The sequence below is a fragment of the Argentina anserina genome, chromosome 7 (assembly GCF_933775445.1).
Source record: "Argentina anserina chromosome 7, drPotAnse1.1, whole genome shotgun sequence".
Lineage (NCBI taxonomy): Eukaryota > Viridiplantae > Streptophyta > Magnoliopsida > Rosales > Rosaceae > Argentina > Argentina anserina.
Genome location: NC_065878.1, coordinates 16,461,533 through 16,576,423, shown reverse-complemented (window position 1 = coordinate 16,576,423; position 114,891 = coordinate 16,461,533). Strand labels below are relative to the sequence as shown.

Genomic DNA, 114,891 nt, shown 5'->3' with positions numbered 1-114,891 from the left:
TGCAACTTACGCTTTCTTTGCCCGACCAAAAAATCCATGTTTATGTTAAATGGTTTCTAATGTTCATTAGTTCCGATTGTCTTGTTGAGAATTTTCATTATTGCCTTAGACTATGCACAATTGGTGGCTAATTGAAGATTGCATTCAAATGTTTTGGAGTCTAGTAGAAGTTTAAATGAAACTATAAGAGGGAATTTCATTAAAGAACCAAATGGGTATGACCGCATTGAGTTTTCATTAATCAACATAAACATTTCCATGTAGTCTTGAAATCATATGTAGGCCAATGATTAGAAGGATTACAAATTGTGATTCTTTGGAAGAATGGAGGCGGACTGAAAGTAGAATAAAGACGGGAGTTGGTTCTGTTAAAAGATGAGAGCAAGAGTTAGAAATAAAAGATTAGTTATTGTATAATGGGTATACTAAGAAATTTGATTGGTACATTTAGCAGCATCCTAAACGTACTAAAAATGAGGAGAGAGGTTGGGTATTCGTTGGAGGGGAGAGGATAAGTCGCAGAATGAAGAGGCTTCCAAGAGCACCAGTGTGATGAAGATTCATTGCTTCAATTTGGTTACATTCTTCCGAGCTATGCACAAGAGAAGTAGATAGTGAGAAAAAAAAAGGGGTTGGCAAAATGAACAAAATTACGAAGCTGTCATCTTGTTTTGGGCCTTAGAGGTATTAAGGAGAGATTTAAGACTCGGTGCAGGTAAAAAAAAGGGCATTGGACAATTTTTTTTATTAAAAAAAAACTTTTTTCATTGGCAAAATTAGAAAGAAACCTAAGCTCTAAACACCGAAGCCGTCGAATTCAGAATATCAGAATAATTGTGAAGAATCACTATTAAGTCTATCCATTTATAGAGGTAGAATAGAAATAAATTTTTATTTAGGAGAACATCAATCGGCAACCGAACTCTTTGATTCTTGCTATTAGTCTTTTTTATAATGAAATAAGAAGATTAACAATTTAAGAGAAAATAAGACAACGGAAGCATAAAAAATGAGATTTTGCTGAAAATAATGCAATTGTGAAAGCCAAAGAAAAACAAGAGGAGATTAATTGACAAAAGAGCAAACAAAAAAAAATTGGGCCCTGGCCCAGTGCAGGAGCACTGCTTGCGCTCCCTGAGGGCCGGCCATGATTAAGGTATATATGTAGAAGCAACAAGTTTAAACTCATCCTCCATTTTGAACTTGAAGGGAAATATTGAAGCTTTTTCAAGAATGCTAGCTTGGTTAGGATTTGATCAAACATGTTGCACAAATTTTAGACTGATTGAAAGACCAATTAAGCAATATCTTCATTAGAGCCACCGCCGTCCTTACTCCTTAGGATCTTCGGCTAGCCTAGATGCACCTGACATGACTTCACCAACCATCGATGTAGAGGCTGTCCCTATTGCCGGTGGCCAACTTTTTTAGCCAAAGCGACTAGTTTTGACTTGAATCGTCCATGACTCGAGCTATAAACCCAGGCCTTGCGGATATCGAGGAAGAAGGAGAGAACGTCGTGAGGGGAGAGGTCGGCGAAGGCCAAGGAGGAGATGGGGGGTCAGAGAGGCCATCGCGGGCACGCGGGATATTTGGGACGTGAAGGCGTCGACGATTTGCCACTGGTGGTGGAGGAGAGGAAGGGCTTGGGAGAGTGGTAGGGGTGATGTGCTTGTGATAGGTCATTCATGCCTGTAAATGTCACAGAGAGAAGAGGAGATGGGCATTGGGGTAGATGAAGTGACTCTGTACATGTCTTATATACCCTTATATTTTTAACCACGTGGTAGAAAAACGTTCGCCAGATGATGTAGTATGTTGTTTTGTGTATATAGAATGACTATTTTGCTCCTCGTTAACGGCCATGTGAGACGGAAAGTTATAACAGGCGCATTCCATCCGTTTCCATTATATTTTATTTTTATTGAAAATTAGTTTTATCGGATATAAAAAACATCAAAGTGGCCGGGTATTGCTCAAGAGAGTACCCCTTGCTTAGTTTCTACTACGTACTAGCATCAATAATCTCATAGAGCCGAGGAGACCTTAGCTCATGGCAAAACATAGCTTGCCCCATGACCCCATCTTCATCAAAGCCTTCCTAGCAAGTTTAAGCTTCCTGCACTTTTGCACATGTTACCAGAAACCCATTCAAATTAAACTCCCTCTTCAACACAGGGACTGTTAGCAATTGTTGGTGTTGGCTTTCTCTTCATGGTTTGGCCCAAGTTGGTATAATCTTATGTGGTCATGTGAACTGCATGTGCTAGGTTAATAGCACAAATTGGAGGCATATATATATATATATATATATATATATATTGCCTTGAGGAGCAGCTACACAGTGGCATTCGTATAGAGAGAAAAAAGCAGTATTACTCTTCTTCTCTATAGATTCAAGAGAGAACTAATAGGTTTGGGTGTATTGGGTTTTGGGTGGAGAGAGTTATTATTAACTCTAATTGTTTGTTTTGCAAATTAATCATAGTGAAATATTTGCCGGCTCCAGAAGCGGACGTAGCTCAATCACATTGATTGAGTGAACCACTATAAATCTTGTGCTATTATGTTTTTTTCTTTATCGTTCCATATCGATATTTCTGTTTGTTTACACTTCCGCACAACAACAACAACAACAACAACAACAAAACAACGTACTAACTCGAGTCAAGTCCACTTCTACATATAGCATTGATCACACTGGCTACATCTTTAGTAATTTCGAGCTTAATTTGTCACTCCAACTTGTTTGCTAAACTACGTGCCACAGAGCTAAATTAAAGATTCAGTAACAGGTGGTTAAAAATCAGCATTCATAAGGTTTCGCAATAGCCCTCATCACTCCAGCTTTGTTCACTACAACTGCTCCTAGGAAACCTTTACTTGCTGCACTTTCACAAGCTTTATCTCAAAAGTCAAAGCAACGGCAACCTCATATCTTCACTTTCATTCGACTGAAGTCAAGATGATTGTAAGTATCGGTTAATTGTCGGGAATATGATTCTTTGAAAAAAGAAGAGGATATCAGGTGGGAAAGGTAAGAAAGACTGCAAAATGTCACTTTGGAGGAGAATTATTCGCTTTACATTGTAGTTATATACATGAGAATATCTCCAACATACCAGAGCGCGCATCAATTGTTGTAGATACATTGCTAGCTACCAGATTGGTCTCCGAAACAGTGAAGCTGAGGTCATGACTCATGACACAATCATGAACTCAATTACTTCCAGCAACCTAAATAGATTTAAACAGCTTAATCTAAAAATGGTTGGTTGAAGGTATCTAAGTTTTCCTGATTCATCTAGGAAAAACAAAATAAGCTAAGTTGTTGACTTTTGTTTTGGTACTATTTCTTTCCATATGAAACTGCATAATATATGGATCTGTTTAACATCTTTTGGTAAGAACTAATTAGCTCTGCTGATTGTCATACTTTTTATATATTTTTTGGATTTGCTTTAGCTTGATATGTGCAGTGATTATGGGGGAGAGTTTTTATATAGGCACTGCATCTGCGCAAAGGAAAAACATATCTTGTGCCTTAGTGCTATATGAAAGAGTGGTTTGTTAGAAGCTTGTGTTAAACACTTTTGTGTGATCTTGAAGAGTGCTTCTGCTGATTATAGAAGAGAGCTAAGTCTAGTTATTTATACTCAATGTTGTGTTACTAGTTATAGCTGATTCTATTGTGATTGTAATTGATTATCAAACACTTGAACAAGTAGACCTTGGTTCTCTATACTCTATAAAGTGTTGGTTTAGAACTACACTACTTGAACGAAGTTTGTAATAGTTAACATTATACTGGATTGATTCAATGTGTGGACTACGTAAAAGTCTCGCAGTGTTTTACCATGAGGAAGGTTTCACTGTAGTGAACAAATATTGCGTTGTTTTCCTTATTGTTCTCTTATCTGCATAATCCTTCTCTCTGTCTTGTATTTTCATTTGGTACCAGAGCAGGTCGCTAATTTTTCTTAGTGAGATCCAGGAAAGATGGAGAAAACTTCGGTTAATGCACCTCCTCCTTTCAAAGGAGTTGGTTATGAAGACATGAAAATGATGATGAAGCCGTTCATAGCTGCTCAGGACTCAAGATCTTGGCAGTGTATTGTTCATGGATGGACTGCCCCAGTAATAGAAGATGACAAAGCAGAGGCTGGATCTTCAAAAATGAAACTCTAAAGCCATTCGACAAGTGGTCTCCAAGTGAGATCGCCTTCAGTGAAGCTGAACATAAAGCAATGAATGCCCTTTATCATGCATTAACTGAAGATGAAAGAACTCAGATTAAGCACTGTAATAATTCCAAAGAAACATGGGATACTCTTCAAGTTACGTATGAAGGTAACAAAAAAGTTAAAAAAACATGATTACAACTATTGCTTAATGATTTTGAGAATTTGCAAATGCAAGATGATGAGTCTGTTGATCATTTCTACAAGAGGGTGTTGACTGTCACAAATGGTGTAAAAAGTCTTAGTGTAAAGAGATATTTTTCTGAAAATTAAATTGTTCTAAAAATTCTTAGATCTCTTCCAGAAAAATATGAACACAAGGCTGTCACTATTTCTGATGCTTACGATCTTGATGAATATCCTCTTGTGGAACTGATTGGAAATCTAAAAACTTATGAGGCAATGAAGTTCAAAGGTGAAATCAAATCTGAACAAAAGAAGAAGAAAATTGCTTTTAAAGCAACAAACAAGACTGAATCAAGTGAGCACGAGTACAATGCTTCTGATTTCTGAATATGCTCTTATCACTAAAGAATTCAGGAAGTTGCTCAACCAGAGGAATGCAGCAAAAGGTAACAATCATTCCAAAAGGGGTTTTTCTAACAAAAAATTCAATAAAAAGGTTGATAATGCTGATAAATCTGGTGAGTCTTCTGGAGTTAAGAAAACTTTTTCTAAACTCGTTATGACTGTGGTGGCGTTGGCCATATTTCAACTGACTGTGGAAATAGAAAGTATAGGAAAAATAATGATAAAGCTCTTAAAGGTACTTGGAGTGATGATGAGGATGAAAGAAATGTTGCCTTGATTTATTATCATTATCTGACTCAAGTGATGAGGAAGAGTATTGTAATGATGACTTGGATGACAAGTACTCTCAATTGCTCTCAGTTTCTGATCAACTGTTCAAAAGAAATGAAGTTCTTGAAAAATTAGGTGAGACTAGAAAAAATGTGAAGAAGCATGTGGATTCTATGCTCAAAACGGCTCAACTACGATGGGAAGATGAAAGAAGCAAGTTTGTAAAATAAGTGTTTTCTTTACAATAAAATATTCGGAAAACTGAATGGTGTCAAGAAAAAGAGTTACTTGTTGATGAAATTTATGATCTTAAAAAGAAGGTACAAACTTATGTTTGTCAGATTGATAACCTTAAAAATGATGTTTCTCAATTGCAGGAAAAATTAGTGATTTCTGAGACAAAATTTCAGAAGTATGAGTCATGTTCTGATGCTGTGAATAAAATGATTTCTTTTGGAAGATCTCACAATGATAATTCAGGACTTTGTTATGCCAACTCAATTATGTTTGTCAAACAAACTAGTACTAATGTTCAGCAAAATTCTGATGTTGACAGAAGAATTTCACAGGGTTCTAAAAAAAAGGTAAGTTTACTGAAACTCTTGATGTTGTGGCCAAAAATCATATCAAACAACTTTTGTACCAACTTGTCATTACTGTGGTGATCGAGGTCACATTAAACCAAATTGTTCTTCTTTGAGAAAAGACAGATCTCTTGAAAAGGATCAATAGTTGAGCAACTACAAAGTCAAATCAACAAGCAAATGCGGATGATCGAAAATTTGTCTCAAAAATTGTCTTAAAATTTGAAAAATAGAAATTCTTCTGCTAGCTTGGAATTTGATGATGAACCTACTGTTGCAGTGTGTTTAGAGGGCTGTAGAACGATAATCTGAAAACAAACAAGAATGCAGACAAGTGTACAAATAAAATGTGATTTATTGAATATCAAGCGCGTGGTTACAATCTTTGTGAACTCCTTTGATTCTATCTCCGTATATGACTTGGCTCAAGGGTGACGTGCACTTGATCTTGAGAATTTGAGTTTGATTTGGATTTGGATTTGATGAAGAACGAGCGATTTGACAGCTTGATGATTCTTCGTGGACTTGAGTTTAGATTTGGATTTGATGAAGAACGAACGATTTGGCCGCTTGATGATTCTTCGTGGACTTGAGTTTTGATTTGGATTTGATGAAGAACGAGCGATTTGGTGGCTTGACGATTCTTCGTGGATTTGATAATCTTCATGGATTTGAGAGACTTTGGGATTTGTCGAGAGTGATATTGCTCAAGTGATTTTCTCTCTTCTTCTCAAGTCTAAAATCCTCCTCTCTTTATGTTGAGGGGGGGTATTTATAATATCAAAGTTTCTATTTTGTAGAATATTTTAATGACACTAAAATAATAAATTATTTAATTGTATAATTAAATCAATATTATTTTCTTATTAATTTAAAATTAATTATTCTCATAACTAAATTAATCAGAAAATAATTGACTTAATTACAACCGTTAAGTAATTTATTAATTTAATCAAATGTCCGATTACCATTTCGAATCGCCAATGACATTCAATTTTCCGATTTACATCGGAATCACGTAGCTTCGATTACGATCATCCGTTTATGTACTGACACGAGTTTTATTCGGATCCGCACAAATTTTGTTGACTTTTGGCCACGTGTGCAATTTTGTCGGGCTCTTGGTCGATTTAATCATTTAACGAAGATAATTTACTTCATTAAATTTCATGTGTCTACAAATGCCCCCACTTCAAGTTGTGTTGCAGACATGTCGTCGTCACGTGCCGAAAGCGCAGTTTGAAGTATGTACTTTGATTTAGAAAATTCGTGGAGCTAGCTTTCGAGGCTCCGCAAATTTTATGGTAATCTTTCCACCGTATATTTTGATCAGATGAATTTAATTTTGAAAATCTTTACATCCACCGCCACTGAAATCATAGTGTAGACGTATTTAGGACAATGGTTTCTAAAACACCATTCTTATTGTCACCACCACCAATAATGAACCAATTTTCTCCAAATGGCACACCTGCATGTCCAGCCCGTGGAGTTGGTATCTGGCCTTGTTGTGTATGTCTTCGAGTGGAGCTTGCAGATCAAGGACATGGAGATCATTTTAAAGCAGTTTGAGTGGAATACCTACTTGAGAAATGTCATTATACAATATCATACTTCGGGGACAATATCTGCACCAACCAATGTCATTCTTTGGCATGGGTTTGTTTTTTTTTTTTTGTGAAGATCTTTTTCAGAAGCCACCCACCCACCGAAAGCATCTTTGCTTGCTTTTATTATTTTTTGAATGGTCTTTTTCGGAAGCCACCCACCGAAAGCATTTTTCATGGGCTTATATTCCATCTCATGCATCCTCATCTTTCATCGGTAGAACAGCAGCATCGGAGAGGTTGGGATGGGAGATCAACATGGCTTCGAGCTCCGCTGGTGCGACTTGGAAACCTTTGTATTTGATGAGTTCCTTTAACCGTTCTACGATGAAGAGCTCATCGTCATCGTCAATGTATCCTATATCACCTGTGTTCAACCATCCTTCTTTGTCTATGGTCCTCGCAGCCGCACTACAACTAGCTGATGGTTTATACTGCTCAACCTTCTCAATAACTCCTTAAGGCAAAGCAAGACTGCATTATAATCTTACGACCTGAAAATCTTGGTGACAAATGTGCCCATGGGAGCCAAGATCTGAGTGGCAAGCTTCACCGAGTCAATGACCAAGGCGTTCTGAGACGTAGCCTCCGATGACCAGGCTCTGCCGACGTTGGGGGAGCCATCGTAAAGGACCAAATCGAAGGCGGAGCAGCCTTGCTCCTTCATGAGCCGCCTGAGCTTGGCGACGCACTCGGTCCTGGTTATGTCCTGCTGGAGGGAGAAGGCGCTGGGGACTAAGTCGACGCCGACGACGAGGCTGCTGACGGGGACGCGCTGGACGGCGACTTGCATTCAACCGCCGGGGGCGGCGCAGAGATCGAGGACGGAGTGGGAGGAGTGGAGGAAGGAGTTGTTGTGGAGTGTGATGGTGCTCAGTTGTGAACTGAATCTGAATGTGGGTGGTAACATTCCAGAAAGCTTGTTATCAGCTAAGGCCAATAGCTGAAGGCTTCTGCAGTAGCCTAAGCTTGGTGGTATATGACCTGACAACTCATTCTGCCTCAGTTGGAGCACAACAAGGTTCTTGAGTTTTCCGATTGTGGCAGGGATGGAGCATGTGGTTCTTATAGAGGTAGATGTCTTCTAGGTTTTGCAACTTTCCTATCTCCACTGGAATTCCACCTGTGATCATGTTATCAAATAGAAACAAATTTTCCAAGGAACACAAATTTCCGATTTCAGGAAGTAGAGTTCCTGTGAATTTGTTGCTATTGAGTACAAGATCTGTGAGATTCCCTAGTCTATCCAGGGAAGCATGTAGTTGCCCTCCAAAATGATTGTCTGAAAGGTCTAACTGTTGGAGTGAGGAACAGCTCAGCACTGCCAAAGGAAACTCTCCAGAGAGCTTGTTTCGGGTGAGATAGATGGGATAAAAGGAAGAAAGAAAGAATGAGTGAATGAATGCATGCGGGTGTAGTAATTGCATGATTCAATCATTCATTGATTGAATGTGGTTGTGTTCTTGTGCAACCGCTTTGGTTTTTTTTTAAGTCTGACTTTGACTTTCAGTTTACTGATCTGACTTTTTTTTACCGGTTTGACTTTCACTTTTTTTTGCTTGTATGACTTTGATCTTTTTTTTGTCTAATTTTCTCTTTTTTTATGGTGTGACTTTGACCCCTTTTTTTTGTAGGATTTTGACAACAATTCGAGCGCTGCGGTCAATCTAACTATTCGACTTCTTTCAAACGCGTTGATTTATGACAGATTTGAAGAACGTAAAAGAATTAATCGCTTGACTGCTCCCAATTCATACACTTGACAACACTCAATAAAAACGTTTTAGGCTTTACACATCACATTCAACATGGCGGCTTTCAAGAGTTTGAAGAACGTAAACGACCTAATCGTTTGATTGCTCTCAATTCATAGACTTGACAGCACTTAATAAAAGCGTTTTAGGCTTTACACATCACATTCAGCATGGCGGCTTTAAGAAGTTTCAAGGACGTAAACGACCTAATCGCTTAACTGCTCTCAATTCATAGACTTGACAGCACTCAATAAAAGCGTGTTAGACTTTACGCATCACATTCACCATGACGGCTTTCAAGAGTTTTCTTCACGATGCAAGACTTCTTGATCTAGAACATAAGATTTGTAGAACGTCGGAGCAGCTTCAAGTCAAATAAGAAGTGCCAAATCTGAGAGATTCTAGAACTGATTAAAACAGAGATTAAAGAGGCAAAGAAGTTACGAGCCGGTTTTGAAGAACGTCGGAGCAGCTTCAAGTCAAAGAAGTGCTAAATCCGAGAGATTCCAGAACTGAGAACCAGTTTTGAAGAACGTCGGAGCAGCTTCAAGGGTTTGACCTGGATGTGACAGCTGACTTGAATGATCAGGATTTTCTCATCTTTTTTTTTCAATCAAACCCTTATATTTTTTTTGATGTGACTGAACTTAAGATTGTTATTCTCAAGATGCTTACGTATCCTTCTAAAGAAAGAATCAAGTCATCATGTAGTTCAAGGGTTTTTTTTGTGTGTGCCTTGTGCAGTTTAAGCTCATGCAGGTGTGGAGCATTTTTTTTTCTTTTTTTTCTTGTCTTATGCAGTTTATGCTCATGCAGACTTGGAGCATTCTTTTTTGTCTTACGCAGTTTAGGCTCGTGCAGACTTGGAGCTTACTTTGAAGTTTTCAAGCATGGTACTTCTTCAAGAACTTGCCGTTGATGGGACCGATCCTCAAACCGTCTTCCGCCACAATTTTGTAAGCTCCATTGGTGTAAACTTCTCTGACGACGTAAGAACCATCCCACTTTGACTTCAATTTGGAGCCAGACTTGTGCGTCATAATGATGGGTCTTCGAACAGCAAGGACTAAATCATCAACTTGAAATGACCGTGGTCGAACACCTTTGTTGAAGGCGTGTGACATCTGAGCTTGGTAGCATTCCAAGTGTTGTTATGCATCAAGCCTCTTCTCGTCCAAAGCTTCTAACTCTTGCAGGCGCAACTTGACATTTTCTTCATTTGTGAGACCTTCTTGCAAAGGGATTCTCAATGACGGGATTTCTTTCTCTAATGGTAACACGGCTTCAACACCATAGACGAGAAAATAAGGTGTAGCATTTGTGGCTGTCTGATACGTCATTCTGTAAGCCCAGAGAGCTTCGCCCAATTTCTCATGTCAATCCATCTGCTTCTTGCTGACAGTTTTCTTCAAAATGTTACATAGCATTTTATTGAATGCTTATGCCAATCCATTTGCCGGAGCGTTATACATTGAAGAGAAGTGAAGCCTGAAGTGAAATTTCTTGCTCAAATTTTCTGTTGCGGTATTCGAGAAGTATTTGGCGTTGTCCGTGATGATGCATCGCGGTATACCATAGCGTTGTATAATGTTTCCCGTAATGAAGTCCACAACATTTTCTTTCTTTATTTCTTTGAGCGGTATCGCCTCTGCCCACTTTGAGAATGAATATGTGGCTGCCACAATGTACATATGACCAGCCGATGATTTCGGAGTGATGGGTCTGATTGCATCCATTCCCCAGACATCGAACGGGTTCGAAGCAATTGTCGGATGCAACGGCTCAGGTGGCTGATGAATGAAGTTGGCATGAAACTGACAAGCTTGACATTTCTGTGCTTATTCCATACAATCTTTAACCATGGTGAGCCAATAATACCTTAGTCGTCTTACTTGAAAATGTAACATTGGTCCCGACTGATTTGCTCCACATACTCCAGAATTAACCTCCCTCATAGCTTTGCCCGCTTCAACTTTTCCCAAGCATCGAAGGAGTACTCCGTCAAATGATCTCTGATATAAAGTTTCTTTGTAATAGAGGAAGCTCGGTGCTCGCCGCTTGATGCTCCACCTTTGCTTCGAATCTTCGGTAAGCTTGTTGTGCTCAAGGTAGTCGATAAAAGGATGCCTCCAATCTTCAACCCCAATGGTGTGAACTAACACTACATGAGAACTAGCACACTGAAGTGAATGCTTTGTTGTCACGACCCATCTTTGGCAAATTGGGATGTCTAAAATTTCGTCTCCAGACAATGCCAAGGTCGCCGCCAAGTTTGCCAATGCGTCTGCCATTTGATTTCCTTTTCGTGGCACATGTTTGAGTGTAACATTATCAAACCCCTTCAAGAGTTGTGTGGCGAGTTGGAAATAAGGTACCAAATCTTCCTTTTTGACCTTGTAATTAGTGAGCAGTTGATCAATCACCAACTTCGAGTATCCATACACTTCAAGACATTGGATTTCAATTTCTAACGTTGTTTTCAATCCCATGATCAACGGTTGGTACTCTGCGACATTGTTAGAGCACAGTTCCCCAAGAGTGAAAGAATAAGGCAATATTTGTTTTTGTGAAGAGACAAAGATAACACCGGCCCCTGCTCCGTCTGCCCTAGATGAGCCATTAAAAAACATCTTCCAAGTAGGGAGGACCTCTGCAAGGAAGACTTCCTCGTCCGGGAATTCATCTGAGATTTCCCAATCCGCTGGAATAGGGTGGTCTGCCAGGAAGACGGCCAACGCCTGTTCTTTCACTGTTTTAACGGGCACATATACGATGTCGTATTGGTTCAATAATAATGCCCACTTAGCCATGCGCCCGGTTAAAACTGGTTTAGATAATATGAACTTAACTAGATCGGCTCGCGCCACCAAGTGTATTGTGTAAGCTTGCATGCAATGCCTCAACTTTTAAATGGCGAAGATGAGTGCAAGACACATCTTCTCTATCGGCGGATAATTTAGCTCAGGTCGAGTGAGAGTCCGACTTAAGTAGTACAAGACTTTCTCTTTTTTTACTTCATTTTCTTGGGCAAGAAGGGGCCCAAGTGATCTCTCTTGAGCCGCGATGTAAAAGATAAGAGGTTTCTCGACGATAGGTGCACCCAAGACCGGAGGATTCGCTAGGTATTTCTTTATGCTCTCAAAGGCATTGTGACAAGCTTCATCCCATACAAATGGAACATCTTTCTTCACGAGTCGACTGAATGGTTAACAACGGCCCGCCAGGTTTGATATGAACCGTCTGATGAAGGCAAGTCGTCCTTGGAGGCTTTTCAACTCGCGCAAATTTCTTGGCTCTGGCATTTCCCGGATGGCTTTAATTTTGGATTGTCTACCTCGATACCTTGGTGTTTCACGATGAATCCAAGAAATTTTCCAGAACTAACGCCGAAGGCACACTTCAAGGGATTCATTTTTAACTGGTATTTGCGTAACCTGTCGAACACTCTTCGTAGATCTTGCAGGTGATCACTTCTTTTCTTTGTTTTGACAACCAAATCATCAACATAGCATTCTACATACTTGTCCAGCATGTCACCGAAAATTTTATGCATAGCGCGTTGGTACGTTGCACCGGCATTTTAAAACCCGAATGGCATGACCTTATAGCAATAAATTCCTTTGGGAGTTCGAAATGCAGTGAGTTCCTCATCCTCTAAGGCCATCCTTATCTGGTTGTAACCTGATGATCCATCTATGAATGACAAAAACTCATGCCCGGTTGTCGCATCCACCATGAGCTCTATGATTGGCAGAGGGAAATCATCTTTTGGACATGTCTCGTTTAAATCACGAAAATCTACACAAACGCGGATTTGTCCGTTCTTCTTCTTGACAGGAACAATGTTTGCTATCCACTTGGGATAGTGAAGATCTCTAATGAAGCCTGCGGCAATCAACTTATCAACTTCTGCTTCAATTTGAGGAATAAGTTCTGTTCGAAAGCGTCTTTGTGTTTGCTTGGTCGGCCGAGCCTCTGGTTTGACAACAAGTAGATGAACTGCTACCTTTGGATCCAGGCCGGGCATTTCTTTGTATGTCCAAGCAAATACATCTTTGTACTCGAGCAATAGATAAAGATGTTCTTTTTCTTCTTCAAAACTTAAAGATGCACTCACAAAAATAGGTCTTCGGTCTTCCTCTGTTCCCAAGTTAATCTCCTTAAGTTCGTCCATAGTGGCTTGCCCCCCGTCTTCATGTTCTGGAGGAGTTTCGTGTACTTCAATTTCAAAATCTAGATGATCGTCTTCCTCTACGGCATCTGTTTCTGCCACCGTGACATGATAAGAGGTTTCGACAATGTCATCCTCACAGTCATTATCGAGGTTGCTGGTGTTGCTATCTCCTTTTTGGCCAGTGAATATGATGATATGTTGCTTCACTTTGAGTTGATATGTGGAATCCTCTTCCAACACACAATGCCTCTTCATTCGTGACGGGATAAGACTTCGGATTTCTTTGCTCTCCGCTCGATTACAAGTTGTTTTCCTCTTGCATATATGTCGTTCCTCAGGTGCTTGGATCCTTTCCAACGCAGGCTTTCGCGGAATGAGGTTTGACTTTTTCTTATCTTTGTCTTAACTTGACATCCTTTGAATACGGAAGGCCGAGTGGTTGTACTACCGATGCGATTGAAGACTGAACCTCTACTTGTTGTCATGTTCACACTGTCAAAAACCGACACCCTTGTGATTGATCCTTCAATGCGAGGGGTTGACTGAACCTCTTGACTCTTCTCTTCAACTACCTCGACACTGATATGTTGCACACTGGATCGCTCTGCCATCCTCCTTACTGAAATTCTGATTGGCTTACTTGAAGTAAAACCGAGACCAGCTTTAGAAGAATCAATTGTTTCCCCTTGCTCTCTTAACTTCTTTTGCGGCTCATCAAGCTCATGCGCCATCTTTGTTGCAGCTTGGTCATCCTTTTTGCTTGATGAACCAAAGTCGTATCTAGCCTTTTCTAACAGCTTGTATGCATTAGGATCGAACCCTTCACTTGTTCTTTTCTTGGGCAGCGATCCATGTTCCGTCTTACCTTGAATTGGTTTGACAAACCCCTTGAATGGCCGCTTTGTGAGATTTCGGTTACTCACCTTTATTAATGGCAATGTTGACTCCTCCTTCAACAATTTCACACCATCCTCTTCTAATTTTCGTGGGCACTCTTGTGACTTTGTCCCCACAAATGGAGACTCCCCCTCCCTTCGTCTAGATTTCGGAACATAGCGAAGGATCGGAAAGGCATGGCTGGCTTTTCTTTCCGCAGACGATGTTGCCACTTCAGATGAGACTTTTTGCGACACTTCACCATGAAGCTCAATGTCTTTTGACTTGGCATCATTCTCCCTAACTTTAGCGGCTTTCCCCGTAGAGGGTACTCCGACCGTAAGGACTTTTTTCATTGACTCCTCATCTGTGTAGAATTTAGAATCCGCAAAGTATGATTCAGCTACAGTGAATGGTTTGGTATCTCCTATTACGGTTTTCACACCTCCGCGATAGAACTTGAAGCATGGGTGTAAAGTTGATGGCACGATGCCATTTTCATGCACCCATGGTCGTCCCAACAACAAGTTGTACGAGGTCTTCGCATTAATGACATGGAACAAGGTGTTTGATTTTAGCTCTTCGATATCCATGTCTAGTCTGATCATCCCTATCGCCCTCTGTCCTCCTTTGTTGAAACCTTGGATCATGAGACGACTTCTTGATAACTCATCAACGTTGATGCCGAGTTGAGACATGGTTGACTTGGGCATGATATTTACTGCTGACCCTCCGTCTATGAGCATGCGATTCAACTTCCGCTCTCGCATGTACCCTGTCACAAAAAGAGGCCGATTATGTGGCTTAGAGCCCAATTGGATGTCATCATCTGTGAAGTGAATAGTATCACAATATGCATCACACGCGCCACATTCCTTCATGTTTGTAGAGTGTTTTCCTACGTCGACAAGAAACTCCACAAGCGCGCATCTCGTTGATTTTGGCAATTGCATCAAGTAAGAGAAGCTAAGTTGTAAAGGTAGACTCTCTAATTGTTTCAACACCTCATTCTTATTTAACACTTGACTTGCACCTATTTCTCTTGCTTCAGGCTTCTCGTCTTCTTTGGAGCTGACTTCACAACTTGTGGCCATTGAAGTGACATTCGGTTGTTTTGTAGGCAAGTGTTCTTTTGACAAGTTCTGGCAAAGAGGCTTCCACAAATATGGAACGACTTTCGTCTCAAAACGTCCTCGTCTGTTCTCCTCCCGTCGTGGAGGTGATTTCTTATGACTTGGTCGGGCAACCGGTGAGTTTGGCATCATACTTTTGCGATTTCTTCTCCGAGTGACCAATATTCATCCTTCATCATCGACAATAGAGGCAACTTGGAGGATAGGTGTGGAAGTAGGACATTCTTTAATTTATTTGGTCTTCTTATGTTCGCGCGCCTTCTTTGTGAAATAAAACGGTGCTTTTATCGGGTGAAAAGGGAGTGGAACTGGCTCGAACGACCCGGATGTTACGGTAGTGCAATTGACTTCTGCAACGTCGTCAACGTCCAGCTCAATTTTGCTTTTCTTGGCGAGGTTCATTATCAAATCCTTGAGAACAAAGCACTTCTCTATAGGGTGACTAACGAGGCGATGATATTTGCAATACTTCAGATCGTTGACTCGATGCATTTCTTCTGGACGTTTTCACTCCGGAAGCTCTATTATCTTGTTTTCGAGCAGATCCTCTAACATGCCCGCCACATCAGAGTCTGGGAACAGGTACGTCTTTCACTCCATCTCCTTTAACGTGCGTTTACTCCTATCGTAGGTTCAAGGATGTTCCACCTTATTGAACTCTTTCTTATCCCGCGTAGAGATCATAACCGGTGAAGTATTGATGACAATTGATTCTTTGGAATGCTTCTTCACAACCTTGTCAAATCTGCTTCCGAAGGCTTTGTCTTTTCGTTGGTCGACCAAGATTTCATTCTTTCCCTTATGCCTTGCCAAACTCAACTCCATGTCGTAGGCTCGAGTAGCCAACTCTTCGAAAGAACGAGGCTTGATTCCTTGCAAGATGTATAGCAAATCAAAGTGTATGCCTTAGATGCACATTTCAATAGCTGACACCTCTGACAGTCGATTCTAGCATTCAAGGCTAAGTGAGCGCCATCTATTGATGTAGCCGATCGCAGGTTTATCATTCCGTTGCTTCGTGTTAGTTAGCTCCATCATGCTCACCGTCCGCCTTGTACTATAGAATCGATTGAGGAACTCGCGCTCTATTTGGTCTCGACTGTCAACATACTCCGGCTCTAAGTCTGTATACCACTCGAAGGCATTTCCCTTAAACGAGCGAACAAACTACTTAACAAGGTGATCGCATTCTGTCCCGGCGTTACTGCAAGTCTCCACAAAGTGGACAACATGTTGCTTTGGGTTCCTTTACCTTCAAATTGTTGGAAATTTGGTGGCTGATACCCCAGCGGCATCCTTAAGCTGTCGATCCTCTTCTTGTAGGGTTTGGAGTAAGTGAGGGAGTCACGAGAAGGACCTCCATATTGAGCCCGAATTGAGTTTGTGATGATGTCCTGCAATTGCTTGAGTGATAAGGAACCAAGCAAGTCGCCATCGTTCTTAGACGTTTCTCCCTTTTCATTTACTTTGCTCCTGCCAGGCGACCCTTTGGTGGAGTTCTCATCATTGTGATCTTCCAACTTGCTATAGAGCTTAGCGACTTACACATCCTTTTCTTCAACCGTTCGGGTCAACTTTTCAACCATCTCTAACAGATTGGAGAGTTGCTCCTCGACTGTGGATGCCCCCGTTACCAAGACTTGCGCATTGTCAGAAGAGAATTCATATGCCATAGAATGAAAGTTATCGCCATCTTCTTTGGGATTTCCATGGTATGATGTCGTGCTTGATTCGTCATCAGAGAAAACGTCTTCCAGGATATGGCCATCACCATGAACGGATAGAGGAGATTGCTCATTTGGCTCCTTCTCCTTTGAGACTTGCTTCTTCCCACTTTGAGAGACATGCTTTATTGCTCCTAAGCTCTCCAAGGTGATGACTGGTTAATGAGACTTATTAGCAAGTGCCATAAACGTCGTGGGTTGAGCTCTAGCCACGCTCCAGGTGACAAGGGCGATCGATTCAGTTTTTGATTTGGAGAATGCTTGTTTGGATTTTTTCACCGGTTCGGCCTCTCCGTTTGACCTCGCGGTTGTGGACTTGGATTTCTTCAATGGAACGGCTTGGTTGTTCTTGGAAGCCATCGCACAAACGAAAGATTTCTTCGGAGAATGAGATGAGAGGCCAAAAATATCCCACCGGGCGTGCCAATTTGTAGAACGATAATCTGAAAACAAACAATAATGCAGACACGTGTACAAATAAAATGTGATTTATTGAATATCAAGCACGGGGTTACAATCTTTGTGAACTCCTCTGATTCTATCTCCGTATATGACTTGGCTCAAGGGTGACGTGCACTTGATCTTGAGAATTTGAGTTTGATTTGGATTTGGATTTGATGAAGAACGAGCGATTTGGCAGCTTGATGATTCTTCGTGGACTTGAGTTTGGATTTGAATTTGATGAAGAACGAGCGATTTGGCCGCTTGATGATTCTTCGTGGACTTGAGTTTGAATTTGGATTTGATGAAGAACGAGCGATTTGGTGGCTTGACGATTCTTCGTGGATTTGATGATTTTCGTGGACTTGATGATCTTCGTGGATTTGAGAGACTTCGGGATTTGTCGAGAGTGATCTTGCTCAAGTGATTTTCTCTCTTCTTCTTAAGTCTAAAATCCTCCTCTCTTTATGTTGAAGGGGGGTATTTATAGTGTCAAGGTTTCTATTTTGTAGAATATTTTAATGACACTAAAACAATAAATTTGTTAATTATATAATTAAATTAATATTATTTTCTTATTAATTTAAAATTAGTTATTCTCATAACTAAATTAATCAGAAAATAATTGACTTAATTACAACCGTTAAGTAATTTATTAATTTAATCAAATGTCTGATTACCATTTCGAATCTTCAATGACATTCAATTTTCTGATTTACGTCGGAATCACGTAACTTCGATTACGATCATTCGTTTATGTGCTGACATGAGTTTTATTCGGATCCGGTCGGGCTCTTGGTCGATTTAATCATTTAACGAAGATAATTTACTTCATTAATTTGCATGTGTCTACAAGGACTAAGCTACAGAATTTCAAATGAAAAACGAGCACCAAATTTAAGTATTGTTAGAGTAAGAACTGACAATGGAACAGAATTTCGAAATGCATCTTTTGCTAACTTCTTTCATGAACAAGGAATCAAGAATGAGTTTTTAGCTCCTATCACACCACAATATAATGGTATTGTTGAGAGGAAAAATAGAATTCTTCTTGAAATGGCAAGAATTATGTTGAACTCAGCAGGTATCAAGCCTATGTTTTGGGCTGAGGCAATTAGCACAGCTTATTATACTGCAAATATAGTCTTCTTGCGACCGGGATTATATTATGACGATGAAGTATTTAAAGAAGCATGCATAATTGCTAATTAACAAATGACGATGAAGTATTTAAAGTTAAGAATTATATTATGACAACAATGGACTATTGCACATGCTTTGCATATGGGAAATAAATACTTGAAGCCCTTGAAGTCGAATTTCATCAGAACAAGATAGTATATATATCTTATTCGCTACGCATGCACGTCATGAAGAATAGAAAACCGTATCCTAAAAACCAAAACTCTAAAAGAGTGAAACTTTGGGTTTTGACCACCAACCCTAATTCTAGGCTAGCTAGGGGTTTTTGACAGTGAAGTCTTACATGATACTTAGACCTATTAGCAATATAATAGTTATAATTTGATGGTTGAGATTAATGACAACAAGAGAGAGTAGTGACGGTAACGATGAATAAGGAGAGATACGAGAGATCAATGTCTTTGTACAAGACTTGTAAGTTTTATAGAGAGTAAAATAATCATATTGAAATTTAGTTCACAACATTGATAGTAAGCAACAACCACATAATGTGTAAGACCTTCAACGGTGTGACTTTGAAATTCATGTGTGGTTTCTTCCCTTCATATCCAAACCGACAAATTACCAAACTGATCTCGAAGAATTCATATATATATACTTTTTACTTTCCCTTAATAAAATTTTCGACGAGGGTTCAATATGGTTCTAACTTCTAATTATGTATGATGACATCTAAAACAGTCCAGTGATCCAATTCTAGTGACTGGAGTACGTTCGGAGCTCGGATCCCAGAGTTGTAAGTCTAGCGACATAATTAATCAAGTGACCGGTGATATTGTGTGATTCCTGAGTTTTCCTTAATTTACCCTAAAATGAGGAGTGATTATTATGTGTACCTGTCACACCAGGTCGCACTGTCATGTGGAGTACCTAGCTAATTATATTATGTCATGGTATAATTAACATGCACACGGTGAAAATAGTAAAAGTTTTAATTACATATAAGAACCAATCAGAAATAATCATAATAAAAATAGACTAATAATATTAAAAAAACAAGACACATGATATATGTGACGGGGTATATATAATAATTTTTTTAAAATAAGTAGTAACTACTAATTAACTAGTGGTCATTTTCTTCCTATAATTGAATAGTTCTATAATATATTTGCGTACATGTACGAACTAACAAATTAGGTGAGAAACCATAACTCGTAACTTTTAAAATTTATTGTGAACTCTCCCCGAGAGTCGTATTTTGCATCCTTGTAATATTAAATGAAAATTTAGTTGTATGGTTTGTTTTCCGGTGATCTGGCCGGTGACCCATTAGCTTCTTCATAATTTACCATCTTTTATCTTTGTTGAGATACGTTATATATGTCCATATTCCACGGACAGAAAAAGTTGCTAAGTTACTGTTACTCTAATCATAATAGGCTAGGGTTGAAAGCTCTTTGCAACATGCAATGCACGACAAGTTCGGGCGAGTATTAATTTGTTATTTCTTTTCAGTTTAAATATAGGTTAAGGAGGGCTAAGAAGACCAATTTGAACCCTCCCACTGGAGATGCCTTATAATCTAGCATCGTTATCTTCCTTAACTAGATTTGCTTCTCAGTTCTACAACAACACAGCCCAGCAATCCTCAGATCATATATATTGATTATATTTCAGTAACTCCGATGATGTCACAGTACGGGGGACAGATCGAATACCAGTCAAACGATAATATTGACCTTAATGATTGGAACATACCTAGAGTACCTACCAGTGAAATTTATAGGAAAAAATGGAATCTTACAGCCTTTAAGGGAGAACACCACATTAAATCAGTAGAACAAGTATACGCCTTAAGTAAACAACATGAAACATGTCAACTTCTCAGTCCAGATTCAATTAAAAAACATCAGGAAGATGGTCACCATTTCCTTCATATTGGCTTAGTTCAAATTGGTATTAAGCCTTTAACAAGGCTTGGTCTTAATGCCTCTATTCTCTTATGTCTAAGAGATGCAAGATTTACCAATTTCACTGATAGTACCCTTGGTCTAATCGAATCAAGTCTTTTTAATGGTCCAGTTCACTTTAATTGCTTCCCAGACTTTTCAATCAGCCTAAGTGATCCTCATATCTTAAAAACATTAACTTTAAATATTAAAACCTCAGGATACAATATCTTTGAAGGAACCCAACCACTTGCTTTAATCTACCGAATCCATTACAAAGTTATTGGCACAAATATGAATTTTCAAGCCATTAATAGAAGTCCTAAGAGTCAAACCTTATTGATTCAAAGTAGTCAAAATAATGCAAACATCACTATTCCGCAAACTATTAGATGGTCAGATGTCCATCTTCCGGCTGAATGGTCACTCACCAATGAATATCAACCAACAAATACTCAACGAAATCTCTCTGATTTAGATTCTATTCGTCAATACAATGATGGAACTATAAGAATTAACTTCCAAAATTCAAGAATTAGTAAAACACCAAGAATTCAAGAAATAGGAAGTTCTTCTAGGCATTCTTTTGCAACTGCCAGGCAATCATTTGCCGGCTCAACCACTGCAGATTCAATGTCTCGCCGTGATCGAGACATAGAACTTGATAATGTCATCAGAGAAATTCGAATAAAAGAATTAGAATAACAAGTTCAGAATTTAAGAATTAACAGTATAAGGACAAATGAACAAGTCAGCTACCCAAATTATACTGAAACTGAGAATAATAATAATACAACTGTTGAAGAAAGACAAAACTCTCCAACATCCCCAACAGCTTCAGATTTCATTGTAGTTCCTCCAGAAAATCCTCAGATAAATACGCTTAATCAACCGTTCAAAATCGATTATTCTAAATTAGACACTCATTTAAAAGCTAAAGAAAACATCCTTAGGAGAAACCTTTTTAGGATGAAATTTCCTTTTGAAAACCAAAGAAAACAATTATTTAAAGATTGGTAAAACTTGATGCAAGAAACAAAAACTGAAATATTCTTCCTTGATTTCCTAGAACAATTAAACGAACATAAAAACATTCAGATTTTAACAAAAACAAAATGGCAAACTGTCGTTCCTAATTCAACCCAAACTAACGCCATTTTTTCCAGTCATCCTCCTTCAGAAACTATAGTTTTTAATCATAAATCAAGCCCAGTTTTAGCTTCGCCTTTTAAAAATCCTTCTGAAGATCCGAAAGTTAAGGAACTTAACCCAGATGCTAGGAAAATTATTGAACAAAATAATTACACAAATAATTATTTAATTACTATTGGAGAACAATTAGACAAAATAGAAACAACACTTGATCATGTTACATCTAAAGTTCACATTCTACCTAACCCTAAAACAGAATCTCCCATAATTCACTTCAATAGTAAACCAACTGTCACGCCTACAAATTCAATTCAAAAAATAGAAAAATTATTTAAGAATCTAAAAAATGAACCAAGGTCATCTAATACAATCTCTGTGATCAATACGAAACAAACTCTTGATTCCACTTCTGATAGCGATTCAACCATAATTTCCCAATTAGACAAGGCATTCCAAACTTTGAATATTGATCGAATAATGCGACCAAAAAGACAACATTCAAGAAATTGGACTGAAAGACTACTTCCAATAGATATTCAACCAAGCACTCATTCAAATATACAATTTGCAGTGTCTTCTGACAAAACTTATGAATGAAACATTGATAATTTATCAGAACAAGAGATACTAAATAAACTACATCACATGTCAATGGCAGCAAATAGTTACATCACAAATCACAACTTCACACAACCAGAAATTATTGATATTCTATCCTCTGGGTTCACCGGAATGCTACATTCTTGGTGGGAAAAACATCTCACCGCTGATGCAAGATCCGATATTAAACATGCAATACAGTGTGAACCGGATGGAACCCCAATCTTTGACAAACGTTGTAATATGGGGGTTTCAGATGCAATAAATACCTTATTTTATACAATCATTCAACATTTTATAGGTACTCCGAGTCATATCACTTCTCGAATTCATGATCAACTCAGTAATTTAAAATGCCCAACCTTAAGTGATTTTAAATGGTACAAAGATGTTTTCATATCCAGAGTAATGCTTCGAGATGATAGTAACCAACCATTTTGGAAAGAAAAATTCATAAACGGAAATTCATAAACGGTCTTCTCAAACTCTTTGCACACAAAATTAGACAAGTCCTCAGTAATGAAACAGGATTTATTAATTATGACTCTTTAACCTATGGAAATATAATTACAGTTATACAAAAAGAAGGCATGAAAATGTGTATTGATATGAAACTAAATTCCCAACTAAAATCAGAAAAGAACATAGCCAAGTATGAATTAGGAAACTTTTGTGAACAATATGGTTTACCATCCTTACCTCCCTCCAGACGAAGAAAGTCATCCAATAAATTTATTCATCATTCTAGGTCAAGTTGTCACAAACCTTATTTCAAAAAAAGAGAAAATTTTGAACCAGACAAATTTTATTCAAAAAATAAGCCAAAGAAAAATTGGAACAAAAACCGAAAACCTTATTCAAAGAAAAGATCTTTTGATAAAAGTAAAACAAAATGTTTTAAATGTCATAAAACTGGTCACTTTGCAAATGAATGTCAGGTTAAAACTACAATAAACCAATTAACACTTACACCAGTTGAAAAAGAAAATCTAATTAAAGTCTTAGAATTAAGAAATACAGATTCAGAGAATGACATGAGTGAAGATATTAGATCTTTATCAGAATCCTCTTTTCCCGAATCAAAAGAAGGATCTTCCCCCTCTCAAAAAATCACTTTTGGTTGCAATGATGCTTGTTGTAAAACAATTAATGTTCTCTCTAAACAAGAAGAACAACAAGAATTATTAATTGATTTAATTGCTAGAATTGATAATCCTGACTTAAAAACTGATTACCTCAAAAAACTAAAAAAATTAATTACCCAAGAAGATGTTAGTAAAATTCCCTCACCAAAAGTCAGTCTTACCTCAACCTTTGATAGATTCAACAGAAGTAAAAAAGATATCACTATCCAAGATTTACAACAAGAAATTAAGAACATCAAAATAGAAATTCATACTTTACAACAATCTCATTCTAAGCTTATAGACGACAATATAAATATCAAACAAGAATTAAACATTATTAAAATAAATGTTGCATTTTCTTGCCTAGAAAATCCTCCAGTTAATGAAATATTAGATGAAGAAAATAAAATACCAAAGGATGAAGAAGTATCTGAACACAATATTCTTAGTGTTATTAATCATATTCAACTCAAAAAATGGTATACTACTATCCAACTTAGGATAAAAGACTTTGAACTCACGACAATAGCCCTTGTAGATTCTGGAGCCGACCTCAATTGTATCCAAGAAGGTTTAATACCTTCAAAATATTTTGAAAAATCTAAAGAATCCCTCAGTTCAGCAAATGGTTCAAAAATGAATATTAAATATGAAATCCCTAGAGCACATATTTGCCAGAGTAAAGTTTGTTACAAAACATCATTTGTCCTAGTAAAAAACCTAACTGATAGACTCATCTTAGGTCTATCTTTTATTACCTTAATTTACCCTTTCCTTGTTAATTATGATGGAATCATTACTTACCCTTTTGACGAACCGGTCAAATTTAATTTTCTTTCAAATCCTGAAGTTCATACTTTAAAGGCATTACAAGAAAATTCAGTTACAAAAACTATCAATCGTATCCAGACAAAAACTAAACAAATTAGTTTTCTCAAAGAAGAAATTAATTTTAAAAGAATTGATAACCAACTTCAAGACACTACTCTTCAAAGTAAAATTAAAAATTTCGAAGAAAAAATAATTAAAGAACTATGTTCTGATCTTCCTACGGCTTTTTGGCATAGGAAAAAACATATCGTTTCATTACCTTATATAAAAGAATTCAACGAAAATAATATCCCTACCAAAGCTAGACCAATACAGATGAACCATGAAATCATGGAATTTTGTAAAAATGAAATTAATGAATTACTCAGAAAAAGAATAATTCGACCTAGTAAATCTCCTTGGTCTTGTGCCGCCTTTTATGTTCAAAAAAGTGCTGAGCTTGAAAGGGGTACTCCTCGTTTAGTCATCAACTATAAACCTTTAAATACAGTCTTGGAATGGATCAGATATCCTATTCCCAACAAGAGAGATTTAATCAACAGACTAAATAAATCAGCAGTCTATAGTAAATTTGACATGAAATCAGGTTTTTGGCAAATCCAAATCAATGAAGCTGATAAATATAAAACTGCATTTGTTACTCCTTTCGGCCATTATGAATGGAATGTTATGCCATTTGGTCTTAAGAATGCCCCTAGTGAATTCCAAAATATTATGAACGACATTTTTAATCCTTACAGTCACTTTTCAATTGTGTACATCGATGATGTCCTAATCTTTTCTCAATCCATTGATCAACATTGGAAACATCTTCACCAATTCTTTTCTATTATAAAAAACAATGGTTTAGTAGTATCCGCTTCAAAAATAAAATTATTTCAGTCAAACATCAGATTCCTAAGATTCAACATCTATCACTTACAAATTCAACCCATTAATCGAGTAATCCAATTTGCAGACAAATTCCCAGATGTCATACTAGACAAAACTCAACTACAAAGATTTCTTGGATCATTAAATTACATAGCAGATTTCTATCAAAATCTCAGAAAGAAATGCAAACCCTTATTTGACAGATTAAATAAAAACCCTCCTCCTTGGACTATTACTCATACATCTATAGTAAGAGAAATCAAAAATCATGTTAAAACATTACCATGTTTAGGAATTCCCCTTCCAGATGCCTTTAAAATAGTGGAAACTGACGCCTCAGATATAGGATATGGTGGTATCCTTAAACAACAAATTTCTCCTAGTCATCCCGAACAAATTGTCCGTTTTCATTCTGGAGCTTGGAACCCGGCTCAGGCTAATTACAACACAATCAAAAAAGAAATTTTATCTATTGTCTTATGTATCAGCAAATTTCAAGATGACTTGTTAAATCAAAAATTTTTAGTAAGAGTTGATTGCAAAAGCGCAAAAGATGTCTTAGAAAAAGATGTTCAAAATATTGCTAGCAAACAGATTTTTGCCAGATGGCAAGGAATTTTAAGTATTTTTGATTTTGAAATTGCATTCATAAAGGGGAGTGATAATCATATACAAGATTTTCTAACCCGAGAATTTTTGCAGGGATCATCATGCGACGGTTCAACTCTCCCGGCTCCCACAGGGCCGTAAAAGAAATAGTAAACCTTGAGTCACCATCACCAGTAAAAAATGAAATAAAAGATGAAAATCCCAAGTCATCCTCATCTCTTAGTCTCATTCCCCATACAGGTCATACTCTTCTTCCAGTTACAAATAGATATAGTCCATTAGGAACTACTCTTAGTCAACCAAAGCCCAATTACCAGTCAGCATTAGTCAATGATTATGATCCCTTCTAACTCCAAACAGCTCCACCTCCCCCGGCATATGTCCATCATCCGAAATCATCACCTTATCAGTTTAGGGCTAGAGAATTTTGTTTCTTTGCTGAACCATCTCTAATACAGTTAAAATCACCAATCGCTATGGCTAAACTTTTCTATGGCCCAATCAACCATTACCCTCCTGGTAAACCATTATCTTTCTATCACAATTGTCTCACTACTTCTGAGTCAATTTCAATTAAAGCCATTTATGAAAATCAAGATCCAACAAAGAAAATTTTGTACCATTCCCTTTATATTAAAAAGGTTATCCTATTATCTGATTGGGGTTTCGATGCTTTTTCCAAACACCCAACCTTCGAATGTACCTATCATGATTATATTGATGCCTGGAATAAAATCTTCCTCCATCAAAAACAAGATTTCAGTCACTCTTGGTTTATCAATTTTGACAGTAAATTCATCCGCCAGTTCCCTTTATGGTTCGGAGAATGGTGGGAGTACCATGGTGCTTCCAATGATATTCTTCCTCCTGCCCTACAATCAGTAGTAAAGAAATTTGAAGTTTCAGTTCCTCATACTACTTATGAAGAAAACTTTGACCCAACACTCATATTCATGTCAAAATACAAAATCCCTTGGATCTTAAAATGGAATTACGATTTTCACAATGAAATTTGTATTTCTAGAAACTATCTAGTTAAATGGTGGGACAAGTTCAACACCGACAGAATTCTCACCCAGTTTGAAAAAGAATTTGCAGACAATCCTCCCGGTCAAGTCACAGTTAAAACAGCTCCGATCAATCTCCAGTCAACACATGGTTAGGTCACAATTAAATCATCCCCTGCAAAAGTCATTTTGGCCCACCAGCCGTTTGCAATAAGCCCAGGCCAGGCCAACACGGCCCAAACAACATCCTCCTCCAGTCAGAAAAATAAGTCAAAAAAGTCTACACCTTCAAAATCAACCTCCACCACAGCATCAGAGCTACAATAAATAGCTGAAAAACTTATGCAACAAGCAGTCACTCTATCACAACAGGCTACTAATCTTTCAGAAGCTGAAGATAATGAAGAAGATAATTGCTCCTCATCATCAGAAGCCCACAGTGAAGCAGCCCCGAGTCAGCCAACCAGATGGGCTGACTACCAAGATAGTCAAGACCCATACGAACTATAGAGCAAACCCAGTCAAGATTCAAGCCCAAATCAAAGATCTAAGCAAAAGTCAAAATAAGCTTTTCCACCGAAGCTACAGTCACTCGGCCTTTTTACTATTCACTCACATGTCAGACAGTCCACTATTTAGCAACAGTGAAAGCAGATTCGTTTTCCCTATATAAGGAGAACCTCACTTTCATTAGAACCAACCCGGAATTTTCCAATTCCTCTCTTCTCTCCCTCTCTGGACAATCCGAGAGCTTCCTCATTGTAATAGTTCTTTCTTTGTAATTCATGCATAAGTTCTTAGTCAAAGTAAATGTATATCGGATTCAAGTATGAGCTGTCCATGGGCGGCGTTCCCCCATTGCACAATCAGTTCCTCTGCTCCAGTACCTTTAAGTTTAATTTGATTTTTCATTGTAACATCACTGTCATCTAGTAATAATCAATAAAATTTGTAATACATGCTTCCGTGGTCTCTGGTATATATATATATATATATATAAGGCTCATCCACTAAGGAATTCATTTTTTAGATATTTTAAAGGGATAACTCATTAACCAATTTTTTAATTACATTTCCACATTTCTACCATTCAACTTTTATGGTCTATTGTGTAGATTTACCAGATCACTTCCGTAAAATTTCAGCTAAAATGATGATCGTTAATGTACTAAATCTCCTCTTGTTTACAATTAATTTGATAATTTGTGTTGATTACAATTATATATATTGGATAGCACATATGATGAATTAAATTTAAAACCAAGAAAAACTAAAAGAGAAAATAAAAAAGGCATGAGAAAAGAAAGAAAAAAATCTTATTTGAATTGGGAGTATTCTAGGCATTTTAACGGCTTAACGGAATTTTTGACAGTCAACTAACGGAATTGACTAAACTGTTAAAAAAAGAAGGACAAACTGTTAAAAAATAAGAATTAAAGGATATACAAGTTTAATTTGAAAGTAAAAGGACAAAATTGTTAAAAAATAAGAGTTAAAGAATATATAGATTAAATTTAAAAGTAGAAAGACAAAACTGTATTTACACCTAAAATTTAGAGTGTCACAAGTATTTAATCCAATTAAGTATTTTCGATGGCCAGCGAGCTGAGACAAATTAAGATTCTAACTACATTACTATATACTTGCGTATTAACAAAGCCCAGGATATGTCTTTATGAATAGAATACGTACGTACATGGTCCAATTGTCTTTCAACTCCTCTCCCAAATCCCAAAAATTGGATCGGAGCTACCGATGATGGGACTGGGGAGCTACTCCAGCCACGACTGGTTGTATATGTTGGAGGAGAAAACACAAAATTATACAGAAAATCTGTCTGGAAATCCAGGTTCGATTTTCCTAATCGAACTGCGATCTTCATGCTGCTGGTATATATCTGATCTAAACTTCATGTTGACAACTTGACATTTCACCACTTCCACGTCCCTATGGTCTCCACGTTCGTTTGCTTCTCATGCACACTTCCGGCATAAAAATTCAGTTTAAACTCGGAAATATAATTTAATGGCTGCCCGCTTGAATTCGAAGATATCTGAAAATAGGAAGTCCACGGGGAGTTCCATATTTTTTTGGTTATAAGGCCAGCTTATTATGTTGGAAAATAGTGGTTGTTTAATACAAGGCCGATAGATAAAATGATTATCTCAGGATCTGATTTTTCTCACTCTTAGTGTGATTAGCGGAAATAGCAACAAAACATAAGACACGATATTTAACGAGGTTCGGCAAATAAACTTACGTCATCGGAACAGCAGTAGTATTTGCTTTCACTATAATAAATAATGGGATTACAATAAACAACTTACTCTAGACTAACTAAAGTGGTAACACACCTCTCTCTCAAGAGAAATTTTCTTCTCACTAATTGAGACACTCTTTCTCTCAAACTATCTAAGTGAAGATCACACTACTTCACAAACACTCTAATGTTTGTATCTTTGCCTTATTGTGATTTATTTGCTGCAATCTTCATGCCTTTATATGGGCAAATGGTTTCATGCACCATGTTATGCAACTCATGCAAATAACATGCAATTGAAAGCAAAGTCAAATGTCTTTCTCATTTCATGGTTCAATGTTTGCATACTCATTAGTGCATACTTTCTCTATCTTCAAAAATTGCTGCAATTTTCCTTTGAAGACCTCTATCTTCAAAGATTGCTGTCACATTCCCACTTATATTTATAAGTTTGTTTCTTCATTTTCAAACTAAGTTGCACCACCATGCTATATGAATAGCAAACTAGCCTTGTGTAAGCCAATAGGTCATCAAAGCTCTTACAACACATGTTTATCTCATGTAGTAAATTACCACATGAATTTCTTCCTCCAATATAAGGAGGGACTGACCCATCATATTATTCCACGGTAGTTGTAATTTTTTTGACCCACGCAGCGATTAAATGCACGACTCCAGTGAGGATACCATTCATATATCTTAGAGGGCACGAATCATAGTCAACATCATCTATCATATTATTCATTCCATTCGCTCATTTCCCTGTACTTAATATTTTATATGTTGAGATCGAGAAACTAATTACCTCACAAATGTCGACATTACATCAATTAGTAATAAACTAATAATGGTTCGTGAATAATATTGATCGATCAACTCATTTCTTTAAGAAGTATTGATGCGAGGTGATTTGATTAACTTGGCTCGTGAACGTGGCCTGTGCGCTCTAATTTTTATATATATCATACTAAAGAATTAATGTACGTATAAGGTGATTGAAATACTGTTTTAAACTCTTGATGTCCTCTATCAGTTGGTATGTTGTTACATATATAACCAAGTGATCGACCAAACGTTTGATAAAGTCTTGCATGAATATGATATTTTCAGAGAGTAACTTATTTGGAAGTCATTATCAGGAGCTGTTACACGAGTGATTATTCTATATACCCGCCACACCACGTGATATTGTCATATTACGTCATGGTATAATTAACATACACACGGTGAAAATGACAAAAGTTTATTTACATATAAGAACAAATCAGAAACAATCACAGTAAAAATGGACTAATAACATTAAGAGAGTACGTCATATGAGATATATAATGGATATATATAATAATTTTTATCTTCTCCTGTTACACTCATTAGGCAACTAAAGGAAGAAAACAGTGAAACACTTGGAACACTATTCACATTATAGCTAGACATGCAATTGGTACAGCGATTCCTAACAAATCAAAGAAATAAAAAAATTGGCATAGTCATCAAGAGTACATTTTGTCAGCCTCTAATTAAAGTTGTACGTATATCAATCTCATCGTGACTGTTGTGATAGTTTCTTAAGAATATATCGACCCCCATGAGAAATGGGAGCATGCATGCATGTTTATACGGGTGGGACTTTAGGCTACTCGATGGTTTTCGGATGTCACGTCGAACTACTGAGTACTAAAATTAGAGAAATATGGCGAGCCATGCCAACCTTTAAATTAACTAAAGCATCTAGAGTAAAACCCTAATAAAACACATAACTTTCTTAATCTTCTGATATTGTCCTAATATTTCTACTGGTATATATGAACATCAACTGGAGCCAACTAATTAAGGCCCAAATGGTGTATGATCATTCAGTTCCACGTACAGTAGGTGAGTAGGATTTGTCAAGTGTATAGTTAAGTTTAATTTTGGTTCAAATTTTTTGGTCCTTTACACACTTTTCTCAGCTTAATACTTATAGTATTGACCCTACTTTCAATTTTGCTCTCACAATATCAAATAGAACAATACGTACGGCCTTTTAATTTAGGGCACAATGAGCTTTCCAGCTTTAACAAGTTCAAACAAACAAGAGCATGCATGTACACACTACCGACAAAGAAGGTTCTTTCTGTTAGGGAATGCGGAAGAATGAACTAAAGAATGGAAATCAAAATAACTCACAACCACAAGCGAAAATAAAATGAAAGAGAACACAGGGATTTAACGTGGTTCGGCAAAGTGCCTACGTCCACGGGTAGCAACAATAAAGAACCTCCACTATACGAAGAAATGTTACACTGAGAGAAACACTACTTCAAGACTCACACTTGAAGGGATACACTCTCATACACTTTATTTTGCTACACACAAAACTCTCTACTTGGAGTTTTCTCTCTATCTCTCACTCTTGATCACACACAAGATTATCTCTCCCTTATTGTTCTTCTATGTTTATTGCACCACTTCTCATGCCTTTATATAGGCAAACATCTTTGTGCAATTCATGCATTTGCATGTAACATGCATAGAAGCAAAGTCAATGTTCTTCCTTGATTCATGATCAATGTTGGCATGCCCATCAATGCATTCTTCTTTCTTTGTCAAACAAATCAACCACCTACCACCATAAGGTTGTAGATTTGTTTCTTACCTTCAACAAAGGTTGCTCCAAGTTTCAACAAAACCAACTCCACCAATTAATGGGTCACCAAAGCAATAGGTGTGCTTGATTTACTCATGTGAACATCACATAGTTTTCACACCTCCATTAGGGATGGATTGACCCTATCAATCTCCCCCTCCCGACTTAGATGGAGGGATGTGCCATTCCAGACGCGCTTCTGCAGAACTCGAACTTCTCCTTCGGTAGAGACTTCGTCATCATATCTGAACTGTTCTTGTCTGTATGAATTTTCTTCAGCAGCATTTCCTTAGCTTCCAGCACATCACGTATCCAGTGATACCTCACATCAATGTGTTTTGACCTCGAGTGAAAACTTGAATTCTTGCTCAAGTGAATCGCGCTTTGACTGTCACAATGCAAGACAAACTCTTGTTGTGTATGACCCAATTCCTGTAGGAATCTCTTTAACCACAAAATATCTTTGCACGCTTCCGTAGCTGCAATATACTCTGCTTCTGTAGTTGACAAAGCAACACATTTTTGTAGCTTTGATTGCCACGAGACAGCTCCCCCTGAAAACGTGATCAGGTATCCGGATGTGGACTTTCTCGTGTCAATATCCCCGGCCATATCTGCATCTGTGTAGCCAACTAGTTCAGAATTGCCACTTCCAAAGCATAGACTCATCTTTGAGGTTCCTTGCAAGTATCTCAGAATCCACTTGACAGCATTCCAGTGCTCCTTGCCTGGATTAGATAAGAATCTGCTAACAACACCAACTGCATGTGTTATGTCTGGTCTAGTACAAACCATCGCGTACATCAAGCTCCCTACTGCTGAGGCATATGGCATTGTTGCCATTTCTTTCTCCTCCTTCTGACTCATAGGACTCTGCTTTGAGCTCAGCTTCATGTGACTAGCAAGTGGAGTAGCAACTGGTTTTGCTTTCTCCATGTGGAAACGCTCTAGTACCTTCTCAATGTACTTTTCTTGTGATAACCACAATTTCTTGTTCCCACGATCACGGGCAATCTCCATGCCCAAAATCTGCTTGGCTGGTCCCAAATCCTTCATATCAAAGGACTTTGATAAATCTGTCTTTAACTGCTGAATCATAGCAGTATCTTTGCCAACAATTAACATATTATCTACATAAAGTAGTAAGATGATAAAATTACCTCCAGCGGGTTGTTGAATATAAACACACGGATCTGCTGACGTTCTTTTGCACCCATGACTCACCATGAAAGAGTCAAACTTCTTATACCATTGTCTTGGTGCTTGCTTCAATCCGTACAGGCTTTTCTTCAACTTGCAAACCATATGCTCCTTTCCATTGACTTCGAAGCCTTCTGGTTGCTCCATATATATTTCTTCATCTAAATCACCATGAAGAAATGCAGTCTTCACGTCCATCTGCTCCACCTCTAGATCCATGCTCGCAGCCATGCCCAAAATGACTCTAATCGAAGTCATCTTGACAACAGGTGAGAAAATCTCATCAAATTAATTCCTTCTTTCTGGCTGAATCCTTTGACAACTAAGCGAGCCTTGAATTTTGTCAGTTTCTCATTCTCATCTCGCTTTAACTTGAACACCCACTTATTCTTGAGTGCTTTTCGGCCTTTAGGAAGCTTCATCAACTCATATGTGTCGTTCTTTAGTAAAGACTCCATCTCAGACTCCATGGTAGCCTCCATTTGTCGTGGTCTTGATGAATTTTTGCTTCCCCGTAACTTTCAGGCTCTCCGTCACTGGTTAGAAGGATGTAATTTGCATAAGGATCATCTCCATCATTAGTCACCAAAATATATTGAGATGATGGATACTTGGTGGATGGAATTTGCCTCCTGGTGCTTCTACGAACAACTACTTGATTATTCACATGCTGCTCCCCCTGATCAAACTCCCCTTCATCTTCGACTTCAGCATCTCCCGTGTCAGGTACATTTTCAACTCTATCACCTTGCAGTCCAACGTTGTATTCATGCTGCAATGGTGAATCATAAATGCGACTATCACTTGTTGCATTTGGTAGTACCTTTTTGTCGAAATCTGCAATAGATTGGTCTTCATGGAACACCACATCTCTGCTTCTTATGAATTTCTCCGTCTTTGGATTCCACAACCGGTAGCCAAACTCTTCTTCACCATAGCCGATAAATATGCATGGTGTCGCCTTGTCATCCAGCTTTTTCCTATGCTCCTTGGATACAAGTGCGAATGCTTTACATCCAAATACTCTTAAATGTGAGTAGGATGCATCTTTCCCGGTCCAGACTTCATTTGGAGTCTTAAATTCTAAAGGTACACACGGTGCTCTGTTGATTAGGTAGCACGCAGTCTTCACAGCTTCTCCCCAAAATTCTTTTGATAATTTTGCCATCTTCAACATGCATCTGACTTTCTCCATAATGGTACGATTCATCCACTCTGCTACGCCATTATGTTGAGGGGTGCCAGGAACTGTCTTCTCATGTCTGATGCCATGCTTTGCACAATAATCTCTAAATTCGTGCGATATGTACTCTCCGCCATTATCACTACGAAGACACTTCAATTTTCTTCCAGTCTCCCTTTCCACCATAGTGTGGAAAATTGTAAATGTCTGGAACACCTGGTATTTGGATTTCAACAAATACACCCAAACTTTTCGTGAAGCATCATCGATATAAGTAACAAAATACTTATGCATACCTAATGATTCTTCTTCTATCGGGCCACACACATCTGAATGTACAAGATCTAGAATATTTTCTTTCCTAGTGAAAGTCTTTGAAAAACTAATTTTCTTATGCTTGCCATATAAACAATAATCACAAGAGTCTAGTGAGTTACCTTTGGTAACAGGAATTAGTGACTTCTTTGCCAACAACTGCAGTCATTTCCTACTAATGTGGCCAAGACGTCTATGCCACAAACTTGAAGAAGATTCCTCAACTGCATTCAACTCACTCTTGCATATCTTTCCATAAGTCTTGTAGAGTGTGCAACACATTTTTCCTTTGGCAACTACAAGAGATCCCTTGGTAAGCTTCCACTTTCCATCACCACCATGATGATGAAAGCCTTGTCGATCAAGTACACCAGTTGACATAAGATTGAGACGTAGACCAGGAATATGTCTCACATCTTTCAACAATAATTGACAGCCCACATCTGTATGCAAGCAAATATCTCCAATCCCAGCAATATTGGAGTAGCTATCATTGCCCATCTTCACTTTACCAAAGTCACCTGCTTTGTATGTAGTGAAGAACTCTACGTGAGAGGTGTCATGAAACGAGGCTCCGGAATCAACGATCCATTGAACTCCAGGATTATCAACTAGTAGACATTCACCTCCAAGTGACAAGAACTCACACTCATCATGAGACACCGCAGCAGCAACATTGTTTGTGTCCTCATTTTGTTGATGAGTAGCGTCTTCTCTAGCTTCTTTGAATTCCCGCTTCAATTTGTTACAATTTTTCTTCATGTGGCCTGGAAGACCACAATGATGACACTTTCCGTTGAACCTTGTTCTGGATTTGCTCATACTCCTTTCGTGACCTCTAGGTCCCTTGCTTTTGCTCATTCCTCTCCTCTCCGCAACGAAGAATTGACCATTTTCTGAACTTGATGAAGAACTCCTTCTTGTTTCTTTGTTCAACATATTATCTTTAATATTTTCCATAGATAATACACAATTTGGAGCAGAGTTACTTACAGTGACAACAAATGTCTCCCAGCTATCTGGTAACGACCCGAGCAGCAGCAACGCTTGTAACTCATCATCAATCTTCATGCTCATTGTGGCTAATTGATTGAGTACACTCTGAAAGTTGTTGAGGTGCTCGGTCACTCGAACGCCTCCCCGATACTTCATGTTGACGAGCTCTTTAATGAGAAAAGCTTTCTTGGCAGTAGTCTGTTTCTCAAATAAGGACTCCAGCTTCAACCAAAGCTCATGCGCGCTGGTTTCATTGGCAACATGGTGAAACACACTATCGTCCACCCATTCACGAATATGACCGATGGCTTTGCGGTTCATTTTCATCCAAATTGCTGGTGAAATCTCACTTGGCTTGGCATCGTCTCCCTCGATCGGCTCATGCAAATATTTGCAATAGAGAATATCCTCCATTCTCGGCTTCCAGGTAATCCAGTTGGAGTGGTTGAGTCTGATCATGGTACTCCGTGATCCTTCCATTCTAGCAGCTCCCAGTCAGAACCAGGAGCTCTGATACCACTGTTAGGGAATGCGGAAGAATGAACTGAAGAATGGAAATCGAAATAACTCACAACCACAAGCGAAAATAAAATGAAAGAGAACACCGGAATTTAACGTGGTTCAACAAAGTGCCTACGTCCACGGGTAGTAACAATAAAAAACCTCCACTATACGAAGAAAGGTTACACTGAGAGAAACACTACTTCAAGACTCACACTTGAAGGGATACACTCTCACACACTTTATTTTGCTACACACACAAAACTCTCTACTTGGAGTTTTCTCTCTATCTCTCACTCTTAATCACACACAAGATTATCTCTCCCTTATTGTTCTTCTATGTTTATTGCACCACTTCTCATGCCTTTATATAGGCAAACATCTTTGTGCAATTCATGCATTTGCATGTAACATGCATAGAAGCAAAGTCAATGTTCTTCCTTGATTCATGATCAATGTTGGCATGCCCATCAATGCATTCTTCTTTCTTTGTCAAACAAATCAACCACCTACCACCATAAGGTTGTAGATTTATTTCTTACCTTCAACAAAGGTTGCTCCAAGTTTCAACAAAACCAACTCCACCAATTAATGGGTCATCAAAGCAATAGGTGTGCTTGATTTACTCATATGAACATCATATAGTTTTCACACCTTCATTAGGGAGGGATTGACCCTATCACTTTCCTATGCTATTATATTTTAGATTCAACAAATTAAACACTTTCTCTAGCGACAACCGCAATTGCAAATTTTCAAAAGGAAGAAAGAGATATTGGGTAACAAACCCTATAAATGCCGGTTAGTAACTAAAAGTACATGCAGTGGTTGTTCTATCATTTATCAGCACAAAAATGATGATGATTAGGCTCGAGGAAATCAGAGAAAGCTTCACATGATTAATATAATGACATCAACAAGTACATAATTTCATGCCTAACTAATTATTCAATGAAAAAATGCACTAATTAAGATATATATGCATGCGTGTCTGAGGATAGTACGGGATGTTTTGGTTGCTTTGGTTCTTTTTTACAGGATCCAGTCCCTGAAGTTCAATTGTCTTCAAAATCCTATAAAACGAGTTGTATGGCTGATCTTGAGTTGCAGTCTTAGTGATGTCGCTACTTTCTCGTTACCGGAATTCTATTAAAAATGTTAATCGTTGTTTACATATTAATTTGGCTCGAATTCTGTCAATAGATCGATGTGAAGTGTAATCAAAACAGAAAGCTTACAAGTTATGAGACTTGAATACTGCCACATATTGCAAATCGAATTCCGATTGAATATCTACATTTCTCTGGCTCATGCACTTTTTAGACTGTTTAAAAAATCAAATTCTTATATTCATCCATACTTAATATGACATACCGCAATCTTTTCTCTCGCTCTCTCCATTAAGCCTCTGCCAGGTAGGGTTAGGGTTTCGGGTGAAAACCAAGATAGTGCGGCGCTCTCTTTTCTATGGCGGCCTCGATTGCATCCATGACGGCGCTACTAGCCTCAAAGTTGTCTCTCCCTCACCAAAACGAACCTATGGACCTCGGCAATCTCAATAGGTTGGAGATAAGGTTCCTCGCACCTCGTTTCTACCTTGTTGGCAAACTCAACACCGCTAGAGTAGTTGCTTTTGATTCTTTTAGAAGTGTTGTTCAATCGATGTGGCGTTTGAACGTGCCAGTAAGGTTCAAGCACGAGGAGATCATTTTCTGTTCACCTTCAATAGCGAAAATGATGTGCTTCGCTCCTAGAAAGGTGGTCCTGGGGGATTTCAGTGCTCCATAATTTTGATTACCGATTATGACGGATTTTCAAAAAATATCGTGGCGGTTCCCTTGAACTTTGTCTAGATCTTGGTTGAGATCAAAACGCTTCTAGCGGCTCCGATGACTATTGCCACGGTTGGAATCGTTGGAGAAATCAGAGGCCCCGTTTTACAAGTTGACAACGCCAATTTGGGCAAAGGAATGGTTAGTGCCGGTTCACTTCACCTTGCCTCTGCATGACCTGGTTCGAATGGATAGGCGGCTTCGCAACTAACCGGAGGATGTTATTAAAGTGGAATACAAGTACGAATGCCTCCTTGGGCATTGCCGGACTCGTACCATGATCAATCACAGAGGACAACCTTGTCCCCAAGAGGCAGAGCTCGAAAACCCCCAGCCAGAACAACAACTACCCCGGACGGTGCCACCGGCTCCTGCAATGGTGTTCCGTGGAAATGTGGCTCCGTTGTTGGCCCCTCCTCCACTCTCGGTGCCTCCGCTCTCATAGGATATGAGGAATGTGTAAATTCGGTCTGTAGGGTTGTGTTGTCTTGTGTGAAGGTCTCGGGAGGGCAACGCCTCGGTGAAGAGGGGAGGTACACCGGCAGATAAGTGGAGCAACAATGGGTCTTTTATTGGATTGATTAAACTAACCCTTACATTGTTAGGGCTGCATGCAACAACTAAGGAAGTCCTTGGAATCCGACGTCCTGGTGTGTCACGGCAAAGTTGGGTCAGCCCCGTGGCAGCAGAAACAAGAAGTCGGTTGCGCGGTGTACACTTAACCCAGAGCTTGATGTGGAGCTGAGCATGACATTGGCGGAGTTGGTTCGTGGACAAGCTAGGTCGGGTCATGAGGACTTCATTTATTTTGACGCGGAGCAAGAGCGGTCCCTTGTGGATGATCAAAGCTTTGGTGATAATAAGGCATTTTTATTGGTTTTTACTTTGTGACAGGTTAGTTTGCATCGAGGTGGTTTGTGATGGGTTCAACTGCTGTGCATCACTGTATGATATACACATATAAATGAATGGTGGATAGAAGGTTGTCAAAAAATACACATACTGTGTGTGGGAGTGTGTATGGTGGATTATGCAGCTGCATAGGATGCAGCTGCGCACAGCAGAATTTCCCGTTTGTGATCTCTATTGGTTGGCCATTGCGGTCATATTATGATATATTATAGCTAGACTAGTTCCATTTTTCTTTAAAAAAAATACTAAGTATAACTTCATTGCTTATTACACCTCTAAAATGGTTGAGTGTACCTCCTATAGATAATTAATATACATTTGAGTTGAACTCAATCAGAAAAATAGCAAATATAGAGGTACACTTAGTCATTTCGGAGGTGCAAATAGAACTCTCATTTTCTCACACACGACAATCAAAAGGCTTGAATTATGAAACGCTTGAAATCAAAAACCAAGAAACGATTGGTACCTAGGGTATATTGAAATCTGATTTTAAAAGATCTTCATGGAGTTCAGGTAGTTATATACACATCTACTTACAGTAAACGATGAATTTGTCAATTTATAGTCTTATACATATATACTTGATCATAAGATCATTTCTATCACGCTGATATTTGACCATCTCTGTTGACCCCTGACCTATATTCTTAGCAAAATGGCGTTCACTCACATTGTCGAAAACTGTACTCTTCATATACTACCTGACCTATACTCTTCATTTCGGGAGTGTACACTTTAATGGCTAAAATAGCATTAGGAGAAATTCTTACTGCAATAGAACAGAGATCATATATAAATAATTGATACTCCAAATGAGGTGAGATTTCTATCTATGCCTATGTTGTTAGAGTAATATGATATCGTAGGTAAGGTGGCTCTCTCTTTCTCTCCCCCGAAAGAAAGCCGACCGGTTTTCAGGGGTTAACGGTTAGCCTTCGGCCTTCCTGCGTTATAATGGCTTCCTTTCTCTGGCTACAAGGTGCAGTGGCTTTCTTTCTCGATCTAGAAGAAAGGCCAATATATGTCATTTCCACCGTCACGTTTTTTTTTCTCTCGATTCATATCTAAACGGACCATGAAAGAGCAATCCCTACGTGCCCCACTATCTGTTTTCTTGTTCCGGTGGTTGCAGTTGCACCATGAGAGAGAGAGAGAGAGAGAGAGAGAGAGAGATGGTCCATATAACTGGTTGTTTCCATATAACTGGTTGTTTAAGAGGTGCTTTTCAATTGAGATTTTAAGGTCGAGCGTCTCTGTGGATGTGAGCTTCCCCTCTTACACTTGTAGTTGCATTTCTAACGGGCCGGATCCTCTACAGCCCGGTGGGGCCCCTTGTTGATACCCACATTCTTGGACGCTCTTTGTAATGTAATACTGTAGCCCTTGTAGGTGAGGTGGGTGTCTTCTCGGAGGCATAGTGAAACAACCCCGTACTAAACAAAAGATTAGTATCCCATGTGTGATGTGTCCCATGAGAAACCATTCTTTCATGTATGTTTGGCCTTTCTCTCACATCAAACTCATATATATAGTCGTCTCCTACATACTCCTTTTGCGTACAGCAGCTTGTTCATGATCTCTCTCTCTCTCTCTCTCTCTCTCTCTGAGCTTCTGAACAGTTCCATCTTAGTTGTCTGGAGGGACAAATTAACTTTTTCTATTACAGCTCTAAATGACTGAAAACATGAGTATATCTGTGAATGGAAAATCTCAAGTGCCTCCTGGTTTCAGATTTCATCCAACTGAAGAGGAGCTCTTGCAGTACTACTTGAGGAGGAAGGTCTCCAATGAGAGGATTGATCTCGATGTCATCCGCGACGTTGATCTCAATAAGCTTGAGCCGTGGGATATACAAGGTACGTACATATATCAGACTACTAAAAGATTTGATGTTGGTGTTCAAATGTATTCATATGAAGTAATCCGAATTCTGATGTTGGTTTGCAGAGAAGTGTAAGATAGGAACGACGCCGCAAAATGATTGGTATTTCTTCAGCCACAAGGACAAGAAATACCCTACCGGAACTCGCACAAACCGTGCAACGGCTGCCGGGTTCTGGAAGGCCACAGGCCGTGATAAGATGATAAGCAGCAACTGCAGGCGGATCGGTATGAGGAAAACTCTTGTGTTCTACAAAGGCCGAGCTCCCCACGGCCAAAAGTCATATTGGATCATGCACGAGTATAGACTCGACGACACCACCACCAGCACAACTAGTGTAAGTCATTTAATTCAAACCTAGAATTCCAGTCCTCATGAGGACATGCATATTCAACTGTGGACTTCACAGACCTCAAGTCCACAGGCATGTCGAGTTTACACTCATAGACATATTAATTTATCGTTCTTGAACACTTTATTTTTGTAATAATTAGGTCTCGATCACTGTCGTGGGAGAGGCAGCAGAGGAGGGATGGGTGGTTTGCAGAATCTTCAAGAAGAAAAGTCTCCACAAAAGCTTGAGCAGTCCTATTATGAGCACTACTATTTCTACATCTATCACTGCAGAACTTACAAGAAGTTCAAGCCAACTGTTTGACGACGATGATCACGAGGGAGCCTTTGGGGAAATGCTTCAGTACATAGGAACAAAAACCTGCAAAAAAGAGATTAATGATTTTCATCCCCTTAACACAGGTATCAATAATCACATCAATGGCTACCATGATCATGACGATAGGTTCCTTAAACTTCCAAGCCTCGAGAGCCCAAACTCCACCAGCAGCCAGAACTATTACCAGCCAATTATCAATCGAGAAGACATGATCATACATCAGAATGAAGGAACTGTGATTAACCAGCATCTACGATTTCAGAACGTGGACGACTCTGCCAGCCTCACCAACTGGGCAGCACTTGATCGTTTGGTAGCTTCACAACTCAATGGCGGCCACGAAACCGGGTTGTCTAAGCAATTTGCTTGTTTAACTGAACCCACTAATATGAATGCATTTTGCAGTTTTACCACTGATAATGAACTCCAATTACCAAGTACATTACCATCTTCAACTTCGTCGAATTCATCCAGCAAATCATACCATGCCACCCTTCACGACTACAGCACCGACGAAACTGGTCTGTGGAGTACTTTTGCTGCATTGTCATCCTCCGATGCACTATGCCACGTGTCGAATGCTCATATATAACAGAACGCCTCGTTATACAATAATATATATAAGGAATATTACAACAATATAAGGATATTATCTATGTATTACTCCTTTATCCACAGACGAGTATAATTACAGCGCACTATTAGTAATGTGAGATATTGTGTTACATGATTGCTGATATCTGTAAGATAAATAAAGGTTATGTTTCAATGAGAATGGTCTAGTATTTGATTTCTTCCTGCGATTGTTAGTGCCTTTGTGGTACAGAGCGATCATGATTATCTCTTTCTAACTGCAATCATAGTTGTTCTAACTTTTCTATCTTCTAAGATGATCAATTAGGTGATATAAATGGACCATTTATACATAATCATTATCAGCAATTAATATCTTTAATCACGTGGCTTGTCGGTTTGTTTGAACTTAGAAGGAGCTAGGTGCCGAGTCCATGGCTCAACCAATTCGAGCACTATAAAGTATAAACTGATCATTGTGATTAATCAAGATTCAAAGGTTTGTGTTATCATAAAACCAGCTAACCCAGAGAGAGAGAGAGAGAGAGAGAGAGAACACGTTTTCATTCCTTTACGAAGTCACCTTAATTAAAAGGAATCGATTCATAGAGGTCGAAAGTTGAAACGCAAGCTTTACCGACTCGAGGAGAAATAGGCTCATTCATAGTCTAGACTGCCATAAACAAAAACAAAGTAGATCCTTCAGAGGTTCTAAATTGCTTACTCATATCCTTGGTGTTGATCGATCATGAGTATAGTAGATTGACAAACACGTCTCGATCGACAAACCATAAATCACAAAAAATTTAACTTAATAATTACTGGAAATACCAATCCTCAAAGGATATCACTTTGGAAAAGTAGATTGAAGGCCAACACTATAGAACCAATTCTCTGTAGGATTATACATCAATAAAGTCATCAACACAATGACATCAAATAATAGTCATGACTTATGAACACAAAAGACTACCATTAAAGATATTGCATAGTCAAATTTGTTTTATTATTATGTTAAGTAATTAGATTGTATGCTTAATTATTTGGGGTTTAGATTGATGTTGGATCCTCTAAATCTTTAGGCTACCTTCAGCAATAGCTAAATGGTGTTATAGGTACGTAGCTATATGCATGTGTGTGTGTGTATCATGCAATCATGCGCATATAGAACAGTGGGGGACATCTAAGTTATATGACAACTAAATTAAAGCGGAAAAATAGACATGATCGAGTAGATAAAGAGGCCGGAGAGGACTAGAAGCTCGGGTGACACGGCGGATCCAACCCGGGGTTTGCTTCAATATTCACTCCCAAATTTTCAATATATTAGTGCTAGTATATATATAATTAGATTATTAGCATATATTTCTCCATGACCGTATTTTTTTTCTTAAATCTCATAAAAAAATCTTTAAATATTTTCTTCTAATATTATTACTCTATGTATTTAATATGAAACTGCAAATATGAGCTATTAAGTTTCAATCTAATTAATTTGAGAAAAAATATTTGAGTATTTTAATTTGTCATCGAATTTTAGAATATTCTGCTACATTCATTGACACTTATTTAAAGACTTTTATAGATTTCAATGTTTATATGGTTATATATTGTACTGACAAAATTTTTGTTTTTACCTTCGGCCAATTTCAAACCCATCCTATATTCGGATCCTAGATTCGCCACTACTTAGGTGGTCGTCAAAGCAACCATGTACTGGGATTCTAGGCCATGCCACCAACCAATGGGTACGTACGACTACCAACCCTAATATCTGGAAGATAATGGTTTTTGAGCCTTATTTTTTCGAATGGCTATTCATGCTTTCTGCTTATTCATTGGTGTGGAGCTAATTATTTGCAGGCACGCATAGTCGCATACCACGCTTCTCAAAATCTTTATGTTTAATTTCTTTTTGTTCTTATACAAAGAAGAATCGATCGAGTTCTACTAAAAGGTTCATACTTTTGTTAATGCATACACATGACACTACTCACCTACATTAGACAAAACAAAGTGTAGAGGCTTATTAATTACTTGTCAATTGCTATATATCTGCTGCTTCCGGTAGAGGATCATATATCAATTGACCTACAGTTTCGTTACCTTTAAGTCTTTAACACATTACAATCCCGTACTTCTTGAAAAAATATTCATTCAAGTATCCTTGGTATCGTACATATCATATATATATATATATATATATATATATATATATATATATATATATATATATATATAAGACCTTCAATCTATGCAGCACAAGTAGATCGAACTTTCAGTTGTAAATCTACATACATATATGTGCAGGCGTTCTTGGTTACGGACGTCCGGACCATCCGGATTCGTCCATTTCGGCCACCGACGACGCGCAACGACAGCGCCGACCAGTACAGCCGCACTCCCCTGCTCTTGGCGCTCCACCTTGTGCCGGCCGGAGGTGCAGCGCCGGCCTACTCCTCCCGGAATCTGCAAATTTCTGGAAAATTCCCAAAAACTTGATTTTTCCAGAAATTTGCAGATTCCGGGAGGAGTAGGCCGGCGCTGGAGCTCCAGCCGGCACAGGGAGGAGCGTTGGGAGGAAGTGAGTGCGTTTGTGCTGGTCGGCGCCATCGTTGCGCGTCGCCGATGGCCGAAATGGTCCGAGGACGGTCCGGACCTTCGGAGCTGAGATTTTCTGCATATATGTGTTTGTTTAAGACGGACAAGTGTAGACGTAATTATCATGTATCTCTGCGTATCTCAACTGCTACTTAAACTAAACCCTGAGCTACGAGGTTCAACTGCTACTTAAACTAAAATTAAAACCCTGAACTACGAGGTTCACTGTCTCTTCCTTTGTCCACTTATATAGCTTTATGATCACAGGATATAACAGAACCTAATGGAGGGGCACCCCAGATATTATCATGACCATGATTACGTACTTCGGCAAAGACAAGGGCAGCAGAAAACGAAAGACAGAAGCACCAAGCATGATTAATTTATAATTATTATCATCACTAATCTCAAATGTGTGCACAATCTCATGATTAGCGCGCGGTATGTATAACCATTAGCGATGTATGTTATAGCTAGCTTCTGCGTTGATCATTGCACATACATATGTAATTTTAGGAGAGTCTATTATGTACAACTTCAAGCACGCACACCAGCAGTTGATATTAATGTTCCCGTTAAATAAGATTAACATCTGTTATACAAAGACCTAGAAGCATGTGCAAAAATATTCTTGAAAAGAAAAAACTATCCTACATATCTGCATGTGTCCTCTTCTTGGACTCCGCCCCATTAATTAAGAAATCAGTCACCAAATTTTATTTCCAATTTCATCTATTTTCTTGTTGACATTTGTTTATTTATGCAAGTAATGTAATTTTAGGACCAGGATTCTCTCATAATAAATTTTTTTCTAATATTGTCTAATAAACAAATCTTGGTCATCCATTGTAAATCAACAGCCAATATGAGTCTAATGGTTAAAAATTTCTCATACCCCTCTCTCACTTTATTCCTTCTCTCTATCTTTGTAGCATTTTCTCCCCTCTCAGCCCCAATAACTTTATATTCTACAAAATTAGATCGTGCTCTTTATCTTCCATCCCCATCGATGCCGCCACCTACCTTGTCGTTGCCGCATATCTCTTCCTTTCTCCATGAAATATACAGAGTTTTGGCGTGCTAATTTCATGAATAACAAACTAATTACATGACTAACACGGTGGACACGTCAGTTACTCGCATGTACCATTACAATGCTTTATATAATTTGATTTTGAAGAAAGATTGCAGCTCCAACTAAACCCAACCATAACGTCAAAGATATCCATAAAGATTGGCTTTTCTCCAATCCGATTGGGGGTCGCCATGAAGTCTTCAAATAGTCTTTGGATGATGGAGTCTGATTGGTTATTGTGGGGCTCCTTTGATCTTTGTTCTTGTATTTATCACTCTAAGTTCTAGCATAAATGCAGCACTCACGAAAATGAGAGATCGGCAGCGGCGACCAAAGGGGAAGGCGGCGGCGGCGACGATGGGGATGGAAGACAGAAAGGAGTAAATGGTGGATCTAATTTTGCAGAAAATAAAGTTGTTGGGGTAGAGAGAGAGAGAGAGAGAGAGAGAGAGAGAGAGAGAGAGAAGAAATTTTAACCATTGGGCTCATCTTGGCTGTTGATTTACAATGGAGGGCCAAGATTTGTCCATTAGACAATATTATAAAAAAAATCATTATGAGAAGATCATGATCCCGATTTTACTTAGTTAGATTTTTTTTTCATACAAGTCATGCATTTATTAAAGATATAAACATAAAAAATCAAAATTTTTCTTAATTAAGGCATTTTCTTTTATCAAATAGAGATTCTATTCTTTTATACCTCCTTACTTAGTAAACCTTTATTCTGCTTTTATAGATACCTAAAATACTATTTAGACCTCCAAAGTTTTTTCTAAAATGCCTATTATCTAATTTGATATATCAAATTATACTACTATCTATTAATTTCTTCCTATTCATTTATTATATACAACTCGAAAAATGCATAATAATCACACAAACTATCTTCTCGAATTAATTCGATCACTCTTTCACTTATTTTCTAAATTCATAATAAATTGGTAAATTATATTTTTCATTCATTGATAGTAATATCAACGTATATGTTTAACTTCTAATTAACGAGTTTTGTTCATCAACGTATATGAAATATTCTATCATTTAATAAACGAGTTTTATTTTTTTGGCTCAAACCGAAGTTTATGAGAAATTCTAGATAGTTATATATAGTTTATACATCAAATCGTCCACATTCAATTTGATGTTTATCAATTACACTAAAATTTTGACTAATGATGTTTATTAAAAAAAGAAGGTAATCAATTAAATTATTTAATGGAATTTTGACATCCCATTTTGGATTGTCTAGCAATAAATATAAATAATATCTACATTTGTATTTTATAATAGATTAGTAAAGAATTATTTTCCTTTTTATATTTTGATTGTTATATGTTTTTTAGTAATTTCATATGCATTGACTAAGTTAAAACTATCTAGAAAAAAAATTGAAGTCTAAATGTCATTTTAGAAGTTATGAATATCGAAAGTTACTCAATGCATTTTTGAAAAGTTTAATTATATTTAAGTATTGTTGTTTACGGAAGGAAATAATTTATAGCAAAAAGTAATGGGGTTGAAAATCAGATCAGCTGTGTGGAACCCAAGGCACCTACACCATCTTTTTAATCTTTTTTAATATATGTAAAAGTTAACGTTTAAGTTGACGTTAATAGACAAAGTTGACATAAATTTTTGTTTGGATGATTTGATTGGCTGACCTTAATTTTTAGTAATATAATATTGGGTGGTGTACCACCGAATCCTTTTCCGTAATTTTAGATATGTGCATATAAATTCTGAAATAAAACTTACTTCTGCCAGAATAATTCTATCAATTCTCATTATTGATCGATCATTGATTGGATAAATCGATTGACATCCTCTTGCTCCTAAATCCCAATCAAGCCCTACTTTTTTCCTTTCCTTGTTTGCTTTCTCATTTCGTTTAAAAAACGTGGTAATACAGTAGTCAAGCAAACGATTAAAAAATTTCTCATGAAGAAACTTTTGGAATTCTTATCATATTGGGGCTGTTTATATATCACTTCGTTCACAGTTCCCTGCAACTATAACACCAAAAGATTCTCTGGAGAAAAAAAGACTTTGACATCCATATTACAGTGGTAATGAAATTTAATTCTCTTCATTTTTATCATGTCTTCGGGTCAGTTTCACGAGAAACCGATTCAATGCACCTTTCGTTTTAATGTTGTATGCACACCAACTAATATGCATGTGACACGTGTTTTCTCTTTTTTTTAAGAACAGTTAAAAATTAAAAATTAATTATTTGCTTTAGATTTCTTTTTTGGCCCCATGTGCGTATAAATTCCGAAATAAAACTTACTTCGGCCAAAACAATTCTATCAATTCTCATTACTGATCGATCATTGATTGGATGAATCGATTGACATCCTCTTGCTCCCAAATCTCAATCAAGCCCTACTCTTTTCCTTTCCTTGTTTGCTTTCTCATTTCGTTTAAAAACGTGGTAATACAGTAGTCAAACAAACGATTAAAAAATTTCTCATGAAAAAACTTTCGGAATTCTTATCATATTGGGGTTGCTTATATATCACTTCGATCACATTTCCCCGCAACTATAACACCAAAAGATTATCTGGAGAAAAAAAGACTTCGACAACCATATTACAGTGGTAATGAAATTCAATTCTCTTCATTTTTATCATGTCTTCAAGTCAGTTTCATGAGAAACGGATTCAATGTACATTTTTTGTTCTAACGGTGCATGCACATTCATACACACCGACAAATATGCATGTGACATGTTTAGTGGCGGATCTATGATTGAAATGTCACTAAGGCTAACTTTATGCGAAACGTAAAATAACTTTTATTTGCGCGAGGCGCAAAAAAAAAATTTCTTCTTATATTAGGTATGTTGATATTTGTCATCAGAATGGAGCAGTTTCAAATTAATCTCTACACACCTATGTTTTATCTTTCATTATGTATCTATCTCGCCTGATGTTAATTAATAAACTTCACTACTTTGATTCTAATTTCCAAATAGGAAAATAAAATACTCAATATTTGATCATAGTCACCAGCCATTCTGTAACAGACAGTACATACTAACACCCAATTTCGATTCCAAATTTCCAATAATTCTATATCAATACTTTAACCAACAAACCCATATACCCAAAATCATAAATCATTCCAAATCAAATCAATAATTCTATAAGCTAAAATTTGATTCAATTTTGAAAGAGATTAGAGGAAAAGAGCTAAACTTGTGGACTAGTCCAGAGTTTCAGCGGCGCGCGCGGGGAAGTTGAGAACAGCGACGGGCAATGGCGAGTGGTGAGTGGTGAGTGGTGACATGCAGGCTTGAACAAGAACTCGAGAAGATGATTAGAAGAAGAGGGTGAAGAGCAGATCAACAGAAGCAGACGAGAAAGTCTTCATAGATTGAAAGAAGAAGACACGAAAGTGTGAGAGACGGAGAAAGGCCCGTGCTGATGTTTTAATTTTTTTTTTAAATAGAGGATTGAGTTTTTTTTTTCTGGGCTTCATTTTCACTTGGGTCCAACCCAGTCAAGCTCGAGCCCCCCTCTCTCGGTTCCTTCATTTGATTCATCTGAGCAGCACTGTGCTAATTGAAAAACGGGGTGGGTTATTCGAGAAGCTTGCCATAGAGAAGACCAGGGTGGTTGTGATTCTGATTTTGACTCGAAGAAATCAAAGAAAATGTCTCTACCTTGTAATTGAGTTATGTTGCATAATGACCAATTTTCAACATCCAATAGTATGTTCTCCTTTGATAGAAATTATTTAGAATGAAAGTTGCATCAAGGTGATGCAAGAGGAGGCACATCACAACGCACTAGAAGTGGACCAGTGGACATGGGTGATTGTGTTTTCTCAAGTGGCATGCGTGCATATCGAAGATCAATGCATGCATGCATCTCAGAGGCAATGGATGATGATCATTTTTTCTTGGCTGCATGATCATCTTCATCATATCATCATAAAAGATAAAACCCATATGAGATTTGGGTTCATGAAATGAGGGAACGAACGAGAGAGAAAGATAAAAAAATGGGTAAATTGGAAAACTGAATTGAAGTATTTATTTAATGTAAAAAGTTATATGCCACGTGTCATCACACCGGTAGAGTACCGAATACACTTTTCAGTTTCATGGCGGGAACCACATTTTCCCATCACTTTTTTCATGAAAATAATGCAATAATTTAAAACGATTAGAGACCTTTTATTCTACGACGTCTCATACGAATGATAATTCATACACAAACCAACTAGAAATTAGATTGGCTGATATTCAACGACGGAGTCTATTCAGCGCTTCAGCGGTGCTTGCGCACTGACAACACGTGGTTAGGCACGTGATTTCTTTTTAGGCCTTCCGTCTACCTCCGTCTGCCCTATTTTTTTGCAGAGCTCCGACCAAGCTCTCTATGTACTTCTCTACATGTTGGATCTGGGCAAGGAAGACCGTCTACCTTTGTTTGGTTATTCAAGAATCACAATTTTTGTCAAGAACAAAAAACAAATATGATGATATGAGATAAGATAAGATAAGATAAGATAGACAAACTCAATTCAATTTGCAGCAATAATTGCTCTTAGTTGACCACCATCCCAAGTTCTCTGGTATAAGAATCCAATCTCAGCAGCAATTTGAAATTGAAAATCATGGAAACCTTATCAATCTCTACCACAACAACACTTTTTCATGATCTCTGAAGCTTCAAAGATGAGCAGAATAACAACCAAATGTATTTACAAGACTATATAAAAGGAAGGAACCCAGAAATCATTGAGTTGCAACACTGATTGTTAACGCGAGAGTTTTCTTCCTTGTATTAGTATTATGAATCATAAGCTAGATATTCAGTATCCCACATTCGATTATTTGTTCATCTTCAAAGATCTATCAGACAAATAGATTGGTAGTCGTCGTCGGGCGGCGAGCCTCAATCTCGACGAGATCCTATGCACTCACCAACTTGGTGCCTCACCCAGAATCAATGGTACCTCCCTCCCTCCCTAGACCCAGTTTGCTATCCGTCGAATCAAGTCGCGTCTACTCCCTCCTTCTAATCTCATTACTTACTCTTATTTGCCTCATTCAGTCTTTAAAAAGATAACGGCGTAATGATCGAAAATGCCTCAATGTTCAAAAAGGCAAATGAATGGCTGTGATTGGTTCTTGGCATTAAAATATTCGCCGGTGACTGCACTCCTTGATGTATAGAATCCGTCACCCTTCTTCAAATTCAAATGCATGTATTGCTACCTTTGCAGTCAATTGGATTATCTGCATTAATTTCAAAACTGATAATGACCAAATAGAAATCTATACAATACTTTTGCATTTTGTATACAACAAATCTCAAAGATGCAGGAAATCAAAAGCAATTCAAAGAACTAAATGATAAATTAATCCACGTAAATAGCCTCAATCTTTTGATTTATAAACATGCAAGATCGATGACAAAGTTTAGATCGATATTGTAAGTACTACGTACAATATACAATAGAACGGGTTCTAATTAACATACAATACCAATCTTAAACGATGTTTACTGCTCTGTAGCTTGCCGTGGGGAAAAAATATCCAAATGCGACGAGGGAAATTTAATTTGGAAAAAAAGGTCGAACCCAAAGACTTAATTAACTAGCTGTCGCTGGATTGTATGTGTATAGAGTATAGACTTGCATAGGAAATTAGAAATTAACTAACCAGTTAAAACAACTTATTTTAACTGGCCGACAGGCTCCACCAGATAACAACTCTACAGTTATATAGAGTTTGCCATCACGTTATTCACGTACACTCTCTAGGTATAAAATGGTTGTTTTATAGGACTCAGCTGGTTGATCCTTCATTTTGTAGGACTTTGAAATATCCCAAGTTCATCATGATGAATAATGGGGCAGCCAGAAGTAATGTCAGTTTAGACCAAATTATAATTACAAATTAGGATAAATTCCTCCTATGATAATTGATGTTTGGCTACTTGGATAATTTAGTACCTGATATATGAAAACGGACAATTTGGTACCTAAAGTTCTCAAATTTAGGCCATTTTGATACTTATGTCAATTTTGACCATATTTTCAGGGTTATTTCCATCATTATATCTCTACTTTACTTCATTTTTTCATAATACCTTCAAATTGCCTCTATATTATCACTAAAAGTTTGATAACTCATCCACTTAGTATTTGTGATGATTTACGTATATAATTTTCATAATGTAGCTATCAATCTAAACTAATTTTAATTATAAGTAATTTAAAAAAAATATCTTTTAATAAAAATTTACAATTGCATAAAGGCATTTTATTTCCTTTGTAAAAAATAATTAGGATACAATAAGTATATTAAGAAAAAAATTATTTTCGATTTATGCGAAGTATATGCTAAGTGGAGTAGATATATAAATTTAATTATCTCCAAAGAGAGGCAATTATAGGAAGAAATGAAGAAAATGTGAATTTAATGAGTTTATGGCTAGAATGACGAAAATAACCCTAAAAATATGATCAAAATTGATAGAAGTACCAAAATGGCTTAAAAATTAGAACTTCATGTACCAAATTGTCCAAGTAACCATACTTTAAGTACTATATGAGGAATTAACCCTACAACTTATCGGGTACTAGTCATATATGGAAGGGGCGGAACTAGAATTTAGAGTTAGGGGGGCCTAATTTAAAATTTTCGTTGTTTGGACCCCTTCACACATGAAGGTAGAGGTGGCAAATGGGTTGGGCCGGTTCATTTTAAACGGGCCAAAATTGTGTCCATCCCGTGTTCGAGCCGACTCATTTTCTCAACTTTTAAGCCTGACCCGGCCCGGCTCACGACCTAAGCTCATGTCGGGTCAACAAGCGGGGCGGCCAGACCAATTTGCATTATAAGACACAATTAATATATAAAAATTGTATAATTAGAATATTTATTTCATATAACTATTTTAGAATAGTAAAATAAATAAAATACTACAACACATTTGATAATCTTATTTCTAAAATATTACATATGTCAAAACTATGATTTTTTATCACTACTTTGATGATATTTGTGACATAATGTAATTAAAATAATGAAATACTTAAGAGATTTATATTTAAAATGTCTAATATTCAATTCTCATTATTATAATTGTTTAAAATTTGTATAAATAATACAAAATTATGTGTTTAACGGACTGATCATGAATTTATTGTGTAGGAGCCGTGTCTAGCCCAAAACGAGTTCGGGCCAAACCAAACCTATAGACTAAAATATCTAGACTCAGTCACACCAATTACAATAGCATACTTGATTCGAGCCGAGCCAAGTTGAACCAGACCGCTAATAAATTCAGACCGTGCCGGGTTAATTTTTAGTGGGCTGGTCTCACACCAGATTCGGACTTTTTGGCTCACTTGCCACTTGAAGGTAGTTCTGCCCTGGTGAATGTGGGGTATCGCAGCGAGTTGTTACGTCTAGATCAATCTGAAAAATAGCAAGGAGAGCACATAAAAGAAAGCCAATTTCCAGAAGATAATGATATATTTCTGAGAGGGGTCAGCTCTAGAAAGCCGGATTGCTTTTCTGAAAAATAAGGCAGATAGATGGAGAATCAAATGTCAAAGGACATGAGTGGACATCGAGTTGATGGCATTTTAAGGTGTGGGGAAAATCAAGCTGATAATGCCATTTAATAAGTTAATTCCTTGGATCGATCCACATAATTAAATAATTATGTTTGTTCTGCGAGTGTTTTCTTTGATTTCGTTTGGATACATATATTCTTGTATCAGTGTATCACTAACTCCGAGGCGACAACAAAACATGAGGTTTATTTGATGAGTTTGACGATTTATCCAAGAGTTTTTTTCACCAACAGTCCCTCAATTCTGGTGTACCTACCAATGTGATACCTCAACTCTTAATCGTACCAATGTGATACCCAGACTCTAGTATTGCTATCATTGAAGTACTTCCGTCAGTTTTTTTCAACTTTTCCGTTATCTTGGTGACGTGGCAAGTACGTGAGGCCCACAAAGAGGGTTAAAAGACAAAATTAACCTCATCTGAGAGGAACAATGTTTTTCCCGCCCTTTACCTTGAGAAAGACACCTAACAATTCCAATTTTGGCGCCAATTTTCACTCCCTACTCCTTAATTTGTGTCTCTTATCTAAACTAAAGAACTATCACCAACCAGTCGACCACAATCTGATAAAACCTAGATCAATCTCATTTTCTATTTTTACCCTAGCACTTGTTAAACTAACAGAATAAATATAGAAATTTATATGGAACATCTCATTTCCACAATCTCATAAGAATATAGAAACACATAACTTAACGAAATTCAACTACATGTACCATTAGTTCTTACAAGCAAAAATCATGGCAGATCAACATAAAAGGTGGCAACTAATGGTACTTAAACATGTATTTGAATTTCGTTAAGTTATGTGTTTCTATATTCTTATGAGATTGTGGAAATGAGATGTTCCATATAAATTTCTATATTTATTCTGTTAGTTTAACAAGTGCTAGGGTAAAAATAGAAAATAAGATTGATCTAGGTTTTATCAGATTGTGGTCGACTGGTTGGCGGTAGTTATTTAGTTTAGATAAGAGACAAATTAAGGAGTAGGGAGGGAAAATTGGCGCCAAAATTGGAATTGTTGGGTGTCTTTCTCAAGGTAAAGGGCGGGAAAAACATTGCTCCTCTCAGATGAGGTTAATTTTGTCTTTTAACCCTCTTTGTGGGCCTCACGTACTTGCCACGTCACCAAGATAACGGAAAAGTTGAAAAAAACTGACGGAAGTACTTCAATGATAGCAATACTAGAGTCTGGGTATCACATTGGTACGATTAAGAGTTGAGGTATCACATTGGTAGGTACACCAGAATTGAGGGACTGTTGGTGAAAAAAACTCTTTATCCAAATTCCTTTTCAACTTGGAAAAGGATTCAATGCACCCAAGAGTACCCCCACCATCAGATTTCAACCGTCCATTTTAACACGTGAATTTATTGTTTTAGTTGGGCGTTGGTTGCTCTTCACAACCTGTTAGTTTGGCGAGTGACCGAGTTCAGTGGTTTGCTACTTCCCTCACGTGTTCTCAAAATCTCTTGTCCTTTATGCTTTTGCACATACATCCATCTCCGCTGACGATGGAATCGATAGAAATGTGGATGAGAACAACACCATGGCTTTCCTCGTCGTGATTCAATTCCAAAGATGGCTTTTTGGTTTTTGATTCCAAAAGAAGAAGATTTGGTTACACTACCGAGAGTATATTAAGCGCACTGCTAAAGTACATGCACCGACGGAAACTAACAGCGCGTGTATAACACCCGCCGTTTGCACATGAGTAAAGTAGCAAACCATGCGCCGGTTTGCTTTCTATATCCTCATCTTCTCTATTCCTCCTCTCTCAAATTATCAGATCAAAACCCAATAAACTTAAAAAACGAAATTGATCTGTTATAATCAAAGAGAAACTCAATTCGAGAATCAAACCCGAAGAATAAGCACCAACTCTGAATTTCAGTTAAGATATAGTCTTATAAATCAGTTTAGATAATATGGAAGGTATTGTTGTATTGATTCCATGGAATCCAATAAGCATGAGTAGAGGAGATCGGGGAGCAAAACCTCATTCATTTGAAATAAAAATACAAACGAGCAAATCTTTAGGAATTGAAACGCGCAAGGGTGTGCAGCGTTGCATACAATGTGGCTCTCATCCTTAAGAGATTATCTATTCCGACGTTGACAAAGGTATTCTAGGGAATCAAAGTAGAGAACACAAGATTATACCAAATTCCAGTAACCAAATGCACCTCCCTATCAAGTAGCAAATACTTTGTCCCTTTAAACAACCATCATGTCAAGCTAATACTAGAAGATCTAATTCACAGGCCAAGCATGTTACAACCAATTCAAGAGAACAATGCCACACATCTCTCTTTAGAATCTCATGCTTTAAAACATGCCCAAAAAAAGCCAACTCAAGCCAAGCCAAGCAAAGAAATTTCTCATAATATCGAAGCTAATCAAGCAAGATTAAGCCACACAAACCAACGCAAATCCACGCCAAGAAAAAGTGATTGAGCAAAATTCAAATCTTAGCAGTAACATGTTCAAGCCAAGCTATGTTTCTAAATTCCACATATACCAAGCCAACCAATGTCGTGCTATAACATTCTTTACCATAGTGGAATTCAATGGACAAGCAATGAAGATGTAAGATCTGTAGTCATATATTATCAATCAATCAATGTAATTGTTGAGCAAAATTCAAATCCTAACAGCGAGCATAGTTTCAACAAGGCGAAAAGACCAACATGAGGTCTCAATTTGTATTCAAGATTCAAGCTTTAAAGAATCAAAAGCAAGCATACTTCATTGTTGAAATGATGCTCACCTGGCCTAGATATCATGATTGATCTCAATGCATCAACTTAACTTAGTGTTCTGATTCCCAGCAGCTATTCAATGTTGCAGAGACGATATTCAATCACAGCAGAAAATTGAAGACGCCAAAAGCTAAAATATGCACTACAACACAGCAAGGAGCCAAGGATGACCCAAGCTATCATCACATCCGAAATAGGAGGAGAGGAAGATAGAGAAACCAATGAAGGAGATGCATATACTAAGCAACATAGGAGGCCTGACGCAATCAAACTACTAGAAGCCCAATAAATGAATTCCATAGACCAAATAGTCGAGTTATTCAAGGAAATACCATTACTGATGTCGAAGAGATGAAAAAACAAGTATGCAAAGTTTAACTAAAAGGTGACGCTTCATGCTAGTGTGATACACTCAGCTAAGTTATGGGGCCTAATATTTAGTGTTGATTATCTGACCCATTTTCATACTTTCATGGCCCATATAATCAAGGGGGCTAATGTTGATGCCTCTTTTTACACAAGCCCAAAACCCATCATATAACTCATGGCCCAAATCCATCTCAGCCGCTTCTTCCTCAAACAAAAGACACGTTCTCTCCTTTTGCTGCTGAGACTGGTGCTCGACCATTTCCGGCAAGACCAGAAAACTAGGGAGCGCAAATCACGCCTAGATCTTCTAAGATCTTTTTGATTTACTATCCCCACAACTTTCTTTGAGCATGATTTAAGGACCTCATAATTTTTGGTTGGTGACAGAAGCAGCAAGGTGTCGACCTATCCCTGCCATCACCGCCCCTATCCATAGACCACACATCCGAGATGAAGAAGAATCCCATCAACTATCGGTCCTTGAGGCTCTCATTCCTTTCTCAACTCCACTATAAAGAGGGGGGATTCATAAGGATCGAGGCCAACTCATTCCAACATTGGGGAGATTCATTCCAATTCAATCTGATCTCAACCCAACCCAGAAAAAACCTACTAGCTTCAAGCAAGAGAGCAAGCTCTATCTCTCTTATCCAAACCCTTACCCACCACACCTTAATCATCATCTCTACTACACTCACAAGCATCTAGCTCATATACCATGTCTTCGGTATGTTTCATGTGAATTTGATTTGCTGCTATGCCTTCTGTAAGTTTCGTGTAAATTCGATTTGCTGCTGTTACGGTCAAGCAAGTCTCTGTCGTTATAAGTGAATCGTTGTTGTTATAAATGAATCGATGTTGTTACTATCAAGTCAGATCAATCACAACAAAATCGTTCTTTGATCCTTTCCTCGATCGATTTTGGGCCTAGTCGCACCGCAAAAGCACCCTCTTACAGATGTTAATGCTCAATACATTCTGTGATTCATACATGAGGGTTTTATAAAAGTCTCTTTTATCTTTGACCTAGTTAGCCTCTTGAAAAAGGACTTTATTTTAATAATCATTTCTAAAACGTTTTTTGATAATTTTGTTTTTCCTTTTGGGAACATCGGATAAAAATTTTGTTTAGACGTGGTTCTCAATAAACAAAGTAAGGGGCCTAAAACTAATTTTGCCAAGAGCATTAAAAAACTCACGACCAGCCATGGGCGAGTGGGGGTTGATTTTTGGAGTGTATTAAATTTTTTTAGTGTTAATTTAACTAAAATACCAAATATTAGTTCAAATATTAATATATAATGCCCTCACAAAAATTTAAAATACAAATTATATGTCAATATGTTCCCACATAAATAATTTTATGAATATATATATATATATATATATATATATATATATATATATATATATACACGTGTGTGTCCTCACAGACCAATTAGGTCTAATAATTAAGAGAAAGCATGCACGTGCCGTGTGTCTTCCAAAAAATAATCTAAGGGTTACAGTGTAGGATTTGACGATACATTGAAGACTTGCAGTGATCCACGATACACTTGATAAGTCACCATTTTTTTTGCTAGTTTTAAAAAAAACATTATAAAAAAAATTTCTTAGGCTCTTATATACACTAGGGCCTCTATATATATATATATATATATATATATAATATAGTTCTTATCCAGAGTGAAGCTTCATTATGAAATTACAAAGTAAAGTTTCACTATAAAATTACAGAGTGAAGTTCCAATTTTGGCACATTTTTTGGTCAATTTTTTTCACCATAAGCGATTCAATATTTAGGTATGCTATTCAAGATCATCTCTACAAACTTTCATCTAATTCGGACATCGTTAAGGTATTGAAATTAGATTAAATCAATGAATGAATTAAAACTTTTCAACGTGAACCGTTCGTGTAAATCTTCATTTTGAAAGCTTAAACCATTGTCAAATTGGATGAAATTTTGTAGAGATGATCTTGAATAGCATACCTAAATATTAAATCGCTTATGGTGGAAAAAATTGACCGAAAAATGTGTTAAAATTGAAATTTCACTATGTAATTTCAAAGTGAAGTTTCATTCTGGATATATATATATATATATATATATATATATATATATATATAAAAGCAAGTAACAAACAACCAATATTAAAGACGAGTCCTGGAAATCATTATGCCATACGTTATATATATAGCAAATCAGTTTGAATTGGTCGAATTTAGTACACTGATCTCCTTTCATATCGGCTTCTATATATATTAACACGATTGAGGATGGTTTCAGACTTTCGGTACTTTGCAAGAGTGATAGAAACTGACGCTTAACCAGTTAACCATTTCCAAAAAGAGCTAGCTAGCCTTTTACCACCAAATATCTTGTATGAAGTTGATTCCGTAGCCCTGATATGGAGTTGATTGCTTAACCTAAAGAAGACACATAGCAAGGATTTCAATAAGAATTGCACCACCAACTGTAAAGTATATGATGTGGGAGGGATCCAACCCGGGCATAATCATGCATGTTTCTCCTGTGTCTATATTTCAGACTTAGCCACCTCGATCATAGGATAATAGATATCTGATCAGGTTAGTTTTATGCTAAAAAGCATTTCTGCAATTTAGCACTCCTGATAATATTATATAATGATGATACTCAATATTGCATGTTCCGCACAGAATTAGTATTATGGTATACTCATGCAGCTACTTATGCACGTCTGAGCATGATTAGAGGTGGAAAGATTGATAACTAGCTTGATAAGCCTGGCAGGATTCATTTGTCTGACTCTTATTGATAAATCACTTCGATCTGTCTTATACTTGTGTTCGTATTTTCAAAAGAGGATATCAGAATTCAATTCGAACATATGTGAGGCGCAAAGCGAAGAGATTCGTACAAAGACTGTTTGGTGCTTGTTTAGCCGATGATAAGTACAGATGACTAAATCAATTCGATCATTAGCTAGTGATTAATTAGTTGTTAATTACGGTCATTAGCGTGCATGAGTTTTAGTTAATTGAGCTATAGGTGACAAACACGTGTCACTCATCTGTACACTCGATCTCTAGTTACTATAAGACCTAAACTGCATGTATATTGCACGTTCTGGGTACTGGAGGCCAGGACTGTACATTACACCTTATTTTTTTAAGACCGTCTTGGACTCATATCGATATTGAGTCATTGATCCATGTTTGGTGTGACACAGAATTAAAGAGTACTTTGTTCTGTTTATGATTTAGAAGAAAAGTGTTATCTAAGACCACTAGTTTGAGGGCTAAATTGAAAACAACCTGTAAGTCGATCCATATATTTTAGTACCCAATAACACGAAATATGGTATTATCCAAACTAGACCCCTTAATTAGTTAGCGCAGTTCTAACTAGTCCCAACAAACAAACATGCACATAGTGTATACTCATTTGTTAAGATCGAATACATTATTAGGCTAGCAATTCTCAACTGTCGTATTTTTACTCTCGAGAGCTTAGTAGTACTTGGTTTAAACTTCTTTAGAGCTCTCATGCATATATAGAAGTTTGGTGCTTAATTTGTTCAGCTGCTGATTGAATGAGATGGATTATCTTTTTCTGCCTTAGCTTCTCCTTGTTTGAGTCGGAAACATTTGTGTTCTCACTGAAGCAGGCCCATGGACTAAATGTAGAAAAGTAAGGCTCGGCCTGTTATGCAATCGGAAATTTAGGGTTGATGAAGAAAATTCATTGCGGACGTTATCGCTTCTGCATATATTTTTTCAAGCGACCTCATAATGCATTAATGCTGCATATATCATTCAAACAAATTTCGACCAAAAAGCTCATCACTGATTGAAGTAGTGATTGGCATTCCTTGCTTAAAGTTGTACTGTGTGTTACGCACTGCCAATACATGCCTACATGGCTGGTTTATAAGTCCAAGAAACTTTGATAACAAGTTTCATTATCTTGTAGATGAAAACAACCACAGCGGCGACAGGGCTAACACTTGATGATTCTGAAGAAGAGTGAGTTTATGATATCACTAAAAGAAATAAAGGATATTCTTACTGGTAAGATACATATTTTCATTTTTTGTGAACTTTTTGATTAAGTTTTCACATCTACATCGTTTAACTCTTAGGTAATAACGTATAGATCACTTGTAAATTTTCAGCTAATTTAGTAATCGTTAAAATGTCTAACTAGAGTAAACAAATGAACAGATTAAATCTGCCGAACTTAAATAGTTAATGTTTATAATAGAAAAACACAATTTTGAGTGACTTAACAATTACTAAATTGACTGAATTTTTGCAGAAGTGATATGTACATTATTATCTAAAAATTGAATGATAGAGATGTAAAAACTCGATCGGAAAATTGGCAAAAGATGAAAATCGGTACCTTACACTAAGATATGGACCTCCACACAGGAATATATATATATATATATATACAGTCCCTATCCAGAGTGAAGCTTCACTCTAAAATTATAGAGTGAAGTTCCAATTTTAACATACTTTTCGGTCAATTTTTTTCAACATAAGTGATTCAATATTTAAGTATGTTATTCAAGATCATCTCTACAAAGTTTCATCCAATTTGACAATTGTTTGAGCTTTCAAAATTGAGATTTACACGAACGGTTCACGTTGAACAGTTTTAATTCATTCATTGATTTAATCTAATTTCAATACCTTAACGATGCCCGAATTAGATGAAACTTTGTAGAGATGATCTTGAATAACATACCTAAATATTGAATCGCTTATAGTGAAAAAATTTAACCGAAAAGTGTCCCAAATTTGGAACTTCACTCTATAATTCCAAAGTGAAACTTCACTCTGGATAGAGATTATATATATATATATATATTCTCCGAACGGGAAAAAGGCCAAGGAACATTTATCATCGTCAAATTTTCTATCGATAATTATTTTATACTCGAATGAAGAATTGCATATTTTATGAAATACATAGATATCTATTTCATGTAGGCCTTTTTATCCGTGAATCTCTTCATTAGCCACATCATAAAAACTCAATCTTGTTCACACATTCAGTAGCTGACCTTGAAACTTATGTTCAACTATTGTTTGATATAAATTCAAGAGTGGAAAGAATCTTTTTAAAAATGAGTTTTCAACTCTTAGATTTACATTAAATGGTAGTTGAGTTTGAGTTCCATGATCAACTACTGACCGTGTGAACGAGAACTTCATAAAACTAGCTAGATTGAATTTGGTTTCTTCCTTGGTCGGTATAATTAAACAATAAAGCTTAACGCTAGTTTTTCAAATACAATTTAAGTAGGAATAGAGATTAGTAAGAACTTCGAAAATAAGTAGGAACTTCAAGTTCTAATGCACCAACCACACATAGAAGAATTAATTAATATCTCCAACTCCTTACGTTGTATGTGTCTTCTTTGTGACCAAGTCAAAATTACTTGAGTTTTAGAGACTTTCAAGTTTCCACTACAATTATTATCACTAACTTACACTCTTATGATTAACAGGTAAATATAATTACCAACTGATATGGTTTGAATTAAATTCAAAGTCATTAAAATTCAAATGGTCCGAGACACCTTTTCAAAACACAACGTTTGCACAGATACATGGCCCTAACATTGTTTGATACCTCTTCTGCCTTCTGATGTTCTTTTTATATATTTTGAAAATATATCTAACAATTTACGTTCTCAATTGCATCGAGTTGTACAATCCCAAGTTTCCAACAGTCGGAGTCCGATGAACGGAGTTCTATTGTTCTAATTCGTCGTCATCCTTCTTATACTAGCAGGTAGAACTCAATATAGACACAGGTGACTGAGGAGAGGACCACGGTGGTCCATCAACCACATGACGATGACCTCTTACCAGTTACCAGCTGTTACCACCACGTGACGGCATGAGAGGTTCGTGCCCCAGTGTTCATTTGTAAAGACAGATCCAGCAACACAAAAACAGTATCCTCCTTTATCCAGAAAAACAGAAACCCTAAAATTTAAAAGATTTGGCCTAAAAGCTTCCACTGTAATTGGTTCCTGTGCACCCTCAACGTGCTCTCTCACTCTTCAACCTCCTCGATCTCACTCACCAAAGTCATTTTTTCCCTCAAACTTTTTCACCCTCCTCTAAATTATGAAGCTTTTCATTCATCTGTATATTCACTCTGACACCACCATTGCTGTCCTTCATATGCTCCCAAAAAAGTTAACCTATAGGTTGATATAAAAAAAACGTTCCAATATTTCTGATGAAAATGAATCTTATCTAAGTTGAGCTTAACTGCTTAAGCTTGGGCCAGCTGAAAGTCTCAGTCTTTTCCTCTGTTTCGTTCTCACACGTTAATAAAACTCTCCCTTTCACAGAGTTAAAAAGAGGAGTGGCACTTTCGTACACGCCACGATCAAATACGCATTCCCCCATCCATGTGTGTCTTTTAACCTCTCTGGAACTATGTGATCTTTCCTCAAGCTGTAAATGCAGCTGGGTTTTACTGTGTTTTCTCATGGGGAAGAAGGGAGGCTCGTCTTGGTTGACTGCTGTGAAAAGGGCTTTCAGATCTCCCACTAAGGACGATGAAGATCATAAGGTCTAGTTTCTTTAACTCCCCCAGTCTTGGTTTCAGCTTAACTTGGCAGATGGTGACTTTGGTTTTTGGTTTCTGGGTTTTGTGCAGAAAAGAGAGAAGCGTAGGTGGATTTTCAGGAAGCCAACGAATTTAAGTCAAGAAAGTCCAAAGGAGAAAACAGAGAGTGTATCAGTTGCTGCTGCAGAGCAAAGGCATGCTCTTGATGTTGCTGTGGCCACAGCCGAGGCAGCAATGGCGACAGCCCAAGCGGCTGCCGTCGAAGTGGCTCGGCTGACCAGGCCAACTAACCACTCCAGAGAGCAACTTCAGTTTGCAGCCATTGTTGTCCAGACCGCTTTTAGAGGGTACTTGGTAAGAGATCTGAACTAAACCTCTGTTTGATAAATGATAAGAGTAAAGGAAAGTAGAAGTGAGTGTTGATTGTTTTGTGTTTTGGGGTTTTAAGGCAAGGAGGGCGCGTCGTGCGCTTAAAGGGCTTGTCAAGCTGCAAGCTTTGGTTAGAGGACACAATGTGAGGAAGCAAGCGAAGATGACTCTTAGGTGTATGCAAGCTCTGGTTCGAGTTCAAGCAAGGGTTCTTGATCAAAGGACTAGGCTTTCCCATGAAGGTAGTAGAAAATCGGCTTTTAGTGATACTAATAGCAATAGCGCTTGGGAATCGCGGTATGTTCAAGACATTTCAGACCGAAAATCCATTGTGAGTCAGATTAGGTTTATTATCAAAGGGAATTTAAATTCATGTCTTTCAACAAAACAAGAAAGGATTGGCTTATTTGTTGTGATTAGTTCCAAGATGATAACATTTGTGTTTTGTTTGTGTAGCAGTCTAGAGAGGGGAGTAGTATAGCAGATGATTGGGATGAAAGACATCACACTATTGAGGAAGTAAAAGCAATGTTGCAACATAGAAAAGAAGCTGCAATGAAGCGTGAGAAAGCTTTATCCCATGCCTTCTCTCAACAGGTTTGTTACCATCTACTCTGTTTCCTCTGTTTTCGCAATTCAGTTACATTGCATTAGTTGAGCTAATTAGCCTTAAATGTCTGCACAAACGAAGATATGGAGAAATGGGAGGAGCCCTTCAATGGGGAATGAGGATGAGCTTGAAGAAAAACCAAAATGGCTAGACAGATGGATGGCCCCAAAGCCATGGGAGAGCAGCAGAGGAAGAGCGTCTACTGACCAAAGAGACCCCATTAAAACTGTTGAAATGGACACCTCGCAGCCTTACTCAAGTTTATCATCCAATTTCCGAAGATCGAATGCAAGCCAATACCACCAGCAAAACCAACAGCAAAGACCTACTTCGCCGCTCCTTAGAGATAGATCCCACCAAAATCAACATCAAAGACCTAGTTCGCCGCTCAATAGAGATAGATCCCACCAATACCAACACTTCCACCACTCCCCCATCACACCCTCCCCATCAAAAAGCCGCCCTCCTCTCCAAGTCCGGTCTGCAAGCCCTCGATGTGTTAGAGAAGATCGAAGCTCCACTACGTCTCAAACCCCTAGCCTGAAGTCTAATTATTACTACAATGGTGGTGTTGTGCACCAACATAGCAGGGGCAGCACCAGCACCAGTGGTGGCAACGCTGGTGCTACATTGCCTAATTACATGGCCGCAACTGAATCTGCCAAGGCTAGAATTCGCTCTCAAAGTGCACCGAGGCAAAGGCCTTCGACGCCTGACAGGGAACGAGTAGGAGGAGTTGGATCGGTGAAGAAAAGGCTTTCTTTTCCAGCTCCCGATCCTTATGGTGCTGTTGGAATGGGGGGTTATGGGCATAGCTTGAGGAGTCCAAGCTTTAAGAGTGTGGTTAGTGGATCAAACTTTGGTTTGGAGCAACAATCTAACTATTCTTCATGTTGTACTGAGAGTCATGGTGGTGAGGTCTCTCCTTCTTCTACTAGTGACCTTAGAAGGTGGTTGAGGTGATTAATGGCTGAAAATTGATGGCTAAGCAAGAAGTTTGAACTGTTTAGTGAACTGTAACTTTTCACATTCTTACTTTGATTTGAGATGTGAGTAGGATGTTGTAACTTAGTAAGCACTGAGTATTTATTTGGATAAAGATAGCAGAATGATTGCAGGGTTTCTTTCCATTTTACTGATTGGTTTGTAAGTTGAAGCTGCAAATGAGGCACAAGTTGTGTAATTTTTAACAGACTCTGTAACTCTATTGATATTTCCTCTCCCTTTACTCTGAAATGAAATCATAATCTTCATTTTTACACCTCCAAGTCCCACAGTTCCAGTTTTGTTAAGTACTGCGAAGTTTTGATGATGCATCTTTTCTATCTCTCAGAAGTTTAAGCTTTACCAGATAGTGATGTATGAAAGCCTTTTACTTAACAAAATTAGATTCACAATGATTCCGGTGGTTGATAGCGGCATTCATGACTACTTTTCCCCCTGCTTAATTAGTACATCAACAACAAAGTCTTTGGCTCTACGAAGCAGGCGAGTTCTTACTTTTGTCTACTGTGTGATATGCGGCATATGCCCCAACAAATATAGCCCTCAATTTGATTTTCAGTAGTGGAATGAACTTTGCAATTGGTTGGAACTTGAAATTATCATGATTATCTCCCACTTCATATTATGATGATGAGTAGAAAAAAAAAGAAAAAAAAAACAGAATTTGAGTTCAGTTCAGCTAAAGCCTAAAACTAGAAGCGTGTTTCATGCAATGCCCCTAAATTTGGCAAAATAGTAATGGATGAGGAATGAGATTCTTGACTTAGCAGCACAGCAGTTTCGTTCCTTTGGGCTTTGCGGTATGGACAAGGCCAAAACTTTCAAGATATAGATGTTTAATTAGAAAAAGAATGGTCTTATCGTTAAGTCAAATTGTTGGTAATCATTTCCAAAAAAAAAAAAATTGTTGGTAATCAGCAAAATTGTGCATGCCTTCAATTCTATTTTCAGATTTTCTGCAAATGATAATTATCATAGCAATAACATATATTGAACCTTAAATTTTTTTTGTATGAATAAGGTGATAAAGTACTTTTTTATATAATTTTCTTATGATGCTGTTATTAAACAAGTGATGTAGAATGGATGTAAAATGCACTGAGGCAACATCTAGTGCCTTGTTGCAGTGCCAAAGTAATGGCATTAACAACTACTCCGTGTTCAAGTTCTGCTGAGACCTAATTAACCAGTTAATGTTTCCACTAGAACTCGCATTCTCCTATTCGTCTTGGTTTTGATTCAACACATGGTTCGTACTCATACATAAGATATCAGATAGTATCCACAAAACTTGTACACCTTCATCTCACTCCCCACTGTTTGTCTTTCATCATGCACTGGAACGATTTCAATTCATTTCTGACCACTACTTGTAAAGCAAGAAAAAAAAACTTTGGTTTTAAGCTAAAGAAACCACAGCTAACCCACACACCTGTCACAAGGGAAACAGACACCACATATATCTATGGGATAGATGGGATAGTATATATCTATGAATCATCACCTTCTTTAAAGCATTCCATAGCTTAAACGATTTTTATCTTAGTATCTTGCTATGTATGTAAATTTTGTTTGCAAGCCGTACAACTCTCTATAAATAGTAAAAAAAGTATTTGGAAAAAAGATCGGTCCAAAAATGTGTATGTTGGGGCTTGGTATCCGAGCAAACTGTCTACTCTTGCTATCAATTCTGGTGTGTTCTACCCCTCCGGAAGACCCCATTAAGTGTTCATCGTCAAACGCAAACTGCACCATCACAAACTCCTACGGCATCTTCCCTGATCGAACCATCTGTAAAGCGATTAGTGTATCATACCCTAGTACGGAGGAGGAACTCGTTAACGTAGTGGCTAATGCAACCAAGAACAATAAGAGCATGAAGGTCGGGACTCGTTACTCCCACAGCATCCCCAAGCTGGTTTGCCCCCGCGGCGAGGACGGGCTGATCATAAGCACCAACAACCTCAACCGTGTGGTGAAGGTCGACGTTGAAGGGATGACGATGACGGTGGAGAGCGGCGTGACACTTAGGCAGGTGATCAGTGAAGCTGCCAAGGTTGGCTTGGCGTTGCCGTATGCTCCTTATTGGTGGGGACTTACTGTTGGTGGCTTATTAGGGACTGGTGCACATGGAAGCACATTATGGGGTAAGGGAAGCTCAGTTCATGATTATGTGGTGGGACTTAGAATTGTAAGTCCAGGAGCGCCTGAAGGTGGTTATGTCATGGTGAGAAGTGTTGGCGAAGGTGATAAAGATCTTAATGCAGCTAAGGTTTCACTTGGAGTCCTGGGAGTAATATCACAGGTATATGAAGTGTTCTTCTTCGTTTACGTAGTTTAATGTACGTTTTGGGCACTCTATATATTGCAAAATGCATATTTGAAATATATATATATATATATATATATTGTGTGTCTGTAAAAAGTAACAGATAAATTATTTATAAGAAATGTAGCATATATATATAGGGCAATTTCACTAAGGGATCCATTTTTTTTGTTTAAAAAAATGATAACTCATTAACAAACTTTTCGATTACATTTCTAAATCTCAACTGTTCAAATTTTAAGGTCTAATGTGTAGATCATCTTTGTAAAATTTCAACCAAAATTGTGATCGTTAAGGTATCAAACTTTGTGAAAGTAATAGACACGTCAAATCTGTTAGCTCTGAACCGTTTATGCTTTTAAGTTTAAATCCCAATTTGAATGCCTTAAAGACCTTCAATTTTGCTGAAAATACGGAGGTGGACATTTGAACAGTGGAGATGTTGAAAATGTAATCGAAAAATTGGTCAAGTGACCTATCCATTTTTAAACAAAAAAAAGAGATCTCTCACTAGAAATGCTCTATATGAGTCTAAATATATATTATTTAGACTAATATATATATATATATATATATATATATATATATATTAGTCTAAATAATGAATGTGAATGATGCATAGTTTGACAATATGAGTGACGCATGCATTCTAAAACACAAAATTAAAACTATGCTCAATAGAAACTTTTATCATACAAGCTAAGCTTTATCACAACAAAGATGTATCAAATGCATGAAAAATATTATTACTATTACTGTTATTTATTTAATTGTGCATATATTGAGTATATGGCTGAGTGTTGGGGCTTCTTAGATTTTTTTTCTTTTTAATAATGTCATGCAATTATGCTTAGTTGTAGTTGTAGGATAAATAAGTTGTGCATGAAGTTAGTTGTTTCCTTTGCTTGCATGATGCTTCATCATTTTACATAGTTGGTCTATTATATATATGTATCCCTTTGGTACGTGTACCGTGAATCATTGTCTGTGTTGAAAATGTGATTGTAATAACCTTGTTGACTTGCGTTTGACTTTGAATGAATGAATTCTCATTTCAAAAATTAAAACAACTAGTCTAAGAGATCAAAACTTTGGCAGGTTACTCTAAATCTGCAACCCATGTTCAAGAGGTCCATCACATATTTGAGCAAGAATGATTCTGACTTGGGAGATCAAGTGCTCAAGTTTGGCAAGCAGCATGAGTTTGCCGACATACTATGGTATCCAAGCCAGCATAAGGCAATTTACAGAGTAGATGATCGCGTCGCCTCAAACACATCCGGAAATGGTTTATACGATTTCCTTCCTTTTCGAGCAACACCTTCACTTGCACTGGCAGTTATACGAACGGCAGGTACTTTTCTTAATTAAACAATGATCAACATGATGAAAAACAATAATTAGGTTTTGAGTTTGAGCAAGGGTGGTGAAGATAATTGGGTTGTGAAATAAACAACGATCACTTGGTGCGTCCACAATTTATGCTGCTTCATTCGATTATGGTTCCATAGATAATGATTTATGTTTCACGTATGATATATACTACTACAGAAATCGCTTCACACGACGGTTAAAACCCGACGTCTGGTATATATATGTTTTTAAATTTTAATATTCTTATGACAACTAATATTTTAAGTAATCCTGTCTGTTTATTGTTTCTTGTATTCTAACAGAAGAGAACCAAGAATCCAAGAGTGATGCTGATGGGAAATGCTCTGGTGCAAAGTTGGTCACATCTGGGCTTCTATCCAGTGCTTATGGTTTGACAAACAATGGTAAGCATACACATTTGATCATACTTTCTACTTTTCTAGCTCTTCAAAATCATCTTTCTTGTTCTTTCTGAATCATATGGAACTACTATTCTGGTTTGCATTTCCACATATATAAATTAATGACTTTGGGATTACACAATTAGATTATAGGCAGGGGCGGAGCCACTAAGGAGCCTACTGGTTCATGTTCACCAGTAGCCTTTAAAACTTTCTGAGTTTGATCATGTATGCATCTAACAATTTGGTGTAGTAGACATGTGCTTTTGAATAAATAACTGGTCGGCCTGGGCCTTGTTTCGAATCTTTTTAAACTCCCATATTATTTCCTCCATTTTTTTGGTTTAAATTTAAACTCCCGGATTATTTCCTCCTAGACTAAAAAATAAAAAATTATGAATGTCTCACATCTAAATTTCATTCAATAAAAATTACCACATCGTAACTAATATTTACATATAAATTTATAATTTTAGGTCGAATTTTGTTGTGCACCAGTAAATTTAGAATTCTGACTCCGCCACTAATTATAGGTAAAATCTTTACTGGATATCCTGTTATTGGATATCAGAACCGGCTACAAGCATCCGGAACTTGCCTTGATAGTCATGAAGATTCAAGAATCACGGCATGTGCATGGGACTCAAGGATCAAAGGTGAGTTTTTCCATCAAACAACTTTCAGCATCAGTTTATCAGTGGCCAGAAGCTTCATTCAAGACGTGCAGAAGTTAGTTGAGATGGAACCCAAATCCCTCTGTGGAGTAGAAATCTACAATGGAATTCTGATGCGCTATGTCACCGCATCAACTGCTTACCTCGGCAAACAAGAAGATGCAATTGACTTCGACATCACGTACTACCGAAGCAAGGACCCAATGATGCCTAGGCTCCATGAAGGTATACTTGAAGAAATAGAGCAATTGGCGCTGTTCAAGTATGGAGCACTCCCACATTGGGGAAAGAATAGGAACATTGCCTTTGATGGGGTGATTAAGAAGTACAAAAATGCTGAGGAGTTCTTGAGGGTTAAGAACGTGTATGACCCGCTGGGGCTATTCTCAAGCGAATGGAGTGACCAGGTCCTTGGAATTAAGGGTGAGGTGAACTTGGTGAAGGAGGGGTGTGCACTAGAAGGGTTGTGCATTTGCTCACATGACATGGACTGTGCCCCAAGCAAGGGCTATTACTGTAGACCTGGCAAAGTGTTTAGGGATGCAAGGGTTTGTACCCCTTAATTTGATTATACCCATACCTAGCTAACATGCTAGAATGACAAATCTAGAACGTAATGCCGAAATTTTTATGCACCAACATAATCTGGATGTACCAATTGCACTCTATATATTCTCCGGAAATGGATACTTAATTCTAGCCAGAAAGCAACTGAGATTCGTAATGCCCCTGGGAATTGTATAATTGATCATGCAATCCCGAATTATCAAATTAATCTTAAGTGATTCTTAAGCAAGAGTTTTAGTTATTTTGCAGATTACACACGGCTAGTCCACGTTTTGTATGTGAGATTTCGGTTCTCACCGGTCGATGTCTCGTCACGATGTCTCGATGAGAACGTTCATGAGGCACAAGATTAATTACATCAAGATAGAAGTTGTTGACAAATAATAATTTGTTAATAACTTCATTTTGCAAGTTGATATACATCACCATCATCCCATCAATAAAAATCTGATCATGGTGATAAGGCAGTGATCATAAATTTTGGGTATACAATGTTACAATTATACAAATAAAAGTAATGGATCTTTCTCCATTGAATCATCAGCCCTGTTGCAACACTAATGCCTCCGCCATTTATATATAGCTCCCTGTACGTCTCTATATGAATCATAAAAAAAATAAAATATAGCTGATATAATGGTATATCGATCCCAGAAAACTATTATGCAAGCACTGTGAAAGTGTGAGCACCTAGCTCCGATCTTTCACATACACTAGTTTTATTTTGTTAAACAAAATGGAGTTCATTTTGTGCATTGACGCACAAAGGAGCAACACAGATGCACACCTGCCACGGAAACAAAAACTGACACTATCAATTTCAGTTAGATAGATAGATCACGTACAGAAACAACTACATTCAACTGATTTAAGTTTTAATCCAAGTTTGGAGTAAAACTTGGGCAACGGTTAAGCCAGATTTTAATCCACACTTAGAGATAGATAGATGTTTTAATCCAAACAACTACGTACATTCAACTACATTGATATATATATATATATATATATATATATATATATCTTAAATAAGGAGGTCCACACCAATGGTTTTGGTGCGGATTTCCATTTTTGAACCACTTTTCGGTCTAATTTCTTCATCTCCACCGTCTAGTATCTAGATTATATTGTGTAGATCATCTTTGCAAAATTTCAGTCAACTTGGTGATCGTTAAGGTCCTCAAAGTTGAAACACAAATAGACGGACTGAATTTGGTCAAACATGAACTGTTCATATTTTTAACAGAAAAACACAATTTTAAGAATATTAACCATCACTAAATAATCTCGAAATACTAGATTGTGGAGATAAGGAAATTTAATCGAAAAATGATGTAAGAATATAATTCTGCACCAAAACAGTGGTGCGGACCTCCGCAGCAAAAAAGACTGTATATATATATATATTCGAGCATCTCAAAACACGCTTAGCATGTGTAGATTTGCCTTGATCAGTAGATTTTGAGTTAATTTAAATAAAAAACTTGTATCATAAAATTGAGGAGCTTGTTGTCCACCCACTAACCCACTCACGTCCTCAATTATAAGATTTATATTTATATTTTTAATTACTATTTTTAGCCTTTGCTAAATTATCCTTAGAGTATAAATTATATTTACAAGTAATCGAATATAAACAAAAGGTAGTTCCATAATTACTTGAGAGGTAGTTCCATATGCCAAATTTCTTTAATTAATAGAGAAATGACTTAATATAAACGAATGGTAGTTTTGTAAATACGTGATAGGTATTTCCATATGCCTAATTTCCTTAATTAATAGCGATGTGTGTGTACTTCATGCATTAATGCGAGCGGAAGGGTATTGAATTCCATGTACGAACCTATAAAGAATTTCTTCTGCTCTACGTCAAATATTGTAACTTGTAAACAACCATTTTGAAAGAAAGTTGCCTAAGTTTTAATTCAAACAACTACACTCGACTACATTAAACTATATATACACACACTTCAAGTCGATCTTCATGCATTAACGATAGCGGAAGGCTATTGAATTTTGTAAACAACCATTTTGAAAGAAAGTTGCCTAAGTTTACATCAAAAAAGAAAGTTGCCTAAGTTTTAATCCAAACTTAGACAGATCGATAGTTGTTTTAAATTTTTAATGCAAACACTACACTCAACTACAATCAAGTATATATATACACACACTTCAAGTCCATCTTCATGCATTAACGAGAGCAGAAGGCTATTGAATTCCATATATGAACTTCAAAAGAATCTCATTTCTGCTGCTCGATCTACATCAAATATTGTAAATAACCATGTAAAAGAAAGTTTCTTTTTCCTTAATAAGTTTGGACACAAGTCTTACAAAGCCAAACAAATGTGTATATATAGATCCAAACTTGGGCACCAATAGAAAGCGCGCAGTAGCCTCTCTCTCTCTCCCCGACATGTCGATGTGGTTTTTTTTTCTTCATCTCATTTTTATCTTCGTGCTATCATTAATCTTGGTGTGTTCTATTCCAGATGAGTACATCAAGTGTTCATCATTAAACAACACAAATTGCACCCTCACGAACGCCTATGGCATTTTCCCGGATCGATCAGTCTGCAAAGCCAGAGGTGTAACCTACCCTACTACAGAGGAAGAGCTCATTTCAACAGTGGCGTATGGAACAAGGTACGAAATCCCAATGAAGGTGGCAACTCGTTATGCTCACAGCATTCCCAAGCTGGCTTGTCCGCGCGGCGAAGAAGGGTTGATCATCAGCACCAAGAACCTCAACCACGTGGTGGAGATCAACGTCGAAGAGCTGACAATGACGGTGGAGAGTGGCGCGACACTTCGGCAGCTGATCAGTGAGGCCGCTAAGGTTGGCTTGGCCTTGCCTTACACACCGTATTGGTGGGGGTTGAGCCTTGGAGGGTTGTTAACGACTGGTGCACACGGTAGTACATTATGGGGGAAGGGAAGCGCGGTTCATGACCATGTAGTAGGACTTCGGATTGTGAGTCCCGGTGGACCTGAAGACGGTTATGTCAAGGTCAGGATTCTCAGTCATGGTGATGAAGATCTCAATGCAGCTACAGTTTCGCTTGGAGTTCTTGGAGTAATTTCACAGGTAACCTCTATATATATATAGTCCGCTTTCGGTGCGGATGTCCGCACGGATTTGAAGTTTCCGGCGACGGCATCCCGCAATAGTACTGCGGACCACGACAACCACACTCCCTACCTCTCGGTGGTTTCGTCTGTGCTGGTCGGAGTTCCATCGGCCACACATAATGACCGAAATGGTGAAATTGCTGGAATTTGCAAAATTCATTCTAACTGTCGTGGGTCACCGATAGATCTCCGGCCGACACAGACGGGATCGCCGTGAGGTGGAGAGTGTAGTTGTCGTGATCTGCCTCACCGTTGCGGTCTGCCGTCACCAGAAACGCCGAATCTGACTCTTGAATTCTCATGAGTAATTTCTCAGTAACCTAATAACTGTACTCATATTCAACTTAATTTATATTATATATTATATATTTATGTCGAAAATTATCGTCCAGGGCACCTGGCACTCTGGCAGCTGAGGCATATAACGAAAGCTAATCAATTATTCGAGCCCTCGGCACAGTGACTAACTTAAACTTAATATATGGTACCTGAAAGACAGGATATAAATACTTCCATTAGTTTCTATAGATCCCTACGTTCATTATACCATCAAGGGACCTCTCATTGAATGGAAATCTTTCCATTTCTATCCAACATAAATTTTCCACTAAATATCAATGACTGTAATTTCAACTTGTAGCTAGATTTTTATAATGATAAAATCTTGTATTCTCTGACAGGTGACTTTGAGTCTACAACCCATGTTTAAGAGATCCATCACATATTTGAGCAAGGACGATTCCGACTTGGGAGATCAAGTGCTTGACTTTGGCAAGCAGCATGAGTTTGCAGACATAACTTGGCATCCCAGCCAGCGCAGGGCAGTCTATCGGATAGATGATCGCGTCTCACCGAACACTTCGGGCGATGGTTTATACGATTCCATTGGTTTCCGACCCACCTCATCACTTGCACTAGCAGTCATCAGGACCACAGGTTAATCATGTTGCTTATACTAGCCTAGCCATGGTTAATGTTATCCATATTGTTTTTTACGTTACGTTTGTCAGAGCGGTAAAACCATACGTTAAATCACGATAGCAGATCGAATATCTTCTCTGCGTGTAGTTATGCACACACAGTAACTGGATGCTTTAATTTACATAACTGTGTACGTACATCATTTATATGGGAAAGTTCTGGACCCTAAAGTACACCAGCACGAATTAAGTTCAGATTAGGAAAGCACACTTAAAACTTAAAGGTAGAAAAGGAGAAATTACTGTTTATCCAATTTCAATCATCTGATCCTTCTACTATCAGTACTATGAATAACGAATAGTTGAATATTTTTGTCCACATATATGTTCAAATAGAGGAGAATCAAGAATCCATGAATGACGCTTTTGGGAAATGCTCTAGTGCAAAGTTGTTCACTTCTGGATTACTAGCCACTGCTTATGGTTTAACAAATGATGGTACATATAATACATTTCCCCTTCTTTTGTAGCTTTTTTGGTATTCTCTTGGGTATGTTATATTGTCTTTTCACTCTAAATTACTAATTCTAGGATTATCGATAATGTGCAATAGGTGTGCTCTTCACTGGCTACCCCGTTATTGGATATCAGAACCGGATCCAATCATCAGGGGCTTGTCTTGATGCTCCTGACGATGCAAAAATCACAGCATGTGGATGGGACTCGAGGATCAAGGGTGAATTTTATCATCAAACAGCATTCACCATTAGCTTCTCCGTGGTCAAAAACTTCATTCAAGATGTGCAAAAGCTAGTTGAGATTGCACCTGAATCCCTATGTGGAACGGAAATGTATAATGGATTTCTACTGCGCTACGTTACTGCCTCAACTGCTTACCTTGGCAAGCAAGACGATGGCGTAGATTTTGACATCACGTATTATCGAAGCCGAGATCCCATGATTCCTAGGCTGTATGAAGGAATACTTGAAGAAATAGAGCAAATGGCTGTGTTCAAGTATGAAGCATTACCCCATTGGGGAAAAAATAGGAACGTAGCGTTTGATGGGGTGATCAAGAAGTACAAGAAAGGTGAAGAGTTCTTGAAGGTTAAAGATGTGTATGACCCGATGGGGCTGTTCTCTAATGAATGGACTGATCAGGTCCTCGGACTCAAGGGTGAGGTGACTATAGAAAAAGAGGGGTGTGGGCTAGAAGGGCTGTGCATTTGCTCAGAGGACATTCATTGTGCCCCAAGCAATGGCTATTTCTGCAGACCTGGCAAAGTGTTTCGGGATGCAAGGGTTTGTACACCTTGATTAATTTGAAATTTCTTTTAATATTTGAAAAATATAACAGTAATTAAAATAATAATAAATATAATAAAAATATATAGTGGGTAGAAATTATGAGCAGTAACTTCTATATCTCCACTTCTTATCTCCATTACTTCTATATTTTCTAAAGAAAAACAAAATTGAAAACCCTACCCACATCATGGGTGGGTGAGTGCTAGTGTATATATATTCAATCATCCTTGCATTGATCTCTAAATTAGGTCACATCATGAATATGATCCACTTTTAAGTGGATTTAATTCGTAAAAATAGTACTATGCAAAACGACCTAAATAATAACTTAGGAGAATTGACCGTTTGCACAAAAATCGTTACAAACTTGCCTATTTCAAATTTTCAATTGTAGTGTGCCCATTTTAGGGCTCATCAATGGGTCGGACTTTAGTATATTTAAATACGTGATGGGCCGAGTATTTTCACAAATATGAAGATCCAAGTATGCCCACCTAAAGCGGGCCTTGCGGGCTTTTACGGGTCGGGCATTGCAGGCTTGTATTAGAAAAAAACATAATACTCTTATTTAAGGGTTTGGAACAATAAAAGAATTATTAGAAAACATTCTAAAAAAAAAGTCACAAATAAATTCTAGTTTCAAAATATTGTCGATTGACACCAATAGATGTGATCGATATATATATTTAGGGACCTTGTAAAAATTTCGTCCATTTTGAACATGGTTTAACCGTCTGTACCTACTGTAAAATCGTTATGACATAATAAAACCTCATTGACCGGAGCTTTGCCAAATGAGTTTCGTCAGTGCGACTGCGCACGATAGGTAACAAAAATTAGGTGATTTCATATATGCAAATGGCTTTCGGTTTTCGCATCTTTGTATTGGGTTATCCCTTAGGGCATATCAGTGGTGTTTTCGGTTTACCAGAAATTTCGACGGTTAAACGAGTTTCAAATTGGATGAAATTTTTACATGGTCCCTACATATAAGTACCGATCACATCGACCAGTGTCAATTAATCCCGAGAAGTTTCCTCCTTATAGTCACTTCATAATGCGATAGTTTTATTTTAAAATCTAGTATAAAGGTTATGATACATTAGTAGACACTTAGGCGATCGACAACTCCAGTTTGAAATATGTCGATCGATACTAGCAGATGTGATCGGTATATATAATTGTATTATTAACATATATAATATTTTATGTATAATTATTACAAAAAAGACGTATAATTGATATATGTATAATATATTATATGCATGTATAATATTTTATTTATTGGCGGGCCTTTATGGGTCTTGCGGGCTTTTAGCGGGCCAGGCCGAGTTTCACACCTTTGAATTAAGCCCGGTCCTCTACCCACAGAAGTGGAGTTTGGCGGGCTTTCTCGCTGGCCGGGCCGGGTAAAAGCCCATCGGGCTTGCGGGCCTCTGCGGACTTTTTAGGTCACTGGGAGTGTTCTCTGAACATTCTCAAAGCCGAAGACGAAGCACTGGAAGTGTTCTCTAAACATTCTCAAAGCGGCCGAAATGGGCGACGATGGTCTGAAGCACGACGGTCAAGGTCGGGGTTTTGCGCTGTCAAGGCCACGCTCAATGTTGCCTACGAGAACAAGAGGTATAAATGAAGTGGATTTGGTTGATTTCGAACCTTGGGAGATTTAGAGTGTGACGGTGTTGAAAGTTGTAGATCTTCTAGAGACCAGAAATATATAATGAGAGAGGTATATGTGTGAGGGAGAAGATCCCATGTGGCTAGGACTTTCTACGTGAGCTTTGTAACCATTTTTTTCTCTTGAAATTGCAATGATTATGATGTTGATTATGAATCTATTTTGGATTTGGTTGGAAAGCTTCTGCCGATGGCTTGGTTTGTGAATTGGGAAGCGTAAATCACTGAATTGGTATGTATTTGTATATTAGAATTAGTGTAATTTGGTCATTTTCTGATGTATATATTACTGACAGTTAGTAAAATTATTATTAGTAGTTAGTAATATAATTATTGGGGATCAGTAATATAATTATTGAAAGTTACTGAGTGTTAATAATTTGTTTTTGGGTACTGAGTGTTAATAATTTGTTATTGGGGTTTACTGAGTGTCAGTAATTTATTATTTAGGGTTACTGGATGTCAGTAATTTGTTATTGGGGTTACTGGGTCTCAATAATTTGTTATTTGAGGTGTTACTGGATGTCAGTAATTTGTTATTTGAGGTGTTACTGGGTATCAATAATTTGTTATTTAGGAGTTACTGAGTGTCAATAATTTGTTATTAGAGGTTACTGGGTGTCAGTAATTTGTTATTGAGGTTATTGAGTGTTAGTAATTTTTTCTGGCGACCGGTGGATGGAATCCATCGGAGATGACTGGAATCAGATGAAGTTGGCCAGAATCCGTCTATGGTGGCTGGAGTCCGGCGATGTTGACCGGAGTCCGGTGACGGATGATCAGAGTCCGGCAAAGTGTCATCATTCGTTAACTTTTTCTATAATGAATATTTAGATAGATGAGGGTAAAATGGTCTTAAAATTATGATTTTTGTACTAATTGGGCAAATATTAATTTACTTTGTGTTGATATGGTCACATTTTGAACTTTGTCATTGTAATGGGCAATTTGAGAATTAAATTGGTATGAAATGGTCATTTTAAGCTATTTTTTATTCATACCATGAAGCCCCGTCTAAACCCTTACAAAATCGAGATCACGTAGAACTACTCCATGTAGAGGGGCATCCCAAGAGACTAGCATAATTAGCAGTGGCGAACGCAAAAAGTTAAGTGTTTGTGGGAGCCAAAAATTGAGGCTATAGCCTGTACAGACCACTCACTAGTCATTTCTTCTTCCTCTCCTGTAATTTATTGTCATGCATAACCATATAAGAAAAAAAAACACCAAAACTGATCACCCAGAGTTGTTGATCAACCACAGATTTTGAAAAATCGAGCAATAACAAGACCCAATTCCAGTGAGCTCTCCCCCCTAGCTTCGTGTTTGTACAGCCCAGCTGGCTGAATCCATCCCCAATACACCTTTGATCCACCACTAACACTACTTCAACCCTTCCTCTGATCCAACATTGCTCTAACAACGACCATTGTGACCGGAGAATGCACGAGGCCCCTAAACCACGGCCATAGTTCAAACTCGAGCCAACGCCATGAGTTGCTACCACCACTGTTCCTCAATCAAAGAACGCGTACCACCCATATAGCGTACGACTTTCCTACTAAAGATTTTATCCTGAATTCCTAGTCTTGTTTCATCATTATACATTTAGTTTCAACATTTGTACTGTTTGTTTGTTTGTTTGTTTCATTATGCCATCAAACACCCCAAAACTGAAGAAAAAAAATCTCAACATAATCGTAACGCCTAATTTCACCTCATGTACTTTATTAATTTCCATTAAAAGAATATGACGTGTCAACAACATGGCAGATTCTCATTGCTCCTCAAGGAACTACTCACAAGATTTACATGCCAGCGCACACAGCGTGTATTTGTCTCGGGTTCTTTCCCAATTAGGGGCCCCGACGAAAACTGAAAACCCCGATTTGGGGTTCGCCGGATAACAAAAACACACACAACCCTTTGAAGCCTCACACAGAAGTACGAGAAAACAGAAAGAGACAGCCAAACACCAAATCTCTGCCTTCAAAATCGCACCACTGGTACGCTACAAGTCTCACTCTTTTTCCCAATTCTTCGTTTGCTCTGTTTTCGCTCACTTACCCATCCCCAATACATCCCCGATTCGCTTCTGAGGCATTTTAATACAAACCCCCCAATTTTCTCGCAAATTCGGTGTATAGAACTGTGCCCAAATTCATTCTGTTGATTCTAGTTGGTCTGATATTGATGGGATTGAATGATTTGTTGGGTATTTAGTCTGAGTTTCAGGTAAAGTGATGGTTGTGAACTAAATTAGGGTTATTTTTTTTATGTTATTTCATTTCAATGGAGTGATATTGCTTACCCTCTGAACTAAACTGTGATTGATAAGGCGGAGGACGGTTGGCCCTAATAACTGTAAACTAATGAGTTGTTATAGAAAAGTACTAGGTCGAATTCCAAACTGATGATTAGTCTCCACTTGGTTTTGAGTCACTGTGACATTCATGGGTTAACAAAGATTGTTTCGGGTTTAAAACGAGTCTGTTAGCTGAATATATTTGATAGAGAAGGAAATATGATGAATGTAATGATGTAACAATGGTACTCGAATCGGCAATTATATGGTCCCTAGGTTGTTTTACTGCGGCCGTGGGACTTTGAGAAATGTATGGAGTGTCCTACGGCATTGATTTAGTTTTATTATTTGGTCTTTTAACTCTTGAAGTTTTCTGAGTGCTGAAATGTTTATATATTCTGGTTTTTCGCTGCTTGTTGTGTTAACTGTTAAGGAGTCGGTGCAACTTATAATTCTCCGACCCTGCAGCTTATTCAGTTGACAATTCGGTTAGTTATTGGGTGATAAAATTGCTTGTAAAACCAGACATGGCTGAAGGAGCAGAAGTTGAGGAGCGGGTGGATCTAGATGAGGACAATTACATGGAAGAGATGGACGATGATGTAGAAGAACAAGCTGACGAAGATGCAGCAGATGGAGGTAGTGATGAAAATGTGGAGGAACATGCTGAAGAAGCAGGGGAAGATCCTACAACAAGGGCTAGCGAGAAAGAGCATTCTCCTGAACCATATGGAAGTGAAAATGGTGGTGAAATGGTTGAAGAGGAAGATAAACCTTCTGCTTCTCTCAGTGAGGAGGAGAAAGAGAAGCATGCTCAATTGCTTGCTCTGCCTCCTTACGGGTCTGAAGTTTTCATTGGTGGTCTTCCTAAAGATGCCTCAGAAGAAGAGTTGAGGGAGCTTTGCAGTGAAATTGGCGAAATCCTTGAGGTCAGAGCTACGACCTTTTGTTTGTTTAGTCTCTCTCTCTCTCTCTCTGTTTTTTTTGGGTTGACCTGAGTGCTAGTTGGAATGTGAATATGATTTTTTAATAATTTTGCAGATAAGATTAATGCAGGACCGGGAAACTGGTGAGAGCAAAGGTTATGCATTCATAGGATTCAAGTCTAAAGAGGTAGCCCAAATGGCTATTGAAGAATTACATAATAAAACATTTAAGGTAGTGATAGTGCTTCATATAAACAATTTTACCTCAATTCCTCTTTAAGATAGGTTCAGCTCATCTTTAACGTGTTTCATCTCTGCAGGGTAAGACTTTAAGATGTTCACTTTCTGAAACAAAACATAGACTGTTCATTGGTAATGTTCCAAAAATATGGACCGAGGATGACTTTCGAAAAGTTATTGAGGCAGTTGGTCCTGGAGTTGAGCACATTGAGCTGATAAAGGTTTTATTCTGAGTCCATCTGTTTTACTTCTAGGTGGGTAGTAGTGTCAAGGCGTAACATATATACTGACATATTCTTTTATTAATTGCAGGATCCTCAAATCCCAAGTAGAAATCGTGGTTTTGCTTTTGTTTTGTATTACAACAATGCCTGCGCTGATTATTCAAGACAAAAAATGTCAAATTCAAGTTTTAAGCTGGAGGGAAATACCCCAACTGTGACCTGGGCTGACCCAAAGAGTACATCTGATCATTCTGCTGCTGCTCAGGTTAATTCAGCTGGCAATGATAGGTTTATCAAGCTTAATCAATTGATCACTGAGTCCTTTTTTAATGAAAATAATAATAAAGCTTTTGAGAACGCATGTGAGATAGCTTGTCTCACACATATTTAAGCTATTCGGAAGTTTCAAGTCGGCAATTCAATACAAGAATTTTGTGCAACACATCCCTTCCAAAATTCTAAATCACTCATAGGATTCTCATTTAAGTTTTAAACTTGGCTGTTATAGAGCAATATTAGCACTTCTCTCTTACATGCCTGACTCTTGACCAAGTTTTTGTTATACTGGTAACTGACATCGGGAACTTACTCTTTTTGTGGTAAGAGTGTGGTGGACTATTATAGTTTGTTCTTTCTTGTGAAATTTTTGTTTTCATGTAAATTCTATTCACGCACTGTCTTTCACCTTTCAAGTACGTGTTGAATATCATTTTAGAATTTATAGGGTAGAGAGTCAAAATGGACTTCCTTTTTGCTTTATATGTCGGAGATCTGTGTAAGTTCTACTTGCAATCTTACTTTGTCATATTCAGTTGAATCTTAGTTTATTTCAATTCTCATGTATAGTTTTCTGGTTTATGTAAGGCTTGGTATCACCTTTTACTGTTGATGCTACATTTAATTTTCTATCCAAACTTACTAATCATGTTTTCAGTTATAGTGCCTGCTTTGCGACCAGCCATTTTCTTACTTATATGCACATATTCCATGCTCAGGTGAAAGCTCTTTATGTGAAAAACATTCCAGAGAACACTAGCACTGAGACGCTCAAGGAAATATTTCAGCGCCATGGTGAAGTGATAAAAGTAGTTATGCCTCCTGGCAAAGGTGGTCAAGGCAAACGGGATTTTGGATTTGTACACTATGCTGAAAGGTCAAGTGCTCTGAAGGCAGTTAAAGATAGTGAGAAATATGAAATTGATGGTATGTTTTACACGCCTCTTCTTTGTGTTGTTGGGAAATTAAGATCATCAAGACAATTCTTTTATGTGATCTGTCCACTCTACTAGAGTTTTTAGCAAAGAAGTGTATAGGATATCATGCTATACGATTTAGATATAGATCAAATAAGTACCCACTTGACTATATTCTTTTCATCCTTGTGGGTCTACGAAATTAAATTTTTGAAGAGATTAATAAGAGTTCTTACTGTTGCATGTATGTTTAGTTGATATTGTTGAAAGCATAGGGAACTTGTCAGTAGATACTGGTCTTAAATTTTTTAATTCTTTGAATTCATAATGTCTTTAGTAACAATATCAAGGGATTTGTTTGCAGGCCATCCACTAGAGGTGGTTCTTGCGAAGCCTCAGACTGATAAGAAATCTGATGGGGCTTATCCCTACAATGGGCCTCACGCAAATCATGCTCCACACCCAGGGTATGGTGGGTTTTCTGGAAACCCATACGGGTCTGCAGGTGCTGGATTTGGTGTTGCCCCACCATTTCAGCAGGTAGATCATTGAAATTTATATTTGGTCCTTATGTCCTCCTGTCTCAATTGGTCCTCAGTTGAGCTTCTTCTAACACATTCTATACATGAACAGCCAATGATATATGGCAGAGGGCCAATGCCATCAGGAATGCAGATGGTGCCAATGGTTCTACCAGATGGTCGAATAGGCTATGTTCTGTAAGTTGCCATTTTGTTGCCTAAAAGTAATTCCATAAGCGTGTAAAGACTTGCTGGCCAATATCTCTTACCGGTTCATATTTTGCAGTCAGCAACCTGGGGTACAGATGCCACCTCCTCGGCCTCGAAGAGGGGATCGAAACAGTGGTCCGAGTGGACCGCCAGGGAGAAGTGGTGGCAGCGATGAAGCCAGTCGTGGCAGAAGATACCGGCCTTATTAGTTTCGAAAAATAAAGCCTCCTGTTCTGGGTTGGGTAAAAGTAAATCAAGGACCCATTGTGGTTGATTGGTATTGAATGACATGTTGCTTCAAACAAAAATAACAGAACCCCACCCTTGCTCTTTTTTCTATGGTACGGGGCAAAAGAAAAGGGCGGCTAGGTTTAGGAAGGATGAGTTATTATAATTTGATGTTGGTTGGTGTCTCAAAGCTGTAGGTGTTTGGCCAAAAGGAATGCTCGAGAAAATTGAGAATTTATGAGTCGTCTCTTGTGCATTAGCATACCCACTTGTACTGCATTTTGTTTGGCATTTAAATGACACCTTCCTGAAATCAAATTTGATCCTGTTGGCTGTGTATTTCATGGTACTAGCTGGGAACATCATGAGCGACTTTTGAGTTTTTCTTATGACTAAGAAACAACCCATAATGGTTTCTAAAATGCAACGTTCCAGTTCTTTCTTGTTTTCTTTTGTTCCTTTTGGATTTGTGATTTTTCTCCTATTCAACCTTTTTGAAGTTTAGATTGATTGGTGCCCAGGATAAGCGGAATCTATCTGGCGGATTCTGGCCCCAATTGCCATTCATCTTTGGCCAATTGCTAAACCCTTGATCTAAACACTCATCAAGTGACAATGAACTACTGAACGATGCCCATTTCATATTGTGATCAACATAAAAATATTACTCAAGAAATGGCCATCCATGTGTGCAGTTTTGGTTGGGCAGATTGATTCTTTTTCATAAGAAACCAATGAGAACAGTCTTACTCTATTAGCTATTATCTTATAATTCAGATCAGTTACTTCATTTCTAGTTCACAGTTGAAAGCAGACACTTCAATAGGAGAAAGCTTTTCAATTCGATTATCAGACACTTCAATAGCTAGTATCTTATCATTCAGATCAGTTACTTCATCTCTACTTGGTTTCTTATGTAATTAGCAGACCAAAGAAGTCGAGTAAGCTTTCAATTCGATTATCATATTAAAGTTTAAAGATTGGAAGCTCTCATAAACTATTGTTAAGAAGTTCAGATTCACTTCCAAACCACAATGTTCAATCCAGAGGAAAACAAGTTCAATGCAGCAAAGAAAGTCAAGGCTGCCCAACAAGAAACCAAATAAGTGAAGGATATAAAATTTTCTTGACATATGACCTATATTCAATCAACTATATTCAATGTTTCTTTCTTTCCCTATTATTGAACTTATTTGATTGTAGCAAAATCACCCTCTTATATTTGTATGTGAAAGGTCACACAATGGTTATTGAACTAATTTGCAAAACAATTTTCATTTAAAAAAAAGAAGCGTCATCCTGACAAATGATCTTGTAATCTTATAATACGTAAGATTAGACGGACAAGATCGACTAACGATCGATTGTGGTAGAGTCTTCTAATTGTAAGTAGGAGCTTCTAGTTAAGTACGATCACTCAAGAAATCGAAATTTAGAGCTTCCATTGAGTGACGCTCATTATAAGATCCCCATTAAAAGCTTTCGCTCCAAACCTGTATCAAACCAGAAAGAAATGCAATCGAAGTCAAAATAAAACCTGGTAATTACAACTTGAAACAAATAAATGTGTTATACACGTTTGATTCTGCGAAAGTTGATGAAAGGGTTCAAATGGTCTTGGAAGAAAGCTCCTGAAGACCATTTCCAACTCATCCGACCTTCTCCCCCAATCACTCTTCAAACACAATGGTCTGACTTTGCTATGGTCCACACCATCCTCCTTGTTGGCACCTCTACTAGCATAGGGCTAGTATACTATGCCACCAAGCATAAGTATTACTCTAGGTGGATTTATAAGTCACCATAAGGCTCAACTGTGAAATCCATAACGTATTTCGTCGTACAAACTTTCCTACGATAGTCGAAAGTGGCCAAGACACTACCATAAACTCACATTTCCAGCCTCACAAAGATGACTTCATAGCAAGCTAAGAAGACATTTGTCTCACATTAAAGAACATGTAAAAGAGATGTGTTCTCTTACCTATAAAAAGGACCCATCATCGGCTCATCTTACTTAGAAGGAATCCCAACCATTCTACTTGTATAATACAAAGCTATTTGCCTATACGTTGTGGATTCAAGTGGACATAGTCTGCTCTAAGATATGGAGGTGAATCACTATACTTCTTGTGTTCAAGCTCACACTAACCCACTCTTAAATATCCTCAAATAGTTAACTAAGTGTACTAGCCACCCGGCAAGGCAATTCACTACGTTAACACTCCTCTTCCTTCTTCCTTGCTGCAGGCGATAACTCATCCGCAACTGTCTTCGTCTTCATCTTCTTCTTCTGAGTTTTTTTTTCGTTTCTTAGCAGCTAATTTATACATAGCAAAAAACACTTCTGACCCACTTATTTGGCGACGGTTTTGCTCTGGTTTTTTGCTTTAGTTATTTTGGGACGGCGTTAGTATTGGTGGGTTTGGGGTTGGGGTTGGACTTAAGTTGCGTATGGAATGACTTAAGCCTCCAAGTCTTAGCCTAGTTGTGGCTGAGACTTGGCGGAGACTATGGTGAGGGGAAGAGGGGTTATACGAGGCTTGGGGATGAGAGGGTGGAGTGGTGGTGGTGGTGGCGAGGATAGGTAGTGGGATGCCCACATGGTGGTGGTGTGTGGTTTGGGTTTTCCGGTTGATTCGGCCACACATACTTAAGACTAGTAAGATGGAGGTCGGGTTATCATCTATGTTGAATGACTTGAATTTGTCTTTTTTTTTTGAAATGGGTCGAACTCACAATTTGGCCAAGAGTTCATGTCGGTTTGCCCGGATTTTAAATGGACTGGATTTTAATCGGTTTCCACTCTAAATTTGTGCATATTAGATGGAATTAGATAGTTGATCCGTTAATGAGCCATATATGTTTTTTCTGAAACGCGGCGGAAATGTCGTAACTCGTAAGTAGATAGGTTATCAAACATGAAACACCCGCAAGGGTTCGGAAAGTTTGAACCACACCAAAACTACCAACCAAACAGAAGTTTACATAGTAATCTCTGAGCTAACACCAAAACCAAAACTAGAACTTGTGAGATAAACTCACTTGTTAAAGTTCTGAAACCACCCTACGCCGAGGGGTCTCCCCGAGATCGTGCCTAGTGATAAATGCTAAAAGGAAAGAATACTAGATCAACACAAAATGAGTCGGCCCTCGCACCCCAAACTACACGCTAAGCCCCAACGCCCACACGTGAATAAAGGAGCGCAAAAGCTGTGTCGCCGGTCATCGCACCACCACCGCTATCACTGGTAAACGAGCTGAGGCCGCCATCATGAGCGCAACCAAAGAACTAGACCCTTGAAGGAATCATCACCTTGACCAGAGAACTAGATCCATATATGTTAATATGTTTATTTAATGTATAAAATTTAGATTAAGCTAACTTGTTAATGAGCTGGTTTATATCAAACATTAAGGCCTCATTTCGTTGACAAGAAAGTTAAGACATGGAAATTAATTATTTTCCTTTCCAAACTAATTTGAATTGAATAAGTTTTTGTATTTCCATGTTTGGAAGATATTGAAATCTAAAATTTGAAATTATTTTAGTAAGTCATTAAAATAGAATATTCAATCAAAATTTTCATTAAAACTCATTTATAAGGAAAATATATATAATTTAAAAGGAAATTAGTCTTTATTGATGAAAATTATCCTCACCCATGGGTAGGTAATTCATTTCATGCTTTAAGAGGAGATCAATTTTCAGTCAAATCACATTTTTTATATCCATTATAATATCAAATTACAACTAAACTACACATATACATGAAACTGAAATGAATTTCTTTCTATAACATGATTTTCTATTAACCAAACAGGGCCTAAGAATTATGTTCCTTAGGATTTTCAATTGATCTGGTCTATATTTTATTGTCTATAATATCGTTTCATTAGTAGTCATTTATACGATTTTCAAGTTGTTAGTTGCTACTATTTTCTACTACTTTTCAAGTCAAGAGACCCCAAAAATTTATATGTTTAGTTTGAGCAGAACATATATAATAAATCAAAAAATTTGGGTAAGGTAGATGATCCAACACTTTGATTACTACATAATAAGGGCCATGCCAGTATTTAAGACATTGTTGAATTTCATTTCTAATAATGAGATATAGCTAGAAGGCCATAGCTAAATAGTTCTCGAAATTGCTTGAACATATCAGACATGTTTATATCAGGCTAATTTGTATCTCGATACCTCATTTCGATCATTTAGAATTTTTAGCCATAGGGTTTTTACACGTTTGAAAATACTGTGCCGGGCTGGACCGGGTCTTAATAAATTTAAATAAGTGGCGGGCCGGGTATTTTCATAAACACGAAGATCCAAGCCCGCCCACCTAAAGCGGGCTTTTACGGGCCGGACCTTGCGGGCTTGTATTAGAAAAAAAATATAATACTAGAATTTAAGGGTTTGAAACAATAAAAGAATTATTAAAAAACATTCTAAAAAAAGTCACAAATAAATTCTAGTTTCAAAATATTGTCGATCGACACCAATAGATGTGATCGATATATATATTTAGGGATCCTGTAAAAATTTCATCAAATTCGGACCTCATTTAACCGTCGAAATTTTCGGTCAACAAAAAAAAGAAGCGTTTTCACAATATAAAACCCCATTGACCGGGGCTTTGCCAAATGGTTTTTCTCGTTGCGACCACGCACGATCGGTGAAAAAAATTAGCTAATTTCAAATATGTAAACAACTTTCCGCATTCGCATCTTGGTAATAGGTCCCTCCTTAGGGCATATTAGTGTTGTTTTTGGTTTACTGGAAATTCCGACGGTCAAACGAGGTCCGAATTGGATGAAATTTTAAAATGATCATTAAATATATCATCGGATGGTGTCGATCGATTCCGAGAAGTTTCATTCATATAGTTGCTTCATAATGTGATAGCTTTATTATAAACCTAATATAAATGTTATAATACATTAGTGGACACTTCGGCGATCGATAACTCCAATTCAAAATATGGTAGATCGACACCAATAGATGTGTTTGGTATATATATTTAGGGAACCTATAAAAATTTCATCCGTTTTGGACATGATTTGACCGTTCGTACCAACGGTCAACTAAAAAAGAGGCGTTTTGATATATTTAAACCCCATTGACTGGCGCTTTGCCAAATAGATTTCTTCAGTTCGACCGCGCACGATACGTAACAAAAATTAGGTGATTTCATATATGCAAACGGCTTTCAGCATTCACATATTTGTAATAGGTCATCCCTTATGGCATATTAGTGGTGTTTTTGATTTACCGAAAATTCCGACGGTCAAACGAAGTTCGAATTGGATGAAATTTTTACATGGTCACTAAATATATATACCAATCACAACGGCTGGTGTCGATCGATTCCGGTAAGTTTCCTTCATATAGTCAATTCATAATGTGATAGTTTTATTATAAACCTAATATAAATGTTTAATACATTAGTGGACACTTCGACGATCGACAACTCCAGTTCGAAATAGGATTGATCGACACTAGTAGATGTGATCGGTATATATATTTAGGGAACCCGTAAAAATTTCGTCCGTTTTGGACATGGTTTGGCCGTTCGTACCAACGGTCAACTAAAAAAGTGGCGTTTTGACATATTGAAACCCCATTGACCGTGGCTTTGCCAAATAGATTTCTTCAGTTCGACTGCGCACGATAGGTAATAAAAATTAGGTGATTTCATATATGCAAACGTCTTTCAGAATTCGCATATTTATAATAGGTCCTCCTTTATGGCATATTAGTGGTGTTTTCGATTTACCGAAAATTCCAATGGTCAAACGAAGTCCGAATTTGATGAAATTTTTACAAGGTCACTAAATATATATACCAATCACATCGGCTGGTGTTGATCGATCCCGACAAGTTTCTTTCATATAGTCGCTTCATAATGTGATAGTTTTAGTATAAACCTAATATAAAAGTTATAATACATTAGTAGACGCTTCGGCGATCAATAACTCCAGTTCGAATAATGGTCGATCGACACCAGTAGATGTAATCAGTATATATATTTAGAGAACCCGTAAAAATTTCGTCCGTTTTGGACATGGTTTGACCGTCCGTACCTACGGTCAACAAAAAAAAACGTTTTGACATATTAAAATCCTCATTGACCGCGGCTTTGCCAAATGGGTTTCCTTGGTGCGGCCACACACAATCGATGCCAAAAATTAGGTGATTTCAGATATACAAACGACTTTCGGTGTTCGCATTTTGGTAATGAGTCTTCCCTTATGACATATTAGTGTTGTTTTCGGTTTACCGAAAATTCCGACTGTTAAACGAGTTCCGAATTAGATGAAATTTTACAGGGTCACTAAATATATATACCGATCATATCGACTGGTATCGATCGATCCCGAGAAGTTTTCTTCATATAGTTACTTTATAATGCAATAGTTTTATTCTAAACCTAATAAAATATGTATGTATAATATTTTATTAATTGGCAGGCTTTTACGGGCCGGGTCTCACGGGCCTTGCGGGCTTTTGGCGGGCCGGGCCGGATTTCACACCTCTAATTTAAACTCGGCCCTGTAACCACGGAAGCGGGATTTGGCGGGCTTTCTCGCGGGCCGGACCGGGTAAAAATCCGTCGAATTTTTCGGATCCGCGGGCTAAATGATGAGGCCTACTCTCACCTTTCCCTTGAGAGAATATTAGTTTCTGGTCTGTGATCCTCAAGGCTACTGAACTGAACCATTTGTTCGGAGGTGTGCGAGTTCACCGGATCCCCGGAAAACGGTAGAAGTTATTGATAACGTCAAGCTATCTCGTAATCAGAGTCCTAATTCTCCTCAACCTTATGTATCAGCAGTCCAAAATCGACACGAGTATCATTTCGACTGGCAGTCCCATTTCTTGAAGAAGTCGGTGTCGAGTACATGTTAGGGAAAGCGTTGCAACTTACAAACAGCATTGAATATCATTTTTCTTCCTCTCTAAAAATATAGAATGGACATTGACTCATCCAACTGGTCATGTTTGTGGTCTCACATGCATAGTTGAAAGCCTATTAATTTATGAACAAATCAAAACCAAATGCGATTCCGAAATTTTGGGTCACTCGTCTGCTACCAACCACCAACCTCCGTTATATGTCCCAATCAATGCAATCATATTTGCTCATCGACAATCAAATCCAATAATGGATCATATCATCGTATGGTATGATATTATATATGAGGTAAGGAATGAATGAAAACAAACAGAAAATTGGTGGAAAAACCCAGCGCCAAGCATTCGACCGGCTGTTTTGGCCACCCGGCAGCCGGGCTTTGCCATGTGGTCCAGACTTCCAGTTCCTCATTCTTAAATAATTAAACTATATATATTACGAGTAAGGTTGTACAAATGAGACACTATGATTGTAAGAGCATCTCCAACATAATATATAGATGATTATAGAGATTATTTGAGTTTTTTCTCTAAAATAATATTTATTATAGAGGAAAAATATCAATTTTTAACTTCAATAGTTCCTTTAAACCGTTATTTATAATAGAAAAAGTGGGAAGAGAGATAAATAAAATATCTAGATTTGTAGAATTTTCAAAATCTTTATAATTTTGAAAACAATTTCTAAACTTTATTTCTTACCAAAAAAATTACTCGCCATCCTAAAAAAGAACCCAAAAAGAAGGAATCATTTTCTGGTCTTAGTATAAATTATAATATTATGTGATTCAATTTGATTTCTATTTAATTATACACATTTGTATTTAATTTTATACAATAAAATAGAAGAGCTGTTGGAGTTTAGGCTTTTTATTTTTTTAGAGATTTAGTGTTTTCATCCTCTATTATAGAAAATTTTAAGAAGAGCTGTTGGAGATGCTCTTATAGATGATGAAAACACTAAATCTTTAAAAAAAACTCAACTCCAATAGCTCATATATTATATTGTATAAAATTAAATGCAAATGTATATAATTAAATGAAAATCAAATTGAATCTCATAATGTCATAATTTATACCAAGACCAGATAATGAATGATTTATCTTTTTTTTTTGTTATTTTTTAGGATAGATAGTGAATTTTTTTGTAAGAAATAAAGTTTCGAGATTGTTTTGAAAATTATACAGATTTTGAAAATGTTACAAATCTAGAGATTTTATTTTTCTCTCTTCTCACTTTCTTTATTATATAAAAATTTTATAATAAGACAATACACTTGTTACTAAAGACAAAAATTAAATTAAGTGACAACCCTCTTTGGTTAGAGTCCCGCGAGAGAAAACCCTAGTCGCGTGGCATCGCGGCCTGTTAGGCGGCGCGTTGTTGCTGTCGTATTGTTGGTTCTGTGGTGTCCACCACTCCCTTTGCCTGAGATTGGGTTGGGTGCGTGTGTGGTTGTGAGGAGAAGGAGAAACGGTCGGCTGAGTCTTGACTTCTGCTCTACAAGGCTAACGTCAGGGAGTGCAGGTATCGTCAGCGTGCAGGAGATCTGATGGTGGTGGGTCCATGAGGGCACATAATGGACTGAGTTTGCTTTGATCTGGGTGGTGTCGTGGAAGTTTGTTTCATGGCGATGTGGATTAGCAAAGGCTTGGTGTGGCTCGTTTGGTGTGCCTTCAATGGTGGTCACCCTGCTGAGAGGGAGTGGCGGCACATACGGCGGGGCTCCAACGTGTGCTGATGTGCGGAAGAGTTGGGCTTGGTTGGCGGTTTCTTTCTTCGAGAATAAAGTATGGGTTCGGGCTTCTCTTTTGGGCCCAACCTTAATTGTTTTTATGTTTTTCGTTTTATTTAGTTTGTGTTGTGTCTTTAAGTTAATAAGTTCCTACATTTCGTGTAGGAGAAGTTGGGATCCGTGTCTGTGTGTACACTCTTTGTGCCTTATCTGCTATAGGTAGGCGGCGAGTTCCTTGTTTTGTCAAATGGTCGTTGCCGCCTAGTGGCAGGGTGAAACTAAGTGACGTCAGATTAATTTTCCGGCGGCAATTTAGGACGCGAGCTGCTTTATTGGACATTAGGATATGTAAGCGATGTTTCATTGTTTTCAACGGTACATATCTATTGTGCTCTCACCTATGCCATCACTGTTTTATAGCAAATAAAGTCGTCATTAGAGTAATAATCTTTTCTAGTTGGTACTTTGTTTGGTACTTGTTTGTAGGGATTTTTGATAATATTTCAGGTCTTTATAATCAGGGGTTCAGGCTTCACGTCCCCATTTTGTATTTGACAGTTTCATTAATACATGCTGAAGAGTAGTCATACAAGCTCTTTATTTAAAAAGTCAAAAATTAAATTTATTAAATAAAATATTGGAGTGTGGATTGTAAAATGGAGTGTAAATTTCAACTCCCCACAATCAACTCCACTCTTTTCTAATTAAGGTTTGAGTGATGCGGCTAGCAACATTGTATTGTGTTTACCATTACTAATTCGAGTAATTGTATGCATGCCATACATTAACATATTATATACAAAAATTGATCTGATATACTAATCCTCTTTTTTATTCCAAATTCATTTTATAATAAAATACTATGTACAATATCAATTTCTATGTTCATTAGAAATTTATTTAAATAAAAAACTCCGAGCTGCATTTGATTCAATTGGTCTATCAAGAAGTTGAGCCAATCGGAACCTTCACCGGGTACCTGTTTATAGAGTCCGTCCAAGGGTTTCCAAGTGTGTCCCCCTCCGTTATCGGCGTAAGTGCCTGCCAAACCACACTATTGCCCTTGAAACCCGATCCGAACCCGACATGCCAAACCCGATCCCCTCGTTTAATTCTGCCCTTGGCCTCCATGTATTCTAACTCGTACCATATCGAACTACTCGATCGATGTGTTCCCGAAACGGTGCAACATCATCCTCGACGGCTCTAAATGCCATTCTGTTAGCTGCAGGTTCTTCTCCATTGCATCCAGAACCGCCCTCCCGCCAGCATGAACACAAAAATGCTTGAAGGCAAGCTTGAAATCTGGAATGTACGGCTTCACCTTCATCTTCAAGATCTTGTTCTTTAGAAAAGTTACAAAGAAAACAATTTCTCTGATAAAAGGCAGCACCAATGGCCCCAACGCCGTGATATTTTTCTTCAACGCGTCGCCAGTGACTGTCATCAACTCACGGGACAAGTATAGGCTGGCATTTCCTTTATCATCCACATTTATCCCAACACATTGGTACGATCGGTCATCAGCACCTATCACCTACGTGGGTTCTTTTTTTTTTTGGTTAAACCTATGTGGGTTCTAACAATGTGCATCATCTCATATTTAGACGTAGCCCGATCATTGCTCTTGTTCCAGAGGAGAACCGCAGCCCCACCACATCGGAAAATACAATTGGAGAGAAGCATTGACTTGTCCTTTCCCTGGTACAAGCTCGTGGTGATAACCTCAGTGCTGACCACGATAGCATAAGAGTTAGGGTTCACATTAAGCATGTGCTTAGCAAGGTCGACAGAGATCAAGCTGGCACTGCAGCCCATTCCGCTGTGGTTAAAGGTCTTTATGTCGTTTCTGAGTTTGTAATGGTTGACGATCATGGCGGAAAGGGTGGGACTCGGGCAAAATATGCCGTTGTTTATGATCAGGATATCAATATCAGTTGATTTGAGGTTGGTCTTTTCAAAAAGTGAATCGAGCGAGCCAAATATGGCAGACTCAGCGTCGAGTCGGGCTTCTTCCATGAAAAACCGAGGCGGAGTTAGCACAAACCCGCGTGGTATGTAGTATGTACGTCTCAATGCCTCGACCAGACCGGATCATTACCTTTTTGGTGAACTCAACTGTGTTCGAATCAAATATGGCGCTGGCTCCAATAAATTTTAAGTACCTTTCTATTGATACTTTACCTTCATCGCTCGGTTTGTAGCATGAAAAATTCACCAGGTAAATCAGCTTAGCCCGCTTGGACCAGTAAAGGGCTAGAAAGAGGAGGAGGACACCCGGACCGACTAGTATAAAGGCGGTGTGCGTGCTTTGTAGCTGAGCTGCCTGGTTGGTCCAGATCTCAGAAGTCAATCGAGCTTTGTGTGGACTGATGCTTTGATCCCCTATCAACCCTAAAAAGGGGGCGACTAGAAGAAACATGAGATACTCGAGCTTCACGGACTGTAAGAAGTCCAGCAACCGTTGCCAGATTTTGATGACGACATCCTTGTTGAGTTGCTTCATTTCCATGACGGTTATTCTCCACTGCGGCTATACGTACGTGGTTGTGAAAATGCAAGCTGCAGAAACACAACAATATATACGTACCGTCTTTAAGCTTTTGGATGTTTACTTATGCTATGAAGCCATGGAGACCCATAAGAGCTTGTATATATAGATATGGGGTTAGTCAACTAGAGTGGGGTGTGACCTTTAAGAATGCAATGTGGAAGGGAAAGGAGGAAAACGGCGGTTTAGAAATTAGGGAAGGTGTGGGCTGCTCCGTTAGTCATCAAGAGCAATAAATTGAAATCAAGTGTTTGACATGACTTCCGCACCAGACTATCAAGAACATTACGATATATCCTTCACACTGCTTGTTCTGGTTGCAATTTCAACCACTACGCCAGAAACACACTCGGGTGACGGAGGGAAATGGTGGCCTGAATCACGAGCTGGTCGCCTGACGTCTCGGGCGACGGGAAAGTGGTCGTTTTAATGGGGTCGCCTCATTACCGTGGCTAGAACATTGAGGCGACAAGTTATTCAAAAGTGGTCACTTCAATATATTCAGGCGACGAAGATAAGATGCGTCCCCGAAGAATTAAGCGATGGACCTTTATGTTTTGAAGCGACGGCATATTCTGAAGCGACGGACAGTTATGTTGGTGGCCCGAATTCAAGCGATGGGTTCTTGACTAAATAGTTTTGTCGCTTCAGTTTTATAGCGACGAAGTAATGGTTGCCGTAATTTAGCTTCCGCTGTTTCTAGTTAATATTGAAGCGACGGATTCCTTGCTTCCGTCGCCTGAATCTGATTTAAAAGAAAAAAAAAAGCTACTGAACACCATTTTCACTTGCTAAACCTGCATAACACAACTGAAATCCATTCCACAAAAACACAAAACAAATCAACTTTCAAATGTTGTTTATAGAAGAAATTTGCTGTTTGAAGCACAAAAAAATTGATAACAAAAGAGTGTCATACCGCACTTAATTTCCTTCAAGCAACATCATCATCATTCCCCTAATATTAGTGCTAGTGAACTACCTCAAGTACTACCGGGTCGTGCAGCCATATATTCCCGCTGGAATGCCTCCATCGCTTCAAGACGCTTTTGCGTGGCTTCATTTTCCTCCCTGGACTTTTTGACTTCCTCTTCAGCTCGGGCAGCTGCCTCATTAGCCTACTTGACTTCCTCTTCAGCTCGGGCTGCTGCCTCCTTAGCCTGCTGCGCGCTCTCCTCGGCCTGCCGGGCTCTCTCCTCTAACTTCCGGCTTCTCTCCTCAGCTTCGTGACTGAGGATGGTCCGTGCTCCTCCTCATCTCTTTGCCGCCCGTTTGACCCCTCCTCCCATGCATGCAATATAACAATATGAAGTGACAAAGAGGATTGAAATCATATATCAAGGCTTCCTTCACCTTCTTAGAGATAGGTGATCATTTAAATTACATCCATTCGAACCAAAACAAAAAAGCAAGACTGCAAGTTTTCATGATTCTTTATTTGCTGTTAGCGAATATGAAGGAGGGAATTAACATGACTGTACTGCATCCAACTCTTATCCATATTCTTACCTACATAAATAGTAAATGTGTATTAAGTTAGTAAAAATATACAATACATGCACGTAATATACTTATTCTTATTGCTCTTCTTCGCCTTATGCCTTCGGTTAGGGTCCTATCCCATTCAAGAGAACACTTCCTTTGTTAAGCTTCTTATTTTCATGAGTTTCAATTTCGGTTTTGGAAAAATTTCAGCAGCATCTCACAAATGAATTCCCGTACAATTGATTCTCGAACGGGAATTCTAAGCTAAATGCAAACCGGTGCATTATTGTGAGGGTGGATTCAATCTCACAAATGCTAATCCGGATGATAAACACATACAAAATAATGAAATTGAAAAACAAGCGCAAATGAGCATATTAACACACAAATCAACACTAAATAAATCTCATGAGCACATTAGATTACTTTAATTTAATCTTGCACTTAGTTTAACACAAATCACATGAGCACATTAAGGCCCCTTACTTTATTCAAACACTAAATTTGAAGTTAAAAAACTAAATAAACCACTAAATTAATCTAACACTAAATCAAATACAAATCACATAAGCACATTAGATTACTTTAATTTAATCTAACACTAAATCTAACACAAATCACATAAGCAATTTAAGGTCCCTTAAGTTATTTAAACACTAAATTAATTTAGGGTTTTCAAATCAAATAGGCCAAACTTGAACATATTAATGTCTTAAATCCTCAAGATCCAATACATATTGAGCAACAAAACACTAATTCTAACACAAACTAAGAAATTTAACACCAAAACTAACACAAAATCACAATCTAAACTCTTACCCAAACAACCAATATACTCTAATTTCCAATTAAATTCAAACTTCAACCTCAATCTAGCATTATATAGGACACCAAGAATGAATGAAGTGATGAAGTTTATACTAACCTCCCTACAAATCAATGGCAAAGGAGAAGAACAAGCTTTCAATCCCAAAAAGTAAATTTTTTCACTCCATGAACAGTATATCACAGCTGCAGTAGGTTTTCTGTATTTTGAACCACAGAATTCTGCCGTCTTGAAGAGCAGCTGGCTGCCTAGATATTTAGAAACTTAGGTGACGGATATTGCCAAATTTCGTCGCCCGAATATATTAAGGCGACCATATACAAAGGTCGTCGCCGAAGTATGAAATTGAAGCGACGGATTATAAAAGTCGTCACCCGAAAGTATTGAGGCGACCACATGTTTCGTTCTTGTGACGAGTCCCGTTATCCGTCGCCCGAATATAGTTAGGCAACGAAGAATATCATCTCCGTCGCGCGAGTGTAAATCTGGCGTAGTGACAACCCTATTAATCTATTATGTGTTTCTTTTAGTGAAACTAGTAGATCAAATGACGGATGCTTGCTTCTCACATCTATCAAGCTTGGTTTAACGACTTAATATATTTGTTAATCGACTATGTGATTTTTGTCATGGTTTATGCTTGGGATCCATTATTAACTAATTAACATGAAATGTTAATTGAAATGGATGGGATATTTGCATGTTAATTGAAACGATATTATCTTGTGATAAAGATTGATCAGGTAAATGATGACTTGTGCTATATACTTTTGAAAGCTTTAAAAAGTTTGACTAACAACCATAGTAACAATCTCTAAATTAACACGTAAATTAATCTCAAATAACAAGTGAATATGGATTATATGCCATTAAAAAAAAACTACTAGTGAATATATACAACCGTAACTAACTGCGTAGCAAACTGTTGGTCCAGTATGATATGGTTCAATGACATAATCTCTCAATCCTGAGTGACAAGCTGTGAGCTTGACTCGCTCACAAAATACTAGTAATTTAGCATTCGAGTTGATTATATGATAAAAAAAAACTGTAGCTACGATCAATATAGTTTATACTTTATAACACTGTATACCAATTGTTTCTTCTTCTTCTTTTTTCTTTGAAAAATAGACTAGCCTTACCCTTTTATTAAATCAATTAGTGATCACAGTCACTTAAAATGACATCCCTTAGATCTGGAGAAATAACAATTAGGAGTGTAAATGGGCCGAGCCGGAGTGAGTACTGGGTTATTCATGTTTGACTCGTTTTCATTCGATCGAGTTCGAGCCGGCACTATAAAAAATATGTTATTTGGCCACGGCGCATTACCGTAGCAAAAAGTCATTTTGCCGTAGCAAAGTAGTATTTGCTACGGTGTGGCTACGGCAACGCCTCTGTTGCAAGTACTGGCGTGGCCAATACTCTTTGTTACCGAAATTTAGCTGTGACAAGGTTAATTGCGACGGCAATAGGAGTAGCAGGATTTCCAACGCATAATTTGCGACTGTTTCTTATACTGCTAATGCCGTCGCTAAAGTAAAATTTACTACGGGATTTTACCGTTGCAACATTACCACCCAAATACTCATTTTTCACCTCCCGCCTTTTTTTCCCGCCAAATTAGTGAAAAATATATTCACAAATTTTGCATTTTTGGCTGCTGTATTGTTGCCGTCGCAAATGGAAATCTACTACTTTTTTGTTTTTTTTTTTCCACAAAACCTGCGTTTCCACACAACTTTCACATAATAATGAAAACAACATTTTTCTTCAAGTGCCAATGGAAAGTAGCAAAGTTTTGACAAGTTCTAGCAGATTCAATACATATAGCAAGTGGGAGGTGCAATATCATCCATCAACTTTATTCATCAAACTCCCTATGGCTTCCTTCTGCATTTGGTTGTTCGCCAATGGACTCCCTCCCATCTAATGCATGGCCACTAGTTGCATCTAAAACCTAAGCATCAACAAAACAAAAACTATTGGACAACAACAAATCAATCAATACAACTGTTAACAACAAACAATTTCATCTTCGTACTCACTAACATCAAGATGAACTTGACATTTAAAAGGTATATCATGTGCTCACTAACATCAATCACCACACCAAGTTATCATTTGTGCAATAAATATATAAAGGTAGTTAATATGATACCTGTCCATTTTGATTCCCCTCTTTGTTCTGCATTGAACTAATCTGATTATGAAACACCTGAAATTGTGTCTGAATCTCTTCCCGAATTAGTGGTTGAAATAATTCTTTAATATTTGCTACAACAGATTGAGTGATTTTTGCTATCAAGTCTTCACTGATTTGAATATTTTGAGAAGTGGTTGAAGATTGTGGATACACAAAACTACGAGGCACACCAGATCCATAAGTGCGACAATACACATGTCCATCTTTCCCTACCACTTTATGAAAAATCTGGTCCTTAACAGCAATAAGGTTTCTCTGGTCCTCAGGCTCAGCCAATAGGTCATCCTCATATTCTGTCTACATTCCAGTAAGAATAGAAGTTTAGATTATATACGGCTCTCAACAAGATCCATATACACCAAGCATCTAAAAACATACACACTTTAACTATCATAAGCTAGGGTCCTCTATCCTACTTGTATATTACGTATTGATAATCTTAGGAATGGTTAATACTATAGCTGCATATGATAAGTAATGTAAACCCACAGTTTAGCTTGCATTGTAAACGAAAGATCTGAGATGCAATTGACAACAAAATCAATAATCAATATTTCAATTTATCCATAATCAATTCATTTTCTAGGTTGGTGACTTAAGATCATTGGACATGAATGCAATACGTAAACAAGAATGATGTTCTCCATAGGCATATATTCTCATAAACAGGGAGAACATAATATTTAAAACATAATACGAACTTACAATGAGAGAAGCAACTTCTGGATTTGACTTGTCTCTCGCTTTCATCCACACATTCATCTTACTAGTGTCCTCTCCATTATGTTGCATCTGAAAATTATTTACGTACCATAATCAGTCTTGATTTATATTTCTCATGATAACTGCATAAAGTCCACTTAATTTCACACACATCAACAAAATTTCAACCAACTACCATAATTACTGGAACTTTACTAACCTCATGGCGTATTTGAGCAAAGTGTGTTCGTCCAGTATTATGAGCTGGTCCACACAGGTCTCGGTTGATAGAGTTTCTGGTTGATATCAGCTGCAATATAAAGCCATATGTTGTGAAGCTATATTTACCATAATCAATCTAAAGTAGAAAGTATGTGTCTCTAGTACCTGAGCATCCTCACTACTCCAATAAGCAATCAGATCAAGCCACTGCTCAATCACAATATGTGGAGGACATTTGTTTATAAGATCTGGATCATCCTTGTTCTTCTCAAAGTACTTGAGTTTTGTCTTGCTTTAATGATCTTTCCACAAATTATTGCAAGTTTTCAAACATATTGCTTTATATTCATCTGGAACACTTATCAAACTTTCCTACAAAACATTTAAAAATTAGAGAATAGAGATACCAAATGTAAGTTCTAATATATATATATATATATACCACATACCAGAACTTCCTTCCATATCTCCTCTTTGACTTCCGGATCAACAGACTTCCAATCCAAGATGGTGAGGGGAATCCTTTGCCCATCTCGTACAATTTTTCCCAATTGCCCTTTGAATTGGCCAGCCCTAGGTCCTACTGGTTGGAAATTGCTATAAAAAAGAACTTCGACCTTTTTTCCTGATTTCCACTCAGGAATACCTTTGTTGTTACCTCTGCCATTTACATCACTAACTTATACTTCCATTTCTGAAACAAAAAATGCAGCTACTTTAGGTACACACTCCTTTGATTATATTGTTAACCAGCTGATCCATGATACTATGACATGATACAATTAGAAAAGTGGAATACCTGCTTCTTCAGCTCTAACTGTTGGGGGTGGCACTACTGGTTGTGGAGGATGCGGCACTAGAGGCGAGGGTGGAGGAGGGGGTGGTGTAGAAGGTTGAGATGGTCGTTGTGTCTGTGATGATGTTGTGGAGGAGGTGCTACTTCCAGTTGTATGAGATGCACTTGATCTGATACGAGGGGCAAGCATATTTACCACTTGTATATTTACCACTTGTACTCCACCCCGATAAGTTGGCATAAGCAGGGAAATCATTAATTGTCCATAACAAAGCAGCACGCAATTGAAACATTTCATTGCTGAATGATTCAAATGTTTCTACACCATCTTCGTACAACTCTTTCACTTCTTCAATAAGAGGCTGCATGTAGACATCAATGTTATCTCTAGGTCCTTTAGGGCCATCAATAAGAACTGACAGATATATGAAGGGTTGCTTCATGCACATCAATGGTGGTAAATTATATGGAACCAAGATAATAGGCCAGGTACTATGAATTATGTCTCTAGTACTAAATGGATTGAATCCATTTGATGCCAACCCAAGCCTTACATTGCGAATGTCTGCTGCAAAGGTTTTGTTTTTCTCATCAAAATCTTTCCATGCAAGAGAATCAGCAGGATGTCTGAACACTCAGTCATTGGTTCTTTCCTCTCCATGCCACCTCATAAGCTTTGCTGTTTGTGAACACATAAACAACCTTTGTAAACGTGGTTTTAAAGGAAAATATCTCGCTTGTTTGGTTGCTTTTCGTTTCACATTTTCTGCACAATCCATTGCATCTCCATTAATCTCTTTCCATCGAGATGCATTACACACTCTACATTCATCCAAATTAATATCATCACCTCTAAACAACATACAACTGTTGGGGCATGCGTCTATTGTGTAGAAGGAGAACCCCAGATCTTCCACTAACTTTTGAGCTTCATAAAACGACTTAGGCAATATCGTCTCTTCTGGCATTGATTCCTCTAATATTCTCAATAAAGTTTTAAAAGAGTTGTCTGACCAACCATGGAGCACCTTTGCTTGTAGAAGCCGAACCACAAATGATAAGGCAGTGTGTTTTGTAGAACCAGGGTACAATGGAAGGCTCGCACCTTCTAGCAGCTTTAACAAGTTCTTTGTAGACTCGTTAGGCCCTAAACATGCCACTGAAAAGTTCCCCCCCCCACATCATGTTGATCATTCGCATTTCTATTACCACCTCTAAAGCTTCCTGAACAAGTCTAACCATATCATCCTCCATATAATTCATGTTTACATTTTGATCCACTAAATCTATACAACCAGCAACCTCACCATGCTTCTCCCAAACCTTATACTTCTTGATGAAACCATTATCTCGAAGATGCTGCCACACCATTAACCTGACATACATATATCTATTGTCGCACTTCCTACAAGGACAATATATCCTTGTCCCTAAAACTTTATTGTTGTAGGCAAACGTTAGAAAGTTATCTATCCCATCATAATATATTTGTGAGTGCCTATTTGGTAAATCTATCCATGACTTGTCCATAATTATCTCAAGCAGCCTTGTAGATACCTACGTCAAATAATTATTGAGTTATGATTAGTAACTACCAAGCAATATAATGAATTTAATCAAACCATAATCATCATATACACCTTGACGATCCATGCACACCAAATCATCCTACAATAAGAAGTGACTCACACAGAAACACAGAAATTCTAACATTACAGTAACTACCAAATAATGTTTGGTACTCAATGTACTCTAAGTTTTTATCAATTTCTGAAGTTGGAAAATATTATATCAAAGCCACTATTATATCTAATTATTCACACAATATTCATATACATCTGTGAGATGATGAGGCTGTAACTTGCATTTAGTAGAGATCTGTCTATATATTTTTGCTCCATTGCTTGCTTCATATTTTATAACTGCTTCATGAACTTACCAGAGTTGGCCAACTTCATTGCCATGCGGTTTAAATTTTTATCATTATTTTCAATACATCTTTATATGTTTATATAAATATTATCCCTTCTTTTTATTTTATTATTTGTCAATGTGATCAGAAAATCCTTTCTTCCATTTTTTTCCAACGGTGTTCTTTTATCTTAATAGTTTATAATCATCACATATGAAGTCTAATTTTACCGTACACACATTATGAAGTCTAAAATTAAGTTCAGGTAAATGAGTGGGTTGTGAAATCCGTAGCCACACATTTGAAATTTTAGTTTTGTGAATATTTCAACATGACAAGGACAAAATCAGAAATTTTTACTTGCTTGCATTTGCTAAGTGATTCTTTGGTGAGGTTTGCTAGATGATTCAGTTCTTTTACATTGTGTGTGGTCTGTGAAATGCTTGGGATAGAGTGGTACATTAGGCTGCGTCTCTCTGAATATCATTCTGATTGAAGTGTAAGTTAAACAAGGAATTATTTATCTACCCACTTTCAGGTCTACACTCTTGGAGGCTTTCTGGTTTTGAAGTGGATATGGGAAAAATATTAGGAAAGAAAGGGTCAAAAGGATGACGGAAAAGAATCTTCTGATGATGAACAATCTTCTGTTGATGAATAGGCTTTTCGTATGCAGCAGTAAACGTTTTTGTTAAATGGCATATTCATGATGCAAGTTACTTTCTAGATTCATGATATGGTGGTATTAGTACATCTAAACTCAATCGTTTGTAAAGATATGGTGGTAGTAGTACATACTCAAATGGCATATTCATATACATCAGTTCTAAATACTTCTGATATACTAATATAAACAGAAGACCACATTGTTTACTGACATTAGTGTTGAAGTCTATGTACTCAGATTAGGACACTTTTATTATGAAACTACATCTACAGTGGCTTAATACATGAATTCAAAATAGGCAATCTCATAAGAGAAAAAAGCAGAAAGCAAATTTACTACAATTAAACAACAACTAGAGTCATCACGTTCAATTCAATTCAATGAAACAACAACTAGAGTAATAAATAGACAAACAAAACTAGAATCAAATATATACCAAAGAAGATCACAATTTCATGAGCTTGACAATGAAATATGCATAAAGTAAACATGAAGTTGTTAAATAAAAACATGTACCTCTTTCTAAGCTGAAAGATTCAAACTTGAACTGTTTTGAAGAGCTGAGATTAGTCCAAACATGAAGAACAAAACCCAAACCAGCTGGGTTTTCCCGTGCTGATTCAGATACACAATCAGAAACAAAAACTATGGTCAAATGAGGAAACCCAGAAGAGAAAGAAGATAAATTTTCAGTATTCACAGCAAATAAAGAGAACCCAATAGATAAATTACCTATTTCATCGAAGAAAATGAAAATCAGCACTTCCTACAAGGTATCGGGGTAGTTGGGAAGTGGGGGTGGTGGAGAAGAAATGGCTTCACTTTTTCTGGGTTTGGGATAGATCTAGGTTTTTTGATGAGAGAGGTTTGAATGAGAATGAATCTCTTTTTGTTTTTTTAGGGAACTATGTCTTAGTTTTAGAGATTAAGTTTAATAATTTTGGCACCAAATAATGGTTTCCGCGCTAAAATAATTGCACCTCCCGCCTATATGTTACTACAGTGAATACACCGTAGCAATAATGTTGCGTGCTGGTAGCAAGTCATTGTCGACGAATAGCCGTTTCCGTCGCAAAATATTGTTTTGTACCACGGCGTTGCCATGCCGTCGCCAATTATTCCAAATTTTTTATGGCAAAAATTTACCGTCATAATTATTTGCCACCGTCCGTTTGCCGTCGCAATAGATGGTTATTAGCAACGGCATTTGAACGCCGATGCAGACTGGGGTGGCTAATAGTTATTTTTTTGTAGTGCGGGTTTGAAAATTTAAAATGTTCAAGCTCAGTTCGGCTTGAAAAAACTCGAGCTGGGCTCGAGCCGGCTTGAATAATTTGAAAATAATATTTTAAAATCAAGAAATTCAAAATAAAATTAAAAATTTGATGTCATAGCATCATATAAAATGTCTTTTAATTAAGAAAGAAAGGAATAGTAGAGTACCTGCTTGTAGCTCCATGACGAATTGACGATGAGAGTTGTTTGTTTCTTTAGAGTTTGGCCATTTGGGGTGGTAAAAAATTTATGGAACTGATCGAATTATGGCTCCTAGTAAACATTATTTATATAATGTACAATAAGATTAGAGTTTCATTTAATTATTATTTATAAATATATTTTTAATATTATTTATCATATAAAAATTATACTATATATATATATTATAAAAGTGATTTAAGTCAAACTTAATAAACGAGCCGAGCTTTTAACGAGCTCGAGCTAGCTCGCGAGCTAAACGAGTCGAATGAGCCAAATACTTGTTGTTTAAGCTCGGCTCATTTTCAAGGTCAAACTTAATATTGAGCTTAAACTTGGCTCATTTAGTTTTACGAGTTCGAGCTAAACGGGCTAAAATCGAGCCGAACACGAGCGGCTCGAGCCTATTTACAGTCCTAATAACAATCTATGTTTGACTCTAACTTGAATGAATAATATGGTATACAGGTACATGAGCTGCTCTATTTGTCTACGTGAGAGCTGTACACCACTTTTTACGAAGAAAATGAGTAACTCCATTGATTGAAACCATTACAATCCACTTAGAGAGCCTGGCCACTACATTTGGAGGAAGTACAATAGCATGGCATGAAATTATAAGCTGAAAAGCATATTATTCGCATAAAGCTCGAGAACGAGCGAAAACAAAGCAAAGAGCTTAAAGTCCAAACAAAAACATAAGCAAATAAACAAAAAAAAAAAAAAAAAAACGGGGACTTGCATATACAAATAGCAGTATCTGGTATAATTGAGATTTTCTTGAACTATCAATCATACCATATACTGCTATTTCGATATGCAAGTCCCCGTTTTGATCGGTGCTGTATCGGAGATTGAACTATCTCTTCCTTTTTTCTCAGCCCTTAGGGCAACCATGCCCAACATGATCGATCCGGCTACGCTCCCTGCACCAACCAATTAACGACTCATAGTAGAATTTCAAAGAGATCACGGACTCACGGTGGTCAGCGTTACCCTAATGCCATGTGACAGATGAATCCTAGCTCCGCTCAGATAAATTTTGAGGTGATGCACAACAAGGACATGGCCTATAGTCTTCCTCACCAAATGCACAGTCACCGGTGTCATTAGTGCCGGATCAAAGAGGACCAGAAATAGATCCAGAAAAAGAGCCAGACCACGCCTAACACTTTGTTTCAGAGTACGTATGAATTAATAATTTCATTTTTCCCAACAAGTGAGTTTCATTAAATAGATCAATGCCAGTAATTCGAATGGGTATTCGTCCAAAAGATTATACTCTTTATTTCCCCTTTTGTTTTTCTTAAAAAAAATTATTTAGTAAAGAAAAAGTTCAGTATAATGTCAATGCCCCCATTCACAGACATTTTACTAAAATTACAAATGCTTGTCATCTAAACAAAATAGAAAATGCAGAATAATCCCTAGCCACAAATAATTCCACAGGGAGTAGATAAACAATTATCCCCCATTCACATAACTCCACGTGGATACCCTACAGCGCAACTGGCACCTTGACCGGGTACCTATCTATGCAATCCATCCACGGGTTCCCCATCGGGTCCCCTTCAACGACTGGCCTGATCGCCCGCCAAACCGCGCTGTTGCACTTAAAACCCGACCCGAATGCAATCTGCCAGATCCGATCCCCGCGCCCGACCCGCCCCTTCGCCTCCGCATACGCCAGCTCATACCACAGCGAGCTACTCGACGTGTTCCCGAACCGGTGCAGCGTCATCCTCGACGCCTCCATGTGCCTTTCCGTCAGGTCCAGATTCTTCTGTATCTCGTCCAGCACAGCCCGCCCGCCGGCGTGAATACAGAAGTGCTCGAAGGCCAGCTTGAAGTCCGGGATGTAGGGCTTCACTTTGGCTTTCAATATCTTCTTCCTTATTAGCGTCACGAAGAAAAAGAACTGCTCGGAGAACGGAAGGACTAGAGGCCCAAGTGTTGTGATGTTGGTCTTCAGCGCGTCGCCGGCGACTGCCATTAGCTCACGCGCAAGTGAAACCCCGACTTTTCCTTTTTCGTCTTCGCGCTGGTAGACGCAGCGGTAGGACCGCTCGTCGGAGCCCTTGTGGGTGCGGACGGTGTGGACGAGCTCGTACTTGGAACGTGACCGGTCTTTGGGTTTGTTGGAAAGGAGGACGGCGGCGCCGCCGGAGCGGAAGATGCAGTTGGGGAGGAGCATTGACTTGTCGTTGCCGAAGTACCAGTTGAGGGTTATGCTTTCGAAACTGACCACTACGGCGTAGGAGTTCGGTAGTGCCTTTAACAAGTCTTTGGCCAGGTCGATGGAGATTAGGCCGGCGCTGCAGCCCATTCCACCGAGGTTGAAGCTCTTGATGTCGGTTTTGAGCTTGTAGTGGTTGACGATCATGGCGGAAAGCGACGGAGTTGGGTTGAAGAGACTGCAGTTGACGATGAGAATGTCAATGTCTTTCGCTCTGACGCCGGTTTTTTTAAACAAAGAGTCGAGCGCGCCGAACATGGCAGACTCTGCCTCGGCGCGGGCTTCGTCGACGGACAGCTTTGGTGGTTTTGATGTGATTGCCGGAGTTAAGTATGTCTCGTCGCCTAAACCTGACCGGTTTGATATCCTCCTCTGAAACTCGATGGATTCCTGGCTGAAGGCGCCGGTTTCTTCCGTCATTTTCAGAAAAGCCTCCATCGACATTTTTCTTTCCTCGTCAGGTTTGTAACACGAGAAGTTGACCAGGTAAATTGGGGTAGACCGCTTGGACCAGTAGAGGGCAAGGAAGAAGAGAACGAGGCCCGAACCGGCGAGCCGGGTGGCGGCGTCCATGCTTTCGAGCCGGACGGCCTGGTTTGTCCAGACCTCGGCAACGAACCGGGTTATGTCGACACCCGTGAGCTGAACGAGAAAGGAAGCGAACAAAGGCGCGATGACAAGAAACAAGAGAATGGTAGCTGGGTTGCATGAGTAGCCATACCCAAGCTTGACATACTTGAGCTTAACGGACTGTAGAAAGTCCGGCAAGCGCTGCCGGATTCTAATGACGGCGGAGGAGGAGTCCTTGTTGAAGTCCATCTCGGCCGTAAGTCTCTCTTTATCCATCTCTATACTGTTAGCGTTGTTCTCCATTTATAATGATCTACTTTCTCTTCCGAGCTCGATATATATCTACGTGTGTGCGAAAATGCTAGGAGTGGGGAAACCTAGTTGTGATCTTCAAGCAACGACTGTTTGATCTGTAGAAACCATGACAGTTTAGGTAAGACTATATATCTATATCGAAGCTGGGAAATCAAAGATGACTGATTGAGCAGGAGAAGCCCGACACGGCTTAGCCAAGCTAGGGTGAGATGTGAAGCTTAAGAATGGGGAAGCTATATATGTATATCGAGAGAGAGAAGACTATAGAACCCACATGGCCATGGCATATTAAGAGCAATAGAGAAATAATGGGAAAGCTGGAATGATGGTGTTGAATTAATGGAGGAGTAGTTTCTCTCTAACCAGGGGGATGATGATGGATAGGAAGATAGCTCAACTACCAAAGGATTTTAGTATAAGACTAAATTAATGCTAAATGGATTAATTTTGGATAGTCCAAGTTTTTTCCAAGGTTCTGGCTTTGGAGATGTCTCACCGTTTTTTTTTTTTTCCTTGAGAAAGAGGGGGATTAGACCATTTAGCCCCTGCCACAAGAGGGAGGTGGTTTCTTTCAAGAAAGCTCAATTCTGGGGTCTTCTTCCTTTTGGGGTTTTCTGAGAGTTGCACATTCTTGACATTTCCATATGTGCAGAGGTGAAATGGGTATAAAGAAAAAGGGTCCACTTTTGCTGGTTATTGTTGAAGAAAAATTCGGAGGGTAACCTATCTTGGCAATGTGGAAGAAGAAGGAAGCAGAGGGTGGTTTGGGGAAGTTGTACTTGTTTTGTGATGATTTTGGTGGGTGTGTGTGGGCTGACTAGCCATCGAGGAACATTAAATTGGAACAACGTGTTTGAAGTTGAACTCCATATATTTTTTCTTTCCAAACATTACTTCCCCACCAAACTAGACTATCACATTTACACATTTCATTTCCATCCTTTAAGGTTTCGTTCTCTCAATGCGATTTACAGTATATCATTGTCATTTTTTCCGTGAAGGTTGATTGAAACTAGGCCGGCCATCCGATGGGCGGAAGATAACGTAATAGTTTTGTTTTCATCCGAGAATTCTAACCTTGAGAACTAGGGCTGGCAATCATTCGTTTTTGGTCGAGCTTTCGCTAATGGAAAGTTGGGATTTGAAATGTCTAAGATGAAGTAAATCGATCAATATAGCCAAGTGAGTGTTCGTATTTCGTTGTTCGAGGTGTTCGCTTTTGTTTATTTGACGTATGCTACTGAAATACGAACGGATTTTTATGGATGAAGTTTTTCGGATTGAACTGTTATAATGGCGACGGATTCATTGAAGGACACATTACTGAATACTAGAATTTGTGTGGGATACAGAACTGATCTGGTAATGACTTCCTTCAATCTTGTTGTCATCTTTAATAATTTGGCAATTGTAGGGAAGAAGAAAGCTGCTCCTCATTGTTTTTGTCGATTTTCTCAGGCTATTTACCTAATATAGGTTATAAAATTTATGAACAAAACTTGAAGCTTTAAGAAGTTTGACTTTCCCCACTACAATAACCATTTCCAAAAACTGAAAATTAACAAGTGATTATAATCTCAATCAACTCGTTCTTGTAACCAAAGGCACTTAAATCCCAATGAATCCCGATTCCCAACTACAAGTCTTCTATTATATCAACAAACAAAGAGAAGAATTGAAAGTGCACCTCTTACCATAAAGGAGTAAACGGGCCATTTTCTTCGGAAATGAGGGTGAGCCTGTATTCTCTACAACGACAATTATTGGCAAACTAATCAAGATTACTACTTGATAAAAACCCGTTTCACAACAAAGACGTGTGTCCGCTCTTATATGCCAAGTTCTAGCTACATGAGTTCTATGTGAGACACGAGGTCTGAATTTGTTTCTGTTTTAGTACTTCTAGCCATCATCTTCTACAATCACCCATCACAATGATGAATCACATCACTGGTCTCAAGTACGTACTGGTAAATTAATCAGAGAAACAATGTTTAATCAAGCAAGAGTGACCCATGACCAAATACGTAGGTTTTTTTTGGGACCAAATACATAGGTACTATAACTTATAACAAGAAACCAATTCAATAAATGATATCAAGTGGCATACCATACAAATGGTCCAATATATGTGTCATATAAACCTGTTGTTAACAGGTACCTAACAACAGAGCATATGGATATTAATTGTATAGCATTGTAATAAATAATAGAAGCTGGGACTGTGGCTCAGAGACCTCTGTCCAACATGCACAAATAGAGTGGGGTTATGGATGATTGGGTGCAGTCACGTCTATTTAAGGATTCTTGATCTATATTTCGTCTTCTTCAGTTGAAGATGCTCTGAGCATAGTTTTACACACGGGAAACAAAAAATTGATTTTGAAGTCTGAGCATTTGTGCTTAGGGTGGTATAGTTGTTCACGAAAAAGTGTCGTCATTAACGTTTGAGATGTTGTGCATGAGTACTTGCGTGCTAGTGAAACCCTACAACATTATGACGACTAATCGAATGATTATGCTGTAATAACACATAATGCAATATATGTGGAAGAAGAAAATTTATACTTAAACCATCGTTTGATCGTCTTAAAATTTGGAGAAGATAGATATAGAATGTTCATTACTCGATTACAGAATAGCATATGAAGAACATCTGATGAACCCCTGCAATCATTTTCTCAAAAAAGTTGATTGATTTGGTTCATATAACTAGCTAACATGGTGAGCACCCGACCTCAAGTTTGAGGATTTATATCTGGTTTCTGCAGACTCTACACTGATAACCACATGCTCCCAGTTTCCCAAACCTTCCATCTGCCATTATGCGTTGTATATAGGGCTCATGATTATCTGCATTATAGGCCAAAATTGGTCAGAAGAATCAATTGGACATGAAAAGAAAAGAGTTTGTTATGACCTGCACAGACGAGTAGTTGAAGAGTCAGAGAGGAAGATAGGGGTGATTATCACCTTGATCCTTCGTTGGTAGTTTCTTCCGAGTTCCACACAATGTCTTTCAACCCGGATGAGAAGTTTTTATAGAACTGAAATTACAAAGATTAAGAACAAAAAATCAGCAATAACAACTTGGTCCTTGACAATCCTGTTGTTTAATTTGTGAGAAAGAGAAGAAAAAAAAAGAGAGGCATAGAAGTAATTGCATTTCATCATTTGGATTCCTTCCGCCATATCCCTACTATTCTCAGAAGCTTAAAACTGGAAGGTGAGATTTAGTGTTGACTTGCCTTGTGAAACTCGAGTGTGTCACCACCAGTTTTCCTGAGTTCTACCATGTGCACAGAGGGAGCCACCTCGAATACCTTATGTAACAGGATGAAATAGACTGATTATAATCAAGTTTTAATAGACATGTTCCAACAGTATACGCGGTATCAAATAAGCCTGTACCTCAGTGGCCACAGAGAGGTGACCCTTCCTTCCATGCTTATCACCTTGCAATTTCATCTGAAAAAAGGGATTATGATTAGCAAAGATATGCAGCATATTCCATAAGATCAAGTCATATGCAGTGCAACATCTAAAAGAGCAAAGTTAAAAAAAAAAATTAAAAGAGTAAAACACTATAATTCATTACCTTGTAGTTTTTCTTGTGGATATTAAAACCCAAAGGCTTTGCAGTTTCCTCAATCTTAGTCATGATTTCATTTGCTGGGCGTTGAGAAGTAAAACGGGTTTCTCGTTTCACAAGACCCTAATGGATTACAGATGACCAGAAAGAAGCAATTAGAATCAAAATAATTTTCAGCACTACAAATAAATTAGGAACATTGTATGCTACTTACCATCTGCTTCTCAAATAAATTTTCTAGATTGAAACTCTGTGACCGAGAAATAAGCTCAAAAGCATTCATCGATGTAGGTTTTTCTCTCCTTTCTGTTACCAAATTTTCCTGCAACCACAAAGAAAAAAAGGAAGCAACTGATTTAGCAAGGCGAATTTCCAAGACGTACTATTTTCTCACACAACCTTTTTCGATAAAGAGAGGCGGAGACTTCATGCTTGAGAGAAATAAACAAAGAGACCTGATTGAAAGTGTTACCTTCGATTTGTTGAAAACAGCATCCACATCATCAAGATTTATATTGTCTTCTTCTTTAAATTGTGCTGGCTTGTAATCTTTCTTAAACCAATCATTTTCTAATATCTCGGGAATTGTCATCCTCTGCATGAAAAAAAGAGAGCACCTATTCAAGTTATTCTTCTATAACACAGGACCAAAGCTGGTATGTGCATCAACGAACTAATCCCCACAGCTTAACAATGATATTGAATTTTTGAAGAACATATGAGAAGATAATTTTGGCACAGAAACTGGGTTTTGGAGCTCACCGTAGCAGGGTTTGGATCAAGTATACGGTGTATCAGTTTCTTTGCGCCGGAAGAAAACCATGTTGGACCTGAAAATTCCGCTTTGCATATCTGAAATTCACGGTACATGTAATATGAGATTCCTTTCTTTCAAACAAAAGAAGCTAAAGTTTGGTTATACATACCTTTCGGTACAGAGCTATAAGATTTGGTTCATCGAAAGGCAGGTAACCGGCCATAAGTACAAACAGGATCACCCCACAAGACCAAACATCAGATGATGTACCCTCGTATCCTTTATTATTCAGAACCTGATACATACACACCAAATTTGAGAAATAATTAGAATAAACCGCAAAGCAATTACCTAGTTTCATAAAGTCAGAAGTACATACCTCAGGAGCAACATAATTTGGAGTCCCACAGGCAGTATGAAGCAGCCCATCTTCCTGCAACGAGAAAATAAGTAGTGTCTCTTGAGTATTTCATATTATACATGGTCTTGTAAGAATCGGGCACAATCACAGCCAAGTAGTGAAGAAGATAACATAACAAGGTCAATGGAACATGACTATATCAAAATTCCGAACAACAGCAACATCACATACACTCATAGGAAGAGGGAAATTCTTTTGTTCCAATGTGAGTTCCATCTCACAACTGGATATGACTTACATATAGAATCAATACAAGACATTACTTACCCGCACTTGCTGTTCAAATGTACTCAATCCAAAATCTGAAATTTTAAGGACCCCAAATGAATCCAAGAGAAGATTTTCTGGCTGCAAAAAGATGTAGTCTTAAGTTAATAAAATTATTACTCTAGAAACTAAAATTTCGTCCCTGAATCAAGTAACCAAAAACTCAGTGATATAGGTTCAAAGTATGCTAACCTTTAAATCCCTATGGTACACGCCTCGACTATGACAGTAATCCACAGCATTAATAAGCTGCTGAAAGTATCTCCTGGCATCTTCCTCTTTTAATCTTCCATTCTTGGCCTATGCAAACAGAGAGGTGATAAGGAGAATGCTGTCTATATCAAACATAAGACTTGCGTCCTAAGAAATGAAAGATGTAGTTTTGTCCAACACAAACATGTAGGTTCAAACAGAAATCGCTTACTATTTCGTCAAAGAGCTCACCCCCATCAATAAACTCGAGAACAATGTAGATCTTAGTTTTGCTTGCCATAACCTATGCACAAACATACAAAAGAACACTCAGAAATATATCAGCATATATCCTTCCCTACAATCTATTGCGCATCATTTCATACAGTACCTCAAACATCTGTGTCACATTCGGGTGTTTGATCAGCTTCATTGTCGATATCTCTCTTTTTATCTATCAATTCAAGCACCAAAACAAAATTAGATCTCCAATCTCTACATTCTTGCTCTACATTACAACTCTACAACCAACTCAAACAGTCAAACACCATTCATATACTCCCAACCAAAAGAAAAACATCACTTTCAACACATAAGCAGGCCACCTATGGGGTCAACTATGCAGTAAATTAAACACTAATCATCAATTAAATAACAGTTTTCCCCGACCAACCAACTCAATCCATCTACTGATTCTACTCTCCAATATTCTCTACAGTATAAACTTTATTCTTGTCCGAAAAAAAAACTTTATTAAACTATAAACAATTCTATAATGAAACAAAGTTCGCCGCATATGACTGTTTAACTGCATAGTAGGAAATATATCATATATATGATAATTCTTCTCAATTGTAGAATTATCTTTCTGTTATATCACTGGTTTATCAAAGCAAATATCAATCAAGTATTCTTTGGTATGTGCATTTTAGTATACATTACATATTGTGATACGCAATCAACATGAACACAGCTGCACCGGCCTTTTATTTAGAAAAACGAAAAAAAAAAACACTACAAACAATACCCAATTATTAATCAAGAGAAATGACTGGAATGGATGCAGAGTATTCATGTGCATAGATGGCTTGATAACAGAGTGCACTTATTAACACCATCTCCATCCAACATTGATAATGAACATGAATACATGATGAAGAACCTACGCATATATTGTGTATATATAAAAGCAAATAATATCAGACCAGCTAGTTACATACATGTTCAACCATCTTGTGCTTGAGGACTTGCTCACGATCAAGGATTTTGATGGCCACGCACTGCCCGGTTTCTGTGTTCTTGGCGAACTTGACCTTGGCAAAGGTACCCTCCCCGAGAGTCTTTCCCAGCTCGTACTTGCCGACCCGGGTCCTCATCCTCGGAGACTTCGGATTACTCATCCTTTCCCTCAGCTCCCTCCCTCCCTCTTATGATATCAAGATCACACGGCTCAAGTTTCCCAACTGGGGTGGCTCAAGCCCCGACCTTTGTCAAGTCTCATTAACGTTCCGGCAAATTTGGGTGGCAGAGAGAGAGAGAAAGAGAGAGAGAGAGAGAGAGAGAGAGAGAGAGAGCAATGGTGGCAGAAAATTATGGAAGAAGCAGAAGGGAGAATACAGGAGAGGAGGTTGATGATGATTATCGTGTTGGGAACGTGTGGGGCCCAAAACAGAGGAATGGAGTGGTGGGTGGATTAGCATACGAAAATCTTCCATATATATTTGTACTGCCCTCGACAGAAGCCAATCACCCACATGCAGAGAGAGCTCAAGTTTCCATCGCTGCAGACCATGGCTATTTTGTCGTTGTTTCATCAATTATTTCATTGCTAATTTTCCCAAAATACCCACCTTGGTGAAAAACCTAGGACGAACAGGGTGATTGTGATTTTGTTTTCAATAATTTCGACCTCGATCTCCGTACGCTTCTGCACTGTATCACAAATAACATATGGAGCGCGGATAATCGATTTCAGAACCTAGTCTAAATATATTTAATTTAACCTCAGTCTTCAAAATATATGCACAATGTGATGGTTAAGATCTATAACTTTAATATCCATACACGGTGAATCCCATTATATGAATAACCAAAATTGCACCATGTATGTTGCCGTGAGTACAAAAAAATCTGATATTTTGAACCATAGCTCTTATTTATATTGAGAATTATACCGATCCACATCTAATATATTGACTTTAATTTACTGGAAATCAAGGGTAAAAAGTAAACAATGGGTGATCTAGAT

The 114,891-nt window shown here is 37.9% G+C and overlaps 7 protein-coding genes and 1 pseudogene across 11 annotated transcripts; 5 read left to right on the top strand and 3 right to left on the bottom strand.

The window, feature by feature from the left end:
• The first annotated feature begins 40,125 nt into the window (after positions 1 to 40,125).
• LOC126802743 (NAC domain-containing protein 43) lies at positions 40,126 to 41,604 on the top strand. Its single transcript, XM_050530426.1, has 3 exons — positions 40,126 to 40,313; positions 40,405 to 40,676; positions 40,834 to 41,604. Exons 1-3 carry the CDS (start codon positions 40,130 to 40,132, stop codon positions 41,602 to 41,604), a joined length of 1,227 nt encoding a protein of 408 aa, XP_050386383.1. The 5' UTR covers positions 40,126 to 40,129.
• Positions 41,605 to 62,285: 20,681 nt separating this feature from the next.
• LOC126801480 (protein IQ-DOMAIN 17-like) lies at positions 62,286 to 64,747 on the top strand. 2 transcript variants are annotated; one of them, XM_050528845.1, is made up of 5 exons: positions 62,286 to 62,588; positions 62,676 to 62,939; positions 63,034 to 63,285; positions 63,414 to 63,551; positions 63,646 to 64,747. In XM_050528845.1, the coding sequence occupies exons 1-5, from the start codon at positions 62,505 to 62,507 to the stop codon at positions 64,525 to 64,527; spliced, it is 1,620 nt and encodes a 539-aa protein (XP_050384802.1). In that variant the 5' UTR covers positions 62,286 to 62,504; the 3' UTR covers positions 64,528 to 64,747. The 2 variants fall into 2 exon arrangements, with proteins under 2 accessions (XP_050384802.1, XP_050384801.1); XM_050528844.1 differs by having other exon boundaries at positions 62,287 to 62,588; positions 63,411 to 63,551.
• Positions 64,748 to 66,205: 1,458 nt separating this feature from the next.
• Positions 66,206 to 69,967, top strand: LOC126801479 (probable L-gulonolactone oxidase 6). Its single transcript, XM_050528843.1, has 4 exons — positions 66,206 to 66,874; positions 67,997 to 68,252; positions 68,575 to 68,676; positions 69,207 to 69,967. The coding sequence occupies exons 1-4, from the start codon at positions 66,206 to 66,208 to the stop codon at positions 69,908 to 69,910; spliced, it is 1,731 nt and encodes a 576-aa protein (XP_050384800.1). The 3' UTR covers positions 69,911 to 69,967.
• Positions 69,968 to 72,327: 2,360 nt separating this feature from the next.
• On the top strand, positions 72,328 to 75,280 carry LOC126801459 (probable L-gulonolactone oxidase 6). Its single transcript, XM_050528813.1, has 4 exons — positions 72,328 to 72,999; positions 73,724 to 73,979; positions 74,360 to 74,461; positions 74,577 to 75,280. Exons 1-4 carry the CDS (start codon positions 72,328 to 72,330, stop codon positions 75,278 to 75,280), a joined length of 1,734 nt encoding a protein of 577 aa, XP_050384770.1.
• A 3,525-nt stretch (positions 75,281 to 78,805) lies between these two features.
• LOC126801460 (heterogeneous nuclear ribonucleoprotein Q) lies at positions 78,806 to 83,215 on the top strand. 3 transcript variants are annotated; one of them, XM_050528815.1, is made up of 9 exons: positions 78,806 to 78,954; positions 79,779 to 80,182; positions 80,295 to 80,411; positions 80,500 to 80,640; positions 80,732 to 80,908; positions 81,639 to 81,846; positions 82,201 to 82,376; positions 82,470 to 82,555; positions 82,644 to 83,215. In XM_050528815.1, the coding sequence occupies exons 2-9, from the start codon at positions 79,781 to 79,783 to the stop codon at positions 82,774 to 82,776; spliced, it is 1,440 nt and encodes a 479-aa protein (XP_050384772.1). In that variant the 5' UTR covers positions 78,806 to 78,954; positions 79,779 to 79,780; the 3' UTR covers positions 82,777 to 83,215. The 3 variants fall into 3 exon arrangements, with proteins under 3 accessions (XP_050384772.1, XP_050384773.1, XP_050384771.1); XM_050528816.1 differs by having other exon boundaries at positions 78,819 to 78,954; positions 79,722 to 80,182; XM_050528814.1 differs by lacking the exon at positions 78,806 to 78,954 and adding an exon at positions 78,973 to 79,183.
• Positions 83,216 to 92,392: 9,177 nt separating this feature from the next.
• Positions 92,393 to 93,962, bottom strand: LOC126803678 (3-ketoacyl-CoA synthase 1-like; annotated as a pseudogene).
• Positions 93,963 to 105,608: 11,646 nt separating this feature from the next.
• On the bottom strand, positions 105,609 to 107,802 carry LOC126803323 (3-ketoacyl-CoA synthase 1). The gene has a single exon (XM_050531110.1). The coding sequence runs from the start codon at positions 107,400 to 107,402 to the stop codon at positions 105,792 to 105,794; it is 1,611 nt and encodes a 536-aa protein (XP_050387067.1). The 5' UTR covers positions 107,403 to 107,802; the 3' UTR covers positions 105,609 to 105,791.
• A 2,497-nt stretch (positions 107,803 to 110,299) lies between these two features.
• On the bottom strand, positions 110,300 to 114,209 carry LOC126803325 (CBL-interacting serine/threonine-protein kinase 9). 2 transcript variants are annotated; one of them, XM_050531111.1, is made up of 14 exons: positions 113,864 to 114,209; positions 113,035 to 113,097; positions 112,876 to 112,947; positions 112,644 to 112,751; positions 112,452 to 112,532; positions 112,143 to 112,196; positions 111,933 to 112,058; positions 111,769 to 111,858; positions 111,479 to 111,601; positions 111,221 to 111,328; positions 111,013 to 111,129; positions 110,826 to 110,882; positions 110,663 to 110,737; positions 110,300 to 110,461 (listed from the first exon to the last, which is right to left on the bottom strand). In XM_050531111.1, exons 1-14 carry the CDS (start codon positions 114,041 to 114,043, stop codon positions 110,384 to 110,386), a joined length of 1,332 nt encoding a protein of 443 aa, XP_050387068.1. In that variant the 5' UTR covers positions 114,044 to 114,209; the 3' UTR covers positions 110,300 to 110,383. The 2 variants fall into 2 exon arrangements, with proteins under 2 accessions (XP_050387068.1, XP_050387069.1); XM_050531112.1 differs by lacking the exon at positions 113,864 to 114,209 and having other exon boundaries at positions 112,896 to 112,947.
• Between the last annotated feature and the right edge of the window lie 682 nt (positions 114,210 to 114,891).

Coding starts and splice junctions, on each gene's coding strand:
- LOC126803325 (XM_050531111.1), bottom strand. CDS start 114,043: ATGAGTAATCCGAAGTCTCCGAGGATGAGGACCCGGGTCGGCAAGTAC. Junction 112,948..113,034: donor ATGTGACACAGATGTTTGAG/GTACTGTATGAA, acceptor GTTTGTGCATAG/GTTATGGCAAGCAAAACTAA. Junction 111,329..111,478: donor CTGTTTTCAACAAATCGAAG/GTAACACTTTCA, acceptor TTGTGGTTGCAG/GAAAATTTGGTAACAGAAAG.
- LOC126803323 (XM_050531110.1), bottom strand. CDS start 107,402: ATGGAGAACAACGCTAACAGTATAGAGATGGATAAAGAGAGACTTACG.
- LOC126801480 (XM_050528844.1), top strand. CDS start 62,505: ATGGGGAAGAAGGGAGGCTCGTCTTGGTTGACTGCTGTGAAAAGGGCT. Junction 62,940..63,033: donor CCGCTTTTAGAGGGTACTTG/GTAAGAGATCTG, acceptor TGGGGTTTTAAG/GCAAGGAGGGCGCGTCGTGC. Junction 63,552..63,645: donor CCCATGCCTTCTCTCAACAG/GTTTGTTACCAT, acceptor GCACAAACGAAG/ATATGGAGAAATGGGAGGAG.
- LOC126801459 (XM_050528813.1), top strand. CDS start 72,328: ATGTCGATGTGGTTTTTTTTTCTTCATCTCATTTTTATCTTCGTGCTA. Junction 73,000..73,723: donor TTCTTGGAGTAATTTCACAG/GTAACCTCTATA, acceptor ATTCTCTGACAG/GTGACTTTGAGTCTACAACC. Junction 73,980..74,359: donor AGCAGTCATCAGGACCACAG/GTTAATCATGTT, acceptor ATGTTCAAATAG/AGGAGAATCAAGAATCCATG.
- LOC126801479 (XM_050528843.1), top strand. CDS start 66,206: ATGTGTATGTTGGGGCTTGGTATCCGAGCAAACTGTCTACTCTTGCTA. Junction 66,875..67,996: donor TCCTGGGAGTAATATCACAG/GTATATGAAGTG, acceptor AAACTTTGGCAG/GTTACTCTAAATCTGCAACC. Junction 68,677..69,206: donor TTATGGTTTGACAAACAATG/GTAAGCATACAC, acceptor CACTAATTATAG/GTAAAATCTTTACTGGATAT.
- LOC126802743 (XM_050530426.1), top strand. CDS start 40,130: ATGACTGAAAACATGAGTATATCTGTGAATGGAAAATCTCAAGTGCCT. Junction 40,314..40,404: donor TGAGCCGTGGGATATACAAG/GTACGTACATAT, acceptor GTTGGTTTGCAG/AGAAGTGTAAGATAGGAACG. Junction 40,677..40,833: donor CCACCACCAGCACAACTAGT/GTAAGTCATTTA, acceptor TGTAATAATTAG/GTCTCGATCACTGTCGTGGG.
- LOC126801460 (XM_050528815.1), top strand. CDS start 79,781: ATGGCTGAAGGAGCAGAAGTTGAGGAGCGGGTGGATCTAGATGAGGAC. Junction 80,909..81,638: donor ATCATTCTGCTGCTGCTCAG/GTTAATTCAGCT, acceptor TTCCATGCTCAG/GTGAAAGCTCTTTATGTGAA. Junction 81,847..82,200: donor TGAGAAATATGAAATTGATG/GTATGTTTTACA, acceptor ATTTGTTTGCAG/GCCATCCACTAGAGGTGGTT.